Consider the following 114,068-nt stretch of genomic DNA (forward strand, 5'->3'; position numbering starts at 1 on the left):
CCTGCATCCCTTGGCCCCCTGCCCAGTATCTGCAGGTCTCACAGGGGCAGCCAACCCTCATCTCAGGCCCCCTGCCCCCAGCACACATTCACGTCGTGAGACCACTGACTCTTGCCCATCCAGGGCCCAGGGAGCCCACCGCAGCTGCTGCAGACAGGCCTAAAGCATGGCAGGTGCCCAGTCCCCCACGGGGCCTCCAGCATCAGAGAACCCAGAGTCAAGATCGGGTCCAGTTGCTGCTTGATGCTTGCACTCTGGTCCAGGGTCGTGGCGAGGGGTGTGGGCTGGTTTCCCTCCCTAGAAACACACTCTGGGCTGAGCTGACATCTCTCTCCCACTCTGAGTCTAGGAAGAAGGTGAAAATCCACCATCCACCCAGCCTCCTAGGCCTGGGTCTCCCCTGGGGGTCACTGTCCCCATAGCCCTGGGACCTGGAAGACCGCTCACCTATCACCTGGCCTCTGTGGGCACCCACCAAGGCCAGCCCGGGCCCCCCAGACTGCACCCGCTGTTCTGCTCCCACAGAAAGTGTGCATCAACCTCCCTCCACACCCCCTCAGCTCTCCCTGTCCCCTCCCCCCACTGGCCCCCAGCACCCTCCTCCATCTGTGGATGGCAGTACTGGCTCCCAGCCCTCCACTCCCCACCCGCCCAGACCTTCCCACCCTTACAGAGCCATACCCCCAGCAGAGGAGGCACTACTCACCACCGCCACACTGCAGCCAGGAGACCCCTCCTCAGCTCTGACACTGGCCACCCCCCCGGGGTCCCCGGGTTCCCTCTTCTGCCGGGGTTCCCTGGAACCTTCCCCACCCTTCCTGATGACCCTGAACCTTCCCAGTCATGGAGCCCACCAGAAGGGTGACAGGAAGAGAACAGGAGGCGAGGGGGAGACTGCCAGCCTCAGGCCCCTGCTCGGGCCACAGTGACCAGTGAGACCCTCCTCGTGGCCTTGTGGCCATCCTGTGAATGGTGGCTGCGGCACCGGCGCTGCCCAGGGCCCAGTTCTGGTAGGAATCAGCCAACATCTGAATCTTCACTGATGCCCCTCCCAGCTGCTGGGGCACCCGAACAGGGCTCAGGGAATAAGTGAAATCAGGAAAGGTAAGCAGTTCCTGTGAGGCTGGGGCAGGGACCCCAAGGACCCTCCAACCTGGGCTAGGACCCGATCCCCCTCTGGATGTCAGCCTTAGTCACCCAGGTCGGAAGACTGCACACAGGCACACCCCCCCGGTCCAAGCACTGGCAGGCATGCCCAGGTCCACCGAGCCCCACCTGACTGAGATCAGGTGGGGCTGATCTGCCCTCGCTGCCCCCAGGAGAGCCAGCCTTGGCTAGGGGGAGGGGAGGGACCCTCCTCACCACACCGTGCCCTGGGCTCACAGCTGGTGCCCCATCGCCCCTGACCCCAGGTCCCGGCACTTCCCCTGCCCACAGCCCCTGGGGCCGGCAGTGTCCACCAGACAGGGCTCTGCTGGCCGCGGCGCTGGGCAATGCTCAAGGCTGGGGAGGAACCTGGAGCCATGGCAGCCGTGGGGGCCTAGACGGGGGTGACTCTGTCCCTTAAACACTGAACCTCCATGGCCCTGCCCACAGGACAGGCGCCAGGGCAGGTCTCGGTCCAGCGCCCACCTCCCGCTGACCCCGGGTCTGACCCGGTCTGGTGACCCGAGAAGAAAGAAACCTGAGCTCTGCCCCTCCCTCCAGTGGCGTCTGAGGGTCTCAGCAGCCCAATCCCCAAGGGGCTCCTGCACCCCTGCCACCATCGCCCATGTGGCGCCCTGCAGAGTCCCAGGCAGATCCCAGTCTGCCCCTCTGGCCCCAGAGGAGGGACAGGGCAGCCTCCAGAGTGAAGGCCAGGCTGATTCCGCTGCAGGGCCTGGAGCCGGGCGGCTTCACTTCAGGTAACACCCCTTCCTGTTCAGTTCTGATCTCACACACCCAGGCCTCTGGAAGGCTGTGGGCACAGGTGGCCATCTAGGCTGGCCTGGCCACCACCCCAGGTGTGTGTGACACGCCGGCTGTTGCAACACCAATGTTATCATACCAGAGGAGTCTGTGAGTCACTGCCCTAGAGCAGGTTGCATCCAAATCCTCCAGAACAAAGGTCTTTTGTCCCTGTGCCCCAACCCTCCCATCCCCCCACACACCGTGGGCGCCATCTGACGTACCCTCAGATGCCCCCATTCTCCCAGCCCCCCCACCCTGTGGGCACCATCTGACGCACCCTCAGATGCCCCCAGCCCCCAGCCCCCTGACACCATGGGCGCTATCCGACACACCCTCAGATGCACTGAGGGGCAGGCATGCTGATAGAGGTGGTGGGCATAGACATGGACACGGGTCAAGGGGGAGGGTGTGCCCAGTAGCCAGCCAGGTGGGTTCCCCAGCCTGACTTGACCCAGCTCCAGGGGCTGAACTGGAGGAGATCCCAGGCTGCTGGAGGCCTCAGCTCCTGTATCAGCTCCTGGATCAGTCAGGTTGAGACTGAGCACCTCCAGGACCTGGGGCAGGGTTGGGCGGCCTGAACGTGGAGCCCAGAGGGCACGTGGCCAAGCCCAGTCAGTGAATACAGCCCCCCAGCACCACTGAGCGAGGGCCCCTGGGCACAGCCAGGTCCCAGGTCAGGCCACCGAGTGCCGGCTGGGGGCCTCAGATGAGATAAGGCTCCCTGCGGCCCCTGAGGAGCTTCTGCCCCAGGTTGGGGGTCTGGAACCCCTCTCCCTTCACCCAGAGTCCCTGTTCGTCAGGGAGTCCAGCTTCCAGGTTCCAGGGAACTATCCCTCCCCACCGGGATCAGTGATGGTGTGGTCACCAGCCCAAGTGTCCAGAACAACAGCCGCCAGAGCTGGACAATGCCAGTAGTTCTCCCAGTGCCAGGGACCCCGACTGCACTGACCTGAGCCCAGGGACTGCCTGGCCATGGGCGCAGGCCACCGGCGCCTGGACACCAACTCTGCATTCACCCCTGGGGGCCCTGTGATTCCAGCTCAGGAAAGCCTAAGCCCCAGGGCAGAGATGGAGGACACACAGAGGCCCCCAGACACACCACATAGACACCGGGGACTTTGGCGGGGTTCCACCTGGACCACAGAGTCACCATCACGATCAGCACTGGGATATTTGGGGTCCACCTGGGAGGCCGAGGAACACACAGGCCAGGAGGAGGTTCAGGGCCCCCCAGAGGACACATCCACCCAGGCCCCAAGAAACCCCCCACACCCCACACCCCCACACCCTCAGGGCACTCTGGATCCTTGGCTGGGGTCACAGAAGTCAGCAGTCTAGTCTGGCTGAGGATGGGAGCCCTGGTGGGGAGAGGCAGTCCAAGAGGCCCTTGGAACAGGCCCCCCTCCCAGCCCAGGCCCAACCTGAGGGGAGGATGTCATACCCAAGGTTGGCCCTGGCCACAAAGAGCCCCTAAGGGCCCATGTGTCCTGGCTGCACCCTAAGGGCCACACCCTCCCTGGAGCCCCTGCCCGGGCAGTTGGGCAGCTCTTGGACAGGCCTCACCCCTACCCTGGCCCATCTGTAGCCCCCAGAGGGGACCATGAGGGTGGGGCCTGCCCACCCCTGTCCTCCCCATTTCCTGCCACAGCTATTCCCAGCCCCCAAGAGAACTTGCCACTTTCCTAAGCCAGAGGCCCACTCCCTGTCTGCACTCCAACCAGATAACAGCAGAGGGTGCCGGGAGCAGGTTCTGACCCGACTGGGAGACACGCCGGCCCCAGAACCTCAGGGACAGGCTCAGCCTCAGGGCCAGGAGGGATGGTCAAGGGAAGCTGGCTACAGCCCCAGGCCCAGGGCTCAGGGAGTGTCCTCCATCCCAGGAGCCCTGGCATGGCCAGTCCCCAGCTCTGGCTGCAGGCAGATCAATGGAGATTGAGGGCAGTGAGCCCTAGAAAAGCAAGGAAGGTCAGCCCAGCACCTCCTGTGGCTCCAGAGCAGGGCTCGATCAGGGCTCAAGCTGAGGCTGCCCAGTGCAGTGCTGGCCATCCCAAAGTCCAGCCTGGAAACCAGAGTCTGGGCCAGAAACAAGCCCTGTCCCCAGGCCCCATGCCGCAGACCCCAGTGAGCCCCCTACCCTGAGCAGCAACAGCTCCTGCAACCCACCTGAGGAGCCCCTGCTCAGGCCGTGTGGTTGTGACCCAAAGGGCCCAGGGCCCAGGGTCCTGCAAACCCCTTCAGGGCTCGGAGGCTTAGCAAACACCCAGTTTGGGTCTGGCTCCAGGAGATGGCAGAGCTGAGAGAAGATGATGCAGCTGGGTCCAGGGTGGAGTCTCATGGGGGCTTTACCCTGCACTGGCCCCTTATCTACACTGGGGGGTCAGCCTACGTCCTTAAGGGCCAGTGTGGGCCTGAACCCCCTGCCACCACACTCAGGCGCCTAGACCCGCCTATAACAGCCACTGCTGCCCACATCAGCCCCCCATTTATTTGCTCCTGCACCCCCAGTGCCATGCTGGGGGCTCATTTGGAGACCGCACATTCCGGGGGAATTACAGCTAAGTGGTTAATGACCTCCCATTAGGGGCAGAAGCCGGGAGGAAGACGAGACAGACCAGGAGGCGATGAAGTCGGGCGCCGGCCCTGGCCACCTGCCCAAGGGAGCCCAGGCAGCTGGCTCGTCTGTCCTGTCCGTCTCTCTTCTCTTCATCTCCTGTCTCCCACCTGTCACCTCAGCGGGGCCTGGGCCGACCCCTGTCATCACAACTCTGCAACAGGACCAAGTGAGGAGGCAATCCCTGCCCCCTCTCAGGCCAGGTTGGGTGAGGGATCTGAGAGGCCTCCTAAGCCAGAGGCCCATCTTCTGTCTGCACTCCAACCAGATAACAGCAGAGGGTGCAGGCTCTGAGCCGCCTGGCAGACACGCCGGCCCCAGAACCTTAGGGACATTCTCAGCCTCAGGGCCAGGCAGGATGGTCAAGGGCAGCTTGGTGCCAAAGGACTGTCAGCAGAGCCCTGGGAACAGGGAGGAGTCTGGCTGTGCGTCCTGCCAGGCACAGCCTCAGTATCCCCCGTACACAGGCAGCAACACTGACCAGTACCTGCAGCCAAGCCGGACTCCAGACGGACGGCAGCCCCAGAAAGCCTGGGCTCTGGGGCCCACACAGGCCCTCAGTGATGTGGAGCAGCTTGCCCTGGCCTCCCCCGTTCTCCTCCCCCGCCCAGCAGAGAGACCCCAGCTTGGCACTCACACATCCCCCTTGCAGGGGTGGATACACTCCTCTTAGATCATGCCGCCGTGAGGCTGAGAACCACCCCCAGACCCCTGGCTCCTGTTGCCACTGGGTGGGAAGCGGGGGGATGGGTCAGAGGCCAAGCCTGTGGCTGCAGGGACTGGCGCCTGCCCGGCACCAGAGCTTTCCTGCCTCATTACCCAGCGGGCTGCAGGAGAGTCGGGGGAGCAGCTGGTAACCTGCCTGCTATCCCCCCACACCCCACCCCTGCCCCTGAGCCCCTGCTCTTCCCTGCAGCCTTGCAAGTGGGTCTCTGGGCCCCGCTACTGCAGAGCTGATCGCCCCCTCACCCCCCCTCCAGGCTTATACAGAGGGGTCACGTGGGGCCGCCCGCTGGGGGCCCGGGGGCCAAGCAGAGATGGTATCTCGGCAGGTCTGCAGAGGCCTAAACCACGACCCACCACAATTTACATTCTTCAGTCTGAGTTTGCTGGGGCCACGAGGGGTGGGAGCCAGACCTCAGAGTGGCAGCTGCCAAGAAGGTAGTGAGAAGTCAGCTCCCTTAGGGAATGAGGGGATTTGAGGACCCTGGGGTTCATACAGGGGGCTGGCGGCCCTGTTCACCCACAGGCCCAGGCACCCTGGGGCACCCTGCCTCGCCCTGCATGCCCTGACATGTACCATCCTGTACCCCAACCTCGAGTCCTCCATGGCCCTGCGAATGTCTTCAGACTGCTGCCCGCTGAGGTGGGACCGGCCCGAGCTGGCTGAGGGGCAGCCCCAGGTCATGGGCAGGGCCAAGTGGCGGCTTGAATGGACAGCTGTCCTTGTCCTCAGAGTAAACGTGGCCCTTAATAGAAGCAGGGGCTGTGGGGGCCACACCCATGCTGCCAGGGTGATTAGCTGGAGCTTCCACCTCCCTGGCCAAGCCCATACCCATACCCATGGCCACTCTGCCCCCCTCCCCTGCCCCTTCCCCATAATGACCCAGTGACCAGGCGATGGTGGGGGCTGGGGGACCTTTATTTATTGCTATGATCACAGGTCTACCAGCGGGCAGAGGGGTGGGGGAGGCAGGGTGACTTCTTTGAGGACTTGTCCATCCCTCATGGGCCCAGGAGCAGGCCAGAGAAGCTGGAGGTGCTCTGCACAGTGAGAGCTGCCCCAGAGCCATTGTCCACGAAGACGGAGGTGTACTGTCCAGCCTGCAGACACCCACAGTGGACGTCACCACCCACGGGGCCCAGCCGCTCTGCGGTCGACACCCAGCCCCACCAGGTGGCCCCTCCCCAGGCCTTACAGTGCCGAGGCTGAGGCTTAGAGGTCCAGGACCCCACCCCAGTGGTCCTCTGACCCCCACCCCAGTGGGCCCCCTCACCTGCAACTGCAACAGCCCCTGCACGTGCATCGTGAAGACGCTGCCACTGTTCTCCAGGCCGGAGATGGCCTCCAGGGACCTGAACGTGGGGTTCAGGGGTGAGGGGCCAGGGCACAGTGGCCGTGGGGGGAACACCCCTGTCGATGCCCAGAGACCTGCGTGCTCCCGCCTCAGGGCTCACCACAGTACTCTGTGTTCGGGGCAGCCCCCCTCTGCGGGCAAGGCAGTAGGCGGTCCCCTGCCCCTCAGGACACCCCAGGACCCTCGGGGGGCCCACTCACGTGTGGCGATGGCACAGGGACTCAATGCAGACCAGCACCCGCACTGTGTCCCGGGCCCTTGGCCGGACCCTGCCCTGCAGCTCCTTGGGATCTGGGGAGACAGGCCGGGTCTGCAGTGCCCACGGGGGAGGACGGAGCAGAGGGGCAGGGGGCTGGGGGCCTTCGGGGCAGACTGTGGGCTGGGGAGGGTGGGCATGAGGGCTGTCCAGTCCCCAGTGGGTGCAGGGTTGAGGCAGGAGGTGTCTCTGCAATGGGACTGAGGCCTGAGGTCTGTGACATTGGGGCCCACCTGGAGGGCCAGCCCCCTCCCCCACACACCCTGGCCAGATCCGCTCACCCACATGCAGGCTGGCGGAAAACTGGAAGATGGCGGTCACTGGGGCTGTGAACCGACCGGAGGCCAGGCTCAGGCCAGACCCCCGCAGGAAGGCACCCTGGGCAGCAGGCTGGAGTGGGACAGCAGGGGGACACAGCTGCAGTCTGGAGCCTCACCTCCCACACCCAGCCTGGGGTAGGGGGGTGCCTGCAACCGACAGCCCTCAGCTCAAGCAGACCCCAGGTGGGCAGGACAGAAGGGTGACCCATGCATCTGTCCCCACCAGGACTCTGGGCACCAAGAAGCTCCACAAGGGAAGGCATCTCTGTCCCAACTTCCTTGTACCCTACCCCGAGCCTCGGTGCTGTGTGTGGAGGCCCAGGGTTGCCCCGGGGCCGCTGTGGCCTGCTCTCCTGTGGGGCCCACCCACCACGCCCACTCACGGCCTGGAAGCCCTGCAGTTCCACCAGTGTCTTCTTGTCCACCAGCAGCGGGCCCCTCAGTCGACAGTGGAAAGCCTCGGCCACCAGCTGCCTGCCTATCCCCTCAGGCAGCACAGGGCCCAGCAGCCCCAAGGACCGATGCTCGGTGGCCTCTGTGGGGACAAGGGTGCAGGTGTGGCTCGCGTCAGCAGGGGGTTCTCTCCCACACCCAGGAGGAGAGGGGGTGGAGGGGGCCTACCCTTCAGCATGTCCTGGAACTCCCGCAGTGCAGACTCCTGGGGGGCCTCCACACCTGGGTGGCCGGGGGGGCCAGAAAGGCCTCGCTGGGGGAGGCAGGAGAAAATGAGGCTCCTGAGGGGGCACTCACAGCCACCCCGACCTGGGCTCGGATCCTGGGGCTCACCAATTTCTTGTCCTGGCCTCGGCACCGCTTCTTTGAGGGCCCATGATCAGGGCGCCGGACAAAGTTCAGCCACGTCACATGGGCATCTGTAAACTCAGGCCCTGAGGCCTCGGACAGCTGAAGGGTCAGAGGACAAGGCTGTACACTGACCACCAGGCCCTGCTGGGTCCTGCCCCACCTCCCCCGGAGAACAACAGGAATCTTAGAGCCCAGGCTGCTGGGGTGGGACTCAGTGCAGACACAGGAAATAGGGCAACAGGGCACCGCAGGGCTCCCCTGGGGCTCAGGCCAGGGACCCGTGTCCAGAAGCCTCCGGTCTGCTGCCATATTGGGACCCGCATGGCCCCTCCTGCTGCTTTCTGTTCCCAGGCAGACAGGTACAGCCGTGTGCACATGGAGCCAGCCCTGCCTGTCCCGACAGAGGTAGCCCTGTCCTGTCCTGGCTGAGGCAGGCAATGGTGGACAGGAGTGTTTTCCAGAGTTGTGCAAGGCTGCAGAGAGTGGGCACAGGTCCTGCTCTGTGCTGGGCGCTGGGTGCACAAGCTGGTGGCCCAGGATCAGACGCTCCAGACATCTCTCATAACACCCCATTTCTGCACCAGGGCAGTCAGAGGGATGGGAGCATACCTAGCCCCAAAGTCAGGGCTGAGTGAGGGGGTGCGAGCTGGGGGTTGGTCCCTCTCTGTATCCAAGTCTCACACGGGAGGTCCACAAAGTGACCAGGAGTGCAGCAGACACTGGCCTGGCAGGAGAGAGCTACTGCCACGAGGCCAGTGGAGCCCCGGCCACTCCTGGAGAGCCAACTGTCCAGGCAGATAGGCCAAGGGGTCCTAACCAGGTCTGGGGGGCTGGGAGGGCCAGGGTTCCTCCCTTCTGAAGTCCGCCTGTTCCTCCAGTCACCACAGACCTGAGCCATGGTGTGGGGTCCAGGGGGCAGGGGGAGCAGGAGCCCACTCTCAGCAGGAAGAGCAGGTGTCCGGACGCCTGCAGAGGGCTATCCTGGGGTAGGGGTGGCATGGACACCCCTTGTCTGCCCCAAGACTGCCTTGCCATGGCTCTGGAGGGGCAGCCCAGGCAGGTGGGGCCAGGCAGAGCAGGAACTGCCCCCCAGGATCCTCCCCCAAGCAGCTTTCCCAGAGCTTGCTGGCAGCCCACTCCCCTGGCAACAGGGCCAGAGGACTCGCTCTCCTCAGCCTGCCCAGCTGGAATATGGGGCCTCAGGCTCCAATGGGGCGCGTAGGCCGAGAGCAGCTGGGCTGGCCGCCATAGAGACGCCGGTGGGAGGCGAAGGCCAGGATCAAAGGCTCGAGGGCTGGCAGGGGGCCTGGCCCAGCAACCGCTGCTTCACTCTAAATCCAGCAGCCACCAGGCCCTTGCTGACAGGGTCAGCTCCTAGACCCCCTCAGGGAGCCCCAGCCCAAGAGGGTGGAGACCACAGGCTGAAGCAGGTGCGAGGTGCTCTTAGAGGGGACGCCAGGGGGGTAGGCTGGAGCTAGGGCCCTCCCAGGACCCGGCCTCCCTTCCCATGCCAGAGGCCATAAGGGGTGCTGGCTACTCAGCAGTGGGTCAGGGCAGGGCTAGCCTTGGCCACGCCGGAAGCCAGAGTTGGAGCACCAGATTCCAGCAGGGGGTCTGAGCCAGCTGCCCAAAGCACCTCCTGTTTGCAGTCTCACCTCAGGGCAGGAGGTTACTCAGGGCATGACGGTCCTTAGGCTTCAGTGGATTCAATGTAGCCCCCACAGAAGCCCCTCCACCCCCCACTCCCTCCCCAGGCCCAGAGAGGGTCCCCTGATCCACACTGTTATGGTTCCTGCCCGAAGTCCCACCCCACTCTGACAGGGGAGGCGGGCTGAAGGATGGCCCACGTGGGCCCGTAACAGATCATGCATACCTTAGGGAAGCCCAGTAGCCCCTCGCTGCCCAGTGTGGTGGCGTTGGGGGCTATGGGGCGCTGGCTGGACTGCCGAGGCCTCTTGGGCTCCCGCCGGGCCCCGTTGCCCCCGAGGAACGTGAGCTGTGGCCAGAGGAGGACTGTGGCGGCCACCCAGGCCCAGCGCATGTTGGCTGCTAGCTGCCGGATCCGGAGCCCGCAGCGGCTCAATGCTGTTGAGTCCAGGCAACCAGAGGCACTCAGAGTCTGAGCGTGGGGGCGCAGCCCCGAAGGACGCCTGACCGCCACTGGTGCATGTCTGCACAGGATGAGCTGGGCTAGTGAGGGACGCACCCCCGATCCTGCAGACTCCCTTGTGAGCAGTGCCCTCCCCGCCCGCGCTCCCCTCCTCCCCAAGGCTGGCGGGCTCCAAGGGGGCGGGGCTCACAAGGGAAGAACCTCAGCCTCCCAGGCTTCGGGGGCTTGCCAGGGGGCGTGGATGGGGGCGGAACCCCACCGACAGACCACCCACCTCCCACACAGCTGCTGCCCAAGGGGAGAGGTTGTGCACTCCCCACCCCAGCCCCTTCAGGGTTGGGCCCAGCGACCCCAGGCGGGGGCACACTCTGTCGGGGTTCATAGCCCCTTCCTATGACCTCACAGCCTGTCCCTCTGGCCCTGCTGCCCCAGGCCATGGCTCTGCTCCTGTGAGGGCTCCCAGCTGGTCCCAGCCTAGGTAACCCTGGGCGGGGGGGGCGGTTCCTCCACCACGGGCCAGTGGGGCTAGCAGGGAAGAGACCAGTTAACCTCTAAGCAGAGGCATGGCACGCAGCTGCCCCTCCTCTTCTTGTGGTGCAGTCCCAACTCTCACTGAGGGGTTGCCTTCACCCAGCTGTGCCCCTTGGGCCCTCCAGTCCCCAGGCCTGTCCCCCCACTGGAGATCAGCAGAAAGCTGAGCCCCCAGTGGCCATGCCCTGCCAGACAATCCACTCTGGCAATGGAGAGCAAGTGACAGTGGACAGGTCCCCAGGAAGAGCTGGGGCCCTTCCTTACCTTCCTACAAGCTGCAGGCAGCATGAAGCTGTGGCCAAGTGTGTTGATAGGCCCTGGTGGGGGCCCAACACCTAAGACAGGACCATCCCCCTTCACCAGCTGCCCCTCGGCTAGTGCCACCTGGGGCTAAGGGTGGTCAGAGCTGCGGCTGATCTGCTGCTTGCAACTCAGACTTGAAAAAGGTGGGGCTTCCTGTCCCAGGGGCAGCACGGAAGACCGCTCCAGACCACCACACGCCCCGCACTGGCACAAGTCCAGCATGAACAATGTGGGCAGGAGACAGCCAGCCCTGGGTCATGTGCAGGGTTGGCAGCTTCAGGCAGAACCACCTCAGAGACAAGCTGGGTGGGGACAATGTGAGGAGTGTCCGCCCAAGGACACCTGTCCCACTCCTTATTCAGGTAGATGTGGTCACCTCCCAGGACAACAGCAGCCAGTCTCAGTGAATCCTGAGCTCGCCATTGGAGCCTCAGCTCTCTCAAGTGTCCAGCTGATGAGCCCGGTCTCAAGGAGGTCACGCCACAGAAGCCCCTCTGCACCTGCCCAGTTAAAGCCTCCACGTGACCCTGGCCAACGCCCAGCAGGAAGGGACTGCCAGACAGACTCCTCCCCTCCAGGCTGAGCACCTACGTCCTGCTGGCCCAGAACATGTGGACACACCAGCTGTGCCAGCCTCCAGCAGTCCCCACGGGCCCCAGCCCCCTGGCTGACCGAGGTCAGAACCAGAGGGAGCCTGCTCTTGAGTTGTCCACACCTCCTGGCCATAGCCACCAACTGCCCCCTGGAAGAGGCTCATGTCAGCTGACCTTGACCCAACAGTGAACACCCCAACTCCACACAGGAGGGCAGGACCTTGGGAGTCCCCATTACAGCCCCCATCAGGCTGCCCACCCACTGCCCAAGGGAAGTGTCCCAGCCTCTCAAACCGAGAGGACAAAGTCATCTTTTATTCGGGGTCACATCAGACAGCAAGCCGCCATGGGCACCGGGGAGTCTCTGTACAGCATGGACCTGCTCCCACCGCCGGCTGAGGGTTTTTGAAAGTTAAGATTTCACACACAGGAAAAATGCATCTGCTCAATGTTCTGCCTCCTGAGTCCCTCAGGAGGGACACCTGGAAGGGGTAAAGACCTCCACAGAGATGCCCTCGGGCTGGCAGTGGATGGAGGGAGGCCCAGCAGAGCCACACACGCCAGCGGCTGGGCCCTGCAGCAAGCATAGGCAACAGGTCCACTGTTGGTCACAGGATGCCCAGCTCCTCAGCATACACAGCAGCTCTGGCCCCACAGGCCACCTCAGCACTGGGTGGAGATGGATTTGTGGTTCACAGACACCAAGAGCACAGAATTTAGGAGCAAAGACAAAATGATTTTTTTCACAGGAGTGGGTCAAATACACAGAAGTGGTAAATCAAAGAGCAATTTTAAGTTGATCAAAAAACAAAGAATGCCGAAGATGCATCAGTGCCCAGCTGCACGCAGTGAAGTCACCACCTGCTGCCTGGTGGCCCCCAGGCACAGCATCTTCCAAACACTAACTATGCAGGTGACATCATTAAGCAGAGACATAGAGGGGGAAGATGTTGGCGATTTAGGGAGTCATAGATCCTAAGCCTGAGAGGGTGCTCACCAGCCTTGCCCCTGAACCCAGCCATCCATCCCTCCTTCCCAGGCAGCCAGCCTCTAGGAACCAGACACGGATCTGCTGTGAAAGGAACTTGGGAGCCTGTCTCCAGGGCAAACAAAGTTCTGGACCACAAGTGCGGAGCCTGTGGAGCAGGTGGGACCCAGGGAACGGGCTGAGGGTCTCCTCCTGCCACCAGCGCAGCACGTGGAAAGCTGCAGGTGTGAAGGGAAGAGGGCAGTGTGACCAGCTGGGCAAGACACACAGCTCAGCCTCAGTGAGACAGATTTTCAACTTCAGCACAACAGCCCGTGTGCTTCCCCAAGAGAAACCTGCTCATTTCTAGTGAACACAAGCATGTCTTAAACACTAAGGCCAGACAGAGCCCACACCCCCTGACCCACCCTTGGCCACCTGCCAGACCCCAGCCCTGCCTGCCGGGTCAGAGTTCTGCACTAAGAATGCACGCAGAGTGTTGGATAGGCATCGAGTTTTATATTTTTAAGTGACCAAATCTAATAAAATGAAAAACAGGTTACTAAAACAGGTCCAAAAGACAATACGGGAGATAAGCTATAAAACCAAAGCGTGAGGCCTCCTCGTGGATATGGAGCCCCACAGCCCCTGCTGGATGCCATGGCGAGCATGGGGGCTGGGGATCTCACGTTTCCTCCAAATCCAAACTACACGCTTTGGTTCTTGTTTTCCTTTTAAAGGTTTTTAAAAAGCTAACCCCAGGAGTCAGCCAGGCCCGCCCTGTGCTCAGCGGCATGTCCAGCTAGCCCGCGTCGAGCTCGGGCCCAGCGTCCTGCGTGTCCGACCCCTCTGCTGGTCGTGGTGGCGGCTCACTCCTGTGCTATGCTCCTCAGCACGTACTTGACCGTGTAGGCGAAGGCCGCAAACCCAACTATAACAAACAAGTTCGCCAGGGCCCCGCCCAGGAGTCCATGGTGCCGGTTGGCCTGCTGGAGCCCAGCCAGGTGCGGCCCGGCCCCCGGCGCGTGCCCATTGAGGAGCGGGAGCCCGTGCTGGCCGTGGTGCGTCTCCCCGTCTGGAACCACGTCTGGTAAGGGGAGAGCCTGGGGTCTGCTACTGAGTTCGTCTTGTGCTTTCTGTTTTTGCTTAATTTCCTAAGAGAAAAACAGCAAGAAACAAGGGTTGGTTTAAACAAGCCAGTTCCTTCAGTGCCTAGGAGCGGACTGTGGTATGCCACGGAGACCCTGCAGGGTCAGTGGTCTCCAGCTGCACCCATTTCATCCTGACAACTGCACTAGAAGGCTGAGCTGCTGCTAATCCTAACAGACGCAAGGGCCTATGGGAACAGCCAGAATCACCATGCCTGTGCCTCAGGGACTGGGACTGAGCCAGTTCCGAGCTGCTCTGACCCACCAGGGCCCCAGCGTCCATGCAGCCCAGCCTCCCCTGCTCACAGCCACATTCTCTGCTCTGGCACCAAGACCAGGGAGTATGCCCGCCCCTCACTCTTGGCCACCTGGGACCTCAGCAGGCCCACCACCCTTTCCCTGACCTGCCCCTATCTCCGACTCACCCTTCAGCCCCAAGGTGCCCCAAGGAGAGGGGCAGCTCTGCAGCACCTGCCTGTTTGCACCTCAGTTCCCCTCTCCATGTTTGTAGCACAAGAACACACAGGAATACATTCTCTTGGAAAAAATAGAATCAAAGTGTTCCTGACTTGGGAAAGCAAACCCAATGGCAAACTCACTTTCTTACCTCCACAACTTCAGGAAATAATTCACAAAACACTTTGTCTTTTAAATTAAACACTAAACTTTGTGCAGCCAGTTGTCTTTTCTAGGAAGAAAAAGAAGGAAAATGTCAGCCTGATGGCTAATTTCAGTTCCTTGATGTTCCAGAAGCAGACTAAGGGACAGCTGAGCGACTAGTGTCTTCATGTTGTGGAAAGCAGTCCACAGCGTGCTCCTCAGGACAGACTGACATGGAGTCTCCCAAGGTCGTTTTTACCTTTCTGTATCATCAACTGATCTTAGACTTGATGCCAACTAATAACGGAGGAGTCCCTGTCCTAACTGGGCTGAGGAGACCAAGCGTCCTCCCTTACCCCCCCGGCCAAGCTCACCGTGAAGTCCGATGTCTCGATGCTGCCCAGGGTGGGGCCCTTCTCCACCATAAAGCTCAGGAGCCCCGTCAGGATGGTGGAGACGGACCAGGCCGGGTTCCATGTGTCTGGGTGGAAATCCGTGATAGAAAGACACAGCCTGAAAAAGGGACCCAGTCAACAGGGCACAGGTTCCTCAGGACCCCAGTCCGGCATCCAAACGCACAGGGACGTCTTACCTTGTATTGCACTTAAATCTTCCATTGGGAGTTATCATATAAATACTAGGAGGTTTAAAAGGAAATTCTCTGGGAAAAATTAGTTTTCCGTGATAATAGCCACCTGCAACAGAAGAGAGAAGCAGCCTTGTCATTGCCACAGTAGAGGCAGCCCTCACAGTCCTCAGTCTCCTGCCCACCCTGCTCCTGCCCACAAGCCCTGGAACACACGTCGTGCTGGCCATCTCACTGCGGCTCACGACTACCAACCTAGAGAGGCCTTACCACCCACCTCACCCCAAGCCAACCGCAAGCCCCTCTTCCCCCATTGCACACCTCTCTTCCCGAGAGCAGAACATTAAGACAGAATCTGCACAGGCTCCTCACTGGCCCTACCCCATATTCTGGTCCCCTCATTCCTGCACCTCTTGTCTCCCATTCTCCACCAAACCACACCCAGCAACAGGTGAAAAGCCATCATTCCCCCCCACCAAAAAATGAGTAAACAACAAAAAGCTGACCCCTCCCCCTCCCTAAGCCCTGTGAGCTGCTCCCTCCCCTGGAGAGCCTCGGGCCCACCCAAGGGAAAGGCAGAAGAACGTCACTTGACAGGACTTTCAGCGACATGCACCTGTCTGTGCAAGTGTGTGCATGCACAATGAGGCTTGAGGGAGCTGCCATCTTCCCACTGGGGCTCCCTGCTGGCCCCCAGCCCCACAGGTCTCTGCCCAACTCTCTGACTGCCTGGGGCACTCTCCCATGGTGAAGGAGTGATGGAGGCAGAAGAGTGATGGTGGTGGAGGGGTGATGAGCAAGTGCCACCTGAGGCCAGGTCTGCATGTAGACAGGCCAGCCAGCGAGGGATTAACTCTAGAGACAACACTGGAGCACACCCGCACCACGAGCACTGAGAAAAGCCAAACTGGAAAAAGCGCAGATGGAAACAGGCGTTCAGCTCAGAGGAGCAGGAGCACCCACGCACATTAGTGGAGACCACTGAGTGGGCGCCTGGGCGCCCCCGCCCCCAACCTGCCTGGCCAATCCAGAGAGGCCATTCAGCAGCACCCGAAGCCGCTGGTCCCCAGCAGGAAGGCCTCCGCACGCAGTCACACACACTGAGGGGCTGGGGCAGAGCCACGAGCAGGGCCTGCAATTCTCCCAGCACCCAGGTGCCTGCTCTCCACCGCAGAGCATCTATCGCAGGCCTGGGAGGTGGTGCATCTGAGGGTATGAGAGGCCGGGGGCGGGGGCAGTGGGAGGGAGGGGTCTCTCCTCTGGCTTCATTCCAAGGGTCCTGGCCAAGCCCTAGGACAGACACCACTGAGAGTGCCAGGCTCCAGAGGAGGGAGGCCTAGGAGAGGCACATCAGGGGCCACAGCAGTGCTGCCCCTGACCCACTGTCGGGGAGCTGAACCTGCACCTCCCTCCAGGGCCAGCACACCATCCAGTCAACATGATACCACCACGAGTCTCAGAACCAGGCACAGTGACTACTTCCACTTTATGATTTAAAAAAACCATTTTAGCTTCTCTGAGTCCCTCACCTTTCCATGTAAGTTTTAGAACCAATTTTTAGAATAAGCCTGTGTGCATCTACAGAACACTCTCCTAGGGATTTAAAGGAATAAAACCTCTAAACACAAATCAACACTTGTGTGTCAGGAAGCCCACTTGAACTGTGAGCCTTGCAGGTCTGGAGCAGCACTGACAGAGCTCAGAGCAAAGACGGGGTCAGCGGGCAGCTGACATGGGACCAGTCAGATGTAGATGTGGGAGAGGGGCTAAGGAGACTGGGAGGGAAGGGTCAGAACACTCAAAAGTCAGAGGAGCAAACGAGGAGGGAGCCAGAGTCTACACTTCAGAATCCACACAGGCCCAGACACTGAGGCCCGAGAGCCGTCCATCACGTGCGGTAGCTGAGGGTCCCTTGGAGACCCTGATGGAGCAGAGTCATTGGAGGATGGCACTGTGGACAGCAGGGCCCTGAGCTGAGGAGGGGGACAGGCACCAGGAGGGACACGACAAGTGCTAAGGGGAAGGGGGAGGGTAGTGGCAAGGTGGGCAGCAGAAAAAGCCCTCATCTCTGAAGGAACCCTTCCAAGGAGGAAGTGGACTGTCCCAGCCCAAGGACCAGGAACAGCAGGACACACAGGAGAGCAGACCAGACCCAGGAGAGCAGAGTGACGGGGCTGGGCTGGGGAAGAAGAGACTTTTATCGTCAGTCAGAGCGGCTGGGGGATAGGGAGGTTCCTGCAGTCAAGCCCCACACCCCTCTTATGTGGAAAACACTAAATCCACAAAGAATAAAAAGCCTTTAAAACCAGGCATAACCCTACTTGCGAAAGAACACTGCTCGTTCTTAATGTCTCTTTAAGTTTGTTAAAAACACAGCATGTATTTGATAAGTATGATCCACACAGGCTGTCCTGCAGCCCATCTTCTGCCCTGTGGTCTGGAACTCCACACAAAGCCATCACCAAGCCTGATACCCTGTGGTAAAAACGACATGCCTTCTGCACTGTTTCCTCAGGACAGGGAATTCCCGAGCCAGCAGAGTCCCATGAGGCTAGTGACGTTTCTGCCAGCCTACCCACAAGGCTTGTGAGTGGCTTGTGGGTCACCCCACCCTTCCTCCCAGCAGCACAAGTCCTCTAGGGAAATCGCATACAGAACCCCGTGGCAGGAAGAAGCAAGCGGGCTGCTCCAGCCACCAGAAGTCAGGACCCAGGCCTAGAGAGCAGCCTGTCTGGCCACAGCTCTCCCCTGGGCTCTGGCTTCACCGGGAGGCTGGCTCTAGGGCTCAACTTGAGCCCTGGAGACTCGCTGACTGACAGCTCCAAGGCCTAATCACAAACACCGGAGGCCACTGGGTGGCAGCATCCAACTTTGCCAAGCCCTGTGGGCCCCCACGTTTTATGCCCCACCAACACAATGTGCCGCTCTGGAGCTCAGAGGACACTGCACAGAGCAAGCACTCAGGAAATGACTTCCCTTCCCTCAACAATGCACACGCTGGTCTTCCTCTTCCCTGTCTGCTCTCCCAGCTCTGACTCCACTGAGGTAGGAGGCTGAGCAAACTTGATACTTGAGCAGTCCCTGAAGACAAAGAGGTGAAGTGAAGTGAAAGTCGCTCAGTCGTGTCTGACTCTTTGCGACCCCATGGACCATACAGTCCATGGAATTCTCCAGGCCAGAATACTGGAATGGGTAGCCATTCCCTTCTCCAGGGGATCTTCCCAACCCAGGGATTGAAGCTGAAGACGGAGACACATCAGCGAAACCAAACTGTGAGCAAACACCTCTAGGATTTGGAGGAAACCAGAACAAGCTCCATATGTGTGCAGTCTACTTCCTGCACATCCAAACCAGAAAGAGCATTACTGACAAACAGGAGTTTCTCGAGTAAGGTCTCTTTGGAACACAGACGCTGCCTCTTGTTCATCTAACTCAGAGCAAAGACTTACCTTCATAGGGAGTCATCTCAGGGCCTCGGACCACATAGTGCCTGAGGGAGGAGAGAAAATGAGTTGGCTTTGGGGATGGCATCACTCCAAGGTTGGGGTTTTTAGGGCCCACCTGAAACTAATACACTCACAGACATTCAGCAGGTGACTAAACTCAACCAGCTACACAGCTCCCTGCCTCTCCAACAGGATCAGAGAGGCTATGCCCTCCAAATTTTCTACAAAGTGCCTCTGAATCCACAACACAGTATACAAAAAGCTAATCCTCTCTGACCATTAACATCAACTGACAATTTAAAAATTCACTTCATAGGACTTCCCTGGAGGTCCAGAGGTTAAGACTCGGCACTTCCAATGCAGGGGGTGCAGGTTTCAATCCCTGGTTAGGGAACTTAAGATCCCACATGCCATGCAGTGTGGGGGCAAAAAAACAAACAAAAAAAAACCCCAAAATTCACAATTTATAGTTGAGATGTACTTGAAATCTGATGTTTCTCAGTGTGCCCAAGTATCATGCAGTAGCTCACCAGGAATAGCTGGAGACACGGAGAGACTGTGCCCCTGGCCCTGCCACCCTGGAAGACTCGGACGTGACCTTGAGAGCAGCTATCTTCAAGCAGGAGGGACAGGACAGTTCGTGATGGTCACCAAAGGCCTCACACAGAGGGACCACAGCCCTATGGACTCTGCTCTCCACACAAATAAACAACACTTCATCTCTATGGCAAGAAGCATTGGAATTGCTCGATTTTTTTTTTTTTGGCTGCTCTATGTGGTTGATGGGATCTTAGTTCCCTGACCAGGGACGGAATCCAGGCCCTTGGCAGTGAGAGCTGAATCCTAACCACTGGACCATCAGGGAAGTCCTGAACTTATGAATTTTCAAAGAAAACAGAAAAGCACAAAGAAGAATACAGAACTAACCAGAAACACAAGACCAGACACAACTGCGCACACATGAGTAACCACCTCTCCAAACACTACTTCCCACCAGGACGCTTTGACAACCCCTGCTCTCTACTGGCTGATAGGTCAGATTCAAAAAATACTGTCATCTTATGTCAGCAGACCAAGAACACACTGGGAAAGGTGGCCTTAAATTGGGGAATGTGGCCTTAATTTGTCACTGTTCCCAATTCCTGTGTCCAATCTGAGAACAACAGGAAGAGCCAGGCAAGCAGTGCTCTGAGAGTGCCTGACAGACCCAGGGCAGCAGAGTGAGGAAGGCCTAGAGTGCAGACCTCTCCAGAAGAGTGCTCTCTTCTCCAGCGGCAGGGACAGACACCCTGGCTGGGAAGAGCACACACAGCAGGCCCAGCACGGCCGTCCTCAGCTAGTGTCTGGAACTGGATGCCAGGGGGTCTCATCACCTTAACGGCACCTCGGCCATTTGGGCAAAAATGTGGTCAGTGCTGAAAGGAAGCCTGCTGTCTTGGAAGTATGGAATACTGGGGGGCTCCAGGCAGAGGTTCCTGTGACCCACTCCCCCTGAAATCTCTGGTGCTCAGTCCCAAAGGGGCTTCCCTGAGGACGACCCGCCAGTATAAAGCATACAGCTTGTCACAGCTCATGGCAAGGAAGGGAAGCCTGTGTCTGGTCTCCAATGGACTCTGCCTCGCACCTCTCCCTCTGCAGTGGGTCTTCCTAGTGAACAGTAGAACCTGGGACCTGACCCCCACTCAGGAGGGTTCCCCACACGACGAGGATGTCCCCTAGACTGCCACAGAGCCCATCGTCCATCTGCTAGCTACATCCTGGGGGGGCAAGTTCTGCTGTGACATTGATGTCTCCCACACACACCAAGGCTGGACTCCCTGAGACCCTCTGCCCACCTGCCAGCACTGACCCTTCTCTGCAAGCCAAGGAATGTGGATCCAAAATCCTTGAACACCTGTCCAACCTGGAAAAGACTTTTTATTAACTCAGATCTCTTTCTTCTAGGTCTAAAAATTTTTTTACAGTATTTAAGATCAAAACATAAAATATTAAAAACCCTCCAAACAGAAAAAATGCTCCTTGATGTTTCAGCCCTACACTGTTTCTCACAAAATCACCAGCACACCTGGTAAGGGCAGCGCCTCTGTGGCGTGGCAAGTTCCATGAAATGCACGTCCACAGGCACAGAGCGGGGTTCAGGACCCAACCCCCATCACAAACTTGCCAACGTAGGACAGGCCAGCTCACAGCATCAAGAAGCAAAGAACAGAGAAGGAGAGTCAAGACAAGGAGCTTCTCCAACAGGCGTTGAGTCTGCAGGCCCCAAAGTCACCCCTAGGATGGACGCTCTCTCTGGCTCCAGCGTGCAGAGCTCAAAGACAGCCTGCCACATCCCGGGTTGCAGTCCATTGTGAAGATAACCATAGAGCATCTGCAGGCCTCACAGTCCACTCACGCCTGATGAGGGTACAGGAACCCCCTTCCCAAGCTAAGAGGGCCCCTCCGGCCCTAAGCCTGTCAGGGAGAAGCCAGGTGGCAAGTGGTGCAGGGAAGTAGGCGGCAGAGCCTTACCACTCAAGGATGTTGGAAGGGAGGGGCTCGGCACAGATGTAAGGCACGGGGTCTTTCTTAATCCGGAGATAGTCCTGCTTCAGGCGCTGGGTCGCTGTCGTCGGTGCTCTCTTACCGCTGTTGCTGCTCATCTGCGGAGACAAGTCTACACTGACACAGGACAGAGCAAGGTAGCCCCCACTGCCCACACCTCTGCCACCCAGAATCAAGGCCCCTGGGCCGCTCCAACTTGCCCGCCCTCTCAGACACCCATGAGCCTTGCAGAGTCTCCTTCCCCATGTGTCCCAGCAGGTCCTTCGCCAATGTGACTTTCGTCAGATACAAAGGTTAAGAGAGACCCTGCAAACTCACCTGCGTCCTTGAAGAACCTTGAGAGGGAGAAAGCCCTTGAATTCGACGGTCATGAGTGGAGGCGAGCTAAAGCCAGCCCCAGCCACCTGCCACGTGCGTGTCTCCCCCAGCGCTACGCAGGGTGGTGCCATGTCCCTCCCAGAGCTCCTTGTTAAACGTTTCCCAGGACATTTACCACTGGCCACAGGGGGGTGGGAGGAACAAGGGAATAGAGGAAGAGCCTCTTTCTAGGACTGGAGAGAGAGAGGGGACCCCGGAGAGACCCAGACACACGTGCAGGACAGAAGAGGAAGCAGGAGCAGCTGGACAGGCAAAGGTAAGGAAGTGTGCTGTGACCAGGGCACAGCACCGGGCCACCGCAGGAGCCAAAGCACTGAGAATGGCAGCTGACGAGGCCGACCAGGGGCTCGAGGCCAGGCCGTCAGGCGGCACCCCACAGAGTTTTTAGGCCCAAGTCTTAAGGCAAATCAGATCTTCCGTTAGAAAGGGCACTCTGGAGGCCCAACAGAGGATGACTGGGACAGACAAGATGGCACAGGAGGGACAGGACGGCACAGGACAGTACTGAAGGCTGGGATCAGAGGGAGGCAGCAGCCATCATTCAAAGGAAGAGATCTGGCCTGGGTCAGGGGACCTGGGACACCTCAGCTCTGCTCCAGAGACAGGAAGGCGGGACAGGGAAGTGGAAGACGGGCTCCCCACTCTCAGGGGCACCAGAACAGCTCCAGCTCCATCTACTTAACAAACTAGAACATCTCAGAGATGGAAATTAGGTGCATAAGCAAAAAAGTTCTACTGCTAAAAATAAAGCAGGAAAGCCACTGGTGTAAAACGCGGTGGAGATGGAGGACACACAAGGTGTGCAGCACAGGATGGAAAGAGAGGGGAGGCTGACTAGACAGGGCAGCAAGTGAGGAATCACTCTGCCCAACCGGTGTTTCCAGCCTGTCCCACCACAGCAGGACGTCAGCAGCCAAATCTCCATGCAGACCTCCCAGCCAGTACCCACTTTGCACTGCCCCCCGCACCAGGCCGGACCCCCCTCACCTCACTTGCACCTTTCCTCCCATCAGTCTCTGCTCACAGTGCCTCATGAGAGGCTATAGACTCCCGCCCAGTGCCCACGGGATCCGCCTCAGAGCACCCGCCCCTTCAGATGACAACCAGGGCCTGCTGTCTCACCGTACCCCCAGGGTGCCACAGTGGTCCCTCCACATGCCCAGCCCTGCTTCCTGCTCTGGGGTCCCTAGACCTCAGATACCCATATACCCCATACCCCAACTCTCTCCATCCCACCACACCCCCGATGCAGGGCCCACTACGCTGCCCATCAGTTATCACAAGATGTCCGACCAGCCTCTGGCTTCCAATCTCCCCTCATTTCAGTCCACCCTGTTCACTGAAGTCAACTGACCCTTCTCATCGCACAGTTCAGATCACAACCTTTAGGACTCACTCAGAACTGAGCAAATAAATGTCAACACATCTGCCACCTGCCAAGTCCTCAGCCCCAGGCCACCCTCTATCCCCCAATTCAGACTCCCACAGCCCCCGACACTCCCACAGCCTGAGCCAACCCTGCCTCACCCCAACCACGTGGCCACACCCCAGCCCAGCCTCTACCAGTGGATGCCTCGCCAAGGCCCTGCCCAGTCCAATGCCCGACTCCCCTGGTCAAGTGCCTCCACATTCTGCCCTTTGCTGGCCTGCCACCCAGTTGCATATTGCACAGGTGCCATCAGGCCCCAGCAGACACTGCTGGCTGGGTTGCCCACTGCAGGTGGTTAGGGTCTAGCCTTATAGGGGAGCGCTCCCCCAGCACTACCCCCAAGTTCCAGCCAGAGACAGCAAGACGGCCAGGTCGTTCGCCATGGGCAACATCTAGTAACAAACACCATGACAAATCAAAAGCAAGACAAAAGCAAGACCACCACCCAGGACTTGTTTCCTTTAACTGTTCACCCTAAGTCTGACATTCTGCCACACACAAACCAATTCACTGGATAATTCAAACACACCTGTGCTTGAACTCAATTAAGTGGCCAACTTCAATGCTTCATGAAGGTTAGAGCACAGCCACACAAAACAAATAAAATAGATCCTGCCTGGGTCCTCACAAATGAACTTTCCTCTCCCTCTTGCTTTCGAAGTCATAATCTTTAGAAGCCTACTTACAATTCAACTGCTCCGTTTGTTAAAGGAAAGGGTTTCCTTGGCCTTGCTCAGAGCAGTGCCCTCAGGCCCCTCCAGGTGACAGGTAAGCCAGTTTCTCCCTCTTCCCCGGGCACACAGGGTGCATATCGGGTGCTTCCACAGACCCCGAAGTTCATCTCAAGGCCCCTTTAGGCCAAGTCCTCACAGACAGAGCACAAGTGTTACGGGAGACATTCAAAAATAAAACAAGAAGCACAGTCCACATACAATACTTCAGTGCAGACAGCTTGGAAGGCCAGTAGCCTGAACCAACATCCCGGCAAGAGTCCCTTCAGTACCACGTGGACACAGACTCGCCCCCTCACCCAGCACTGCCCGCCCAGCGACTCTGGCTCCTTTCTCTCCGCCCAGAGACCTTGGTCTGACCCACCAGAGTGCATGTGACAGCCCCGTGCCCAGGACTCGCACGGAAGTCTCTCCCTTCACCAGTGGGATTGCTTCACAGGCTGGATGGAGGCCCGCTGCTGATGGGGGCCACCGCACCTGTCCCTCCCACACCTGCAGAGACCGGCTCGGCTAATGTGTAGCAGATGACAGAGCACCAGTTCTAGGCACTGGCATCCAACTGTACCTGCAGAGAGGCTGGGCTTTTCAAGCAAGCAAGGCCCTAAAGTTACACCGCGGGTCCCTCACCCGGAGAGAACAGAGCCCTGATCACTGCCCAGAGAACTCTCAGGCCCTCACTAACTCCCCGGGGTCTGCCCCGGGACCTCTCAAAGCACTTCCGGGCCGGGCCCGGCGTCAGTTTGAGAATGGATGTGAACTAAACACAGACCAGCTAAGTGGTGTTAACTGGGAAGGGGCTAGAAGCATACACCTGGCCAGAGGTGAACCGGGACAGGTAGCTGGCAGACGGGAAGAGCAGGCAGGCACAGGTGAGAAGGCGGCCCAGGGCCCTCTCCAGCCACCCAGCATGGAGCTTCCCAGTCTGACCGCCCGAACTTTCTGTTTCCACCCCAGACGTTCATTGCTCGGCGGACTTAAGAGGCGGTATGGAGTCCTAACCGATAGAGATGAAGCGGCAGCGGCGGCGGGCTCAACGGCAGCCAACCCACCCCGACACCGATTCCCAAGATACGTTTACAAACCAAGCTCTACGCCGGCTCGTCCTGGCGGCGCCCGCAAGTGTGCCACTAACGGGAGCCTTTCCATTGGACGTCAGCCGTGTGGCCACCCGAATCCCCAAGTTGGCCGGAGGGAGGACGACCCGGCCCGGAGCCCCGGGCGCGCCGCTGTAACCGACCTCAGGTTCCGCGCACAGAAGCTCCGGGCCGGGCTCCGCGAGCGCGGACGCGGGGAGGACGACCGTGCGGAGGCCCCACGCTCCCCGCTCCGGCCGGCTCCGGGGGGGCGGACGCGCGGAAGAGGCCCCGGTGGAGGCCCGCGGCGCGCGCTCACCTCTCCCCGTCGCCGCGCGTGGGCCGCCGCCGCGCTCAGGCTCGCCGTGGTCGAGGCCGGAGCAGGGAGCGGAGAGTGGGGCCCGCGCCGCAGAGCTGCACCGCGCCGGGAGCGAGCCCACCCGACCACAACCGCTACCGCTACAGCCGCCGCCGCCGCTTTTGCTGCCGCCTCAGCTTCCAAGATGGCCGCCCACGGGGCGGGGCAAGCCCCACTTCCAGTTCCGGGGCGCGGTTAGCTGAGGCGGCCGCTCTAGACGGCCCGGCGGAGGTAGCCTGCATCTCGCTGTGGCCTTTAGTCCCGGGAGGCAAAAGCAGTCGGCGCATGCGCACTAGTAGCAGCTCCGAGGGGCGGAGAACGAGCTCAGAGCAGGTCTGATCCAATCAGCCACGGCTGGCCCTCCTGTTGGTCTCTCGGCCACATCGCTGTCAGCGGCCGCAGGGGTCCGGGGCACCCTGCACGTTCCCCTTCTCATGATCCCCTGCCTTCCGCGGGAAAACAGTCTCAGTTAGAGGGTAACCCCCGAGATGCCGGGATGAGCCCCGCCCAAGTTCCCTGGTACCTCGACCCTCCCACTGCCCCCTTCCAAAGGATCGGCCCAGTCCCGCCTGGAGGACCCAGTTCTTGTGCCCACTTAACAGGGAAGCGCTCGAGGCAGTCCGCGTCCCAGGTGACCGAACCACCCGGGTCCCTGAGAATCGAATCCTGGGTGACCTTCTGTGACCGCAGTGATTGTGGAGCCAGGAGCCCCACTAGAACCTGTGCCAGGTGGGGTCCGGCGTAGGAATCCTGCCCAGCCCCTGCCCAGGGGGAGAGCTGTCCTCATAAAAGAGTTGCACTGTTTCCCGACTGAATTTTCCGCCCAGCTCATGAATAGGGTCATTATGCAGCAGTGGACGCTGCACTGAGGCTCACTTTCTGCTCCCACGGTCCCCTCCCAGGCCCTGGGGGAGGGGGAGGCAGAGCAGGAAGGTGGGCTGGCCAGGGAGGTCCCTGGGGAGCAGAGAGTATGTCTCTGGGACAGCACTGGGGCAACACTTTGGAGCAGGTGAGGATGGCATACGGGTGGGGGTCTGGATAAGGGAGGGCTGGGCAGTGGGCAGGCCAGCACCCTCCTCACCACCCTTCCTAGTGAGTGGGGGCTGGGGTGTGCCCCCACAGGGCTGTGCCAGGGCAGACGCTGCACTGACTCTGAGACAGGCCTTGGTCATCAGCTGGGACCAATCCAGAGAGGCTGTCGCTAGGTAGATCTGGGGTTCAAACCCCAAAGTCTCACCCTTGACCACAACCCTGACTACCTCTCAGTATACACCACCGGTCAATGGGGTTACTAACCACATGACGATTGACAGTGGACTCCAAGCTCCAATGGGTCCAGCCATGGCCCCTGGCAGAGGGCAGGCAGGGGGCCATGATCGCCACCAAATCTGGCCTACCCAGGGCACCTCAGACAAGATAGGAGCAGTCACTGCAGGGCTGGCCCAGGCCCAGGGGCAGAAACAAGTGCCCATCGCCCCTCAGGCCAACACTAGGCCAGCCAGCCTGGGGGAAGCAGCCTGCTACCTCCCCCAGCTGCAAGTGAGCTTCACTGGCCCTGGCCTACCTTCCTCATGGGGAGGCTGGCGGTCCCAGGCCCCACCTCCTGCTGCCACACTCAGAAAACATCTCAGGCTTCCTTCTCTCCCCTGCCTCCTCTGGGTTCTGCCATCCCCACGCAGGGCGGGCCCAGCTGTTTTTAGCTTGAGGAGAGTTATGTAAGGGAGGCTGCCCTGAGGCGCTGGGTGTTTAAAGCGCAGGTGTGAGAGAGACACAAGACCAGACCCTGAGCCCCACATGGGGAACATCACACACTCGGCCCATCTCCAGTGGCCAGTACCTCAAGGAGCCCCCTCCGTGGTGACTGGAACCCCTGCTTGACACTGCAGTCAGCACCTGGGGGACAGGGAGGTGCTGCAATAGCAATGAGGAGGCCTCCTACCTGTCAGTGGGCAGGGACTCCAGATGGTCCAGCCCCCCAGGCCGGGGAGGACGCCCCCAGCCCCCAGAATCTGGGATACATGCAGAGCCCATTGGCTCAGACTTCATGGCTGCTGCACCAGAATCCCAGGGCCAACTCTTAGCTGTCTCTGAGGGTGGAGACACCCACGGATGTGAAAGTGGAGCCCAGGGGTCCCATGAAGTGCTGGGTGCTCACAGTCTGGAAGGAGGCACATTGGTGTCCCTAGGTCCAACTTCAGGGAAGGCCACTGCTTGAGGGCTCAATGGGGCCATGCTCAGCAGGCTGGGGCCAGCCGTCCCTCTGGAGAGAGGGTGGGGGACATAGGGCCCTAAATAATTTCCCTAATTCTCTCAACACACAGCTGTCAAGGAGCAGCCACATGAGCCCCTGTTGTGTGAGGAGCTGGAGATGCCCTGTCTGGTCCCAGCCAGCTCCTTCTGCTCCTCAAGGCACTGGAGGAACCTGGGGAGGCAGGCGAGGGGTCAGGCAGGGAAGGGAGGAGGGCGCTGCTGGCCTCGCTGCCACTGGACACAGTCTCTGTGTCTCTGACTTTCCAAAGGTGGGTTCTAGGGCCTTCTCAGAAGCAGGAAGATGGGGCTCTGACGCTGGCCCCGTGACATCGGTTGGTCTCACCTTTGAGTCTCGAGTCTCAAGAGGAAACTCAGCCCCACTTTGTGCTTGAGGAAACCGGCTCAGAGAGGTTGAGTAATTTGTTCAACGTCACACAGCCGATGACTGAGGAAGCTGTGATTCGCACTCACACCTAGATGAGTCCAGGGCCAGCTCTTCCCTGTGCGTGACTTCCCTCTCCAGAGGTCCCCGACTGCCATCTGCCCCTTCCAAAGGCAGGAGGATGATGACCTCACCCCTCCTCAGAGCCAAGCCCCCACCAGAAGGGCCTAGCGAGGGTGGGGGCTTCCTCCCTCACTTCAGCACCCATTTGGGGTGGTCCGTCAGGAACCCAGAGCCTGTGTGGGAGGGGCAGAGGGCCAAGCGGAGGGTCTGGTCATTTGGGATGGCGAGGCCCTGGCCTCATGGAGCCCTGTTGAGTTCCCCATGGGTCCTCCTGGGGGCTCTCCAGCCTTTCACACACTGTTTGGCCCCAGGCAAGCACTCTGGGGCTGAGGATTTCAGCCGTGCGGTGGTGGACTTGGACCCTGAGTGTGATGTGTGGTTGGCGCAGAGTCTCTGGGCCTCCCGGGAGGCTGAGCCGTGGGCACCACCTGCCCACCCAGGCCCCAACTCACTCCCACAGTAGGTGCCTGTCCCAGGGGCTGGGCAGCCAGCACCAGGGGACACCTGTGTTCTGGGAGTGGAGGCCCCTGCCCAGGGACCCCTGGCCACAAACACCTGTGGTTAGAGCTGGGCAAGTGGAGGTGAGCAAGCATTCTCTGAGGCCAGGAGGGAGGAGAGTGGATGGAGAGGGGGCCAGGCACCCCAGGGTCTACCAGTGTGGGGTCCCTCCTCACCCTCCAGAAACCTGGAGCCCCTCACCCACTGCCAGGGCCAGGCCCCCAGACCTCACTTCCAGAAACGCGAGCAAGAGAGCCTTACTGATGTGAAGGACCCTCATCCCTGCCCCAAAGGCTTCCCCTTCCGGGACCAGAGCAGATGTGGCTGTCCCTGCCAGGCTCCACCCCTCCACCTCGCCCCACGCCCAGCCTGTTATAAACAGGAGGCTGCTTGGCCAGCCTTGGGCCACAGCCCGCTTTGTCACCTGCTAGAACTGCCACCAGCACTGCCATAGTCACCGCTGTTGCAGCCGCCAGCACCAGAGGATGGATGCCCATGCACAGGGAGGGTGCAGCCTCGAGGTACCAGGGCAGTCAGGGCGGGCTGTCACCGGGGTCTCCCCGGCTTGAGGTGGAGGGGTCGTGTCCCCCATGTTATCTGGAGCACAGGCACAGGAGGGGTGAGGGCAGAGGCTCCCATCCAGGCCTTTGTCATGCACCCCTGCTGAGAGAGGGCCTGCTGTGTGAGAGGAGTGTGTGTGTGTCTGTGAACAGCTGTGTGCGTGTGTGTACTGCATGAAGGGGTGGCACACCCCCACTCCTGCTGTGGCCGAGGTGTCAGGGACCCCTCCCCCCATCTCAGGAAGCCAGCCGGGGTGGGAGGTGGCCAGTCTGGAAACATGGTTACTGGCGTCAGAAAGAACCTTCTGGAGGCCCTTATCCCTTGCCTGTATCACAAAACTGAAGGTCCTGCTGCCCTGTGAGGGCTCCATGTGGTCACGGGACACCTGTGTAGGCAGCGCTCTGTGCCATAGGGGGCCAATCAGCACCCATGCTGGCACATTCTCCTGGCCTGGCTGCCTCCACAAACCTGAGGCCTGGGCTGACCACCCTCATCTCCTACCTGGGCCCCAGGCAGCTGGTGGGCGATGGGTGTCCAGGCCAGCATGTGCTGGCTGAGACGCACCAGGCCCTTCTTTGGCTCAGCCGCCTCCTCAGGTATCAGCCCAGGCCCGGTTGCTAGAGGGGCTAGAACCCAGGAGGCTACACCCCAAGTGCGAGAGGCCTAATGATTCAGACCAAGATGGGGACACTCTGGAAAGTCCGTAGGAAGCCCGGGCAGTGACTCAGTGTGTGTCCCGGGCCAGCCAGCCTGACCTGGTCTGGGTCCCACGGTCCTGTGCACTGAGGGACCAAGGTCCCCGGGATGCTGGAGCCTCTGGGTGGGAGTAGGGCCAAGCAGGCCTCAGGTCAACTTCCCTGGGGCCCTCAGGTCCCGACCATGTCTGGCCAGACTGCTGCCTACTTTTCTGGAAGCCTGAGGCCCACAGACAGAGCATCCCTGGACTCAGCTCTGTGGACAACACCCCCACCCAGGCCCACAGTGCCCAACAGGCTACAGACCTGACCCTTGGCCCCGATGTGGCCAGACCTGTGTGGCTCCATCGGCCCCAATCCAGTATGGCCATGCTGGCCACTGAGGGTTGTTGGAGGCTGTTGGGGCCCACGGTTCAGTCAACCCCCAATGCTGGGCCCCAGGCCCACTCAGAGCAGGTCATCTGGTTGCCCCTCACCAGAGGCCCCTGCCCCACTTGGCAGATGGCAGCAGAGACCCACCCAAGCCTCCAGCCTCGAGCCACCTGCAGACAAGACCTGGTGCAGCCTGGCGTCTACGTCCCCTGCTGACCCTGCCCCACCACCCAGGCTCGGCTCTGGCCATGATAAGACATGCCTGTGGAGGCTGCCTGGTGCCCCGCTTGTCGCCATGGGAGTGGGGGCAACAGAGCTGGTCCCTCATTATGGACCAGCTTCCGATGGGGTTTTTATCAAGCGTCAGCAAGCCAGGCTAGGCCACTGGTGGCTGAGGGATGTGACAATTCCGGGAGTTCCCAGGCAGGGAGAAAGGAAGGCTGATGGCCCGGGTGGGGAGACCTGAGTGGGGTCAGGCCAAGTGGCAGGCTGGAGCATTGCTGAGTCTCACTTCTCAGATGCAGGCTGAAGGCACGGGCCAAACAGTGGGCGGGGGGCCAGGAACCTGGACGTGTTCCCAGGCACCCCCACCAACACTGCCCGAGGAAGAACGTGGAGAGAGGCTGATAGAGCTGCACGCCTCCTTCAGGGAGCTGGTCACCTTCTTCTGCACCAACTCCACTATCCACGGCACCATCCGCCTTGTCTGCTCCAGCCAGAACCGCCTCAAGACGGCCTCCTGGGGGCTACTGCTGGCAGGAGCCCTGGGCGTACTCTACTGGCAGTTCGCGCTCCTCTTCGAGCAGTACTGGCGTTACCCGGTCATCATGACAGTGTCCGTGCACTCGGAGCGCAAGCTCTTCCCTTCAGTCACTCTGTGCGACATGAACCCACACCGGTGAGGGCTGGTCCAGCCTGGGGGCCCCTCCCCTGGTGCGGTCACAGCAGGACAACCCACCTCTTCCTGCTCTGTGCCCCAGGGGCAGGGCTAAAGGACAAGAAGAATAAGATAAGTGTTACTGTGACCAGTGCCAGGCTGGAGGGACCTTCAGGAGTTAGGAAGCCCTGGAGGGGGAGGGGAGGAGAGCCAGGGGCTTTCCAGAAGAGCAGGTGCCCAGGAGAGGGGAGCAGGGTAACACTGCAGTGTAGAGTCAGCAGAGCAAAGACAGGGAAGGGCTGTGAATGAGCCAGAGGAGGATGGGATCCCAGGGGTGGGAGGCAGGCCAGGCCGGGGGGGTCTGACTTCCCTCTGAAGCCGCAGCTCCGTATTCAGAACCGCCTTCTAGGCTTCTGAGGATGGCAGGGGTTGGGGGGCTCCTGTCCTGTCCGTGATCGCAGGGTCAGTGCCTGCGGACAAGCTTGGCTCTCTCCAAAGTGCTTGGCTCTCCAGTGTGCTAAGGGGGCCTGGCTCTGACTCTGCCTCCCGCCCACCCTGCCCCCAGGCCACACTTAGCCCGCCACCATCTGCGGGTTCTGGATGACTTTGCCAGGGAGAACATCTACTCCCTGTATCAGTTCAACTTTAGCGACAGCGGGGACGCCCTGGGGGCCGAGGTCCCAGGTCCAGAGCCCGCCTTCCAGCTGGACCGTAGGATCCGCCTGCAGAGGCTGAGACCCTTGGACGGCCAGAACAGAGTGGGCTTCAAACTGGTGAGTGTCCAGCCCGGGGGGTCTGCATGGGACTCGGGCAGGCCAGTCGCGCCCACACTGACCCCATGCCCCACAGTGTAACAGCACTGGAGGCGACTGTGTTCAGCAAGCCTACTCCTCCGGCATTGTAGCCGCCCAGGAGTGGTACCGCTTCCACTACATAAACATCCTGGCCCTGCTGCCCACTGCCCATGAGGACAGCCACGGCAGCCACTTTGTCTTCTCCTGCCGCTACGACGACCGGGACTGCCATGCCCAGTGAGTACAGACCGGTGTTCGCTCCCCCCACCTCAAGCAGTGGTCTGCCGGCCCCGCAGCTCCCTCCAGAGACAAGGCAGCTGTGCTCCCCTCCCCACAATCCCAGGCCACACACAGCAGGGTGATGGGTGGAGAGCGTGTGCTTGTCTGAACATGGCCCCTGGTTCCAGGCACTTCCAGACATCCCACCACCCCACCTACGGCAGCTGCTACACCTTCAACAGTGTCTGGGCCACACACCGGCCGGGCGTCACCCACAGTGAGTGCCAGCCGGGACTAGGTGCGGGCGGGGTGTCCGGGCCGACCTGGCCTCACCCCTGGCCTCCCCCAGGGATCAGCCTGGTCCTCAGGGCTGAGCAGCAGGACCACCTCCCTCTGCTGTCCACGAAGGCCGGCATCAAGGTCATGATCCATCCACAAGACCACACGCCCTTCCTGGAGCATCAGGGCTTCAGCATCCGGCCAGGGACAGAGACCACCATTGACATCCGTGAGGTGGGTCGCCCCTGCCTCCAGACTCTCGGCCTCTGTTTCAAACCCCGGGTGGGGCGCAGGACCTCCAGCTCAAGGCAGCAGGACTGAGTAGCCCCCCTTCCCCCAGGATGAGGTGCACCGGCTCGGGAGCCCCTATGGGCAGTGCATGGACAGCACAGGCAGCGTGGACGTGCAGCTACTGTACAACACCTCCTATACCAGGCAGGTGAGTCTGGGCATGAGGGGCAGGAAGGCGGGGCAGGGACCAGGGAGGGGGCTGGGGAGTGGGTGGGGGAGGCTAAGGCAAGGAGACCCTAAGGGATGCTGGTGGTGGGTGAGGGAACAGGCCAGTGGGAAGGAGGGGAGGCAGGTGGGCTGGGGAGAAAGGCGGCTGCCCCAGACCCCCAGCTTCAGCCCCCACTGTCCCCCTAGGCCTGCCTGGTCTCCTGCTTTCAGCAGCTGATGGTGCAGACCTGCTCCTGCGGCTACTTCTTCTACCCTCTGCCGGCGGGGGCCAAGTACTGCAGCTACATGCGGCACCCAGCCTGGGGTGAGCTCCCCGCCCCGCCCCTACCAGCCTGTTAGGCCAACAGCAGACCTCCCCATCGCCCCTGGGTCGCTTCTCATAGGTTCACCCGTGACTGTCTCCCCAGGTCACTGCTTCCACCACCTCTACCAGAAACTGAAGACCCACCAGCTTCCCTGCACCACCCGATGCCCGCAGCCTTGCAGGTGAGGGGGCATGCTGGGCTCCGTTTGGTCTGCCCGGGGCCAGCACACAGGGGTGTGATGGGGCTGTCTCTCCCAGGGAGTCGTCGTACAAGCTCTCTGCCGGGACCTCCAGATGGCCTTCCTCCACATCAGCCGTGAGTCCCCAAAGCAGGGGTGCGGGATGGACAAGTAGGGAGATCATGGGCAGAGAGCCCTCCCAGGACTGGCCTCTGTCCCTGCAGTCCTGCCCTCACACCACCTTGCAGTGCCCGAGGGCCAGGAGAAGCTGCAGCCACAGCAAGTTTTGTGTATGCAGGACTGGGTCCTGGCTGTGCTGGGTGAGACAAGCCGACGGAACCCATGGCCACCTTCTGCCTCCATCAAGTCCTGGCCGCTGCCCCTGCCCTCCTCACCCTCCAGGGCCCGCACAGAAGGCCCCACCAGCAGGTCTAGGGCTCAGCCCCTCTCACCTGTGCCCTGCCCCAGGATCAGCCTGGCCAAGGTGAACATTTTCTATCAGGAGCTCAACTACCGCATGGTGAACGAGACACCGGTCTACTCGGTGAGCTGCCTCCTGGGCCGGGGCCAGGAGGGGGCCGGGGCCAGCGCCCGGGCCTCTGCTCACCACTGCCAACACCCACAGGTGTCACAGCTGCTCTCAGCCATGGGCAGCCTCTGGAGCCTGTGGCTCGGCTCCTCCGTCCTCTCGGTCGTGGAGGTGCTAGAGCTGCTGCTGGACGCCATGGCTCTCACCCTGCTGCTGTGCTGCCGCTGGCTCCGCGGGTCTCAGGGCCAGCCCAGGGAGGCCATGAGGGTGCCCCCTCCAAGCCAGAGGCCAGCCAGTGGACCAGTGGCTGCAGGCACAACATCGAATGCCCCGGGACCTGGCTGCCTTCGCCTCCCACGATGCTGCCGGGACTTTAGCAGGAGTCTTGGCTGAGGAGTTCAGCCAAGAGTGAGCCCCAGAGACCCCTGACACCTGAACCAGTCTGAACCTGGCCTGATCCTGGGAGCAGCGGCAGCAGTGGGCTCTCCTGACTGCCCAGGGCAGGCCAGTCCAGCCCCATGGGGCTTCCTGGGCCAACCAAGCCAAACCCAGGGCCCAGGAAGCAGCAGCATCAGAGCTGGGGGGTGGCTCGCCGCCAGGTACAGAGCACAGAAGGATTTCTTGTTAGCCAAGCCACCCTGCTCTGCCCAGCGGTGGCCTCACAGGTCTCAAGGAGGCCCAGGGCAGGCAGGGAATAAGGGAGCATCCCCACCACTCTGGATTCCCGTGTTCTGGTCCTGATGGAGCATCTGCCCAAGTGGAGGACTGTGTGCCCATGTGTGGGGGGTGCTCCACATGGGCGTGTGTCTGTTTGGTGCCAGTGTCATATGTCCACGTGTTTCTGTGTCAGCAGGTCTGTCTGCACCTACATGTAGGTGTGTGCAGGCATCGGGCAGAGCCCCACTCAGCTCAGGGCCAACGGGAGGAAGGGCAGGGCCAGGCCCAGGTACTCAGTGACCTGGGGCCACTTTGCAATAAAATGATTTCACCTGGTGGCTAGGGTGTTTTCTGCTGCCCTCCCCGTCCCCTGAGTGAGCTGAAAACCTCCAACCAGATCGTACTGCCACATCCTGAGTCACAGATGCTGTGGGGGTTGTGGGGCAGGGGACTCGGGGCAGAGTTTGCCTAGGGGACAAGGCTAGGTCCAGACCATCCTCGCCAGTTGGTGTCCATCCTAGAAAAGGGCGGGGCAGCCAAGGAGTGGAGTATCAAGAACTGATTTTAATCAATGGAGCCCAGGTTTCCATCAGGCAGGCTCCCAGGTTCCAGCTTACTGCACCTTTTGAGGGCACCACTGGTGCTGTCCCACGCAGGGCCACTCCTTGGGGAAGGCAGGTGACCCCCTCCACCCCAGTTGAGACAGAGCAGAGTGAGACGGGTGAGACGAGGCAGCGGGTGCAAGCGGCTGTTTATTAACTGTGATCTGGAGTGGAGGCGGATCCCACCAGCTGAGGCCCTAGCAAAGGCCCTGGCGCAGGCAGTGGGGTGGGAGGTGGGGGCAGAGCTCAAGCAGGAAGAGAGGAAGGAGTTAATTCTGCTCTCTGGGGTCACAGCCAGCAGGCGAGGGAGTTGGGGGCCCACCTTGCTGCCCATGGGGCCTCCCTGGGCAGCCTTTGCATAGTGACCAGCCAACTGGCCTTGGGCTGGCCGAGGGTTCGAGTTGGGGAGGGGCCCAGCCACTGCCCCAGGGCTCCAGGAAGGGGAATGCAGAAGGCATCAGAGGGCCCTGGGGGTGAGCTGAAGCCCCATGGGCTGAGCCAGGGGCAAGGCTGGTGAGGGGGCAGGGCTGAGCTGCAGAGCGCCCCCAGCATCGGGCAGAGCTGGGGGTCAAGGTGGTCCTTGAGTCCAGAGAAAAGACGCGAGACAAAGTGAGAACGAGGTCATTGTAGAAAACCCCTCAGTCCGTGACAAAGGACATCAGATGCAGGGGTGGGAAGAGCGACGCACCTGCCACCCGCTCTGGGAAAAGGCAGGAACAGGTGGGGCTGCATGGCCAGCCACACGGCCTCAGGACGTCCGTGCCCAGTCAGGGCTGAGGCCCCAGGCCAGAGCCCCCAAGCACCCAAGAAGCCCAGCCTGGATGCTGGGGTCGCTAAGTGAGGTACACGGGTTGATTCCCTGGATGGGCGGTCCCTTCTGCCCTCACAAGGTGCCGGTGGCCAGCCACCAGCCCCAGGGCCCAGCGGAGGGGCTGGGGGCATGGGAGGGACCCAACTAGCAGGTCAGTGTCCTTGGGCAGTAAAGTGGGGGCACGAGGTGACACAGGCCCTGAGGGCAGAGTGGGGCACCAAGTGGCATGGGCCCAGGGATAGAGGGGCAGGACGTGACACGGGCCTGGGGGAGCAGAGAGGAGCACAAGGTGACATGGGGCCTGGAGAGTGGTTTGTGACACGAGCAACCCAGGCCCCCCAGGGAGGGGTCACCTGAAGATACAGGGTCCCTGGAGGCGGGGAGTGATGCAACACCTCCTGGGGAAGACTGGAGCTTCAGAAGACTCAGTGCTGGTCCTGCTCTGGCCCGGGGTGGGGGCCGCTGGAGGAGGAGGGCAGAGCCGGCAGCAAGGGCTCCAGGAGCTCCAGAACACCAGTGCTCTCCGGAAACGGGCCTGTTGGGGGGGGGGGGTCCCGCCCACCCCGCTGCCCTAGCTCTCGTCCAGGTGAAGGCTGATAAACTCCTGGATGCACCTGCGGTACTGGAGCTCAGTGGGGCTGCTGCCGGCCAGAGGACCCGGCTGGCCAGAAGGCGCCTCAGCCTCACGCATCTCCTCGGCCATGCGCGCCAGACGGAGCCTGGAGGAGGGGGGGCCTTATGAAGAGCCTAGCCCGCCCCCAGCCCATTGAGTCCCAGACCTGAGGAGGGCGGGCCTTATGAAGTGCTCCGCCCCGCCCACAGGGTCCCCCACCCACACCGCTCTCCTGCTCACAGCGTGACGATGTCGGCGTTTGCTTCCTGCACCGCAATGCTCAATGGGTCCTGCTGAGCGTGGTCCAAGGCGTGCTGGTCCGCCCCCCTCTTCAAGAACAGGCAGACCTGGCTGAGAGCGGAGGGGGCAAGTCAGGTCAGGCCTTGGGTAGGTACTGGTGGGCGGGCGACCCGGGCCCATGGGGCGGGGGAAAGTGAGGGGATGACCAGCCTACGACTCACCCAGTACGGCCAAGGAGCGTGGCGTGGTGGAGCGGAGCCCGGCCGTGGCTGTCTCTTTGGTTCACGTCCGCTCCGTTTTGCAGGAGGAATTCACAGATGATCAGGGAGCCCTGGGGAAGCCGGCGTGGGAAGGCGGTACGGTTCAGACGGAGCCAAGCCGCGGGAACGGTTCCTTGCAGGTCCCCTACCTCCCACCAAGCCCCGACGCCTCTTCAAGCGTGCGCACCAAGGTAGAGCCTCTGTGAAGACGCTGCACCTGGGTCCGGGCGCAGCCGGGCGCCTACTTACCCCCAGCACGGCCTGCACCAGCGGTGTCTTTCCCTCGTCCTCCGCGTCAGCCCAGTTGACCTCCGCCCCGTGCGCCAGCGCCGCCGCCAGGGCGGGAAGGTCGCGGGTGCGCGCCGCGCGGTGCGCCAGCAGCCCCGGGTGCAGCTCACGCACGTCTGCCAGGCCCCAGGCCTCCCCCTCTCCGTCCGCCTCGCCGCTGGACTCCTCCGACTCTGCACCCTCTACGAGGACCGGGCGATAAGGGCCGGTAAGCCGGTCCGGAGCGGGGGAGGCGCAGGGCCGGGGATGGGGAGCCATGCACTCACCTTCCTCAGCGACGCGGTCCACCACAGAGCCCACGCCGAAGGCCAAGACATCTGAGCTGCCGTCGGAGCTGCCCCCTAAGCCGCTGTCGCTGCTCAGACCTGCAGAGTCCACAGCCAGAGGGGATCCTGAAAGCGTCTGGGGGAAGGCTGGAGGGCCACCCACCCTCCCGGGGATGCTCCCTGGAGCAGGATCAGTCCCCACTCTGGGGGCAGAGGAGAGCCCTGCCCAGGATGGGAGGAAAGGAGAGAAAATCAAGTGACAACTCAATGGAGTCAAGGATTAAGCGCCCCCTAGGAGCACAGTCGTGGATGTGATCCCCCCCCTCGCTCAGGTCGGCCCTAGCAGGACGGATGGGCCGAAGCGCCGCCATAATGCAAGCTGGGAGGTCTCCATCCAGACATGGCTCCAGGCAGCAGTGAGCGGCACCCAAGAGCAGCCCTCACAAAGAGCCCGGAGCAGCGAGGCAGCGCCCTCTGCTGCCCGAGGGCACCCACTCACCCCAGCAGCCCTGCCAATTCTTGGCCCCCGTCTATGCCCTCTGTCCACACTGCCCAGAAAGGCAGCCCAGACGCCCCAGGCCAGTGGGTGCTGATAGACACTTCACAGGCAGGCCCCGGGAGGGGGCGGGGAGGGCCCCAACCTGCAGCATGTGCGCCCCACCCCCACTCCAGGAGGAGCTGGAGAAGATGCACACAATTGTCTTTCAGGAGCTGGTCTGGCACACAGCTGTCCACGAACACACATGCATGTGCACACACCCATGCATATACGCACATGTACACACTCACATGTGTGTACCCATGTGCACAGTCATGCCCCACACACACTCCTGTGTGCACACCGCACATGGGTCTCCCTGAGGGTCATGGCTCCAGCCTCCAAGTCAATATCTGAATTACCTCCAGCCCCTGGAGATACTGTCCCAGCCTTAGCCCTGCTTGGCCCCCAGACTCTCCCCATCCCTATACCAGTCCCTCCTGCAAGGAATGCCCATCCCTCCGGTCCCTGGGTGAGAGGCCACAGCTGTTCCGTACTTGTCCACCCTCTGAGTGAGCGTGCCTGGCCCCTGCTCTGCTGCCCTGGCTGAGCTGGGGGGTGGGCAGCAGGGGACTTACTGCGTGGGCCGGCCGCAGCAGCCCCTGCATCGAAGTAGGAGAAAAGGGAGTCCAGCTCGTCCGGGCAGAAGAGCGAGTCCCTGCGGAACTTGGGCTCCACGGAGCCTGTAGCAGGGCAGTAACCAGGCCAGGCTGGGAGGTGGGCAGAGCTCGGGGCTCTGCTCCTTCCTCCCCCCACCCCTGGCCTCCCTGGGGTTCATAGTCTGGAGGCTCACCCCCTGCCCAGGCCTGTGAGCTGGGGCGCACCTGCCGGCCCCCTCCCACCTGAGCACAGGGCAGCCACAGAGGGCAGAACGGGCTCCATCCGGACTTTGCTGCGGCGGGGGGCAGGGGCTCGGGGGGAGCTGTGGTGGCGCTGGCACTTCTGCACCCTCCAGCGCTGTGGGGCCTCCCGGGCTGGTGCCGAGGGTGGCCTCCGCACAAACTTCTTTTCCACATATTTGTCCTTGATCCAGGCCTCCTTGTCCTGTCTGGACCAGGACCAGACATGAGGCCGCACTTGTGGGCCAGGGCTCCCCAGGCCCTGCCTAGGCTACCCCACACCTCACCTGGGGCTGCTGGCTGTGGGCTTCTTGCTGCCCGGCCCCTCACACTGGGCCTCGTAGATCCGGTTCACGGTGCTGTTTCCAAGCTCACACATCAGCTGGCAGGAGACGGTGGGGCCAGCATCAGCCCAGCCCACAGACCTCCCCTCAAGTGGGCAGACCTGGCTCCTGTCTCCCTCTCCCCACCAGTCTCCTGGCAGCCTGCAATGGCCCCCACACACCTTCAGCAGCTCCGGTTCCCACGAGTCCAGGGTCAGGGACCGCACCTTGGAGCAGTGGACGCCCAGGCTCCTGGATGATGAGAGAGGAGGAGTTAGGGAGCGGCTCCACCCACCCCCCACCCCCCCACCCCACCCGGGCCGCCCAGGAGGCCCACCTGTGGATGCCTGAGCACTCGATGCAGAGCAGCACACCCAGATTGATGCTGGCCCAGCGCGGGTCAGGTTGGCCGCAGTCACCACACTGGCTGTTGCCGGCCACGTTCTGCACCCGCTGCAGCACGCTCTCACCCTTGACGCTGCGTTCCCGAGAGTCCGTGGCAGAGTCGATGCTGCTTGTGGACGGGGACGCTGTGCGGTCCAGCCTCTGGGGACCGGGTGAAGGGTCACTCAGCCCTATGGGAGCTCCAGCCCCAGTCTCCCCAGTGGAGGCCCCATCTTTCTCCCCAGATACAGGGGCCAACACAGGCCAGGGTCCCTGAGGCACGAGCCTGCACCCCCATGTACGCACACACACTCATGTGTGCATACACAGAATGCACATGTGTGCTGGTGTGTGGCCTGCGGGAGCTGTACACGCATGTGCAGGGAGGGCCCACCTCACTGTAGCAGCTGTCAGGGCTCTCCCGATAGGCAGAGGCAATGCTGGCTTGCACCGCCTGAACCCAGGCCTGCCGTAGTTTCTCTGAGTCAGCCTGCAGCATGCAGCTCCTGCAGGAAGGGGCCTGTCAGGCTGGGCAAGCAGAGGTTCCTGCCACATCACACCCTGGGCGGGACCTCCTTACTTGGTGGGTGACACGACCTCAAAGCAGAACCTCCGCTCGACGTCCTCACAGGGCTTCACAGAGCAGAGCCGGAGGTCGTCCACTACCACAGTCAGCACATCCTGCAGGCATGACCACCGTGGTCCTCGCACTCAGCACCCAGCTCTGCCCCACCCTGACCACCCGTTCACTGCTCTACCCAGGACACGGATTGCCTGGGGTTCAAGTGGTCTCTGTCCTTAGCCACTCAGGCTTTGGTGCCCATCCATGTCCTCAGCCCCATGATACCAACCCCCCCAACCACCCACTCCCAGGCCAGGTGAGGAGGCCCAGGAGTCGCTGCCCTAGGCCCAGCGCACCTTGAGCTTCTTCTGGTAGACCAGCTGGCTGTTCTGGATGGAGAACCAGCGCCTGGGTGGGGAATGGGCCCGGAGGGGTCAGGCCGGGCTGGGCACCCCCCCCCCCATCTGTCTGCCCTGTAGTCCCCTGAGAAAGGGCCTCCCTTACCTGTTCCACGTCTTGAAGGCATTGCTGGCCCTCTTGAAGAGGTAGCCTTCCATCACTACCCCACTGGGTGCATCCACGTCAAACTCCACCTTGGGCTCATCGTAGGAGAAGTCCTGGGAGCAGTTGGAGCCCAGCCCTCCATGAGCACCCACCCACTGCTGTGTGGACACGGCTGCCCTCCCAGCCTCCCCACAGCCCAGGTTGAGAGGGTGGGTCTTCACAGCCACTTCCTGACCCAAACCCCATGGGGGCAGATGCCTCCCACCACAGCTGGGGGCCTGAAGCGCTCCGGCCCCAACCCCCAGCTCCCCCCGCCCGGCACAAACAGCAAGCTCTGGGTAGGATCAGGAAGGAAGCCGCCTCCCCTGTCCTCAGTCCCCCATTCATATTGCCAGCTGGGCTGCTCCAGCCAGCCTGACAGAGCTCCATTCACACGGGCCGGGGAGACACTGAGCGTTGTCCTGTGTGTCCAGCAGTGGGAGAGGAGGCCCAGCCACCTGCTCCCCTGGCTGAGTGGGGGCGGGAAGGGACAGCTGCAGCTGCTGCCGAAGGGGACTCGGTCCCAGCTCAGCAGCCTCCGCTGGTGCTAGGCGCGCCCCGGGAGGTGCTCAGGGTCGGAGCGCTGGGGCCGTGGAGGTGTCCTTGGTGCTGAAACGGGGCGGGGCGGACAGAGGCCCCACCCACCTGTCCCCCCACCCCATCCCCGGGTGGGCGCCCACTCACCTGCAGCAGTGTCTGAGGCCGGGAGCGGGAGGAGCGGGAGGAGGGAGAGAGAGAGCCAGTGAGTGAAGCCCTGCAGCCTCCTCCTGGGAACTAGCAGCTCCCACCAGCAGTCATCTCCGCCCAGGGCAGCGCCATGACAGCCGTCTGGCCAGGAGCAGAGAGGCCCCAGTAGGACCCTCCACCCAGCCCCAGCCCTAGCACCTGTGGGCTGAGGGGGCTGGTCCTGGCCTCTAAGTGACCTCTCACTGTGCTGAGACCCTGAGGGATGAGGACTCCCACCTCTGTCTGCTCTTCCAAGGAGGATCAGAATCAACCTGAGCATGGGCAGGCCTGGGGAGGGACGGGGAGTGTGTCTTTGTGGCGGGCTCCCAGGTCCACACTTGGAGAGGGCTGAAGGGCCCCTCCACAGGGAGGCCAGGGCTGTAGGGCCTCACCCGTTGTTGGATGGCAGCATGCTTGCGCTCCATCTCCCGCTTCTCCACTGCCGAGTCGATCACCAACTGGTCCAGCTGTGGGGAGGGGTACAGAGAGGGAAGTGGACCCCTTCCCCTGACACGCTGGCCCTGGCTTCCCCTCCCCGCAGGCTCACCTCGGCCGCGAGCTTCTTCATGTAGGGGTCCAACTGGTGCAGCAGGCTGTACCCCTGCTGGAAGAAGCTGTACTGGGCATGCATGAAGGACAGCATCTGGGGGGGTAGGGACACAGGTGAGGCCGGGCCACCAGCCACAGTTGCCAGGGCCCCCACCGGGTGCACCCAACCCCAGCACTCACAGAATCCAGAATCTCAAACTTCTTCTTAGCCTGGAGGACGTTGATCTGCCAAGGAAGGAGTGAACAGGTGAAGATATCAGGGCTGAGCTACGCCATGGCCTGGACCTTGCTCATATCCACTCAGGGTGCTTGTGGCTCCCTGAGACCACCAACTCATCTGATGCTCCCTACACTGGTACCCATATCTCCTCTCATGGTTTCTCCATGGACAAAGCCATGAACTCTACCCCCTGCTCCAAGCCCTCCTGCAGCCTCCAGCCCTGGCTTGTCCCAAGCACGTCCCCACCTCTGGGTCTTTGCCCGGGGCATTCCCCACTCCAGATCCCTCCCCAAGCATCTGAAGTTTTCTCAGGTCAGAGGGGCCCCTCCAGACACCAGGTCCGTGTCTGCAGCGACACCCAAGGCCCAGAGACTCACCTGGAGCACATAGTCCAGTGCCAGGTGGCGGAAACACTTTCGGGCGAGGATCAGGGCACCCGTAGCCTCCTCCACCTCGTGGGGCCGGTGCCTCGGGGCCTGGGCATTCCTCACCAGTGACAGCTCCATGTCCTCCCGAACCTTGTCAAACTGCTTCTTGGTCTCCTTGAACTTCCGCACATCCCTGGAGGCCGGCAGGTGTCAGGTCAGGGAGCCTGAGGAGGGGTGCACTGGGTTCCCCCCCCCTTCAAAAAAGGCCCTCTTTCTGCTCCCAGCCCCTCTGTGCTCCACAACCTCCTTCCCCACCTCCCTGTCCTGGCCTCCCACCCCCCACAGCCAGCACTCCCTGCTGCCTCCTTCTCAGGTCCCTTTCCCAATCCAGGGCCCCCTTTCTCTTCACCACCTCACCCACAGGATTGGTCCAGCTTGGGGTGACCCCTAGCCTTAGTCTGGACTCCAGATGCTCCACTTGGGGGATCCCCAACTATCACACAGCACTGAGCTGAGACCCCCACCAAGTCCCCACCTCCTGCTCTGTGACCCCGACCCTGATGCTTCCATGGTCCTGCCTTCACCCCTGCCTGAGGGCCCCCTCGATGCCCTCTGTGGTCCCTGCCCTCCAGCACTATTTCCTCAGCCCAGTCTTGGCCTACAATGAGCCCCCCACCCAGAGCCTGCAGGCCTTGTGTCAAGGCCCCAGACTCTCTCAGCTCAAACACCCCAGCATGGGGGAGAGCAGCCAGGCCTCCTTTGGGGCCACTCACTCTTTGACGAAGTTGTGGAGCTGCTGCCGCACAGACCTCTGGGCCTGGTCAAACAGAATCTGGGACCATAGAAAGGTGGAGGTATCAGAGACCTGCCCCCACATGACCCCAGAGGCCAGGCCCCTATCCCCTCAGGTAAGAACCAGAGAATGCCCTGTCCAGCCCCACTTGGGCCCCAGCTGGTCACCCTCACAGAGCCGGCCTCGCAGGGTCCAAGGGACCAGGTGCAGCCCCTAGGCCTGGGTTGGCGCCCAGAGGCAACAGCTGTGACCACCTGCCCATCTCCCCCACTTGGCTCTCAGTCAGATTCGAGGCCCAAGCTGTCCCCCTCTCATGGCCCAGTCAGGGCAGGCACACCCAGGGCCCCTAGTGACAGCCAGTGCCCCGGCCTGGGGAGAAGCCATCTTGAGGATGACCAGCCCTGCAGTTGGAAGGGTCCAGCTACAGCCGAAGCTCCTGAGGGATCTGGCCTGGGGGCAGGGTGAAGTGGTTGTTGGGGGCTGGAGGGGCCTCCCCCACAGCACTGACTGGACCCAGAATCAGATCCCCTCAACATGGGGAGAGGGCTGGGCCCTAACCAGAAGCAGACAGACACACAGACAGACTGCTGAGGCTGGACGAGCTGTCCAGCACTGGTTTATTTCTGAACTTCCCCTGTGGGGGAGGGGCCCCTTGTTTAGTCTGAGGCTCTGGTTTCCAGGCCACGGTCTGACCACCCACATGGGCCTCATTCTGTTCTGTGTGTCCATGCAGGGGGCCCCTGAGAGGCTCAAGGTCAGACAGATCCATCCCGGGAAGCCATGGGGTCAGCCTGGCCAATGACCCCTGTCTGATGGCCCTGGATAACCCTCTAAGGCGACTATGCCAAGCCCCCACCACCCTCAGCCCCAGACAGGCAGGTTCCAGGCACCTCCCTGCTGGCTATCCGGCCCTCACCTGGGACACAGTAGAGTTTCAGCAATGTGGGCGCCCCCCGCCCCTAGACTGCAGGAGCAGAAACGTGGCCTCCCCCACAGCCCGCCCCTGCCAGCTCAGCTCTCCCAGAGCCAGCCCAGAGCCTTCCAGGCTGGGCGGGGCCTGCAGGAAGCCCAAGGGGTGGCTGCCTAGGAAGGGATGACAGTGATGATAAGCAGTGCCCCCCCACTACCCCCATCAGGGCTCACCATGTGGTAGGTGACCATCTCCTGCAGGCTGTCTCCAAACCTCTGCAGACATTCCTGGGGGTGGGTGGGGGAGACCCTTGCTTAAATGGGACTGCCGTGCCCCCAGTGTCAGCACCTCCCACCCACTAGCCACAGAGTAGCCCCTGTGGCCCAGCACAAACGCCCACCTGCTCCCAGGGCAGGGGCACCCTCGAGGGGCTGCCTGCCTGTGCCTGCCCCTGCCTAGAGGTCAGAGGTCAGCTGCCCCCTCACCGATATAACAGTGTCGCCCTGGCACTGCTGGGACAGGTCGCGGACGCCACTCACGAAGAGTCTGTTGGTGGTGACGTAGGCCTTGCCTGCCTCGATCATGCTGCTACATAACTTCACCAGCTGCAGACAGGACAGGACAGACGGGGGACACTCACGCCACCTGTGGCCCCAGCCCTCACCGCCACCAAGGCCAGACCACACAAGCTGGGACCCTGCCAGGGCAGCCGGAATTTAGCTCAGGGCCCATCAGTGCCCAGGACACAGCTGGGCGGCCCTAGGTGGAAAAGGAAGGCCACTGCCCGCCACCTGTCCTTCTGAGCCCACCTGGTGCTGGGGCAACAGCTTGGCACTGCCCAGGCCTTGGCTCCAGTGTGGGAGGTGGGAGCAAGAGAGGGAAGCCAGGAGCAGGGACCCCAGGGCCGGGGTGGGCATGCAGTCCTGGCCAAGGAACAGCAGGACCAGCCAGAAGGGGCTCAGGGATGCCACCCCTCTTCCCCTCCTGCCTGTGCCCCGGGCCCCTAACCCAGCTACTCAGAGGCACAGCCTCCCAGCAGCTGCCCCTGCCTCCCCCAAGACTCCCCTCCTTGGCGTGGCGAGAGGAAACCACACAGACACAGGTGTGTGTGCAGCATGTGCACCAGGACAGGTATGAAGGCCAGTGACAGCCAGGCCCATGTGCTACGCATAAACACACACTTGTGCTTGTATTGGTGGCCGCGAGTGAGCTGGACCGAGCCCTCTGTTCCCCCAGGACCTTCCCTCACCTTGTCCAATTTGGCCTCGATCTCAACCACGTCCGTTTCCACCTCATCGATAGTTGCCCTGTGACGGGTAGAGGGTGGCTGGAGACCCGCCTGCAGCGAGCCTCCCCCACTGACTTAGCTGGTCTTCATCTCCCCAGGCACCTCCCCAAAGGGTCTGCAGTGGGAAGGGGCTGCTCTGTCGATAGCCACTGGCTCCCGCAGGCCCACCTTCCTCCACGCCCCCCTCGGACAGACTAAGACATGGAGACTGGGGTGGGGGCATGGAAGAGGGAGGAGAGGGGCAGGACTGGGACCATGACTCCAGGGCTGCAGAGCCTCCAGGGCCCACCACCATCCCAGGCAGAGAGAGGCCTAGTCGGCTGTGATGTCCCCAAATGGGGTCTGTGGACAGGGGAGGGGGTGGTCCCTGGCACAGAGGGAGGGGCCAGGGCCCTGTGGAGGGGGACATGCAGGGCCTCGCTGGTCACCGCCCCCCGGCCCAGCCCATACACCTCTCCAAGGCTCAGAGTTGACCCCAGACCCCATCTGGACCCCCCAACCCTTAGCTTCAGCTGTAGCCCACTCTGGCCTGGGGCTGGCAGACCCTGGGGCAGACCTGTGTCAGTAGAGCCTGCAAACCTGGGGCTGCTCCCTAGCACAGTGAGACACCCAGCAGAGGCATGCCCCTACCTCCCGACTACTCCCCCAACCTCAAATACCAAGTTGGCCCTGTCTGCCTGGAGGGAGCAGTGGGTCAGACCTTGGAGGAGCCCACTCCCACTGGGGCAGCCTGACAATGGGGCTGCCTTGGGGAGGGAAGAGTTAACGATGACATCACCAGAGAAGCCAGTGGACAGAGAATCCCGGAAGGCGAGGCGAGAGGCAGATGGATCAGGCACGTGACTCCCCCCCCTCCAATGCTCTGGGAACAGGAAACAGGGAAAGAGGGCCAGGATCCCAGGGCTCCCCCCAACCCACTCAGCTGGTGAGCTGGGCCCATCTGGCTTCCTGGGGACAAGGGATAACGCGGAATGGAGCTCAGACCAGGGGCTAGAGGCAGCCTCTAGGGCCAGGGCCAGGGTAGAGGAGGCTGTCCAGGTCTAGAGGCCCCTCGCTGCCCCGTGGCTGGTAGAAGAGGGCCATATTCCAGGGTTTCCCAGGCTTGGGGGAGAGGGACTTAGTCCCTCATGTGGGGGGCAGCTCGGTACTCCCTCAATTAGGAGCTGTGGGGGAGGGGGGTGCCAGGCTGCCTCGTCAGGGCCTTTGGAAGATTCCCTGTCCTCCTCCACTCTGAGCAGCCCTTATCCCTGCCCCAGGGCTGAGGGGTCTCTGAATTCCAGAGCGGGAAGGGGTCAGAGGGGACGTCTGCTTGGACCAGTGTTGGCCCACGCCCAGCAGGATGCCCAGCCTGAGACTACAGGATCCTGACCATCAGTGTAGCCTCTCCCCTCCCCCCGACCCAGGGGCCCAGGGCACAGAAGGACAACCCGTCAGGAGAGGATACTACAGAGCAGAGCAGAGACATGGCCTCTGGAGCCCCAGTCACCCCAATTGCCCTGGGCAGATGTGTGGAGGGCCATCACCCCCGAGCCAGGGGGGCGGGGAGGGGGCAGTTGGTCCCTAGAGAGCTTGGGGGCACTGTACCAGATGGTGACAATGTGCTCATGGGGGCGAGGTGGGCACTCAGTAGAGAGCACCAATGTACTCATGGGGGCCCCATGCCCCTCATCTCTTTCCCCCCACCTCCATGGAACAAGGTCTCCTCTCCTGCCATCCCTCCAGGATTTCCTCAGCAGCTTGGAGTAGGAGGGTGAGGCTGGTTTCCCCACCAGAGCCATGACTCAGCGCCTGAAGCCCCACCCAGGGGAGGGGGCACCATGAACAAGGGGTGGGCGGTGCCCCGGTGAGTCTGAGAGAGCCTGGAGCCCTCCAGCCATAGGCACCCAGGGCTGTGGGGCTCTGCCCAGGCCATGAGCATACAGACAGGGTCCCTCTTCCCCCGGGGCTGGGGTCATTTGGCCCTATATCCTGACCACATTCTCCCACCCAGCTCTACCCTAACCCTGGCCCCCAAGCTGGCCTCCAGGAAGTCCAGGTTACATCCTCAGCAGCATCTGAGGGCACATGGACAAGGGAACCTCAAAAAGGCCTCAAAACCTGGTTAAATCTCAGCCCAACCCCAAAACCCACACAATGCAGCTTCTGTGGCCCAAAGTCAGGGGCATCTCCCTGGCCCCCACCCTGGGGTCTTAGCTATGTACTTTCAAAGAAAACCTGGCAAAGCCCAGGCATCAGCTGCATCTACTGCCCCACTGTGGGTGCCCCCTGGCAAGCAGGCTGGTGTGGGAGGGAGGGCCTGGAGCTGCCCACTGTGGGTGCCCCCAGCCTGGGATCATAGGTACCTGAGTTGCTCACGTCCCCCCCCTCAACTGTCAGGAACATAAGATCAGAGAGCACAGAGGTGATCATTAGCCCTCTGCCCAGGGCCGGGGACCACTCTCTGGTCCAGCCTCTACCCCTCATCCAGTCTTTTCTGGCCTTCATTGCTGACTCCCTGTGAAGCGGCTGGGCAAGGGGCTGGCTCCAGGGACTCAGAGGTGACAGCACCGATGCTGAGGCCCACCAGGCACTGCACACAGGCCCTCTTGCTAACACACCCCAAAGACCTAGCACACACACATACACATGCATACTACCCAGCGCAAGTGTGCCAAGGCCTGACAGGCACATGTGCCATCAAACATGTATGCACGCAGAAGCACAACACACACAAAGCGTGTACTCATGGATTTGCTGCATAAATATGCACCCTGTGCTGGGGTACACGGGAACAAACTAACATGTGCCTAGTGCCTTAACTCATCCTTGCACGATAAACACCCACTCTATCTAGCAGCAGTCCAGGGGCGCAGCTCACCCACACATTCATGTCCAAGGTCTGGCACCTCAAGGGAGGGTGCAGAGGGGCAGAATTCACATGAGTGTACCCAAGCACAAGCATGAGCACCTGACACACAGGAGATGCCCCGTTAAAGAAGATTCGTGCACACCATGAACATGTCCACACGGATAAGCCCGCCTGCACTCCCAGGAAGGACTAAAAGCACAAACCCATGGCAGAGCACAGCCCAGAACCTCCACCAGTCTCTCGAATCCAGTCTGCTTAGGTAGCCCCCACCCTGCCAGGCATCTAGGTCACCTCTGCCAAGCAGCTGCCCCAAGCCCTAACTGTGGCTCCAGCTGCCCGCCCCCTTGACTACTCTGGGCACAGGAACCAAGACAGATTCCAGGGGCAGACACCCGATGCACCCAGACGACCCTAGCCAGAGTCGGGCTGCAGGGCCCGGCAAGGTCTCAGCCCTGTGCAGGTGGTCCGCAGAAGGTCTAGACACAAAGCGGGCGGACACTCCCACGGAGAGGTGGCCTTGCCGGAGGCCGCCCCGCCCCACGCGCGCACCCTTCGCGCGCGGCGACCAGCACAAGCGGCATCTTTTGTTCCGGGCTCTAGGGCCAGGGTTGCTGCGGGCTTTGTCCAAGGCGAGTCCTCCTGCTCTGGCCTCCAGCCCCGGCGCCGGGTACAAAGGCGGCACCGGCTCCCCCACCCTCGCCCCATCCCCCGGCGGTCCCGGGTGCCCCGAGGGGCTGCGAACCCGCGGATCACAAAGGGCCGCGCCGCGCCCTGGGGGCGCACCTGAAGCGCGGCGAGTCCTTGATGCACTCCTCGAACTCCACCGTCATGGCTGCGGCGGCGCGCGGCGCTCACTGGCACGAGGACCACGGCGGCCCGAGCGGCATCCCCGGCCTGCCTGCCCGCCCGCCCGCCCGCGCCGCGATCGGCGCCCGCCCGCCCCGGAACGAGGCCGCTGCGCCACCGCCCCGCCCCGCCTGTCACCACCGGGGAGCGTCGCCAAAGTCCTCCGTCCGCGCGCGCCGCCCGCTGTCACCGCCGGGGAGCGTCGCCAAACGCTTCGACGTCCCGCCCCCTTAGTCCCTGCAGCGGGTCGGAAGAGTGGATGGGCCCAGCAGCAGTCTCAGGAGCCGCTGGGCCGCGAGCGCTCCAGCGGTTCGGCCTTAGGCAACCTGGGGGATTGGCAATATGAGCTCACCCGGAGCGCGGCGGGAGGATTGGGGGCCTGCTAGTGGGGTGGGCGCGGGAGCTTGCGGGTCTGCGTGAAGCTGCGGCGGCGTTTTCCCTGGGTGGGCACTTTGCATCCGCTCCCTAAGTCTAGTCCCGCCTCGACTCCCCCGCCCTGGGCAGCCTTGCTAGGCTGCCTGGGCGGGACAAGAGCGCAAGCGCGAGCGCCGGAGCGGCCAGGGGGCGTAGACAGACGGGGTGCGCGGGCGCGTAGCCCCACGTGCGGTCCCAATCCATCTGGCTCTCCGCCTCTCCCGTTCGGTTACTGAGGCTCCACAGCATCCAGTCTGGCTATGGGCGCGGGCTCGGTGCGGGCGCGCTACCTCGTGTACTTCCAGTACTTGGGAACGGACTTTAAGTACGTCCTCTGGGCCTCCTACCCGTGCCCGCGACCCCCTCGTGGATACCGGCGCCGCGGGGAGCACCCAAGCTCGAGCCGGAAAGCAGCCGTGGACTGGCGCCCGAGGGGATGGCGGAGGCTGAGTTTAGGGTCCTCACCTCTGGCCTCGGGCCCAGGTCGCCCAGGGCTGGAACAGCAGCCTTTGACCACAGAGGGCGGGGCGGGCGGGGCCCCTGGGCGAAGCAGCCTCAGCTCTCTAACTTCCACCTTCCCTACTTGCAGCGGGGTCGCGGCCGTCCGGGGCGTCCAGGGCGCCGTCGGAGTCCAGAACTACCTGGAGGTGAGCTCCGCAGGCCCGTGCCCGGGAGGGAGGAGGGATGGGAGCCCGACCCATCTGTATCTTATACAACCCTAGGAGGCCGCAGAGCGGCTGAACTCGGTGGTACCGGTAAAGTTCACTATTTCCAGCCGCACGGATGCTGGGGTCCACGCTTTAAGCAACGCGGCGCACCTGGACATCCAGCGCCGCTCAGACCGGCCACCCTTCTCCCCTGAGGTCCTGACGGAAGCCCTCAACACCCACCTGAAGCACCCTGCGATCAGGTGAGCACCGCTCTCCTGGGATCGTACACTATGGCAGAGGCGGGAGGTGAGGACAGAACTCCTTGGGGTTGATGGGGGAGATGCCAAGGTGTCAACTGCGGCAGGGGGTCATTTCTGGTCTCGCTCCCACAGGGTACTACAGGCCTTCCGTGTACCCAGCCACTTCCATGCCCGCCATGCAGCCATATCCAGGACCTACCTGTACCGCCTAGCTACCGGCTGCCCCAGGCCTGACAGGCTGCCTGTATTTGAACGAAACCGGTGCTGGGCGCTTCAGGCAGAGTGAGTGGTTTGAGTGAGCAGGGGGCTTGCCAGGCCTGCCTGGCCAGCCATTTGCTCCTGACCACTCATTTGGCTCCCTGCAGCTGCTTGGATGTGGCTGCCATGCAGGAAGCCGCCCAGCACCTCCTGGGGACACACGACTTCAGTGCCTTCCAGTCAGCCGGCAGCCCAGCAGCCAGCCCGGTGCGCACCTTGCGCCGGGCCTCTGTGTCCCCCGACCCCACCAGCCCCTTTGTCCTCCCTGAGGAAAGCAGGTGAGAAGAGCAGCCCGCACACTGGTCTGGAGGCTGCTAAGGCTGGATTTAGCTCCAGCACCTTCCCTAGTGCTGCACTTGGTGCTCCCCGGGTACCCACCCATCCAGCTTCTGGGGAGAAGGTGCCTGTCAGCCATGGTGTGGGCCTTCTGGACCCATGAGCCTCGGTCCAGAAGGCAGAACACACTGCCTGCCCTGCCCAGAGCTCACCAACTCGTGGACGAATCCTCGTGGTCAAGGACAAGGTTCCCCTGGGGGAGAAACACCAAGCCGGTGGTTCTGGTCTAGTAGGCTGACAAGGGTTGTTTCTACTGCCCCCCACCCCCCCACTGTCCCAGGGCCTCCAGCCATCCAGCCAGATGGCAGCTACTGGATTCCAAAGCCTTCCCAGTTAGGCCCAGCCTCCAGCTCCTGCTGAAGAGCCCAGGGCCGCCTTCCAGTTGCCCCTGAGCCCACACCAGGACCTTAGCCCCGACGGCTCTACAGTCACCTCACGAGCACCAGTCATCTGGCTTTAGCCTCCCTTTCACTGGGCTCAATAACAGTTAAGCGGGGTGGGGTGGGGGGCGTTTGGACCCCAGGGTGGAAAGCCATAGGTCCCACTGTGAGGCGTCCGTGTCCCCAGGTGGTTGCAGTTCTGGAGCCTGGAGTTTGAGAGCCAGTCCTTCCTGTACAAACAGGTGGGCTCCGTCCTGGGGCCTTCCCTGGGGGTGGGGCCTGGGGCTCGAGCAGCTGCAGCAGTGTTTGCTCTGGGTCACAGGTGCGGAGGATGACTGCTCTACTTGTAGCCGTGGGGCTGGGGGCTTTGATGCCTGCTCAGGTGAAAGCCATTCTGGACAGCCGGGACCCCCTGGGGAAACACCAGAGCCGTGTGGCCCCTGCCCATGGCTTGTTCCTGAAGTCGGTGCTCTACGAAGGCCTTGGTAAGAGGAAGTGGCCTGAGGAGGTCCCTGCGTGTACCCTGAGTGGCTGACCCTGCCCAAGGCTAAGCCTTCACCAGCAGAAGGGTGCTTGGTGGCAGTGCCATACCCCAGGAAAGCCCAGAGGCAGCCTGGAGTGGGTGCCACAGCCCCTCAGCCAAGCCCCGTCCTGACCTGGCCCGCGGGGAGGGACACCGAGAGGATGCAGACGGCAGCACTGGGTGGAGGGACATGAACTCTGGGGCAAAGGCAGGGGCTTGGCAGTTCCATGGAAGGCTCTTGCCCAGCCCCTGCAGAGACATTCTTGTCCCCAGGATGACCTGGGGTCTGCCCATAGGTCCCACCTCCATGCAGCCTCCTTGCATGCCCTCAGAGACCCAGTACAGAAGTCACAGGTGACCCTCTGCTGCTCTGCTGCTTGACCCTGCCCTGCACCGTGCAGTGACCACAGCAAGCCTGTACCTGCCACAAGTCCCCACCTCCCTGGGTGCCTGCCCAGGTGGGTTGCCACAGAGGAGTGGTGCAGGAGAAAGGCAGAAGAATCAGAAAGGGAGACACCCAGACAGCCTGTGGTGGTTTTTATTGGAGATCAACACCCCAGGAGCCCCCACCCATCTCCTGGGAGGCCAGGAGTAGAAATAAAAGATGAAAAGCCTCCCAGATCCGTTTCTTTGGCCAAAAGCAACTCGAGCAGGTACATGGCCCTGTGTTCTCTACACAGATGAACAGTGAGATCTACACCCAAGGACACAGGGAAGACAGGGGCATAGACGGTCCTGGAGCGGAAGCCAGGTCCCTCTACTGTCCACGGGGCTTCAGCTGGCCTGGGGCAGGCCCTTCTTGAGCAGAGATGTAAGGTAGCTTCCCAGCTCCTCATCCTGCAGCCACAGGCAAGAACGGCTGTTGGTCTGTCCCCTTGACCCGCCCGCCCCGGGTGATAAGGAGATCCAACCAGTCCTGCCCTCACCTGGTAGGTCCAGGAGACCAGTAGCACCTTGGTGCCTGGGTCCTCAGAGTGGGCAGCAGCCTGGACTAAGATGGACTCCACGGTCACAGAGCCGTCAGGAAGGTGCTGCACGCAGTGGTCCTTGAGGACACTGCAAGGAGTCCCAGTGAGACCCGGCCTGGAGCCTCCACGTGTGCCCTGCACCCATGTCTGGAAGGGCAGCCATGGTGTCTACCTCTTCAGGTGGCTGTACACGCGCATGGCCATTTCCTGCTCCTTGCGCGTGTCGTGCAGGTGCACACGGCAGGTGAAGCGCAGCTGGTGCTCGGCCAGGCCCAACTCCTTGAGGGCCTGCTCTGAGGACACGAGCCGGAAGTTCTGTGGGGCAAGAGTGGGTCAGAGCTGGCAGGGACAGCCCCCCAGCCCCACAGTGATTGCAGCACTCACGCTATCCTTCATGATCAGGGTGCCGTGCAAAAGCCGAGGCTTCTTGGCATCAGGGAGCAGCCCTGTGGGGACAGGGCACTGGTTGGCACTGTGAATGGGGCCACCTGCCCAGCAGCCGCCCCCAACCCCACCCCAGCTGGCCTTGCCGCTCACCCTGTGCCATCTCCCGCTTCAGCAGCCCCAGTGAGATGCCCACAGGGATGCTGGGGCTCGTGGGCAACGTCACTGTCTCACCGTTGGCTGGCATGTAGCAGTTGACCCCTGGCCGGGAGATGGAGAGAGCCTCAGTCCAGGCTGGAGGGCCCCGCCTGCACCAGACCCCCACGCCCCTACCCTTGCCTGGACTGCCTACGGAATTCCTGCTCAATCTTCTGCTTCAGAAACTCCATCTTCTTGGCCTCGCCATGCACCAGCAGCACATTCTCTGGCTCCGCCTGGCCCACCAGCTGCATGATGCCCTTGGCATCCGCGTGGGCACTGAAGGACATGTACTCCACCTGCATCTTGACCTCCAGCTGCAACATCGCAGCATGTGGGCCATCAGCACAGGTGATGGTTCCGAGGGCCTCCACCCACCCAAGTGGGATCCACAGGGCTGGTGGAGAGAGGTGAGGACTCACCACCTGCCGCCCCTCCATCTCCAGCTTGCGCTGCCCACTGAGGATCTTGTGACCCACGGTGCCCTGGACGCAGTAGCCAGGCATGATGACCTGTGGGAGGGAGGGATAGATGAGTGGCTCCCCTGCACCTCCTGCCTCAGGGCTTCCTCCTAGGATATTCCCCCCACCCACCCTTCTGCCCACCTGAACCTGAACCCTTGAAGAAGGGCCCTCCCCTTCCAGGCCCACTGCAGACCCTAGAGAAGCAGGCTCAGTGGTCTCAGCACAAGCCCACCCAGGCCTGACCCCCATGACAGCGCTCAGGAAACCAGGGGCTTTCCTGCCTGGTGCAGATGATCCAAGACACAGTTAGAGTCAGCCTGGGTCAGACCTCAGGCACCAGGATGCCAAGCCTGTCCCTAATGACAGCAAGCCCCCAGCCAGGGCAGCCCCTGCACCCAAGGAGCCAGCCCTGGGGCCCAGACCCCTCACCATGTTCTTCTCGTTCCCTGCCCACTTCCGGAAGATCTGTAGTGACTGGCCAGCATGCAGCATCCCTGGGGTGGCAAACACGACCTTCGGGGCAAGTGTGGGGACAGTCAGGGCAGCAGATGCTCCCCCCCGCCCTCAGAGCCTTCTGCCCTCCCATCTTCCTAGCACAGAGGCACGCCGCACCCTGCAAGCGAGCCTGAGCCTGGTGGAACTCCCTGCACCCCCCCACCAGCTGCACCGGGGCACACCATGGGTCCTGGGCTGTCGGCAAATGCCCGGTCAAAGGCCTTGATGTGCTTGAACTCAAACATGTTCCTCTGCACGAAGGTCTTCCGTATCTTCTGGTTGGTCCAGGGGATGAAGAGCTTGTAGTAGTGATTGGCCTTCTCTGTCAGGCCCGTGGAGAAGTAGATGGGGGCTTTCAGGTCCATGCGCTCCCTGCAGCCAGGACAGGGCATGGTGGGGAGACTGTGGGGCAGGGCCAGCCAGCGGCCCCCATGTGCCCTCAGCCTGGGTCAAGTCCAGTGCCAGGAAGGGCGTTCCCCCACCCACAGCTAGCAACACAGGGCTTAAAGCAACCATCCTGGGCTGCACCTACCAGAAGGTCTCAAGCAGGATGCAGAGCTCCTGAGCACGGCCCAGTGCAAACACGGGGATCAGCACCTGTGGGGTGGGGCTGTGAGGCCAGCTTGGGCAGGAACCCCTGGCCATGCTGTCCCCCTCCAACTGTGTCAGGCCCAAACCTGCACACAGGTGCAGGCAGTTACTCCCTGTGGCCACCTTCTCAGAAGACCAGCCCTGCTGGCAGCTCTGGGGACTGGAGGCCCTGTGACAACTGTGTATAGCTCCTGTTCTGTCCCAGCAAAACTGACCAATGGTCAGCGGACACTCTGACCAGCCCTTCATTGGGATCTGAGGTATGAGGGGTGAATAAGCCCTGGCTGAAGGGTCTTCCCAGCGCTGAGCAAACCTTCCTCCCTCTGTGCCGAGAACACACAACATCCCTGCCCTGATCACATGCCAGAAAGCCAAAAGACGTGTGCAGCATGGCCGGGGTACATGTGGCAAGTCCCACCTGGGGCCCCTGCACCCTCACCAGCTACCTTCCCACCGCGCTCCACAGTCTCGTGGACCTTCTTCAGGAAGTCTCGCTCCCGACAGCGCTTGGAGTCACGGATGGTGGTGGCGTAGGTGGACTCTGTGATGAGTAGGTTGGGGCGGCACTTATCAATCCAGGCGGCTCTAGAACACAGGTGGGCATGGCCAGAGGGAGACAGTCCACACGGTAGCTAGGCTGTATATGGCCACGGCCCTCCTGGACCCTCTGGTGGGCAGCCTGCCTTCTCTGCACAGGCCCAGGCCATCAACTGTCATGGCAACACTTGAAGGGAGATAGGAGGACACCCGGGGGACAGTGATACAGACCACTCAGGTACCCGACACACCCCCTGAGGGTCACTATACCCTTACAGGGACTTCCATGAATGAAACAAATGCACAGGCCTACTTACCCCAAATGCCGATCTGGGGTCATGTTGTAGTCCCCCTGGCAAAGAATGTGGTGATGAGGAGGGGCCTCCTCCCGCTCCTCAACCAGGCAGCCCTCCCTGTGCCCCGAGTTTCCACTGACCGTGTACACCACAGACTCTGAGCCCACTTTAATCTGGAACATGGCCGCCCCCAGCACATGGCCTGCATAGTAAGCCTTGATTTCCAGCTCATCGTCCACCTGCAGAGAAGAGGGCTGACCTCAGGTCTGTGGGCTGCACCGGTCGGAGGGCAGGGAGGTGGAGTCTAGGGCAGCAGTGGGCATGAGTCGATGACATCATTCGAGCCTTTCACTATGCCTGTTTTTTTCCATATGCAACATCCAGTTCTGGTCAGAAGCAACTGGACACTGGAAATGGGACAATAGGGACGGAAATAGGAGAAAAAACAGTCTACAGAAGCAGACTCAGGGCACCTGGGGTTTTCAAGCACAGGCTTTAAAAGAATTGTTTTTAACACATTCAGAGAAAGAAAGAATTAAGAATATTAGCAAAAAACTAGAAACTATTAAATACAAGGGAAATCTTAAAACCAGAAACTATAATCCAAATTAAGAATTCAATAGAGCCATACTACAAGGCAATCTACATAGTCAGTGCAATCCCTATCAAAATACTGGGGCTTTCCAGGTGGCTCAGTAGTAAAAAATCTGCCTGCCAATGCAGGAGATGCAAGAGATGCAGGTTTGATCCCTGGGTTGGGAAGATCCCTGGGAGGAGGAAATGGTAACTCACTCCAGTATTCTTGCCTGGAGAATCCCATGGACACAGGAGCCTGGTGGGCTGCAGTCCATAGGACCACACAGAGTCAGATATGACTGAGCAGCTGAGCACACAGCACATCAACATAGCCATTTTTCACAGAACAAGAACAAATTTTTCACAGAACAAGAACAAATAATTTTAAAATTTGTGTGGAAACACGAAAGACCCCAAAAACCCAAAACAATCTTGACAAAGAACATAGCTGAAGGAATCACTCCCCAATTTTAGACTATACTGAAAAGCTACAGTCATCAAAACTACATGGTAAATGGAGAGAAAAATGGAGAAAAACAGAGCTGGAGTTATCAGGCTCCCTGACTTCAGACTACTACAAAGCTACAGTAATCAAAGCAATCTGGTACTGGCACAAAAACAAATATAGATCAATGGAGCAGGACAGAAAGTCCAGAAATAAACCCACACACTTATGGTCAATTAATCTATGACAAAGGCGGCAAGACCATACAATGGAGAAGAGAGAGTCTCTTCAATAAATGGTGCTGTAAACACTGGACAGATACATGTAAAACAATGACATTAAAACATTAACACCACATATAAAAATAAGCTCAAAACAGATTAAAGGACTAAATGTTAAAGAGCAGACACCATAAAACCCTTAGAAGAAAACATGGACAGGATACTCTCCAGCATAAATAGCAGCAGTATCTTTTTGGGTCTGTCTCCTAGAGTAATGGAAATAACAAACAAATGGAACCTAAATTAAACTCAGAAGCTTTTGCATAGCAAAGGAAACCATAAACAAAACAAAAAGACAACCTACAGAATGGAAGAAAATATTTGCTTATGATGAAACTGACAAGGTATTAATCTCCAAAATACACAAACAGCTCACACAGGTCACTTATCAGAAAAACAACTCGGACTTCCCTGGTTATCCAATGGTTAAGAATCTGCCTGCTATTGCAGGGGACATGAGTTCAATCCCTGGTCCAAGAAGATTCCACACACTGCAGGGCAACTAAGCCCATGCACTACAACTCCTGAGCCCGTGTGCCACAACTACTGAAGCTCTTGTGCCCGAGAGCCCGTGCTTCGCAACAAGAAGCCACTGCAATGAGAAGCCAACACACTGCAACCAGAAAGCAGTCCCTGCTCACCACAACTAGAGAAAAGTCTATGCACAGCAACAAAGACCAGTGCAGCCAAAAACAAAAATTATTTTAAAAATTTAAAAAAACCTTCCAAAATCCAAAAATGGGCAGAAGATCTAAACAGACATTTCTCCAAAGAAGACATACAGCTGGCCAACATGCTCATGAAAAGATACTTATCACTGCTAATTAATACAGAATTGCAAATCAAGACTATAATAAAGTACCACTTTACAAAAAAGTCTACAAATAATAAATGCTACAGAGGGTGTGGAGAAAAGTGAACCCTCCTACACTGTTGGTGGGAATGTAAATTGGTGCAGCCACTATGGAGAATGGTATGGAGGTTCCTTCAAAAAGCCAAAAATAAGAGTCGCCATATGATCCAGCAATCCTACTCCTGGGCATACATCCAGAGAAAACAATAATTCGAAAAGATAACATGCACCCAAATGTTTACTGTTTACTATTTACAATAGCCAGGATATGGAATCAACCTAAATGCCCCTCGACAGATGAATGGATAAAGATGTGGTATACACAGACACACAGGACTACTACTCATTTAAAAAATGAAATTTTGCCATTTATAGCAACATGGATGGACTTGGAAGGCATTATGCTAAGTGAAATAAGTCAGATAGACAAATACTGTATTATATCACTTCATATGTGAAATATAAAAAATACAACTAGTGAATGTAACAAAAATGAAACAGATTCACAGACATAGAGAACAAACTACTAGCAGGGAGAGGGAAGAGAGAAAAGGTGAGAAGCACGGGGGATTAAGAGGTATAGGCTCTTATGTGTAAAATAAGCTACAAGGATATGTTGTACAGCACACAGAAGAGTGCCAATATTTTACAATAACTATACATGAAGCATATATACATGCATATATACATATATATATATACACCTCATGAGAAGAGATGACTCATTGGAAAAGACCCTGATGCTGGGAGGGATTGGGGGCAGGAGAAGGGAACAACAGAGATGGCTGGATGGCATCACCGACTTGACGGACGTGAATCTGAGTAAACTCCGGGAGCTGGTGATAGACAGGGAGGCCTGGCGTGCTGCGATTCATGGGGTCGCAAAGAGTTGGACACGACTGAGCTACTGAACTGAACTGAACTGATACATGAAGTATAGCCTTTACTGATTTCCGTCCTGAGTATTCATTGGAAGGACTAATGCTGAAGCTGAAACTCCAACACTTTGGCCAACTGATGGGAAGAACTGCCTCATTGGAAAAGACCCTGAAGCTGGGAAAGATTGAAGAAAGCAGAAGGGGATGACAGAGGATGAGATGGTTGGATGGCATCACCGACTCAATGGACATGACTCTGAGCAAGCTCTGGGAGTTGGTGATGGACAGGGAAGCCTGGCATGCTGCAGCCTATGGGGTCCCAAAGAGTTGGACATGACTGAGCGACTGAACTGAACTGACTGATACATGAAGTATAGCCTTTACTAACTGTGAGTCACTATACTGCATATCTGCAACATATAACATTGTGAGTCAATTATATTTCAACTTTAAAAAGAAAATTCAACAGATGAATTTAACAGCACATTATATACAACCAAGAAGATAATTAATGAACTAAAATAAATAGAAAAGGCTATCCAGCATGAAATATAGACATGAGGACAATGGAGGGTCTGGAGGAGAAAGATCTCCATTCAGCCTGGAGGGAGCTGGGGGCAGCTCCAGGGCCTCACACCTGAGCAGGAAGGTAACAGGTCGAGCCAGCATGGCCACCTGCCAGAGTCTGCAGGAAAGGACAGAATCCCACAAGCCACCTGAGAGGATTCTCCTACAAATAGCAGACGGAAGATATGAATCCTGGTAGGACCTGCTGCCCTAGAATTCTGAACCTAAGGGAGAAAGTCTTTTGACGATAAAGGTGAAATAAACCCATCTGCAGACAAAGTTGAGAGCATTCATCACCAGCAGATCCATACTGATGCTCTTCATTGCAAATACAAAGTGAAGAACACGGGAAGGAGCAGGGACACAGCTAGGATAATGGAGATGGTACCTGGCAAATGGTGAGGGCCTTGGGGCCTCATAGGCTGACAAAATTAAAATCCTGCTAGGTGGAAATAAGAGCTGGTGAGTAGGAGAGGGGTAAGTGAATTTAAGATGCTCTGAGACGCTTTCATTGTCTAGGAAAGAGGCAAAAGTTCCAAGTACCTTAGAGCTGAGTTGTCATGGATGTGTTTTGTAATCTCTCCCACAAAAAGAATTACAAAAGAACATATAATTACTTACAAAATAAGAGGATAAATGGAGTTTTAAAAATTCAGTCCAGAAAAAGACAATAAAGGAAATAAAATATAGAACAGGATGGACAAACTGGAAGTAAATGGAAAAAGATACACCTAAATCCCAAATTATTACACGTGGAGCACACACTTCTCCTATAGGACAGGCCATCAGGCTGCACTAAACCCAAGCCGTGGAAAAGAGTCACATTTAAAATATGATGCAGAGGGACTTCCCTAGTGGTCCAGTGGTTAAGACTCTGCACTTCCACTGCAAGGGGAGTGGGTTTGAGCCTTGGTCAAGAAACTAAGATCCCACATGCTACACAGTGCGGCCAAAAAAAAATAAAATATGCTGCAGAAAGGGTAAAAGTACTAAGAGCAAGGATTCAAGGTGTGGGAGGGGTGAGCTTTCACCAGAAAGCAAACCTGAAGATAAAGCATTATTGAGGATATACAGAATGATTCAACTCAACAAAGGGTTCAACCTGAAAAATAAGACGACCCCAAATGTCAGACTCATGATAACAAGCAAAACCTAGACTCCTTAGAAGAAACAGACAAGTCCATGATCCTTGTGATAAATTTTACATTTGATGTCACTCGCCTGCCTCAAGTCTTACCCCTCCAGCCTGAGTCAGTCCACTGCAACGAGCCCACACTCTGGTCTCTGACCCGCCCGGCCTGCCCCTGTGTACTCAGATGCCACAGTGGCCCTCTTTGGCCTCTTCCACACTCTCAGGCAGAGCCAGGGAGTGGCAGGGGCCCTGCTCAGTGCTGGATCTGAGCTGGGCCCCACGCTCACCTTCTGCCTCCAAGGGTCCCTGGGATGGCAGGAGAGTGAGTTGGGGGTGGGGGGTGGGGCTGACCTGCACCGTCTGGTGGAGGTGGACGGCCACCACTTTCTTCATGCAGTCCTTGATCATCTGGGACGTGAAGAAGTTGGCCTCGCCCTTCTTATCCACGGCAATCTTGCGGTAGTCTTCCAGCAGGATGGGGCAGATGGCCTGGGTGGGCTGGGTCATGTAGATGGGCCCATCGTAGCCCACCATCTCACTGAAGTAGGGGAGTGCCCCGCAGTGGTCCAGGTGGAAGTGGCTGCAGGCGCAGCACCAGTCAGCTGGATGCCCCCCAACCTCCCACCCAGCAACCCTACCCCCATTCCTCTGCTCACTGAGAGCCCACTGTGTGTCAAACATGGCCCTGAACATGGGAGAGGGAGAGGGCAAAAGGGACTCAGGCCCAAGTATCTAGCAACGCCACCAGCAGGCAGTTACTGTGGATCAGCTTCACATTTCAGAAAGGAAGAAGGGGCTCAGGGCAACATGAATCAGGATGCCACTTGGGTGGGTGGTCGGTCTGGGGGTGGAGAGGGCACCCACCTGATGATCACACAGTCCAGAAAATCAGTCAGTCGGCCACTGCGGGTGATGTAGGAGAAGTCGGGGAAGCGCCTCTGTGGGGGGAGAAGCGGAAGTGTCAGGATGCAGCCCGCCCAGGGCTCAGGTGACTGAAGGGCAGCCAGGGCTGTGGGGGTGGTCCCTGGTCAGGGTGCATTTGAGTCTGACAGCCACACCCCGCAGGCCCACGGAGGCCACCAACTGCTCAGAACCCCTGAGCATGTAGGGCAGGGGTCAGGCTGCTGAGCCAATACCTGAGAGCTGAGACCCCACAGCCATGCCCTGGCTCCAGTACAGTCTGGCCCAGGCAGGTGCTCCACCTGTTGAGCGACAGTGGGGGCTGCCCTCCTACCAGTGCCCACTTGCCCCCCTGTTCCCCGTCTGTAGTCAGAGCCTGAGACTCCGAGGCCCAGGTCCCTCGGTGACGATGCCAAGAAGCAGGCTGGATGCCAGGCTGCCCACCCTTGAGACTCACGTCGTCGCTGAAGCCCATGTGCATCCCACAGTCCAGCATGACGTTCTTGCCCGCAATGGACACCAAAATGCAGCTTCGGCCCACATCCTGGCCAGCCCCTGCATGGGAGGACCAGTCAGAGGCATGGGCATGCCCCCCTCTCTCCCACTGCCCAGCGAGGATTTGGGGTAAAAGAAGCAGTAAAAAGACAGGACTGTTCAAGAGTGAGTGGTGAGAAAGGTGCCACAGGGGGAAAGAGGCTGGAAGGAGGACCCTGCAGAGGCCCCTGGGGAGGAACCAGGTGAGAGGAGAGCCTGGGGCTGAAGCGGCCAGAGGGGAACCGGAGCCAACAGGTTGGAGAGGCGTGAGGACATCTATGGCGGGGCGGGATGCGTGCTGTGCCCTGTCGGCCAAGGGCAGGCCACTGCAGCGGGAGGCTGGGTGGGCTATTCTGAGGGTGCACCACAGAAGAGAGCATGTGGAGCTGTGGGGGCAACCCTGCTAGAAGATGCTGCGAATACATGGCCGTGGCAGGTTCCCGAAAAGCCCCCAGCACCTGTGCAGACACCCTGGCTGTTCCGATTCTGAGTGACCTGCTGTACCTCAGGTCACTGCTGTACGGTTTGGGCCTTTAAACTATGCACTTGTATCTTTCGCAAAAGGCAAGCTGGGGGGCCGGGGAGGGCGGGGCGGGGGACGACCTTGGTTTTGTTTTTAACGTTGCGCCGGTCAAGCAAAACAAGGGCTGACTGACGTGGGGGGAACGTCCCACGGGTAAACGGAGGCTGCAGGAAAGCGGGGATCGAGACATATGGAACAGGTGGATGGCAGCGAGTGCGCGAACGCAGAGGCAGGAGGAAGGTGCACTAAACAGTGGCGCCGGGTGGGGGGCCGCGCGGCGAGGAAGACACGTCCCGGGGTCCCCGGACCTCCGAGCCCCCCACCAGCCTTTCTCGGGCGCTACTCGCGCCGCCCAGCACTCACCCAGGGGCGTGACCCTGATCTCGGGCATCCTGCCGGGCAAGCCAAGCCAGCGGGCGGGACCCCCAGGGTCCCACGAGACCCCGGCGCCCGAGACCTGGTCCCGGCCACGCGCGCCTGATTCGCGGCTACGCACTGCGCAGGTGCAATCCCAACGGCGCCAGCTTCCGGCGCGCCGGACGGAAACGCTGGCCCGCGCAACGGGCTTTCTGATTGGGCGGCCGGCAGCCAGTCCCGGGCGGCGGGGCGGTGGGACCGTGGCCGAGGGCCGGGCTGCCGGCCCCGCGGCTGCTGCGGCAGCACAGGTGAGCAGCGGCGGCGCAGGTGAGTGGAGCGCGACGGGCTCAAGGCGGCGCCAGGGAAACCCAGCCCAACCGAGCTGGGCCTGGGCCTTGCCGAGGGGTCGGAGCGGGACCCCCCAGGCGTGGGAGGAGGCGGCCGAGGACCCGGCTCCAACGCGGGTCCGGACCCCGAGCTCCAGTCCCCTCCCTAGGGACTCAGCTGGAGCAGGACCCGCGCAGGACAGGGGCCATACCCTACCCGAGTCCCGGGTCCCAGCGTGGCGCCACCTGGAGCCCCATTCTCAGGCGAGATTTCCAGGACTTCCCCACTCCCACCCGCTGGGCCTGGGGTGCCCGAGGGCCGCCCTCTTTTCCTGGGGACCTTCAGCTTGCCGTCAGCCTCAGGATGAGCCCTGACCTTGGGGCCATGGGCTGCCCCTGGGGGAGCCTTGGCGATTCCCTGCATCACCTCGCCAGAGCTGGCAGCTTGCCCGACCCCGCTGCACCGCCACTGCCCTTCCTGTTGTTTCCAAGCTCTGAAAGGCTGCTGGCACTTCCCGTTGGCTGCTGGCTCAGGTTCCGGGCAGGAAAGCCAGGCCCACCGGATGGCTGGTGACCAGGAAGGTAGCCCTGAGGGCCTCAGAGGCCATCTGCTTGGTGGACAGAACACTGAGGCCCTGAGAGAGGGGAGGAGTATTCTGGAAGCCTCCCAGTGTCTTCTTCCTAAGGCCAGGCACGGCTGTCCCCCACACCTGAAGACGGGGTGAGCTCACCGCGAGGCACTCCACCTAGTGCCAGGCACGTGACAAAGACGTAGGGCCTGTAGGGCCTCAGCACCCACTGGGCCCCATCAGAGGCTCCCAGCAACCTGGGTGGTGGGTAGGGCAAGGTGTGCTGGCCCATTTTCCCTAAAGCTGTGGGACAGGATCTTAGGTCAGTGCATGACTTGCCCATGGTATGGAAGGCACCCACATGTGCTCTTTTGGCTGGGCTCTCACCACAGCTCGAATGGCCTCCTCCCATGCAGGTTCTCACAAGACTTCCAGCACTGAGGGCCGAGGAACCTCTGTGCCCAAAGGGGTGAGAGCTTGTCCTGGACAATGAGATGAGATACAGCCTAGTCCCCAGGGCCCATCAGAGCCACACCACAGTGCAACCCTGGGCACCCAGGGAGGCAGGGGCTGGGGTGTCCAGGGGCACCTGCTAACCTCGGGCACTTGGGTGTTTGTGGCGTGACTATGGGAATGCCGGCAGAATCTAGAGGAGTTCTGTGGCCTGGGGCACTTCTGGAGTCCCTGGGACCAGGGGAGGGCCTGTGTCCAGCCTTCCTTCTGTGTGGGACATGACATCTCCTTGCCCTCTTCCTACATTCTCACCAGGCTCCAGTTACTGTAGGGGTGGAACATCTGGTGTCTGTCCTCTGGCAAACGCTGACCCCCACAGCCTCTGTTCTGGGTTTGGGGATATAGCTTCAAGCATGGAAGGGCATGACCCCCCCCCAACCCCGTTTCAGCCCACAGTCTTGTCTCTCCGTGGTTGTCATCCTTTTACTTGCTGTGTTGGACTTCCTGTCTTTGTTAAAAACCACACACACACACACCCACCACTAGGATGTCACCCCAGTGGGCTGGGCTGTTGGTTGCACTCACAGTGCACCCAGGTGGCTGCCTGGCTCTGTGTGGGGACTCAGCAAATACTTCTCCAGTTAGTAGGAACAGACACACCCTGGAGAGACACAGACTATAAGCAAGCAAGAAAACCCAAGCAGAGATGCTTTCCACAAGTGAGATGTATCAGGTTTGACAAGCCTGAGTTATGGGGGGCCATGCTAAAAGCAAAGGGCCCTGCTGTGGCCCAAGCAGAGCAAGGTTGCTTCTGGGGAGGAGGGGCTGACCTGGGGGTGGGAGTCCTCATGGGTTTTCACTGGGGAGCCACGGGATCCCAGCTGTTTCTTTCCAACTGCCTTCACTCCCCCTCCCCAAAATAATGACCCAAAGAGGAGCCTTCTCGCCAGGAGACAACCCACAGCCCAACCCCCTGTGTGTTCCAGCTCCTGTTGAAAATGGATGACTTGGAGTCAGAGTTCAATCTGAAAGTCGTCCTGGTCAGTTTCAAGCAGTGTCTCAATGAGAAGGAGGAGGTGCTGCTGGAATACTACCTCGCTGGCTGGAGGGGGCTGGTCAGGTGCGCGAGGGGCTTCCCCGGCCACACGTCCCACCTGTATCCCATTGGCCCAGTGAAGATCGGCCATCCTCACTTGCGGCCCAGGAGGTGGGAGTGGTCTTGCCCACACCCAGGCTGAGAGTGCCTGCTCTCTTCCTGCAGGTTCCTGAATAGTCTGGGCACCATCTTCTCATTCATCTCCAAGGACGTGGTGACAAAGCTGCAGATCATGGACCAGCTGCGAAGCGGCCCCCAACAGGAGCACTACAGCAGCCTGCAGACCATGGTTGCCTACGAAGTGGGCAACCAACTGGTGGACCTGGAGCGGCGCTCACGCCACCCCGACTCAGGCTGCCGGACAGTGCTACGGCTACACCGCGCACTGCGCTGGCTGCAGCTCTTCCTGGAGGGCGTCCGCACAAGCCCTGAGGACGCACGCACTTCTGCGCTCTGCACCGACTCCTACAATGCCTCGCTGGCCACCTACCACCCCTGGATCATCCGCCGGGCTGTCACCGTGGCCTTCTGTGCGCTGCCCACACGCAAGGTCTTCCTGGAGTCCATGAACGTTGGGTCCTCCCAACAGGCTGTGGAGATGCTAGACGAGGCCCTGCCCTTTATTGAGCGTGTCTACAACATCTCCCAGAAGCTCTATGCCGAGCACGCCCTACTGGACCTGCCATAGGGGCTGGTGGGACCAGGTTGGGTGGGCTTCCCCTGATCCAGAGGTGGGCAGGGCAGCCAGGACCCATCAGTCCCACCATGGAACTTTCTGGGCTCCCCTGTGAGCTGAGCTTGTCAGGAGCCACTCAGATTGTGCACATGGGCCACAGATGGGCTTCAACAGAGAAGGCAGACATTGTCCATCTGCTCTGCACCCGGCCTCTCCCTTGCCCAGGCATCTCATCTTTATCCTCTACCAAGTTATACTCATGTAGTTAGGCCTCTCCTGGGTGGGTGAAGTGCTGGAGGCAGGGGCAGGCAGGATCAGTGTTCATGGAAAAGCTGCCCCTACTTGGGGGTCAAGTCTATGGGCTGGGGAAGTCACAGGGCCTGGGATGTAGTGTTTGCCCACCTGGGCTGCCTTGAGCCTTCTGTACTGGCTAGCTGACCCCAGGACAGGGAGAAAACCCCTGGGCAGGGGTCAGCTCTGCGGGAATTCTCCCTGCCCCTGGCCTCCTCCTTAGCTAGGGGCGCATATGTCCTTGGCTGTGACAGCAGGACCTGAAGCCCCGAAGAAAGGCCTGCTCTACCTCCCCTGCCCTGCATGCACACAGCGGCCTCCTGCAGCCTCAAGTCTGCACAGCACAGCCCTGGATGAGAATCCCTGGAGCCCAGGACTCCTCTGCCCAGTGCTTGCTTCTCCCTCCTCAGTGTCTACACATCCAGATGCTGTGTCCCTTCTTCCTGGCCCCATACTGCTCTGTCCCCATGTAGCTCAGGAGACCTAGAATGACACAACATGGGAGGGAACCTGGGCCACTTCGCCTCAGTGACAGGCTGACAGGTGACCACACCCAACCTGGCCATCATCCAGTGATTGGGGGTCTGGTCCCCCCAACATCCTCTTCTCTGTGAGCCCAAGATGTCAGGTGCTGAGGGGACAGTATCCACCAAGAGCAAATGTGTGTAAGTGAGCTTTCAGGGACCCTAGGCGCAGTAATACAGGTGATGGCTTTTCCAAAATAAAGAAATTGCACTTACAGAATGAAGTACTGCGCTCCAGGACAAGGGTGCTGCCAGGCCATCGGCAGTGTCAACCACAGGGGCATGAGGCATGTCCTGGCCACTGTTGGGGTCCTTCCCATCTCTGTGCAAGCTTGGTCCCTCAACCACTGCCAAGGTCTGAATTATCTTCATTGGACAGGTGAAAAGACAGTCACAGAATCACCTGAGTGGCTGAGTTGGAAGCGCAGATCTTAGGTCAGCTACATACCCTGTACAGAGAGGAAAATCTGCCGAGCTGCAGCCAGGCCTGGACAGAAAGAGGACACATGTCAGGCAGGGTCCTCGCAGACGCTGCCTGATGGCCAGAGCTGAATAGCAGTGCCCAGCACAAGCCACCTCCTGGTCTGCTGCTGCACCCTGTCCAGCTCTGGCCATATCCGTGGGGGCCAGAGCCTGGAATGTTACTGACAAAGGCCAGAGAGCAAGGGTTGCACGTGTGCCTGTGTGCATACATGCTTGCCGGTGTAGGCACTGTGTGTGTGTGTGGTGTGCATTCTGTGTGTGCCATGCCTCGTGCGCCCTCCCCAAGGGTGTGTGATGTGTGTATGTGTGTGTTTGTGGTGAGCGTGCCGTCCATGTGTGCCCTCCCCAAGGCCATAGGTTCAGGCAAAGACCAGGTCCCTAAACCAATTCCATGAACATCTGCCAGGCCCCGCTGCACCCTCAAGGGCATCTCTAGCCTCCCCCAGCTCCCTTGGGTGCCTGTAGCCTGGTGTCAGTGAGGCCCCCAGACCCAGACTCGGGGAGACCAGTCCCCGGGCACCCAGTGGCTAAGCAGGAGCCACCAGCCTGGGGGCCTCAGGTCCACTGCCACACCTGGTGCTGGCACGACTGCTGCAGCCTATTTGATTACAACATTTCCTCCCTTGTTTGCATGCCTCCCCGCCCAGGCCCAGCTGTGAGCTCTGTCCCTGAAGGAAGACACCTGCCCTCTGAAGCCTTGGGGCCCCCAAAGCTTCTAGGCCACAGTCCCTCAAGGTGCACTGTTCCCAGGCAGGCTGAGGCCATGACCCCCACCTCGGGACCCTCCCCACACAGTTATGGGTGAGAGCCATGCTGGCCAGCCAGCCACTGTCCTTTTGGTTGCAGGGCTGCGCGATACCCCCCTCAGGCTGCCCCTGGGCCTGCAGTCCACCCTGCTCCACCCCGACTATAGACAGTGCCTCCCTGGGCTGGGTGGGGGGTGGTGTGCTGCCCTACTGGCACCTCCATTACTGTCTCACATCAGCTGGAGACTCCAGGCCCCTCTGTCAAGCAGATCCAGGGTGACCCCTCCAGAAAAGCTGGGTACCAGGGGTTTGGACACAGGTAGCAATGTCGCAGGCAGCAGCTGCTTAGAGCCTGCCTGCCAAGGTCACCATCACCTAGAGGGCCTGTTGTTGCCATCAGGATAAGAAGCCCAACATGAGCACACCTGAGGGGCCCAGGAGATGGGGGCAACTCCAGGGCCCCAAGGAGGCAGGTGAGCAGGCAAGCGCTTTGCTAAACAAATCCTGTGCCCCTCCCCACCTGACTCCCCATAACTGGGGCCCCATTCAGTCTGCCCACTTGCTACTGGAAGTGCAAGTGCAAGCAGTCTGTCCTGCTGCTGGAAGCTGCCACCTGCCATGCTGGGCCTGACTTTCCTGGGCCTCGTGGCTGCACTGGGTGTCAGGCTGGGGGCCCCATTGTGCCTGTCCCAGCAGCTCAGCCTGCCGGGGGACTATATTCTGGGTGGGCTTTTCCCTCTGGGCTCGGCCGAGGATACTGGGCTAGGTGACAGGATGCAGCCCAATGCCACCATGTGCACCAGGTAGGGAGGCCGGGAGTGAGGGCAGGGGAGGTGGGGCTGGGGGAGGTCGGTCAGGGGGAGAGGCGTCGGCCACCCGCAGCCCTTGTGGCCCCAGGTTGTCCGTCCCCGGCCTGCTCTGGGCACTAGCCGTGATGATGGCTGTGGAGGAGATCAACAACGCGTCCACCCTGCTCCCTGGGCTGCATCTGGGCTATGACCTCTTCGACACATGCTCGGAGCCCGTGGTCGCCATGAAGCCCAGCCTGGTGTTCATGGCCAAAGCGGGCAGCCGCAGCATCGGCGCCTACTGTGACTACACGCAGTACCAACCCCGCGTGCTGGCTGTCATCGGGCCCCACTCATCCGAGGTTGCCCTGGTCACTGGCAAGTTCTTCAGCTTCTTCCTCATGCCCCAGGTGCGTCCCCTCCCCACGTCCCATCCTCCCGCCCACCTCAGGAGCCCCAGTGTCAGGAGCCACCTTCGCCTGCAGGTCAGCTACGGCGCCACCACCGACCGGCTGAGCAACCGCGAGACGTTCCCATCCTTCTTCCGCACGGTGCCCAGCGACCGCGTGCAGGCAACGGCCATGGTAGAGCTGCTGCGGGAGCTACGCTGGAACTGGGTGGCCGCCGTGGGCAGTGATGATGAGTACGGCCGGCAGGGCCTGAGCCTCTTCTCCAGCCTGGCCAACGCCAAGGGCATCTGCATCGCTTATGAGGGCCTGATGCCGCTGCCCCGTGCCGGCGGCCCGCGGCTGGGCTCTGTGCAGAGCCTGTTGCACCAGGTGAACCACAGCAGCGTGCAGGTGGTGGTGGTGTTCTCCTCCGCACACGCCACCTACAGCCTCTTCAGCTATACCATCCATTACAAGCTCTCACCCAAGGTATGGGTGGCCAGCGAGGCCTGGCTGACCTCAAGCCTGGTTATGATGCTACCGGGCATGGAGCGGGTGGGCACGGTGCTTGGCTTCCTGCATCAGGGTGCCGAGATGCCCGAGTTCCGGTCCTATGTGCAGACCCGCCTGGCCCAGGCCGCCGAGCCCGCCTACTGCGCCTCGCTAGAGGCAGGGCGGCTGGGTCTGGAGGAACACGTGGTGAGGCCACGCTGCCCCCAGTGTGACCGCGCCTCCCCGGAGAATGTGACTGATGGGCTGCTTTACCACCAAACCTTTGCCGCCTACGCAGCCGTGTATAGCGTGGCCCACGCGCTTCATAAAGCGCTGCTCTGCAACTCCTCGGGCTGCCCCACACAGGAGCCAGTGCGGCCCTGGCAGGTGAGGTCGCAGAAGCTGTGTCTCTTGGCTCATTCCCCAATCCACTGGCGCCCCTGAGGAGGAGGTGGGGGGCAGGGAGGGGGGTTCTGGCCAGTGGCGACTCCCTGCCTAGCCCTACCATCCCCTGATTCCCCCACCGCCCCCTGATCCCCTCACTGCCAGCTCCTGGAGAACATGTACAACATGAGTTTCCGTGCATACAACCGGACCCTGCAGTTCGACACCAGCGGGAATGTGGACCTGGCTTATGACCTGAAGCTGTGGGTGTGGCGGGACCAGATGCCCATGCTGCGCACCGTGGGCAGCTTCAACGGCAGCCTGGAGCTCCAGTTCTCCAACATGATCTGGCACACCCCGGGAAACCAAGTGAGCACCAGTCCTGTCCGGGGAGCGGGGGCAGCCCCTAGGGCTTGGGCCAGTGCAGCCAGCCATGCAGAGCCTCAGCCCTGCCGCCCGCCAGGAGCCCGTGTCCCAGTGCTCGCGGCAGTGCAGGGAGGGCCAGGTGCGCCGCGTGAAGGGCTTCCACTCCTGCTGCTACGACTGTGTGGACTGCAAGGCAGGCAGCTACCAGCGCCACCCAGGTGAGCCCTCGGGGTCCAGCCTATGCTGAGGCCCAAGTGAGGGCGGGTACCATAGGGTCGGGTCTGGGGCAGAGGCAAGGCCAGGGAAGCCAGTGGCCCCCAGCATACCCTCTCTCCTCCCTTGCCTCAGACGATGCCCTCTGCAGCAAGTGTGACCAGGACCAGTGGTCCCCAGACCGGAGTACCCGGTGCTTCCCCCGCAGGCCCAGGTTCCTGGCGTGGGGGGAGCCAGCAGTGCTTGGGCTGCTCCTGCTGCTGGGCATCGTTCTGGGTCTGGTGCTCCTGGTCCTGGGACTCTTCACCTGGCACCGGGACAGCCCACTAGTTCAGGCCGCAGGGGGGCCCCGAGCCTGCTTTGGCCTGGCCTGCCTGGGCCTGGTCTGCCTCAGCGTCCTCCTGTTCCCTGGCCGGCCCAGCACTGCCAGCTGCATGGGCCAGCAGCTGCTGCTTCACCTCCCGCTCACCGGCTGCCTGAGCACACTATTCCTGCAGGCAGCCGAGATCTTTGTGGGCTCAGAGCTGCCACCCAGCTGGACAAACTGGCTCCACAGCCGCCTGCGGGGGCCCTGGGCCTGGCTGGTAGTGCTGCTTGCCATGCTGGCAGAGGCAGCGCTCTGTTCCTGGTACCTGGCAGTCTTTCCACCGATGGTGATAACAAACTGGCATGTGCTGCCCACGGAGGCACTGGTGCACTGTCGCGTGAGCTCCTGGATCAGCTTCGGAGTGGTGCATGCCACCAACGCCATGCTGGCCTTCCTCTGCTTCCTGGGCACCTTCCTGGTACAGAGCCGACCTGGCCGCTACAATGGTGCCCGCGGCCTGACCTTCGCCATGCTGGCCTACTTCATCACCTGGGTCTCCTACATCCCACTCTTTGCCAATGTACACATGGTCTCCCACCCACCTGTGCAGATGGGCACCATTCTCTTCTGTGTGCTGGGCATCCTGGCCACCTTCCACCTGCCTAAGTGCTACCTGCTGCTGTGGCGGCCAGACCTCAACACCCCCGAGTTCTTCTTGGGAGGGGGTCCCAGTGATGCCAGAGGGCAGGGCAGCAGTGGGGTCGGGGAGGAGACTCAGGGGAAAAACAAGTGACCCTTGAGTAGGTGACGTCACCCCAGTGAACTCAGACCTCGTTGAGGCACCCCCAAATCAAGTTTCCATGCAGCAACCTGTAGACTAGGCCTTAACTCCACTGAGACTCACAGCCCTGGATTCTGCTCACCTTGACCCCAGAGTGACCTCCAGAGTGCATAAGCAGCCTCAGCCCAATGGGATCTCATCACCTGGGGGCCCAGAGTTAGGCTCTGTCTTGTCCTGGCCGAGCCCTAGCCTACACAGGTGACCCAGCCCCACTGTTCCAGTCAGAGGCCCATAGAGGGTTCTTGGGGCTCCATGAAGCTACACTGAGTGCTCAGGGCAGACCCCAGGGGCCACCTGAAGGCAAAGCTGGGTGTCACTTGCCTGCTTGGGCCCAGTGGAGGCCCCCACCCAGCATCCTCTCCAAGCATCACAAGAGTGGGATGTTGGGAGGCGGATGGTGCTTTCTCAACCTCTCTGTAGGAGTGTATACCTGACCTGGGCCCCAGCGCAAGGCAGAGGCCTCCTCAGAAGGGAGGGGGCACCCAGCTTCCTTCTCTCTCCCTGGCCAGTGAGCCAGCAGAATGGGGGCCAGTCACCTCCAGCACCACAGACAGAGCCCAGGCAGGTGTGGGGAGGGGGTCAGCACTATGGCCAGCACCAGCCACAGGGATCCCTACCCCCCACCCCACCCCTACCCCAGAGCCAGGAGCCAGCACCACGGACAGAAGACTGCCTGCCAGGTCGGCTATGGGCAGGGCCTTGGTGAGCTGGCACCCAGAGGACAGCACCAAGCCAGTCCTGGGTCAGTTCTCAGCTGGACCCTGGGGAAGTTGACCCAGCCCCTGCAGCCCAACCTCCTAAATTGGGGAAGAGACACAGGTCACACATCATTCCCATAAAATTAAACGCTTTTTAGTGTTTAAAATAGCATTTACACAGAAGCAGCTCTATTAACTATCTGGACGACGCTCCCAACTGGATATAGTATCTACAGTGCAGACATGTGCAGGCCAGAGATGCCGGACGGAAGCGACGTGCATGTGTGCGTGCGTGGGTGGGTGGGAGGCCACCCCAAGATCGCGAGGAAGGCTGAGCTGGCCACGCCCTCTGCTCTAAACCCTGCCCCTGCAGCAGCTGTGCGCGCCTGTGGCCCTCGCTCCTCAGGGTCCCCCATCCTGCCGCCTCCCCCTCACTGTCCTCCCGCACACCTCCAGACACGACCTGTGTCCCTGCAGGGGGGACACACGAAACTGTTCTGGTGGCTGGGGTAGGGGACAGCTGTCTTGGCTGCCACCCCACAGAGCACACAGGCCAGACAATAAATAAATAAATTAGATCCCTACCTTGGGCAGCCACAGAGGGACCTTGGGGCTATGATTCTAACCCCGAGAGGACCCCCCCAATCCTGGCCTAGGCAAGATGGGTGGGGCCTGTGAACCCGGTGAGGCCCAGGCCTAGTGGCCACCTCAGCTCAGTTTGAGGCCCCGTGCGCAGCTCTATGGGCAAGCTGGGGTCCCTGAGGCATACGCCAAGAGGGGTGGGTCAGACCTGCCCGAACACAGGGAGATGCCCCTCCTGCCCAGGGTCTGCACTGACAGCTCCAGCCAGGGGTGGATGAGCCGCCATCCAGATCACGGTGGTCTGGGCTGCCCTCAGCCCCTCCCCTCCAGCCTGCTGCCACTCTGTCCAGGCCCAGACCCCATGGCAGCAAGCACAGGTCTGACCTGCGATGGCTGCTAAGGCAAGCCCACACAAGCTCTAGGAGCAGGGCCCTCCTGCAAGAGCAGGACCCTGGGCCTCCCCACAGCAGGGCTGGGCTGAAGGCACTCTCGCCTCGGTCACATGATATCCACGAAGAACTCACAGGGGTTCCCCATGGCCTTCTGGAAGGACTGGCGGCTGCCCGTCAGCTCTGGCGGGACAGCGGCCAGCTCCCGGACAGGTGGCCCCCCAGGTGGCCCACCCACCACCGAGTAGGCCTTTGTCAGGGGGTGCAGCGGGGGGAGCCCTGGGGCAGCAGCTGAGGCCTGGCTGCGTGGGCTGCTGCCACGGCTGAGCTGGCTAGGCGGACGCTCCCGCCAGCCACTGCCACCCGCCCCGCTTGGTGCCGTGTGGTCTGACTCGCTGCCACTGCCCCCAGCTCCAGCCGACCGGCTCTCCTTCTCACGGCCCAGGGCCCGACGGCTGCTCCCGCCAGCACTCCGGGTGGACCCACTGCTTTTGCTTCCTGAGGTCAAAAACAGGGGAGAGGAAGGGTAATGGTCAGTACTAGGCCTTCCCTCTTCCAAGACAGAAGGCCATGGCCGGGACCACCAGGGGCAGCACCAATGGTCCTGAGCGGGTGCAGGTAGGGGTGGGCAGCCATGCAGACATGAGGGCCAGACTGGCCCAGCCCAGGGAAGTGGGAGCAGCTGCAGCAGGCAGAGGAGAAGAGATGCGGGGTGGGGCAGGGGCGGGGCAGTAGCAGACAGGCAGGGATGCTCCAGGGCCAGCTTGATCCCCACTCCTCACACCAGTGCCTGGACCGAGGGCCTGGTCTTGCAGCTGGGAAACAGAGGCCCAAAGGAGGCCGTGTGCCCGGGGCACTGCCAGCCATCATGGGCTCCCCACCCAAGACCCGCCTTTCATCTGCCCCCAGAGCCCTGGCCGGCTACTCAGCTCAGCCCCTCCTGGGCACTCAGGACATGTTGGGAACCTGAAGACGCCCACTGGCTGGGGATGTGCGGAGGGGGACGCCGAGCAGGACCCTGGCTTACCGGCCCCGAGGGTCCGCTCCGCTAGTCCTTCAGTCTAAGGCTTGCTCAGCACAAAGCAAGGGATAGAGGAGTTACACACCAGCGGCCAGGCACCCACACCACCAGCTGGGCCTGTGCAAGGTCCACCGGCGCCCAACACGCTTCCCCTTGGACATTGCTGCCCCTGCTCCACTGTTCTCTCTCCCCATCCCCTCCTGGGTCCATCAAGCCACCCACCAGACCTTTCCCCAGACGCTGGGGGCATGTGTCCACTGGCCTCAGCACCCAACATGCTTCCCCTTGGACACTGCTGCCCCTGATCCACTGTCCTCTCTCCCCGTCCCCTTCTGGTTCCACCGAGTCACCCACCAGACCTCTCCCCTGATGCTTTTGGGGGCATGTGCCCATGGGCCTTGCTGTCCCCCCCACTCAGCCTCAGGACAGTGTCCCAACAGGTGCTCCTCTGTGACACCCCAACCCCCCTGCTCAGCTGTCCTTCATGTCCCAGCAGCGGGCTGCGGCTATCTGCGGAACTGTCACCTCTGCTCCCTGCTGTGCTGCAGGTGCTGGGGGGAGGGTCTCAGGGCCCCTCTGCTGCTCCCCCACCCTGGGCCATCACATCCCATGCCCCCATTCCCACACCATCTCTCTCTGCCTCTGCCACATCTGGACCACCAACACACCCACACAACCCCTGAAGACTCTAGGCTCTTCTCCCCAGCCTCTGACCACTCACCCCTTTCAGAAGAAGCCACCCAGGGCCCGAGCACAGAGCAGATGGGAGCGCAGGGCAGGGGGTGGGCACGCAGGGCAGAGCCAGGCTGTGGGGGAGGGGGCTGGGCTTGGAGGTAGGGGCCCTCACCTTCACTCTGCTGACTCCCGGCACTGCCGCTGCCGTAGCCGAAGCCAGGGTCCTGATATGCGGGCGGGAAGCAGGGCGGGGGTCCCGGGTACTGGTAAGGGTAGCCCTGACCCAGGGGCCAGGGGGCAGCCGGGTGGGGCAGCGGGGCCAGCGTGTCCTGATCGGAGGCCCCACTGGAGCCGCTGTTGAGGTTCAGGGCGGCAAGATCTGCGAGAGGGGAGGGCAGAGGGAGTGCGGGTGAGGGTGGGGAGGGTGGCCTTCCCTCTGGGACTCCGCTCCGCAGCCCCACTCACTGCTGCACAGGTCCCCGAAGACGTAGTAGCACTGCTCTGAGAAGGTGACCTTGTTGACCGTGTGCCGCAGGAAGCCACGCTTCAGCATGCTGCTGGCGTACTTGCGCGCCTCCCGCCGCTCACGGAAGCCCTCCAGGTGCGCGTACAGCCAGTCCACCACATCTGCCCCTGGGTGGCAGCAGGCGGCAGTCAGAGGCAGGGACCCGGTCCCACCCCCCACCCCCAACACCCTCCCCAACTCCCCCCCAAACCCCCCGCCCCGCCCACCACTTGCGGAAGCCCTCCAGGTGCACACACAGCCAGTCCACCACATCTGCGCCTGTGTGGCAGCGGGCAACAGTCGGGCAGGGACCCGGCCCCACCCCCACCCCCGGGTGCAGGACCCTCACCGATGACAGCGTTGGCGATGGTGATCTTGAGCCACATGCGGTCCCGGATCTCCAAGCCCGAGTCCGGCAGCTGCATGACCCGGACGACAGCACCCATGTCGCTCTTCACCGTCAGCGGCGCCTCTTCCAGCTCTGCAAGGCACAGCCCCCCTCCTCAGCCCGAGTGGCTGACGGGTGGCACAGGGCCAGAACAGACCCCAGGCCTGGCCTGCTTCCCCACTTCAGAGGCCAGGCTCTGCTGGCCGAGCAACTGTGGGGCTCAGGGACAGCGCTGAGTGGCCCCGCAGAGTCAGGGAGCAGGCACTGGGCGGGAGGCGTTTGGACCTTCATCTCCCACCCTGTCCGACCAGGGAAAGGCCCCCTGGCCCTGCAGACCAGAGCCCCAGGGGCCGATATCGGGCGTCCTCTACCCCCTCCCCTGCGAGCTGGGGCTGTTAGTCATGTTAGTGGCAGGAAAGCAGGGTGAGTGCCCCACACAGGCACCTGCCTCTCCCTGCCCCCGCCACACAGACCCCAGGGCTCGCCGAGCCCCTCCAGACATCTCCCACTCCCACTGCTGGGACAGAGAGCAGGGAGGAGGGCAGGAGCAGGCACCCCCGCATCCGATCATGAGGACCCGGCAGCACCGTGAACACTCAAGGCTGGCGTGGCAACCGCACCCAGTGAGTGCCTGGCCAGGGCCTCGGTTCCCAACCTTATGAGCTGCCACTTACGCGGAGCGCCAGGCACAGAGCTGGTTAGTGAGGAGGAGCTGGTGCGCGTGACGGCGCTGGAGCAGGGGCTCGTACCGTAGCGGGGCAGGGCTCCCGTCAACGCTGCCGTGTGGGACAGCCAGGCGGCTGGGTCGATGGGCCGAACTGGATCCGCTGGGCAGCCATAGCATGGCAACAGACGGACAGATGGACGGTGTGGGGGGAAGTGGAACACAGGACAGAGAAGAGGCCCTTCAGGCTGGGCTAGGTGCCCCACCCCCACCCCGCCGGCCCCAGGGGGTCACTCACCCCTCGGGATGGTGAAGTAGCTGCGGGGCGTTGGGTCCCAGCACTTGGCCACCGTAAGGCTGATGGGCCTGCGGGGTGGGCGGGTCACAAGGTGACCCAGGCAGCCCCCTCCCCTCCACTGTCCCACCCCTACACGCCTCACCCCCACATGCCTCACCCCGTCTGGGACACGATCTCCCGCAGGACCCGCACAGCATCATCGTTGCTCATGTTCTCGAAGTTGACGTCATTCACCTGGGGTCAAGAGGTCAGCATGGTGGGTGGGGGTGCTGCTCTTCCCACCCCCCCCAGAAGCTCTCCCGGCCCGCACCTGCAGCAGCATGTCACCCGGCTCGATGCGGCCATCAGCAGCAACAGCCCCACCCTTCATGATGGAGCCGATGTAGATGCCACCGTCGCCCCGGTCATTGCTCTGGCCCACAATGCTGATGCCCAGGAAGTGATGCCTCTCTGAGGGGCAGGGGGGTGGTGAGCAGGTGTGCCCCCACCACCACTGTGCCCTGCCCAGCACCCCACAGAGGCCTCACCCATGTTGAGTGTGACGGTGATGATGTTGAGGGACATGGTGGAGTCCGTGATGCTGCTGAAAGAGGAGGCCTGCAGGGGACACCAGGTGAGGGGCTGTGAGTGGGACTCATCTGCCTGCCCCAGCCTACACCTGTCCAGTCCACAGCTGCTCAGTCCACACCTGACTGGTTCACACCTGCCAGCCCACACCTGCAAGATTCACACCTGCCTGGCCCTAATCTGACCGGTCTGGAACTACCTGGTTCACACCTGCCCAGTTCACACCTGCCTGGCACACACCTGCAATATTCACACCTGCCTGGCCCACACTTGCCTGGTTCACACCTGCCTGGCCCACACCTGCGCAGTCCGCACCTACCCGGTCTGTCTGCCGCAGGCGCTGTTTCCGCCGCCGACGCTTGTGTTTCCGGATGAGCCTGGAGGAGGTGCTCTGCTCTGTGGAGCTGCTCAGCCTGGGGGGGGCCCAGAGTCAGGGTCTGGCCACCCCCCATATAGCTGAACTCAAAGGGGCAGAGGCAAGGCTGAACCTGGGGAAACCATCCCCACCCTGCAGACAGTGAGCAGCCAGCAGGGTCTCCTGCCCAGGTGCACACGCCCATGCATACATATATGTGTGGTCCAGGGCACACATCCTGCCCCACCTTGCACCCTCACCCTCACCCACCGGCTTGTGTTGTCATCTTCATCCGAGTCGATGAAGCTGCTGGACTCAAGTTCACTGCTCAGCACAGTGGACGCACTGTCAGGGGGCAGCCCCAGTTCCCGCCGCCGGTCTCCTCTTGGGTGCCCATTTGTCCGGGCTGCTGTGGGGACAGCAGGGATGGGGGCTGGCCATGGGATCCCCTGGAAGTCATGGGAGGCCCCTGCAACCTCAAGCACTCTTTCACCTGGGAGCTGGCAGGGTGACTGCAGGGCTGCTGAGGGGTCACTAGGGTCCAGGGTATTTGGATCTGGAACTCTGCCAAGGGACCCCCACTGGAAGGGGGGCCAGGAGGGGCTTGGGGTGCCCACGGGGGCCCCAGGGAGGTCAAGGGCATGGCCTCATTACCCTCTTCACGGTTCCGGCGTCGGGCTCGCTCCCGCCGGTGGCTGACCAGTGACTCCGTGCCAGTCTCGTTGTCCATCCCATCACGGCTGCCGGCCACATTCGGGCTGTGCCGAGGAGGGCTGGGCTGGGGCGGCCAGGCCACTCATGCCTCAAACACCCTCTCAGCTCCTCTCCTCCCAACGTCCAGTGGGACCTCGATTCCAACAGAGCCCCCATCTACCCACCGGCCCACTCTGGGCCTCTCCACTTGCCCCTCCTCTGCTGACCAGCACCTACTGACCGTGGGTCCCTGTTCAGATGCCCCTCCCCATTTCCAACAGGCTGGCAGGATGCAAGCCCTTCAGCTCCACTGGGCTCAGCATAGCCCCCCAGAATCCTTACTGGAAGGAGGGAGGCCGGGAGTCCCCGATGCCGCCTGTCCGCTCAAGAGGCGGGGGCAGGTCTGTGTGCCCATCAGTGCCCTGAGACCCTGCATCCGAGTGCGCGCCCTCAGCCAGGACCAGCTGTGGACAAGAGCAGGGTTCAGGAACCAGCGTCCAGGCGACCCCAGCAGGGCACCAGGCACGGGCAGTACCTTCTTCCACTCCCACCAGCCCAGGGCCCTCCGCCAGCATCCCATGGACTCACCCAGGAGACCACACGGCCGTTGAAGCAGGGTAGCTTGGCATTATCGTCAGAGATCTCCTCCTTTACAACCCTGCAGGCAGACACAGCTGTGAGGCAGCCACACTGGGGCCTGCTCCCACCGCTGGGCTCTGGACTAAGGCCCCCAGTTTGTCCGGGGTGTGGGTCACATGGGGCATCCGGCCACACACCCAGATGCCAGTCTGTGCGGATGCCCTCGCCCAGCACCTCCGCTTCTGGGGACCGTCACCATCCTTCCAAGGACCCCACCCAGGGCCCATGGGGCCCAGACACAAATGCAAGTGTCCTCCTTGCTCTGTGTGACTCCCCCAGACTTCATATCGCGAGGGCAGGGCCCAGTTCACAGCAGGCTTCAGCACAAGTGGGGTGTGGGCAGACCCCCTGGGAGATGCACAGCACACAGACCCGCAAGCTCACACTCCAGGAGCGGGCCACCACCCTCCTGACCTGTTGGCCCAGCCAAGGAGACAGAAACAGACCCCCACTCACAACACGGGCCCAACTCGAAGGGCGGCCAAGTGCAGGGCCAGCAGGGCCCACGGAGAAGCCTCAGGCCCTGAAGGTCAGCAAGTGTCACCAGCTCTACCACTGCCCAATGGCTAGCCTGGCCTGTCCCTTCATGCTGCCCCCAGCAGGTGGGCCTGGACGGACAGGAGAGGCAGATGGCCAAGGCCCAGGGCAACTCTAACTTGGAAGGAAGCCAATGACCCTGGTGTCAGAAACAGGTTGGGGAGGTCCAGGAGTCAGGTTCTAAGGGGTGAGAAGGGCAGCAGGGAAGGGCCATGGGGCAGGGCAGACAGTGCTGTGGCCCAGACACATCCCACACTGTGGCCTCCCGGAGGCCCAGGGAGCAGGGTGGGCAGGGCAGGGCCGGCAGCAGGCCCCTGGAGCACAGCCCTGCCCAGCACCGCAGATTTCCACACCTGGGATGAGGGCCCGGTGTAGAAACAGGAGCTGCAGACCAGGCAGGAAGTAGCCTCATGGCCTATGGGCCCAGACACCTCAACTCAGCATGTCCAAGGCAGCAGCAGGGGGCAGAAGGCCCCCGAGAGCAAGGCTCCGGTCCACCCCACCCACCAGGAGAACCCCAAGACCTCAGGGCAGAGTGCACAGAGGAGACAGGGCAGCCTGGAGAGGGCACTCTGCCAGGGTCCTATGGTGACTCCATCAGATGCCTCCCAAGCCAGCCACACAGGCACAGATGAGGTGGACAGAACAATGGACACGAGTCATTTCTCAGAACCCCCTCTCCCCGGTGAGGAACAGACAAAGTGTCCACAGCGCCCATCACGCACCACAGAGCTGAGCTCTGGGGTGGCCGAGATCCAGCCCGAGAGTCAGTCCAGGAGACCACACAGAAGGAGTCACCACAGGAAGACCTGCAGTGGCCTAGGGACACCTGGGGTTCTGCCGGCTGCAGCCAGGAGACGGGGGGTTGCAGCAAGTCCTCCAAGGGGCCCAGTGGGCCCCAAGCACCACCTCTGAGTGATTGCAGCAAGAGACCCAAGGGGAACCTGGTTCTCACTTCACAGCCCAGGTGGCCTGACCAGCAGCCTCCCCTCCCTCCCTGCACTCACACCCCCGCCCTTTTGACTCACAGCACAAGGTCCATGGGGCTTCCCAGAGGTGGACACCTCAGGCAGTACCCTGAACCCCCACTGCCTGCACGGCCAGTGCCTCCAGACAATCGATCACCCAGAGCTGCCTGAGGCCCCCATGCAGCCCACCCACACATGAATGCCCCCCACCAGGGCCCAGAGACCCTGCTTCCCCAGTCCTCCCCAGCCTGAGAGATATACACTTTCTGGCCAGAACTAAAGGGCACCCATCCTTCCCCCGGGGGTCGGGGCATCGAGGAGCAGCTAGTCAAGATAGCCAGGAGGGAGGGGGAGGGGAAAGGCCTCGCCCTCCCCAGGGGCAAGCCCAGCATCAGGGGCACGGTGCTGCCCATCCCTAGTGACGGCCAGGAACAGGGACGAGGTTGGGGGTGGAGTTGGGGGAGGCCTCAACCAAGCCTGGGGAAATGCCCCCCAATCCAGAGCGCCTTCCCTGAGCCTGAGAGTAGACCTCAGGAACTGTGGTCAGCAAAGACATGAACCCTCAGGGTGGCCACCCAGGGGAACCTCTGTTGGCATGTTGCCCCCAGCTCTGGGATTCCTGGTGAGATCCCTGATAACCTGGAACTTGGGCTGTCCAGCCCCACCCGCCGCCCCCGCAGACGCACCCCAGCAAGGAATCTGCTCAGAGCAGGGCCCGTACAGAGCAGGGCTCCCTGCTCAGAGCCAGGAGCCGAGGGACCCTTGGGCTCCCAGAGACCCAGTGGGATGCCCCACCTATGTCCTCAGAGACACAGGGTTGCCCCAGGAGTCAGGGTCCTCAGTTCCCACAGAGCCTTCATCTGTCCCCCCACTGCCTCCTGACCAGGCTTGGGCTCTGCAGGCTCCAGGGTGAAGGGTCTAGACCCTAGACCCTCCATGCCTGACCACAAGCTCCAGGGGGTGAGGCTCTAGAACCTCCCAACACCAGGGTCACTGACTGCAGATGGCAGAGCTGCAGAGGGCAGAGTGGGAGCTCAGGCCGCCTGGACCAGGCCAAGCGCAGCTCCCACCACAGCCCCCAGGGCCCCCAGACAGATGGCCCCACAGACCAGAGCTCCTGGCCCAGAGATGCAGGGCCCAGGGCCACTGCCAAGTCCAGGGAGGCCTGGAGTCCACAAGGCAGCGGAAGCCTGTGAGCACGGCTGCACACCCAGCCCAACGCTGAGCACCTCTGGGTCAGCCCAGCACAGGCTCTGAGAGCCTCCCCAGCTTCACTGGGACACACAGCTATGACCTGCATAGCAAGAGTGGGAGGGAGGCACAGGACTCTACCCATTTGCCAAAGATGCTCTACCCACTTGCCAAAGATGCTCATGGACAGTGAGGCCCGGCCAGAGCAGTGGCTATGACCACACCTTAGACTTAGGAAGGTTTCCCTTCCTGGCCAGAGAGGCCAAGAACTGAGACGTCAGGAACAGAGGCCTCAGCAGGGTCAAGGGACCTCACAGTCCCCAATCTGAGACCACCCCTCTCATAAGGGGGCCACTTCCCCAGCCCAGCCAGGACCTGCCCCCTCTTTCTCCAACCTCCAGCTATATCCATTAGGTAGCCTAGGTGAGACTAACTCTCATTTATACTAAAGTGTGAGTGACTAATCAGACACTCCCAGAGGAAATTTATTCCACTGAGTAAATGACTCTACAGAATAAACAGAACCTGGAACTCTGTAGGTAGATCTCAAGAGAGGGAAGGAAGGAGGCAGATCCCCTCCAAGGGTCCCTGAGGCCAACAGGCCACCAATCACAGGTCTGGGGGTGGGGGTGGGGAATCAGATGAGCCTCCCCTGCTCTGTCCGCCCATGCCCACTGCACCTTCCAGAGTCACCCCAATCCCTCCCTCTGTCCCAGCCCAGCCTACCATCCTGGTCTTGTTCCCTCCCCCACATCCCAGTCATGCTCAGACAACCTGAAGAACTCCTACTCTTGCTTCAAGACCCAGATCTTGCCTGCCCACCATGACCTCCTGGGCCAGGGCACCCATGGGTCCTGAAAATCCTCTAGCAGGCACAGCCTCTGCTGGGAGTGTACCTCGAGTGGGGCAGGGGTCTCTGCAGCTCAGTGGCTATTAGACACAGGAGGAGGGTCAGGCCCCTCAGGCTGCATCCCAGATCATGGTCCAAGGGCAGCAACCTGGGGGGGCTGGGCACACAGTGTGCCACACACTCCTCTCAGTGTGTGAAAGACCATGTGTGATTTCAGTAATTTTTGTTAAAATGATAAACTAAGTTAAAAAACAAAAGCACCCTTTCACATATCTGATGCTCACAGCCAAAGCAGAGCAGGCTCAGAAAAGTGAGACTGTAGGCGACCAACCAGCTGAGGCGGGGTTTGGGGGGTGGGGACAGCCAGTGTCAAAGACCAGGCTCCCCAGTCTATGCCCTACCCTGTGAAACCTGGCCTGGGGGCAGCTCCTAACCTGAGCCCAGCAGGGCTGGGGGCTGTCAAGGCCCCATTCCCCGTTCTCTGCCTCTCCCTGGTGTTGAGGGCATAAGACAGTCTAGTTGCCGCCATGTCCCTCAGGCCTCTCTGGGAGCCACAAAGTGGCCTCAGCCTGACCAGACCTGGAATTGCCCAGGGTCAGTGCAAACCACAGAATCCAGGAAATGGCCTCAATGTCAAAGTCCCAAGACGCAACCACAGACAAGGACACGGGCTGCCTAAGGGCACCCAAGCACACCTGCTCGGCCCAGGCGGCCTCTGGGTGCCCCCCCCCAGCACTGCCAAGCGGGGGACTCAGGTTACCCATGGTTGTGCTGGGTCAGGGCTCGAGAGTCCAGCCAGACTCCAGTTCACCGCTCACCATTCCAGAGGCCCGGCCCGGCACAAGCAGGAAGTCCCCTCAGCCGGGACAGCCACCACTAAGGGCAGACATGAGAACTCTGACCCAGAAGCTGCCCGAGTCAGCAGCTGGCCTGCACTGCTCTCAGGAACCCAAGTGGCATGTGGTTCAGCAGGGACACAGGCCCTGTGGCCAGCAACCCCAAGGCTGGGGTGGGTGGAATAAAGCCCCATGTTGCCCAGTGACCCTTGGCCCCTGCCCTGTCCTGAGGACCCTGGAGAAGGGGGCCAGGAGAATGCTGTTTTAAGCTTCCAGAAACTCCTGCAGACCCCGGCAGACAGATGTGTGCCCTTGCCCGGATCACCTCATTTCCCCTGTGCTAACTAGGAGACCCACTGGGTGGCTGGCACCCTACCCCCACCCTAACCCCTTCCCCCCAACGCTTGGAAACTCTTCTGACCCCAAGCCTCATGAATCCCACCCACCCTCCACATAAAGGGGGCAGTGGACTCTGAGTCTGACAGGTGCCAAGATGGGATTTCGGAGGTCCACTTCGACCACAGACCTTCACCGCAAGTCACACACTCAGAACAGAGCCCAGGGTGAATGGAGAAGCCAAGACCGCTCTCCGCCCACCGTCCAGTGCTCTCAGACCCCGGGGCAGGCAGTCAGGGGCCCAGGCGTCTTATGCTAAGAGCACAGACAGGTGGGACACACGCACCAGGGCGAGCAGACACCGCCCAGGTCACAGCCCCAGGATCCCCTGCCCTGCCTGGCCGGACAGGTGCCTGCCGCGCGCACCCGCGCACCGGCCCTACGGCCCACTGACCCGAAGTCCTGGTCCATGGACTTGAAGAAGAATTTGTAGGCGTGCACGGGCCGGTTGCTGAGCACGTTCTTGAAGTCGGCCAGCGTGACGCGCTCGGGCGCCACTGGCAGCTTGACCAGGTACGGCGTCTCCTCCTCGTCCATGTGATAGATGATCTTGGTCTCCGCCATGGCGCGGCGCTCAGGCCCGGCCCGGGCCTCGGACGCGGGCGCCTCCGCGCTGCCGGCCCGCGCCCCGCCCGCGCGCCGCTCCCGGCCCGGCCGCGACCAGGCCCCCGCGTCCCCGCCCGGCCGCTCCGGCCCCGCCCGCCCTGCCGGCCTCAGCCCCGGCCCTGGCCCCTGTTCCGACCCCGCGCGCACCCCGGCTGCTGTCCTGCCGCCCGCGGCCGCCCATGCGCCCCCGGCCCGGGACGCAGGCAGGGAGGGCGCGAGGCCCGCCGCGTCCGTGCGCCCCGCCGCCGCCCCCTCGGGCCGCGCGTTAAAGGGACCGCGGATCCAGCTACGAGCGGCCGCTGGGGGCACCAGAGAGCGGCGGGTCTGACGTCACCGGGCGGCCTGCTGCGTGGGGGCGGGGCTACGCACGCGCGGTTGGGGAGGGCGGGGCGCGCTAGGGGGCGGGGCCTCCTGCAGTGTCCAGGCCCGGAGCCCAGGGCGCGCGCGCCCGGCCTTCGCCACGCGCATTGGGGGGCAGTCCACAGGGTCAGGCTCCAGGCCTGTGGGCGGCAGGCGCGCCCGGCGGTGAGAAGGCGGGTGGGGGCCCTCAGGAAGCTCCGAGCCCGGCCTGGAGCCCTGAGGGGTTCTGCGCGGCCGGGCTCCGGTCTTCCACCTCTTCAGAGTCCGGCGGCGCCTTGGTCACACCGACGGGCTGCGGCGGCTACGCGGGAAGCTGAGAATTCTTGTGTCCGGACCGGAACCGATGACACTCTGTCACTTTGCCCCCCCACCCCCACCACGCGTCAGCTCCGAGTTGGCGCGCCCTCTGCCAGGTCGCACGGGGGCTCCAAGACACACGGGCCAAGCGTATGCGGGTCCCCGTGTGGACGCGACAGTAGGGTCAGCGCGAGCAGCTGTGCGCACGCAGGGGCACGGCCCTCCGGCAGCAGGTGTAGAATTTTTTTTTTTCCCAGCCGCTGTCCATCAAACCTGCGTGGGGTTCTCCGTGGGGCAAGGGATACGAGGAGCAGCGCCCCCCTGGCTGTGAAGGGTCCAGCCACTGGGGAGAGCAGCTCTCCCTCTCCGACCAGGAGGAAAACTTGAGGCCACTAGAAGGAGGCCCACGCTGGCGAGAGTGAGATGGGAGAGGACCTAGGGTGGAGCCTGAGAGTGATGCGGGTGCTGCCCTCCTTGAAGTTGGCTTGGAGCCTGGACTCTCCCATCTGCCAGGTCTCTCCCATCTGACCATCCTTGCTCAGTGGACCAGCACAAGAAAAGGCCACATTAGTCCATCACTGACTGGAGGAGCCAGTTTTTCCATAAGTCCCTGAGTCCAGGCCAGGGACCACCCTCAGGTGAGCCTCTGCAGGGGGGTGTTGACATCCATTTTCCTGGGCTCTGAGGGCTCTGTGAGGTTTGCCCACTCAACAAAGCCTGGGCCTTCTTCCCTTGGATCCCAGCTTCCCCAGAGGTGATCTGAGGAAGCCAGGAAGGATGGCCTTGAAGGAGGGGTCACCATGGCTCTCTGCTGGGTGTTCAGGGAAGGAGGAAGACAGTCCCTACCCTGAGAGCTCACTAGGGACCAGATCCTCCAGGCCAGATACAAATGGCTGCTGGTCACAATGATGCAGGGTCTCTGGGGCCCCAGCTTGAACCTCTCTCTCCTACCTGATCACCTAACTCTCAGCCCAAGTCACAGGACAGAGGCTGGTAGCCAGAGGCCAGTCCCAGGACCGATGCTCATGTGGTTGAGCTGGGGCTCTGCACGGGACCTGAGTTTATGGCCAGAGCCTAAGCTCTGACAGAAAGGGCCTTGTCCAGTGGCAGTGTGGCCACTGTGAGTTGGGGGTCACTAGGCTGGGGGAGTCACAACTCCCTGCCCCAGCCTCCCTCCCTGCCTTTGCCACTGGGGGGTGTTCTTGAGAGGTGTGAAGAGAAAACAGCTATTTTGAATTGTTGCCCAGGCATTTTACTGCATGACAACCCTGCTCGTGTACAGAATCTGGACAGTTAGGTGAGGACTCAAGCTCAGGATCCCCACCACAAGTTCTTGCCTTGCTTTTCCCCCAGCACCTTTTACAGTGACCAGAGTCGAGCCGCTGACAGTCAGTGACCACTGCCCCAAGCACCTTATAAGTTCTAGGTGCTTGCTACCCTGGGCTATCCATCTCCAGCTTGCTGGTGACCTGATGGAGAGCTGCCCTTCCCCTGGCTCACAGAGCATGTCCATCCCCCAACCAGGAACTGTAAGGGACAGATTTTGTGTGTCTCCTTTGTGTGACATCTTGAAACTGTGGCTTCATCAAAACGACCCCAGGGTTTCACCTTCGGCAGGTGAGAGTTCCAATGCTGGGAGAGCCACACGCGGAGTCCATGTGGGTGGTTGCGCTTCCTCGCTCAGTGGGTCATGATTGGTGTGTTCTCAGTCCACCACTCTGGGTTTTCCAACTTAGGCTGACAGTTGCCCCTCCTGCCCCCCAGGGCCTTGGAAGACAGGGTCAGGGTTGGAGAAACAGGCTTCTTTCTACCTCATACTCCTGTTCCTGTCCCACTCTGAGGGCTCTCCCACTCACTGCTTCCTCCTTTTTCCTCATGCACTGAAGCCCATCCTGGCACCTGCTTCTCTTTTCAGAGGACTGAGCTAGTACAGCCCTCTGTCCTCATATCCCCCAACATGCTCCCCTCCCCCATGTCCAATAAACCCTCTGAAGAGGACCTGAGACCCCTCCCCAGGACACCCAGACCTTCCACCCAAAGGAAGGGGTGATGACAGTGCAACTTCAGATGAAAGAAAGCACTTTGAGGTCCCCAAGGCGCAGACTCTGCCCCCGGGGAGACGGAGGGGAGCAGCAGAGGCATCCTTGGGCCCAGGTCTAAAATCGATGTGGTCTTTATTGAGACGATAGCAATTCCCCAGGATGAGCAAGTGTGGGGTGTTGGGAGTGGCAGCACTAGCCACTCTAAGACCATCTTGACACCATCCTCCGGTCCTCGGCCAAAACAGAGTCAATGAGGCCTCGTCCCTGGACTCCAGCCCAGGGAAGGGCTGAGAGAAGAGGGTCAAGGTCAGAAGTCACGTGGAGCCCAGTGACTGTCAAGGCAGCTTGTTGGAAACGGGGCTGGAGCAGGGTAAGCAGAGAGGTGGCCCCAGGTGGCCAGACGCAGTGCAAAGAGACACTAGCCCCAGGCCTGGAATGCATAGGCTTTGGGTTGCCATGCAGAGCCCGCCACAGTCTGGCGGGGTAACGTGGGGTGCAGTCGAGGGGAGCCAGCAGGCAGCTCTCCTGAGGAAGGTAGGACTGCCAGCCCTGAGGCTGACCCAGACCCCAAGAATCCCCACTGAGCCTGTCCTGCCCGCACCCCTGCAGAGGTGGGGCTCCCAGCCCCTGGTGCGCAGAGGCCAGGAGAGCCTGAGGGACTGGTGAACATCAGCAGGGTCTTGGCCACGTGAGGGGAGAAGGGCACCTGGTAAGGGCTGCTGAAGGGGCGGGCTGCAGCACTGGCAGATTCCAGGGAGCCCACAAGCGTGTCGGAAGACTAGGTGGTCCTGAGGGCCTGGAGGCAGCCTCACTCTGCACCAGTCCAGGCCAAGTTCCTGGACAGCGGGACCAGCCGCTGGAAGGGGGGCCAGGTGAGCTGCGTGGGGGTCAGGAAGAGTCCTCCGAGGTGGACAGACAAGAGTTGGCAGAGCTGCTGGCCCAGCCAGGAGCCTGGAGTCGCCTTATTTGCAGTACTCCTTCCTGAACTCTGGAAGCCAAAGGGACAGGTGGTGTCTGCCCTCTGCCCTGGTGAAATGGGCCGACTTCCGTCGGGACCATCCAGGGACTTCTGGAACCCCGAGGGGGCAGGGGACTCCTGCTCGCAAGGCTGGCGGGTGTCTTGGGGCTCTGAGTGGGTGGAAAGGGGGTACAGCCCAGCTCTGAGATGGGCAGGGGTCTCCTCCCTCCCCTCCACTAACCTTTGTCCAAGTCGATGTTCTTGGCAGGCGGGAGGCTGTGGGCCAGGTCAGCCCTCTCCTTCAGGATGTTGTTTTTGTAATCTGGAGCAGGAAGAGAGCAGGGTGAGGGCCCCCCAAAGACGTGCCTCCCTCATCCCAGGCCTGGGAGCCACAGTCTTGCCCCTTAGGTCTCCTCACCTAGTCGAATGTCCTCACTCCTGTAAAGAGCCGGGTCCCCGGAGGCCACAGCAAACTCTGCCATGTTCATGTCTTTCCTGGAGGCAGGAGGGTGGTGGGAGGTCAGAGGATGGGTGAGTCTGCTGGGTCCCCTGGGAAGCCAGAAGGGACACTCACCCCTTGGACTTGGACTTCTTGTCGGAGTATTCGTAGCCTGGGGAGGGAGACTCGTGTTGGGGACAGCCTTGCGCACTCCCCAGCTCCTCCAGCCCAGAGGAACCCTCTGCTTTGGTCACTGTGCCCTAAGTCCCGCCTCCGGCTGGGAAAGGCTTTCTGGCACTGACCCCAGCCAGGCAATCGACTCACCTCCACGGCGGCGCTGCCGGGTGGCCAGAACGACCGTGATGAGCAGCAGGATGAAGAGCAGCAGGGTGGCCAGCACGTAACCCAGCTGCTGGAAGAAGTGGGCCCGGCCCTCTGGGACGATGACGTTGATAACGCTGCGGCCTCGCGTCAGCGTGGGATCTGCGGGGACCGTGCGCGGGACGACGTCAGGAAGCGCACCTTGCGCCCCTACGCAGCCGACCTCAGCCCGCTGGGGCCTCCCCCCAACACTGGAATCCCTGATTTGGGACGGGAGGGGGCCAGGTGGGTTGCTGCCCCGCAGACATACCTCCTGCACCTGGGCCGGGCGCGCCGCTGTGGCTGGAGCCATTGCCCGGGGAGTCCCGCGGGGGCGGGGGCGGCCGGGCGGCTGGCTCGGTGACTCTCAGGTGGAAGACGCGGCGCTCATGCAGGCCGCAGTAGTGGTGGTGTAGGTGGCAGGAGTAAGTGCCCTCGTCTGCCGGCTCCAGCGGGTCGATGAGCAGCGAGAAGTCGCCGCGCGCGAACGCGTCCGCCTCCACCGCCACGCGATCGCGCAGGAAGGACGGCCCGTAGGCGCGGCGCTCGCCGGACGCGTAAAGGTCGAGCAGGCGGTCCGCACGGTCGTGCGGCACCCCAGGCGGCTGGCGGTCCCAGTGCACAACCTGCTGCGCTTCCTCCACGTGTTTGTCGGTCCACACGTGCGCGCGGTTCACGCACGTCAGCAGCGCAGGCGCGCCACGCTCCACAGCCAGCACCTCTTTCTCGCCGTCCCAGTGCGCGCCGGTGGCCTGGGCTGGAGAAGCATGGCAGTCAGGGATCCCGAGCCGGGAGGGAGCCGGGACGGGGCGTCCAGGGTGGCAGGGGTGGAAGTGCACGGGCGGGGTGTTGGGGGGGCACACTCACGGTCGTCGGTAACCTCGAGGCGCACGGCCAGGGTCTCGTAGAAGTGGCAGTAATGGTGGTGAAGATTACAAGTGTACAGCCCCTCGTCAGTCTCCTCCACCGCTACGCACCGGGGGATGGAGCGAGGGGAACCCAGCCATAAGCTCCGCGGCCCCGCCAACGCCCCGGGGCCCCCGCCCCCCGCCGCGGTACCCAGGCCAGTACCTCGGATGAACAGCGAGAAGTTGCCATCTTTGAAGGCGGAGGAAGGCAGCAGGAGGCGGCCGCGGTCGCGCGGCTCGTACACGCGCTGCTTGCCCGCAGAGTACATATCCACCAGTCGGCGCGCGCGACCGCCAGCCAGGCCGCCGCTGAGGTCCCAGTGGACGACGCGTTGGCGGTCGTGCAGCCGGTCTTGGGTCCACACCATGCGCGGGCTCTGGCAGTGCAGCACTGCCCGGGCGCCTGCTGCCCAGCTTACTGCGGACTCGGACACCACGGAGCTGTCGGAGGTCGCGGGCCCAGATGGCCCTGGTGGGGAGGAGGAGTCAGCGGGGAGGGATGAGACTCCAGAGGACAGTACAGGATGGGGCTAGCAAGGAGGCATGGAGACTGACAGGTTCTTAGGGGAGGGTGGTCACTAACCTGAGGACAGAAGGACGGCAGAACCTGAAATAAGAGGAAGTGAGGGTCAAACTGGGGAGGGGGTGACCTGAGCCTTTACATGTGGGTCACTCGCCGAAATCGGCCCCCCACTTGGCCCCTGGGTCCCTTCTAGAGTCCTAGTTGAGGTGGGTGCTAAGGACACCTTGTTAACAGGTAGGGGTAGGTCCAGAGAAGCCAGGAGGGCACGAGGCGGGGGGGTTTCCTATGCCCTTACCTCTCCCAGGCCCCCACTTAATCCTTGTGGCCACCTGCCCGGGCTGCAGGGACAGCACCTGCGTTTCTTGGGGTGACTGGTGGGGCCAGCCCAGCTCTGGATGTGTGCTTGTCACCAAGGGCCACCTTCAGGAATGATGGCTACCCTAACCATCACTGCAGCAAAGCCACAAGAGCATCAGTGCTGACACCTCGGCTGGTTTGGGGGCTCCTGCACATACATATGCAGTGTGGCACCTGTCCAGAGCCATGCTGCACGAACCCTCCAGGGGCCTCAGGCTGCTGGCACCCCACCGGGAGCCCCTCAGCCTTCAGAAAGGACAAGAAGGCTGGATGTGGGGAGTGACCCCACCATCTGCCACCCCACACGCCAAATTCCTGCTCCAGAGATGTGGCCTGGCGCCCGGGCTGGACGGAGGAATGTGCCGGGTCAGCAGGCCACCCCTGGGGAGCAGGTTCGGGGGGCCCGGGAACAGACCCTGTGAACCCCATGCTTCCCGGGTCCCCCTCAATCCTTCATCCATCCCCTCCTGACAACAGAGAAACACAGTCTGGAGGGGCATCCCAGAGAAGTAGGGGGTGCAAGGGACCCCAGGAGGAAGCCCCATGCTCGGCCTCCCTGCCCTGTTCAGCCCTGTCTCTAGGGTCCAGTGAAGGGAAGTTCTGTAGGGATCTAACATCAGACCTCAGCCCTTCCGTGTCCTGGGGGCCTTCTCCTGGTGAGCAGCACCCTCTGAGGCCCCCAGACCCATCCACTTCCTGGTGGGGTGTCCCCTCACCCCAGAGTTCAGACAGGCTTAGCCCCAAACACGGACTGGCTCAGACTAGGTGTGACTCCGGCCACCCCACCCCCCATGAACTCACTCTGCAGAAGCACAAGTCTCCAGAGGAGGACCCAGGCCCGCAGCTCCATGGCGCCCGCCTGGCCCGCCGGCGCTTTGTCTCACTTGGTCTCAAACTCTGCAGAAAAACAGCCCGGCCCCCTCCTCCTCCCGCTCCTCAGCACCCGCCATGACATCACGGAGCCCTGGGCTGGCCGACAGTCTGCAGACCGCCCCCTCTGCTTCTGCCCGGCCCCTTGGCCTCCCCCAGTACTTGGCTGGCCTGGTGGGAGGGGTTGGGGCCTTGGCCACTGTGTCCCAGAGGGTGAGGGGAATCACTCTGGCTTGGGTCCTGGAGAAGGGGGCAGCAGCCCAGCCCTGGAGGGGCGGGGACTTGAGGACATGGCCTCAGATACCTTGTGGGTGTTTGTGACAGACAGATCCCCACTGGGGCCACTGCAGGTCTAGGGTTCTGGGGGGAGCATCTCCTCACCTGCACTCTATAGGGGGACCCCAACCAAGACATTTCCCCTCCCCCCAACCCCTTGCAGGCCAGCAGAAAGGCCCAGGCTCCCTGGCCACTAGCTCTTCCTACTGGCTATGTGGTGACCCCTGGGGCTCCATTTTTTCAGTTGTGAGGCGGGGACAATAGTGCAGACCCTGGGGGTGCAGGGGCTCCCTCCTGGCAGCATGATGGGCACCATGGTCTATCAGTCAGCTTCAGCACCCAGAAAGCTGCCAGGGAGATGAGCAGCAGGGACCAGGGTCCCCTGTCTGGGTGCCCCCACCCTATCTGCCCGCCACCCAGACCCAGGTCCACTGCTCCCGGGAGCATCGCCCTCTCCTCCTGGAGGAGAGGGAAGGAAGAGGGGTATGGAAGCCTTCCCAACAGAAGGCACAAATTTGAAGCTCTGGGAAAACTTACAAAGTCACGTAAACAAATGTGAAATAACAGAGCATGCACTGTGTACCAAACCCACTCTTTCTAATTAAGCAAACCTCAAGAATAAGAAAGGAAAAATCCACTGAACAACCGCAAAACCCACGGTGCATTTTTGGACTGCCCATTTGGACTGAATTATGGTCACAGGTCCCAGGCCCTGGTGGGCTGGAGTCTCACTCTTGAACCCTGCCCTGGTCCCCAAGTTCTCAGACAAGCAAGGAGCCCAGCTCAGCCAGACTCCTGGGCTCCAGGCAAGGGGAGGAGGCTGCTGATGCGGCAGCAAGAAGGAATGAGGGGTGACAGCAGGTAGGACCGGCTGGGAGGACACAGGACTGTGAGGACGCCCCACCCCCAATCTAACGGACCATTTCCTCAGCAGGATCCAGGCTCTGGTAGGCGGAGCCCTCTTTCCAAACTGGAATCAGGACTTGTCTCCACACCCCACCCCCAGCTCCTCCTGGGCCTTTCATTCTGGAAAAACAAGCCCTGCCTGGCTGGCCTTGAGGCCTGGCCGCTCCTCCTGTTTTTCTAACTGGTTTATATTAGTGCCGGTGGCCTCCCTCCCAGTCCATCTCCCTCCTCTTCGCTCCCCCCACCCACCCACCCCGCCTTGTGTCTGTTTCTCTCCATGTGCCTCCACGGCTCTGTCCTCCATCTCAGCCCTCTGCCCCCACCTCTGGCTGCCGGGCTGTCTTTCTTCCACAGAAGGAAGTTGTCTAGGCAGGGAGGCAGACACCCAGGTCTGGCCTCTCAATCTGGAAGAGGACAGGGTCAGCTCCCAGCACTGAGCTAGGAGCCTGGAGGTGCTGGGTCCACACCCTGAACTCCCTGCAGAGCCCTCCACCCCCACCCACGACCAGGCCTGCGAGGCGGTTGGTGGGTTCGCGGCACCGCAGGTCCAGCCCTTGGCTCAGCCCCAGTGCAGAAGCCTGAAGGAGGAAGCAAACCCTGTGGCACCACTGGGCAGGATGGACAGGGCATGAAAGGCGGCAACACCCTCCTCCCTGCTCCCTCCCTCTGCTTAAGCCCACCTCCCCCGTCCTTGGCAGGAAACACAAGTGAGAACAGAGGCCCAGGAGAGGACAGACCAGAACTAAATGACCACATCCCCTCTCCCAAAAGTCCAGGCCGGACAAGGCGGGTCAGCCAGGCAGCCCCATGGAGACTGAGACTCAGCCTCTGGCTCCAGTCCTGGGGACCCGGACATTCCAGGCAGCCAAGCTCATTGGGAGGAAAAACCACAGGCACTCAGAGGCACAACCCAACACAGACACGTGTTAACACGTGCTGTTCTGTCATCCAGCAGAGCTGAGCACCTACTGTGTGCCAGGCCCTGGGGTTCAGCACTTCACAGAGGCCAAGCTCCTGCCCTCTGGGAGTTGTTAGTGCGGAGGCAGCCGGCTCGCTGAGGAATGAGGTCATTTTAAAAGCAGCAAGGTTAAACCCTCCGCGAACTGACCTGGACAGCCTCCAAGGGACCCATTCCTCTGAGGACTGACCAGGACACCCTCTGAGGGACCCACACCCACAGCGAATGGCCAGGCAGGGGCTCAGGAAGCTGCCTGCCATAAGGGTTGGAGGGGGGAGGCACGCTGGGTGCGGAGGTCTGCGGGCCACACCCAGGCTCTCACGTGGAGCACAGGGAGGCCTGAAGGGGCCTGGTGGTCTGGTGATGCAAGAAATGCCAAATGGTTAGTTTAGAGCTGTCAGGGTTTACAAGAGCACACCAGGAAAATGGACATCTGAGGACCAGGTGGTGGACGCAATCCGAGATGCTCCCCAGGGCACCCGGCCCTGAGGGAGCCTGTGGCCAGACATCCCTTAGTGTCCAGATGACAGGTGCCTGCCAGTCACTCCTGAAGCAGAGTCTGCATTGCTGCCAAGGAGCCTCAGCTTCTTCTGAAACACTGAAACTCCCTCCCCCAAGAAGAAAACAGACCTCACACTGCTTTTCTGTTGGTCTGAGCAGTTCTAAAAGCCATTTGTAGAACTTCCCTGGTGGTCCAGTGCCTAGGACTCAACTTTCCCAATGCAGGGGGCTTAGGTTTGATCCCCAGTCAGGGAACTAGATCCCACAGGCCACAATGAAGGTCCAACTAAGACCTGGTACAGCCAAATAAATGAATACATTTTAAAAAAATGTCACTTGAGACTGTGTTTGGCCCTTCTTCTTGGTTCCTGGTGGCCTGCCTGGCCCCAAGAGGCAAGGGGACTCTGCAGCCCTCATGTCTGAGGACCCATGAATCCCGTGGAGGCTCTCTTCTTTGGCTGAGAAGACAGGGCTGTCCTCCACCATCTCCTAGAGTTTGCTGTAATTCATGTCCAATGAGATGGTGATGCTATCTAACCACTTCATCCTCTGCTGCCTCCTTCTCTTCCTGCCCTCAATCTTTCCCAGAATCAAGGACTTTTCCAAAAGAGTCAGCTCTTCACAACAGGTGGCCAAAGTATTGGAGCTTCAGCTTCAGCATCTGTCCTTCCAATGAATGTTCAGGGTTAATTTCCTTTAGGATGGACTGGTTTGATCTCCTTGCTATTCAAGAGACTCTCAGTAGTCTTCTCCAGCACTACAACTCAAAAACATCAATTGTTTAGTGCTCAGTCTTCTTTATGGTCCAACTCTCACATCTGTACATGACTGCTGGGGTCCAGCCCCGGCGGGTCCAGGAATACATAAGGGATGAGTGGCGTCAGCAAGAAGAAGTGCACGGACTCTGGTTGCAATGCAAGAACTCGTCTACTTTATTTTTTAACAGCTCAGATTATATAGAATTGTTTTTCTTACCTCCCCCTTACCATCACCCCATGTTATATCAGATGTCGGTTTCATACTCCCGTCAACATTTTCCCTCATATCTTTCCCAATGACTTCATCTGGAACAATCCCGATTACAGGGTTTTTTCCTTGAATGTCCCATACATAGTCTTCTTGCCTCAATGGCCTAACATTTTCACTCTGACAAAAACAATGTTCCATAGATTCCAGCTATAGTATGAATTCTTTGGACAATAAAACAATACATGGGAAGGGTTATGAAAAACATGTTTGACATTTCTGAGAATAGTACCATGAGAAAACCTTGATATTTTTCTTTGTCTAAGACCACAAAACCTCAGTCTACAATCTAACTATGAAGCAGCAAAACACCTCTGAAGCAGCAAAACACCTCTAATAATAGTGAAGTAATGGCAGTGAGGCTGGTTAATATAAATCTTCTATTGAAATCCTATGTTACACATTTTCTAATTCTACAAAAATACCTGTAATATTCTATGTTTATTAAGGGAATGGAAACAGTGGACAAATAGCAGCACTGAAATAACAACAATGAAAACCCTCTTGACCAAAGAACATTAACCTATCGTACATCTGCTTCTGAATCTAAATACCTTTACTTTTTTTTTTTGCCTTTACTCTTTTTTAATCTAGAACATTATACTCTTCTAAGCAAGCAGCCAATTTATACCTGTGGTCTTTTCCTTTTTGGCTTGGTACGGTACTTATGGTCATGTCCTGGGCCAAAGCAATCACGAGCATTTCTTATGCCCTCCCAAGCATAACGCCACTTGTGTGGTGAATGGTCTGTCACAGACCTAAACAGGCCTTTCATTCCTGGTTGGTCATAAGGTTCCCAATGCTCAGGAGGCAGAGTAGGCCTTGGCCTTAGGGAATCTTTCTTAATAGGATTGGACTTTTCTGGGGTGGCCTGATCACTGTATGTTACATTCCCAAGAATTAACAGAAAACCCAACAACAGTAAGACAGAAAGAGGAAGGGGACATACTGGGCCCCTGGGGCGACCCTGAGGGGAAGAGCTGCCTTGCAGGTTCCTCTCTCGTCCCGTGACCTTGTCATGGTCTGGGCGAGTCCCGGTGAAGAACTGCCTTGCAGGTTCCTCTCTCGTCCCGTGACCTTGTCACGGTCTGGGCCTGTCCCAGCGGCTCCTGACACATGACTACTGGAAAAACCATAGCTTTGACTATACGGACCTTTGTTGACAAAGTGGTCTCTGCTTTTTACTGTCTAAGTTTGTCATAGCTTTCCTTCCAAGGATTAAGCATCTTTTAATTTTGCAACTGCAATCATTGTCTGCAGTGATTTTGGAGGCCAAGAAAAATCTGTCACTGCTTCCACTTTTTCCACTTCTATTTGCCATGAAGTGATGGGACTGGGTGCCATGATCTTAGTTTTCTGAATGTTAAGTTTTAAGCCAGCTTTTTCACTCTCCTCTTTCACCTTCATCAAGAGGCTCTTTAGTTCCTCTTCACTTCCTGTTATTAGAGTAGTATCATCTGCATATCTGAGGTTGTTGGTATTTCTTCTGGCAGTCTTGATTCCAGCTTGTGATTCATCCTGCCTGGCATTTTGCATGATGTACTCTGCATATAAGTTAAATAAGCAGGGTGACAATATACAGCCTTGATGTATTCCTTTCCCAATTTTGAACCAGTTAGTTGTTCCATGTCTGGTTCTAACCATTGCTTATTGACCCTCATACAGGTTTCTCAGGAGACAGGTAAGGTGGTCTGGTACTCTCATCACTTTAAGAATTTTCCACAGCTTGTTGTGATCCACACAAAGGCTTTAGCATAGTCAAAGAAGCAGAAGTAGATGTTTTTCTGGAACGCCCTTGCTTTTTCCATGATCCAATAAATGTTGGCAATTTGATCTCTGGTTCCTCTGCCTCTTTGACACCCAGCTTGTACATCTGGAAGTTCTTGTTTCAGGGACCTCTGAAGCATAGCTTGAAGGATTCTGAGTATAACCTTGCTAGCATGTGAAATGAGCGCAATTGTGTGGTACATTCTCTGGCATTGCCGTTTTTGGGGATTAGCATGAAAACTAACCTTTTCCAGTCCTGTGGCCACTGCTGAGTTTTCCAAATTTGCTGACATGGGTGCAGCACTTCAACAGCATCATCATCATTTAGGATTTCCATCACCTCCACTAGCTTTGTTCACAGTAATGCATCCGAAGACCCATTTGACTTCCAGGATGTCTGACTCTAGGTCAGTGCCCACACCATTGTGGTTATCTGGGTCACTAAGACCTTTTTTGTACAGTTCTATGTATTCTTGCCACCCCTTCTTAATCTCTTCTGCTTCTGTTAGGTCCTTACTCTTTCTGTCCTTTATCATGCCCATCATTGCATGAAATGTTCCCTTGATATCTCCAATTTTCTTGAAGAGGTCTCTTGTCTTTTCCATTTTATTGTTTTCCTCTATTTCTTTATATCATTCACTTAAGAAGGACTTCCTATCTCTCCTTGCTATTCTCTGGAACTCTACGTTCAGTTGGATGTATCTTTCCCTTTCTCCCTTGCCTTTTGCTTCTCTTCTTTTCTCAGCTATTTGTAAAGCCTCCTCAGATGACCACTTTGCCTTCTTGCATTTCTTTTTCTTTGGGATGGTTTTGGTCACTGCTTCCTGAACAATGCTACAAACATCTGTCCATAGTTCTTCAGGCAGTCTGTCTACCAGATCTAATCCCTTGAATCTATTTGTCACCTCCACTGTACAATCATAAAGGATTTGATTTAGGTCATACCTGAATGGTGTGGTGGTTTTCCCTACTTTCTTCAATTTAAGCCTGAATTTTGCAATACAGAGCTCATGATCTGAGCCACAGTCAGCTTTAGGTCTTGTTTTTAGTGACTGTAGAGTTTCTCCAACTTTGGCTGCGAAGAACATAATCAATCTGATTTCAGTATTGACCATTTGGTTGGGTTGTTGGAAAGGGTGTTTGCTATGACCAGCATGTTCTCTTGACAAAGCTGTTAGCCTTTGCCCTGCTTCATTTTGTACTCCAAGGCCAAACCTGCCAAGTATCTCGACTTCCTACTTTTGCATTCCAATCCCCTATGATGAAAAGGGTATCTATTTTTGGTGTTAGTTCTAGAAGGTGTTGTAGGTCTTCACAGAACCATTCAACTCCAGCTTCTTTGGCATCAGTGGTTGGGGTATAGACTTGGATTAAAATAATGTTGAACAGTTTGCCTTGGAAACGAACTGAGATCATTCTGTAATTTTTGAGAGTGCACCCAAGTAATGCATTTCAGACTCTTGTTGACTATGAGGGCTACTCCTCTTCTTCTAAGGGATTCTTGCCCACAGTAGTAGATATAATGGTCATCTGAATGGAATTCTCCCATGCCTATCCATTTTAGTTCACCAATTCCTAAGATGTTGATGTTCACTCTTGCTATTTTCTGCCTGACCATGTCCAATTTACCTTGATTCATGGAAAGGAGAGTGAGAAAGCTGGCTTAAAACTAAGCATAAAAAAAAAAAAAGAGATCATGGCATCTGGTCCCATCACTTCATGGCAAATTGATGGGGAAGCAGTGGCAGATTTTATTTTCTTGGGCTCAAAATTCACTGCAGGTGATGACTACAGCCATTAAATTAAAAGACACTTGCTTCTTGGAACAAAAGCCATGACAAACCTAGACAGCATATTAAAAAGCAGAGACATCACTTTCCTGACAAAGGTCTGTTTAGTCAAAGCTATGGCTTTCCCAGTAGTCACATATGGATATGAGAGTTGGACCATAAAGAAGGCTGAGTGCCAAAGAACTGATGCTTCTGAACTGTGATGCTGGAGCAGACTCTTGAGAGTCCCTTGGACTGCAAGGAGATCAAACCAGTCCATCCTAAAGGAGATCAGACCTGAATAGTCATTGGAAGGACAGATGCTAAAGCTGAAGCTCCAATACTTTAGCCACCTGATATGAAGAACTGACTCATTGGGAAAGACTGAAGGCAGGAGAAGTGGGTGATAGAAGATGGGATGGTTGGATGGCATCACCAACCATAAACATGCATTTGCGCAAGCTCCAAGAGTTGGTGATGGACAGGGAAGCCAGGCGTGCTGCAGTCCATGGGGTCGCAAAGAGTTGGACATGACTTAGCAACTGAACAATGATCTTGAGGAACAGACATAGGATCCCTTCCATTTTTCCTTAGGTTGCTGCTCAGGTCATTGCTCTTTTTCACTTTCACCAGTACCTGGCTTCCTGTGTTGGAGGGATAAAAGGGAGCTTCCAGATGATGGGGAGATCTGTGGGACACACGCTCATGCATAGCGCTTAACAATTGTGAACACAGTGTTTAACTTTACCTCCTCTGTTAAAAATGTTTTTTACTCAGGACCAGAGAGTGGTCTCCTGTACATAATTTCATAAGGGCTCTATCCAAGACTGCTTCTAGGGGACACCAGTGTATGGAGAGCAATTTGCAAGACCATGTCCTGTGTTAGATGAGTTTCTGGCATAGCCTGCAAGAGATGTCTTAATAATCTCAATATCTTTAGAAAAGATCCAGATATTTGCTACATAAGCAACACAACCACAAGCTGGGGGAGGGATGAATGGTGGAGCACAGGGGGTTTCTCCAAGCAGGAGAACAGGGAACAGGGAACTGTTCTGCATGACCCACAATCAGGGGACACATGGCACCATGCATTTATCAAGATCCAATGAACTGCATGGCACAAGGAGGGAACCTTAACATGTGAAAAGTCTAAAAAAACTCACACAGGTGATCAGGAAACCAAAATGTGGCCAAGAAACCTGCTGAGTCACACATGGAGTAATATTAAGTAAGGGGTGTGCGAGCACCAGCCTGAGCAACCTCAGGAGTAAACAGAGCCTGTGGCTAAAGGAAGAGGGGCCTGCACACAGCACTGAGCTTGAGCTGGCAAAGCTGTTTCCTGCTGGCTATGGTTTATCAGCTCCACTACTGCCTATAGGATGTGGGCTAAACAATTAGATGAGAGGTTATGGAAAAGCAAGAGGGGGGCTGGGATGAACCACAAGGTCTGGATCACAGCTGGAGACGCTGCTATGAACTCGTGTTCAGCCTAACAAAAACACTGGTGGATGCTTGTGGCAGCAGTTTCCTCTGTGTGAACACATGGTCAACTGCCATCTGAGAAGGGCCCACAGCTGTGTGCACACCCAGCTCCAGATCTTGGTTTCTAAGAAAGAACAGGAACCAGGGCTCCTTGGAGAAATGTCTGATTTTAGGGTTGTGTGAAAAAATACACAAAAGAAGTCTGTAGTGCCAAAAATGGGGGTGTCAAAGGTCACAGGGCCCAAAGCTGGAACCAGAGGAGCAACGAAGTCCAGGGGTACTGGACTGTGACTCAGAGCAGGAAGTGACCATCCATGCCTACACCCACAGGAACAAGTGACTAGACATAAACACAGCTTTTCCAGGCAGTAGAATCCCCAAGGTTGAGGTGGAGACAGAACAGGATCATGACTCTCACCCACACCAAGCACAGTGGGGTGCAGGGCTGATGTTGTCATCCTCTACTGCCCACGGTTCTGTGGGTCGGGAGTAGCTCCACGTGGCATTGCTGGGATGGCTCGACGGAGCCTGGACGATCCACGTGCTTCTCTCTAGGAACTGGGGTCTTGGTGTGCCATAGACTGGGTCCTCTGTCCATGTGGCCCCTTGTCACTCAGCAGTCTAAACCAGGCTTCCTTCCCGACAGAAGCTTCTGGGAGCCTTAAGGCCAAATCTCAAAAGCATCTGCTACTTCCGACTGGTCAAAGCAGGTTACAGCCCAGATTCCTGGGGAGGGAGACAGTCCCTGGCTTTGGTGGGGGGACCAAAGCAGGACCACAAGGCTGAAGGGTTTGTGTACAGGGAGGGGTTCTGACATCTGTAGTAACCATGTACCAGAGGTGAGAGGCAGGTAGCACAACGAAACGCAAGTAGTTCAGAGCATGGCTCAGGTTTACCTGAACAAATCCTTTATAAACGAGATCAGCTCGGACTTCTCTGGTGGTGGAGTGGACAAGAATCCACTTGCCAAATCAGGGGACATGGATTTGATCCCTGGCCTAAGGAAGATTCCACATGTGGTGGAGCAGCGAAGCCCATGTGGCACAATTACTGTGCCCGTGTTCTAGAGCCCCCAGCCACAAATACAGAACCCACGTGCTGCAACTACTGAAGCCCGAGCACTCTAGGGCCTGTAAGCCACAAAAACTAAAGCCTGGGCGCCCAGAACCTATTCTCAGCAGCAAGAGAAGCCACCGAAATGGGAAGCCCCAACACTGAAACAAAGAGTAGTCCCTGCTCGCCACACCTGCAGAAAGTCCACACAAAGCACCAAAGATTCAGTGCAGTCAAAAATAATAAGTAAAAGAGATCAGCTGTTTTTTTTTTTCTTTTTAAGGGAAAGGGGGTATGGGGACCTCATTGCTTTTCTTTTTAAAAAATATTTATTTATTTATTGTTGGCTGTGCTGGGTCTTTGTTCCCTTCCGTGTGCTTTCTCTAGTTGTGGCAAGTGAGGGCTACTCTCTAGTCAGAATGCAAGCTTCTCATTGTGGTGGCTTCTCCTGTTGTGGAGCATAGGTTCTAGGGCGAGTGGGCTCAGTAGGTGTGGCATGTGGGCTCAGCTGCCCTGGGGCATGTAGGATCTTCCTGGACCAGGGACTGAACTTGTGACCCTTGCATTGTACGGTGGACTCTTAACCACTGGGCCACCAGGGAAGCCCAAGATCAGTTAATTTAATCAAATATAGTTAAACACAATACCAGACCACCTCATCTGCCTCCTGAGAAATCTGTATGCAGGTCAAGAAGCAACAGTTAGAACCAGACACAGAACAACGAACTGGTTCCAAATTGGGAAAGGAGTACATCAAGGCTGTATATTGTCACCCTACTTATTTAACTTATATGCAGAGTACATCATGCAAAATGCTGGGCTGGATGAAGCACAAGCTGGAATCAAGATTGCCAGGAGAAATATCAATAACCTCAGATATGCAAATGACACCACCCTCATAGCAGAAAGTGAAGAAGAACTAAAGAGCCTCTTGATAAAAGTGAAAGAGTTGTCTTAAAACAACATTCAAAAAACTAAGATCATGGCACCTGGTCCCATCACTTCATGGCAAATAGATGGGGAAACAATGAAAACAGTGAAAGACTATTTTGTTGGGCTCCAAAATCACTGCAGATGGTGACTGCAGCCATGAAATTAAAAGACGCTTGCTCCTTAAAAGAAAAGCTATGACCAACCTAGGCAGTATATTAGAAAGCAGAGGCATTACTTTGCTGACAAAGGTCCATCCAGTCAAAGCTATGGTTTTTCCAGTAGTCATGTGTGGATGTGAGAGTTGGACTATAAAGAAAGTTGAATGCTGAAGAACTGATGCTTTTGAACTGTGGTGTTGGAGAAGGCTCTTGAGAGTTCCTTGGACTGCAAGGAGATCTAACCAGTCCATCCTAAAGGAAATCAGTCCTGAATATTCATTGAAAAGACTGATGCTGAAGCTGAAACTCCAATAATTTGGCCATCTGATGTGAAGAACTGACTCTGGAAAAGATCCTGATGCTGGGAAAGATTGAAGGCGGGAGAAAGGGATGACAGGTGATGAGATGGTTGGATGGCTTTACCGACTTGATGGGCATGAGTTTGAGCAAGCTCCGGGAGTTGGGGCTGGATAGAGAAGCTTGGCATGCTGCAGTCCATGGGGTCACAAAGAGACAAGACTGAGCGACTGAACTGAACTGAGACACATGTGTTTACATTTTTTTGATCTTAAATAGTTCTTGGGAAAAAATAACTTACCTGACCCATAAAAGCAGACTAAGAAATGTAGGAAAGTTTAATTAAGCTTTGCATATGTAAATAAACCTAATTCTTCCATAATATTACATTATCTTTTCAGTGTTATGTTATGTATCAGGAGAAAGATATATAGTTGTTTAAGTCAAAATTGTGGAATCAGTCTAATTTGGGGCTTTTCCTGCTGGCTCAGTAGTAAAGAATCTGCCTGCCAATGAAGGAGACACAGGTTTGGTCCCTGGTCCAGATGATCCCTTGGGGAAGGAAATGGCAATCCACTCCAGTATTCTTGCCTGGAAAATCCCATGGACAGAGGAGCCAGGTGGACTACGGTCCAGGGGTCGCAAAGAGTCGGACACAACTTAGCCACTAAACAACAATAACAGTCTAATTTGTTCAAGGATTCATCCTGATTAAAAACACTACCTAAACTTTTTATAATATAGGTTGTTAAACTCCACATTTTCCACCCTGACATTTAAACAATATTAAATCAATGTTTCTATGCCATGAAGTCCTTGTCAATATTTGCTGTTTGGCAATATTTGCTCTCTGCCAGAATTCACATCTCTCTGCTTCTTATCCAATGATCAACCACTGTCTCAGGTGTTTTGTTTTTTTTAAACTGAGGATTCTCCAAGAAAATGACTTTCTTTTAAAAGGTGAACACTTCTAAGGCATTGCTGTTTGCTCTTCAGTCGCTAGGTTGCATCCAACCCTGCGACCCCATGGATTATAGACCACCCGGCTCTTCTGTCCATGAGATTTCCCAGCAAGAAAACTGGAGTGGGTTGCCATTTCCTTCTCTAGGGACTCTTTCCGACCCAGGGATCAAACCCACATCTCCTGCTTGGCACACAGATTCTTTACCACTGAGCCACCTGGAAAGCTCTAAGCTGTTGTTAGAAATTCAGTTTCTCTTTTCTTTCTGGAATTCTCACATTCTCTAGCTTTTTTTTCTTTTAGCTTTTTAATCTGCTTTGGTTTCCAAGAAGATAGGGAGTTACACTAAAACACCCAGAGAATGCCTCCAGTCAGGCATCTGGAGACCCTGGGACTTGGGCCTTGTCCTCCACGGCTGCCCAGAGAACGGGTTTCAACACGTCAAATGCTTCAGTCCAGTGTAGCTACTGCCCTCCTATGGTTCATCTTTGGCCAGCAAAGCCCTTTGCGCCCTCCCAACTCCTCCCATGGCCTCTGCCATGAAGAGACATGGTGGGCTCTCATGAATTTCCTGCCACAGGTCTGGCGTTAGGGCTGCCAGGTAAATACCACACGGGACATACTTATACTGAGAAATTTGTTGTATATCTGATATTCAGATCTAACTGGGAGACATGTATTTTTATTTGCTGAAGTTGGCAACCTTCCTGGAATCAGCCATAGTCCCCAGAGTCCTGGCTTCCACCTAAAGTGGGGTGGAGGGCACTTAAGAGCCACTGCTGGGGGTCTCAGTTTGTAGACCCCACTCTCAAACATAAGCACACAGCCAAGTGCCACCAGAGGAAGCCCACTATCATGGGAAGCAGAGGCGACAGTCCACAGACAGAGGGATGAACTGGGAATAAGTGGAAATGGGACTTGGTTGGGGAGGGGGATGGAGGAAATCCACAACATCAGTATCTTCACAGACCTGACCTGACCACACCCATGAAACAGACACACAGAAAACAAAGGGGTCTTAGAAATGAAGAACAAAGTAACAGAAACAAAAAAATTTATTACCTGTGTTAGAAGAAAATGTTGAGGGTGCCAATGAGACAGAATATAGAAAGTGACCCAAAAAACAGGAGTTTCAGAAGAAAAGAAGTAGAGGGAAGGAAATGATAACAAAATGGTTCAAGAAAATGTCCTAGAACTGAAGGAGGGTTAGGCGTTTCCAGACAGAATTAGGCTCCCGTGGGGCAGACACAGACCCACAACAAAGCACACACCATGGGAGAGTTCACACCAGTGAGGAAAGAGGAGCTTTGAAAAAGTCACAGAGGCTCTGGAACCAAAACGGTGCAGTTTTCTCAACAGCAACACTGGGAAAGGGAATAGGAGAGAATGACATCTGCAGAGGTTGACAGGAAATAATTTCCAGCCTAGAATTCTATATCCAGCCAAACTGTCAACCAAGAAACAGGATCCAATAAAGTCATGTACAGATTTACAAAGTTTCAGAATTTCTCCTGTCTTTTTTTCTGCAGGAAACTATGGAGATGTGGGCTTCCCTCATAGCTCAGTTGGTAAAGAATTTGCCTGCAGTGCAGGAGACCCAGTTTCAATTCCTGGATTGGGAAGATCCCCTGGAGAAGGAAATGGCAACCCACTCCAGTATGCTTGCCTGGAGAGAAGCCTGGTGGGCTACAGTCCATGGGGTCATAAGACTTGGACACAACTTAGTGACTAAATTACCACCCACCATGAAGGATATGCTCTTTCAAAGTGAAGGAAGGAAAAAGAATTTAAAAACGTAAGTGAACACGAGGGGTCAGGGGAGCAGAGAGTTTGAGAGACTCCCCAAGGTGAAAGCTGGGCCCAGAGGTGATGGGCAAGCAGCCAGCTGGACAGATGAGTGGTCCAGGAGAGACTTCAACTCAAGGTGAGTGAAGCTCAGCTGCTCTGAGAGGTGGGCTGAGAACTTGGTGTTGACATTGTGATGAGGGCACAGAAAACTAAAGCAACCAAAAAGAATAAAAATAAGAAATTAATGCTTCCAGGGAAAAGAAAAACAGGGAAGGAAGAGCAGTGAGTGTCTCCTTTTTATGGTTACAGGGACATGAACACACTCACGGCCCCCAAATCACAAATCAGAGGAGGGCCAGGAGGGGAGAGCAGAGGATACCTACAAGGAAAACGAACCAGAGAAACAAGCATGTTTAGTGCTGTATTTTCCAGAGTGAAAGTTAGGCCCCACGAACGAGTGTGAATTCAATTTAGTGGCTCACAAACACCATTTCTTAATGAAGTTGACTACAATAGAAAATGTCTGAGATTACTGTGCTTCAGTTCAGTCACACGGTCATGTCAGACTCTTTGTGACCCCATGGACTGCAACACCCAGGCCTCCCTGTCCATCACCAACTCCTGGAGTTTACTCAGACTCATGTCCATTGAGTAAGTGATGCCATCCAACCATCTCATCCTCTGTCATCCCCTTCTCCTCCCGTCTTCAATCTTTCCCAGCATCAAGGTCTTTTCCAATGAGGCAGCTCTTCATATCAGGTGGCCAAAGTACTGGAGTTTCAGTTTTAGCATCAGTCCTTCCAATGAATATTCAGGACTGATTTCCTTTAGGATGGACTGGTTGGATCTCCTTGCTGTCCAAGGGACACTCAAGGGTCTTCTCCAAAACCACACTTCAAAAGCATCAATTCTTCAGCGCTCAGCTTTCTTTATAGTCCAACTCTCACATCCACACATGACTACTGGACAAAAAATAGCTTTGACTAGATGGACCTTTGTCGGCAAAGTAATGTCTTTGCTTTTTAATATACTGTCTAGGTTGGTCATAGCTTTTCTTCCAAGGAGCAAGCATCTTTTAATTACATGGCTGCAGTCACCATCTGCAGTAATTTTGGGCCCCCCAAAATAAAGTCTGTCACTGTTTCCATTGTTTCCCCATCTATTTGCCATGAAGTAATGGGACCGGATGCCATGATCTTCATTTTCTGAATGTTGAGTTTTAAGGGAACATTTTCATTCTTCTCTTTCACTTTTATCAAGAGGCTCTTTAGTTCTTCTTTGATTTCTGCCATAAGGGTGGTGTCATCTGCATATCTGAAGTTATTGATATTTCTCCCGGCAATCTTGATTTCAGCTTGTGCTTCATCCAGCCCAGCATTTTGCATGATGTACTCTGCATATAAGTTAAATAAGCAGGGTGACAATATACAGCCTTGACATACTCCTTTCCCAATTTTGAATCAGTCTGTTGTTCCATGTCCAGTTCTAACTAACTGTTGCTTCTTGACCTGCATACAGATTTCTCAGGAGCATGTCAGTTGGTCTGGTATTCCCATCTCTTTTAAGAATTTTCCAGTTTGTTATGATTCACACAGTCAAAAGCTTTGGCATAGTCAATAAAGCAGAAGTAGATGTTTTTCTAGAACTCTCTTGCTTTTTTGATGATCCAACAGATGTTGGCAATTTGATCTCTGGTTCCTCTGCTTTTTCTAAATCCAGCTTGAGCATCCATACTGCGTTTAGGAGGGCTATGTATTTTTTTCTAATTTTGTAGATGTGAGTGTGTACCAGGTAGTGATATATAAAATATATTTGAGGCGGCAACAGCATGGCGAGCGGGGTCGGGGTGGGCGCCGGCCTCGGCGCGGGCATGAACCAGCGCATGGACAGCTACGCGCACATGAACGGCTGGAGCAACGGCAGCTACAGCATGATGCAGGACCAGCTGGGCTACCCGCAGCACCCGGGCCTCAACGCGCACGGCGCCGCTCAGATGCAGCCCATGCACCGCTACGACGTGAGCGCTCTGCAGTACAACTCCATGACCAGCTCGCAGACCTACATGAACGGCTCGCCCACCTACAGCATGTCCTATTCTCAGCAGGGCACCCCCGGCATGGCGCTTGGCTCCATGGGCTCGGTGGTGAAGTCCGAGGCCAGCTCCAGCCCCGCCCCCCCGTGGTTACCACTTCTTCCCACTCCAGGGCGCCCTGCCAAGCCGGGGACCTCCGGGACATGATCAGCATGTACCTCCCCGGCGCCGAGGTGCCGGAGCCCGCCGCCCCAAGCAGACTTCACATGTCCCAGCACTACCAGAGCGGCCCGGTGCCTGGCACGGCCATTAACGGCACACTGCCCCTCTCGCACATGTGAGGGCCGGACGGTGAACTGGAGGGGGCGGGGGAGACATTTGCAAAGAAAAAGAGGGAAATGGAGGAGAGCAAGAAACAGCATGGAGAAAAACCCGGTATGCTAAAAAAATAAAATAAAATCATCCACAGCAAATGACAGCTGCAAAGAAAGCGCCAGTCCCATCCACACTCACGCAAAAACCGCGATGCCGGCAAGAAAACTTTTATGAGAGATCCTGGACTTCTTTCGGGGGGACTATTTTTGTACAGAGAAAACCTGGGGTGGGCGAGGTGGGGAGGGTGAGGGAATGGACCTTGTATAGATCTGGAGGAAAGAAAACTACGCAAAACTTTTTAAAAGTTCTAGTGATACGGTAGGAGCTTTGCAGAAAGTTTGCAAAAGTCTTTACCAATAATATTTAGAGCTAGTCTCCAAGCAACAACAAAAAAAAATGTTTTAATATTTGCAAGCAACTTTTGTACAGTATTTATCGAGATAAACATGGCAATCAAAATGTCCATTGTTTATAAGCTGAGAATTTGCCAATATTTTTCAAGGAGAGGCTTCTTGCTGAATTTTGATTCTGCAGCTGAAATTTAGGACAGTTGCAAAAGTGCAAAGAAGAAAATTAATCAGATTGGGCATTTTAATTGTTTAAAAATTGTACAAAAGGAAAAAATTAGAATAAGTACTGGCAAAACCATCTCCGTGGTCTCTAAAGGGGCAAAAGTTTTAGATTGTACTAAATTTTTTTAACTTAACTGTTAAAAGCAAAAATGGCCATGCAAGTTGACATCGTTGGTAATTTATAATAGCTTTTTTTGTTTCCCAACTTTCCATTTTGTTCAGATAAAAAATCAACATGAAAAAAAACAAAACAAAACAAAAAATATATTTGAGTTTTGCTCAAAAAAGTCCAAAACCCACCAAGTTAGAGAAATGACATTAAACACCAAAAGAATCATCTAAAAGGGCTGATGTGCTTCTGGGAAAGGTGGTGTGGGGAAAAGAGACTGCTGTTCTCTTAAGCAGCACTGTTGAACTATTAAACTATTTACATATGTAGATATGCACTGACGTGATTTTTATAAAAATTGTTGTTCAGTCACTCAATCATGTCCGACTCTTTGAGACCCCATGGATTGCAGCACACCAGGCTTCCCTGTCTTTCACCATCTCCCAGAGCTTGCTCAAACTCCTGTCTATCAAGTTGGTGATGCCATCCAACCATCTCATCCTCTGTCGTCCCCTTCTCCTCCTGCCTTCAATCTTTCCCAGCAGGAGGGTCTTTTCCAGTAAGTCAGTTCTTCACATAAGGTGGCCAAAGTATTGGAGCTTCAGCTTCAAAATCAGTCCTTCCAATGAATATTCAGGACTGATTTCCTTTAGGATGGACTGGTTTGATCTTCTTGCATTCCAAGGGACTCTCAATAGTCTTCTCCAACACCACAGTTCAAAAGCATCAATTCTTCAGCACTTAACTTTCTTTATAGTCCAACTCACATCCACACATGACTACTGAAAAAACCATTGCTTTGACTTTGTCAGCAAAGTAATGTCTCTGCTTTTTAATATGCTGTCTAGGTTGGTCATAGCTTTTCTTTTAAGGAGCAAGCATCTTTTAATTTCATGGCTGCAGTCACCATCTGCAGTGATTTTGGAGCCCAAGAAAATAGTCTTTCACTGTTGCCATTGTTTCCCCATATATTTGCCATGAAGTAATAGGACCAGATGCCATGATTTTCCATAGTTTGTTGTGGTCCACACAGTCAAAGGCTTTAGCATAGTCAATTAAGCAGGAGTAGATGTTTTTCTGGCACTTTTTCTGTGATACACTTTTAGAAAAATAAGTTTTGGAGTCAATCAGTCTGAGAGCTAATTCATGGCTTCTCAGTCATGTGACTGTGGGCAAGTTCATCTGTGTATTTAAGGGTCCTTCCTTATCAGACAAAGCTCATTATAGATTTGTTGTGAAATGAGATAGTCCTGTGAAGAACCTAGCACTCTGTAGGGGAAGGAATCACACCTACATCAGTTATTAATTGTTTAAAAACATAACTCTTATTCTGCCAACTCTCTCTCGGACACCTGCTCTTGGAAAGCTACTATAGGATGTGCTCCATGAAGAAAAGGAAATAAACCACAAAACTGGAACACGCAGCATTCCAGAAACAGAGGTTCCAGCTTATGAGGCCAAGGGTATCCCAGAGAAACCTTACTGGTGCCACTGAGGACCCAGGGCAGCCCAGACGTGGCTCAGGAGGGTGGCTCCACCTGAAGAAGGTACTCAAGGAGCTGGACTGAACTGAGAGTTTTCAACTTCTGTCAGCATGTTTGGGGCTGAGTCAGTGACACAGAAAAACTTGCAAAAGTAAAAGCAAAACAAGGCAAAAATGCTGAACAAAGGAAATATATGAACTTTGTTCAGCATAAATTTTGAGGCCATTTACACTGCCATGATGACACTGGGAGGAGGCAGAGGCTGAGGCCAGCATGCAGAGGTAGTGAAGTTGGTGCCTCTGGGACAGGTTCAGGGTAGGTGAGGTGAGTTGGGTGGGGTGAGCAGAAGCTGAGAACTCAACTGTATGCTGAGCCACATACAGTCCTACCTGCTCCATAAAATTAAGAAATAAGAATTCAACTGTAAATACACAGTAACAAAACCAACAAGAAAAAGGGAGCAGGCTCCTCTTGGCAGGGTTCATGGGGAAGCCCAGGTCTGAGTTCCAGAGAACCATGGGGTGATACACCCCCTCCCCGTTCATGTGACAGCTTTGGTGTCCCAAGCCCTTGGGGACTCAAGGCCAGAGCCCCAGTTGTGGTAGCTTCTGGGGCTTCCTCCACCCACAGAGGCGCCAGAGGGAGGCCAGGTTCACTCAGCAGGAAGCCAGGCTGAATCAGTTCCGTCCCCTACACTGCAGACCATCTACACTAGGGCAAGGTCAGCCCACGTGGGCAAGGGTGTACAGTATCAGGTCACAGGGTGACCCCTGTCCTACTTTCCCAAATTCACTGGGTCAACCTACACTCCACATGGCACATGCATGATCCATGCCAGTGACCCGGTTCACCCTGGTCTTGAGTCTTGGCCATTGCCAAGAGGCTCCTAAGGACTTGGCAGAACCCCCCCACCAGCCCAAGTGTCGTCTCCCCTTCTCTTGGCCTCAAGAGGTCCTGACAGTCCTGTCGCTGCCACCGCTGAAATGAGGGGGCTGCAGGCCTGGTTCTACCCCACTGGGGCCTCCAGTGCTTCCCTCCCTACTCAGTCAGAAGGGGTCCTCAAAATACACACAGGCTACCCCACACCCCACACAGAGAACTCCAACCTCTGTGAGCGGCAAAGTCTCTGCAGAGGTTAACTCTAGCTCCAGGCCTACTGCTCAACTGACCCCCAAGTGAGGGGCCCAATGCCACAGCTCAGCCTCCTCATCCAAACACTGGCCCAGCAGTGCTCTGTGGGGCTGAGGTCAGTGCCAGGAAGATTCAACAGGGCATCTGGGTGCCCAGCCAGGCAGCGGGGCTGTCACCCTCCAAACCCCACCCTCAGGCTACCTCCAGTCCCAGGTCTGGACTGTTTCACTCCATCCTAGGGGCTGCAGCTCCACAGCCCTTCAGGAAAGTGAAAGTTGCTCAGTTGTGTCCAACTCTGTGACCCCATGGACTATAGTCCATGGAATTCTCCAGGTCAGAATACTGGAGTGGGTAGCCTTTCCCTTCTCCATGGGATCTTTCTAACTCAGGGATCCAATCCAGGTCTCCTGCCCTGCAGGCAGATTCTTTACCAGCTGAGCCACAAGGGAAGCCCAAGAACTCTGGAGTGAGTAGCGTATCCCTTCTCCAGCGGATCTTTCTGACCCAGGAATCAAACCAGGGTCTCCTGCATTACAGGCAGATTCTTTACCAACTAAGCTATCAGGGAAGCCTCAGCCCTTCAGGGGCTTTCTCCAAATCTCAGTCCTAGAGAGGAACCCTCTCTGCTTCCCTGTCCCCCAGGTTCCACTATTCTTGCAGCAAGTCCAGTGGGCATGGCCAGGCCAGGGGAGCGAGGCCTCCCTCTGCCCTATGCCTTGTCCCTCTGTCACCTTCGCCAGCCTGTGTGCTCCCCTGGATGGTGGGGAGCACAGCCATTCACATGCAGGGTTTGAGGGGCACACATGTATGTGTGCACTGTGTCCACCCCGTGCATCCAGCCTCACATCTTCCCCTAGGACTTGAACCGCCTGGCTCCTTCCTTGGCCCATGGTGTGGGCACAAATGCCCAGGCCGGAAGAGCCTGGCCGTGCCCCAGAAGGAGCAGCAGAGCGACAGGCGTGGAGCAGAGTTGACTGCAGTGCCTGCCCTGGGTCCAAAAGGCAGCCACTCCAGCCCTGGAGCCTCTCCTCTGGCTGTGCCCATGCAAAGCACTGCTCCGAGAGGCTGTGGGGGGACTGACTGCAGGCAGGAACCACGTCACATAGGCGGGCCCCTCACTCTGTGCCCCTCTCGGGGGTGCCCAGGGCTAGAACAGGAGCCAACACAGAGGAGCTGAGAGAGGGTGGAGGCCCCACAGGGAAGAAGCGAGAGGCAGCCTCCTGCGGTCTGGGAGGAGCTAAAGAGTAAAAATAAAACCCTCAAACCACCTCCTGAGGTCATGGTTGGGGCCCAGGGCACCCGAATCACAGGCGGGACGAGGTCTGCACGTGAGCCAGGCAGGGCAGCGGCTGCCAGGTCCAGGCCCAACAGGGCAGGTGCGGGGAAGGGACTAAGGAGACCAGGAGTGCTGGGCCAGCTCAGGAGACAACCCAAAAGGATCAGTGACATCAGGAGCAGGGGCCTGGACGGCAGTCCCACTCACACGTCCAGGCTACCTGCTCTCAGTCAGGGGCTGCTCTGCTCTGTGCGCTGTAGGGCATTTCACAGCATCCCCAGCCTTGCCCACTGTGACCCCACCATAACAACCAAAACTGTCTCCAGACGTGGCCAAATGTCCACTTAAGAACCACTGCTCTGGAAGAATGGTGAGGCTGTGCAGTCTGGAGCCCCTGGGCAGCCTGCCTTCTAGGGGTGCCCCAGCTGGCACCCCCCCCAGCATGGAGGAGGCAGGGGCCCTGCAGCACTCTGCCAGGTGGCTGCCTTCTGGCATCTAGGTCCGTGCCTCTCTGTATAGGCAGCCGGTTGCACCCCCCGCACTCACTGCCCCAGTCGAACTTCTGACGGACAGAGGCCTTGTCTCCAGACTCAGCATCTATTTCTCCCCCGCCAGTCAGGGAAGGGTGGAGTAAGCCGCAGGCAGCTCCGGAGCAGGGCTGGAAGGAAACACCGGGAGCAGCTGCTCGGCAGCCATGGGTATCAGCCAAGGGCAGCACTGGCAGGCTGAGGCCCTGCTGCACAGCCCGGTGGAGCTGGGGCCAGACTGACTACCAGGAGAGCATGGTCTGCTCCACCCCAGTGAGGCCCCACTGCCAAACCCTGGACCTTGGGAGCCCTGCCCCACCCGCAGCTGAGGAAAGTGAGACGGAAGGATGCTTGTGTCCGGGTCCTCAGCAAAAACCCCTAGGGCTGCCAGGAGCCCAACCAGTGCCCCCTAGTGGTTGCTGGTGGAAGCAGTCCTGTGCCCCCAAAGGCCTCAGGTCCCCTCAAAGTGAGGGCCAGCTTCACTTTCCTGACATCCAACATGTACATTTGCTCCATGAGCCCATCCCACTGACGGGCAGGGACCGAGATGGGCCCCTTGGCTAGAAGCCTGCTCACCTGGCCGGCGGGGCACACACAGGACAGGGCCCACCAGGCTCACCAAAGCATTGGGGTCGTCAGCGCCCTTCCAGGAGAACTTCTGAGAAGCCTGTGTCCAAGCACACTCCCTCCCTCTACATCTGCAGGGAACCCATCCCAGGCCCCAGACACATCTCCACAGCCCAGTGTGAAGCAGGACAGGGGCATCTCCAGGGCTCAGGAGAGGTGCACCTTCCCCTCCTTGCACATGGTGGTCAAGAGCAAGGCAGACACCTCATCTATGCTCATCTGAGCTCAGACTCTGACCAGGCTCCATGCCTGCAGCCCAATCCCCCAAGCCTGGATATGAGAGGCCCAGGCTCCCCACCTAATCCCCTACTATTAGACACAACACATTCCTCTCCACACAGACAGAATGCGGAATCCCTGGGGGCAACTGGCTTATGATAAGGCTCCAGGCTTCCCTAGATCCATAAAGGGCCCCCTCTCAGCCGGTCGCACCCTGAACCTGCCAGAGCAGGCCATCCCTTCCTGATGAGCCCCAGAAAGCGGCAGAGGCCAAGGAGCTCACAGCAGGCTAGGAGTCCCCTGCTGCAGCTGAG

At 58.9% G+C, this 114,068-nt stretch overlaps 10 protein-coding genes and 1 pseudogene across 27 annotated transcripts; 5 read left to right on the forward strand and 6 right to left on the reverse strand.

Annotated features, from left to right (window-relative positions):
* Window positions 1–6,182: 6,182 nt before the first annotated feature.
* Window positions 6,183–10,266, reverse strand: C1QTNF12 (C1q and TNF related 12). Its single transcript, XM_043485599.1, has 8 exons — window positions 9,893–10,266; window positions 8,002–8,118; window positions 7,837–7,921; window positions 7,599–7,750; window positions 7,177–7,285; window positions 6,840–6,930; window positions 6,559–6,637; window positions 6,183–6,385 (listed from the first exon to the last, which is right to left on the reverse strand). The coding sequence occupies exons 1-8, from the start codon at window positions 10,058–10,060 to the stop codon at window positions 6,287–6,289; spliced, it is 900 nt and encodes a 299-aa protein (XP_043341534.1). The 5' UTR covers window positions 10,061–10,266; the 3' UTR covers window positions 6,183–6,286.
* A 2,761-nt stretch (window positions 10,267–13,027) lies between these two features.
* On the reverse strand, window positions 13,028–24,989 carry UBE2J2 (ubiquitin conjugating enzyme E2 J2). Of its 3 annotated transcripts, XM_043485595.1 has the most exons (8): window positions 24,623–24,656; window positions 21,166–21,182; window positions 20,815–20,945; window positions 18,307–18,347; window positions 14,864–14,966; window positions 14,646–14,784; window positions 14,279–14,359; window positions 13,028–13,677 (listed from the first exon to the last, which is right to left on the reverse strand). In XM_043485595.1, exons 3-8 carry the CDS (start codon window positions 20,943–20,945, stop codon window positions 13,393–13,395), a joined length of 780 nt encoding a protein of 259 aa, XP_043341530.1. In that variant the 5' UTR covers window positions 21,166–21,182; window positions 24,623–24,656; the 3' UTR covers window positions 13,028–13,392. The 3 variants fall into 3 exon arrangements, with proteins under 3 accessions (XP_043341530.1, XP_043341529.1, XP_043341531.1); XM_043485594.1 differs by lacking the exons at window positions 21,166–21,182; window positions 24,623–24,656 and adding an exon at window positions 24,778–24,989; XM_043485596.1 differs by lacking the exon at window positions 24,623–24,656 and having other exon boundaries at window positions 21,166–22,390.
* Window positions 24,990–25,013: 24 nt separating this feature from the next.
* SCNN1D (sodium channel epithelial 1 subunit delta) lies at window positions 25,014–33,785 on the forward strand. Of its 4 annotated transcripts, none has more exons than XM_043485592.1 (12): window positions 25,014–25,825; window positions 30,216–30,595; window positions 31,140–31,347; window positions 31,424–31,605; window positions 31,776–31,864; window positions 31,937–32,100; window positions 32,207–32,305; window positions 32,512–32,629; window positions 32,733–32,811; window positions 32,888–32,945; window positions 33,107–33,352; window positions 33,434–33,785. In XM_043485592.1, exons 1-12 carry the CDS (start codon window positions 25,787–25,789, stop codon window positions 33,728–33,730), a joined length of 1,959 nt encoding a protein of 652 aa, XP_043341527.1. In that variant the 5' UTR covers window positions 25,014–25,786; the 3' UTR covers window positions 33,731–33,785. The 4 variants fall into 4 exon arrangements, with proteins under 4 accessions (XP_043341527.1, XP_043341526.1, XP_043341528.1 ...); XM_043485591.1 differs by having other exon boundaries at window positions 25,039–25,149; XM_043485593.1 differs by lacking the exons at window positions 25,014–25,825; window positions 30,216–30,595 and adding an exon at window positions 28,218–28,590.
* A 943-nt stretch (window positions 33,786–34,728) lies between these two features.
* ACAP3 (ArfGAP with coiled-coil, ankyrin repeat and PH domains 3) lies at window positions 34,729–49,040 on the reverse strand. 4 transcript variants are annotated; one of them, XM_043485993.1, is made up of 24 exons: window positions 48,749–49,040; window positions 45,079–45,136; window positions 44,315–44,434; window positions 44,063–44,116; window positions 42,900–42,958; window positions 42,136–42,319; window positions 41,719–41,763; window positions 41,537–41,632; window positions 41,382–41,456; window positions 40,948–40,959; window positions 40,225–40,337; window positions 40,077–40,128; window positions 39,739–39,839; window positions 39,553–39,664; window positions 39,112–39,320; window positions 38,957–39,026; window positions 38,739–38,833; window positions 38,455–38,660; window positions 38,191–38,295; window positions 37,075–37,182; window positions 36,770–36,990; window positions 36,482–36,591; window positions 36,261–36,371; window positions 34,729–36,126 (listed from the first exon to the last, which is right to left on the reverse strand). In XM_043485993.1, the coding sequence occupies exons 1-24, from the start codon at window positions 48,793–48,795 to the stop codon at window positions 35,979–35,981; spliced, it is 2,511 nt and encodes an 836-aa protein (XP_043341928.1). In that variant the 5' UTR covers window positions 48,796–49,040; the 3' UTR covers window positions 34,729–35,978. The 4 variants fall into 4 exon arrangements, with proteins under 4 accessions (XP_043341928.1, XP_043341929.1, XP_043341930.1 ...); XM_043485994.1 differs by having other exon boundaries at window positions 37,075–37,173; window positions 48,749–49,037; XM_043485995.1 differs by having other exon boundaries at window positions 45,079–45,232; window positions 48,749–48,905.
* Window positions 49,041–49,265: 225 nt separating this feature from the next.
* On the forward strand, window positions 49,266–52,246 carry PUSL1 (pseudouridine synthase like 1). Of its 3 annotated transcripts, none has more exons than XM_043486009.1 (8): window positions 49,266–49,550; window positions 49,815–49,872; window positions 49,948–50,135; window positions 50,268–50,417; window positions 50,501–50,671; window positions 51,297–51,351; window positions 51,432–51,594; window positions 51,929–52,246. In XM_043486009.1, exons 1-8 carry the CDS (start codon window positions 49,486–49,488, stop codon window positions 51,988–51,990), a joined length of 912 nt encoding a protein of 303 aa, XP_043341944.1. In that variant the 5' UTR covers window positions 49,266–49,485; the 3' UTR covers window positions 51,991–52,246. The 3 variants fall into 3 exon arrangements, with proteins under 3 accessions (XP_043341944.1, XP_043341945.1, XP_043341946.1); XM_043486010.1 differs by having other exon boundaries at window positions 49,267–49,550; window positions 51,965–52,246; XM_043486011.1 differs by having other exon boundaries at window positions 49,269–49,550; window positions 51,906–52,246.
* Window positions 52,153–62,774, reverse strand: INTS11 (integrator complex subunit 11). Its single transcript, XM_043486006.1, has 17 exons — window positions 62,618–62,774; window positions 61,655–61,752; window positions 61,162–61,235; window positions 60,649–60,877; window positions 55,706–55,804; window positions 55,587–55,621; window positions 55,179–55,317; window positions 54,674–54,738; window positions 54,324–54,513; window positions 54,076–54,159; window positions 53,605–53,694; window positions 53,337–53,499; window positions 53,138–53,245; window positions 52,985–53,046; window positions 52,773–52,915; window positions 52,559–52,688; window positions 52,153–52,469 (listed from the first exon to the last, which is right to left on the reverse strand). Exons 1-17 carry the CDS (start codon window positions 62,643–62,645, stop codon window positions 52,407–52,409), a joined length of 1,800 nt encoding a protein of 599 aa, XP_043341941.1. The 5' UTR covers window positions 62,646–62,774; the 3' UTR covers window positions 52,153–52,406.
* A 35-nt stretch (window positions 62,775–62,809) lies between these two features.
* Window positions 62,810–66,763, forward strand: LOC122452418 (ceramide-1-phosphate transfer protein). Its single transcript, XM_043486012.1, has 3 exons — window positions 62,810–62,938; window positions 64,946–65,079; window positions 65,221–66,763. The coding sequence occupies exons 2-3, from the start codon at window positions 64,958–64,960 to the stop codon at window positions 65,741–65,743; spliced, it is 645 nt and encodes a 214-aa protein (XP_043341947.1). The 5' UTR covers window positions 62,810–62,938; window positions 64,946–64,957; the 3' UTR covers window positions 65,744–66,763.
* A 1,664-nt stretch (window positions 66,764–68,427) lies between these two features.
* TAS1R3 (taste 1 receptor member 3) lies at window positions 68,428–71,524 on the forward strand. Of its 2 annotated transcripts, none has more exons than XM_043485998.1 (5): window positions 68,428–68,973; window positions 69,049–69,831; window positions 69,994–70,197; window positions 70,292–70,412; window positions 70,543–71,524. In XM_043485998.1, the coding sequence occupies exons 1-5, from the start codon at window positions 68,560–68,562 to the stop codon at window positions 71,505–71,507; spliced, it is 2,487 nt and encodes an 828-aa protein (XP_043341933.1). In that variant the 5' UTR covers window positions 68,428–68,559; the 3' UTR covers window positions 71,508–71,524. The 2 variants fall into 2 exon arrangements, with proteins under 2 accessions (XP_043341933.1, XP_043341934.1); XM_043485999.1 differs by having other exon boundaries at window positions 70,048–70,197.
* Window positions 71,525–72,385: 861 nt separating this feature from the next.
* DVL1 (dishevelled segment polarity protein 1) lies at window positions 72,386–84,702 on the reverse strand. 6 transcript variants are annotated; one of them, XM_043486005.1, is made up of 16 exons: window positions 84,202–84,701; window positions 78,979–79,048; window positions 78,733–78,854; window positions 78,352–78,455; window positions 77,968–78,106; window positions 77,662–77,755; window positions 77,303–77,372; window positions 77,086–77,225; window positions 76,933–77,009; window positions 76,776–76,843; window positions 76,488–76,640; window positions 75,775–75,906; window positions 75,386–75,553; window positions 75,093–75,299; window positions 74,252–74,291; window positions 73,595–73,722 (listed from the first exon to the last, which is right to left on the reverse strand). In XM_043486005.1, exons 1-15 carry the CDS (start codon window positions 84,369–84,371, stop codon window positions 74,281–74,283), a joined length of 1,725 nt encoding a protein of 574 aa, XP_043341940.1. In that variant the 5' UTR covers window positions 84,372–84,701; the 3' UTR covers window positions 73,595–73,722; window positions 74,252–74,280. The 6 variants fall into 6 exon arrangements, with proteins under 6 accessions (XP_043341938.1, XP_043341937.1, XP_043341936.1 ...); XM_043486003.1 differs by lacking the exon at window positions 74,252–74,291 and having other exon boundaries at window positions 72,386–73,722; window positions 77,968–78,103; window positions 78,352–78,437; window positions 84,202–84,702; XM_043486002.1 differs by lacking the exon at window positions 74,252–74,291 and having other exon boundaries at window positions 72,386–73,722; window positions 78,352–78,437; window positions 84,202–84,702.
* Window positions 84,703–87,227: 2,525 nt separating this feature from the next.
* MXRA8 (matrix remodeling associated 8) lies at window positions 87,228–91,595 on the reverse strand. 2 transcript variants are annotated; one of them, XM_043486007.1, is made up of 10 exons: window positions 91,459–91,595; window positions 90,361–90,384; window positions 89,941–90,246; window positions 89,737–89,838; window positions 89,141–89,626; window positions 88,834–88,992; window positions 88,645–88,681; window positions 88,489–88,565; window positions 88,312–88,392; window positions 87,228–88,100 (listed from the first exon to the last, which is right to left on the reverse strand). In XM_043486007.1, the coding sequence occupies exons 1-10, from the start codon at window positions 91,505–91,507 to the stop codon at window positions 88,075–88,077; spliced, it is 1,347 nt and encodes a 448-aa protein (XP_043341942.1). In that variant the 5' UTR covers window positions 91,508–91,595; the 3' UTR covers window positions 87,228–88,074. The 2 variants fall into 2 exon arrangements, with proteins under 2 accessions (XP_043341942.1, XP_043341943.1); XM_043486008.1 differs by lacking the exon at window positions 89,737–89,838.
* Window positions 91,596–91,605: 10 nt separating this feature from the next.
* Window positions 91,606–107,914, forward strand: LOC122451731 (annotated as a pseudogene).
* The last annotated feature ends 6,154 nt before the right edge of the window (window positions 107,915–114,068 follow it).

Source organism: Cervus canadensis, chromosome 13, assembly GCF_019320065.1.
Source record: "Cervus canadensis isolate Bull #8, Minnesota chromosome 13, ASM1932006v1, whole genome shotgun sequence".
NCBI classification, from domain to species: Eukaryota; Metazoa; Chordata; class Mammalia; order Artiodactyla; family Cervidae; genus Cervus; species Cervus canadensis.

Bases quoted from the DNA above. Each gene is read 5' to 3' on its own strand.
- TAS1R3 (XM_043485998.1), top strand. From the start codon at position 68,560: ATGCCACCATGTGCACCAGGTAGGGAGGCCGGGAGTGAGGGCAGGGGA. The intron at 68,974-69,048 runs GTGCGTCCCCTC...CTTCGCCTGCAG, and splicing joins GCTTCTTCCTCATGCCCCAG to GTCAGCTACGGCGCCACCAC. The intron at 69,832-69,993 runs GTGAGGTCGCAG...CCTCACTGCCAG, and splicing joins AGCCAGTGCGGCCCTGGCAG to CTCCTGGAGAACATGTACAA.
- MXRA8 (XM_043486007.1), bottom strand. From the start codon at position 91,507: ATGGAGCTGCGGGCCTGGGTCCTCCTCTGGAGACTTGTGCTTCTGCAG. The intron at 89,627-89,736 runs GTGAGTGTGCCC...ATGCTTCTCCAG, and splicing joins CCTCGAGGTTACCGACGACC to CCCAGGCCACCGGCGCGCAC. The intron at 88,682-88,833 runs GTGAGTCGATTG...CTCCCTCCCCAG, and splicing joins CCGGCAGCGCCGCCGTGGAG to GCTACGAATACTCCGACAAG.
- PUSL1 (XM_043486009.1), top strand. From the start codon at position 49,486: ATGGGCGCGGGCTCGGTGCGGGCGCGCTACCTCGTGTACTTCCAGTAC. The intron at 50,418-50,500 runs GTGAGTGGTTTG...GGCTCCCTGCAG, and splicing joins TGCTGGGCGCTTCAGGCAGA to CTGCTTGGATGTGGCTGCCA. The intron at 51,352-51,431 runs GTGGGCTCCGTC...TCTGGGTCACAG, and splicing joins AGTCCTTCCTGTACAAACAG to GTGCGGAGGATGACTGCTCT.
- C1QTNF12 (XM_043485599.1), bottom strand. From the start codon at position 10,060: ATGCGCTGGGCCTGGGTGGCCGCCACAGTCCTCCTCTGGCCACAGCTC. The intron at 8,119-9,892 runs GTATGCATGATC...CTGACCCTTCAG, and splicing joins GGCTACTGGGCTTCCCTAAG to CTGTCCGAGGCCTCAGGGCC. The intron at 7,922-8,001 runs GTGAGCCCCAGG...TGCCTCCCCCAG, and splicing joins GAGGCCAGGACAAGAAATTG to CGAGGCCTTTCTGGCCCCCC.
- ACAP3 (XM_043485993.1), bottom strand. From the start codon at position 48,795: ATGACGGTGGAGTTCGAGGAGTGCATCAAGGACTCGCCGCGCTTCAG. The intron at 44,117-44,314 runs GTGAGGGGGCAG...ACCCACCCCCAG, and splicing joins AGGGCGACACTGTTATATCG to GAATGTCTGCAGAGGTTTGG. The intron at 36,991-37,074 runs GTGAGTGCATGG...CGGTCCTCGTAG, and splicing joins GGACCGCGTCGCTGAGGAAG to AGGGTGCAGAGTCGGAGGAG.
- INTS11 (XM_043486006.1), bottom strand. From the start codon at position 62,645: ATGCCCGAGATCAGGGTCACGCCCCTGG. The intron at 53,500-53,604 runs GTGAGTCCTCAC...GCGATGTTGCAG, and splicing joins AGATGGAGGGGCGGCAGGTG to CTGGAGGTCAAGATGCAGGT. The intron at 52,916-52,984 runs GTGAGTGCTGCA...CTTGCCCCACAG, and splicing joins CCCTGATCATGAAGGATAGC to AACTTCCGGCTCGTGTCCTC.
- SCNN1D (XM_043485590.1), top strand. From the start codon at position 30,141: ATGGCCCGGGTGGGGAGACCTGAGTGGGGTCAGGCCAAGTGGCAGGCT. The intron at 32,306-32,511 runs GTGAGTCTGGGC...CTGTCCCCCTAG, and splicing joins ACACCTCCTATACCAGGCAG to GCCTGCCTGGTCTCCTGCTT. The intron at 32,812-32,887 runs GTGAGGGGGCAT...TGTCTCTCCCAG, and splicing joins CGATGCCCGCAGCCTTGCAG to GGAGTCGTCGTACAAGCTCT.
- UBE2J2 (XM_043485594.1), bottom strand. From the start codon at position 20,945: ATGAGCAGCAACAGCGGTAAGAGAGCACCGACGACAGCGACCCAGCGC. The intron at 14,967-18,306 runs GTAAGTCTTTGC...CTTCTGTTGCAG, and splicing joins TGAGATGACTCCCTATGAAG to GTGGCTATTATCACGGAAAA. The intron at 13,678-14,278 runs GTAAGAAAGTGA...TTTTTCTCTTAG, and splicing joins TATTTCCTGAAGTTGTGGAG to GAAATTAAGCAAAAACAGAA.
- DVL1 (XM_043486000.1), bottom strand. From the start codon at position 84,371: ATGGCGGAGACCAAGATCATCTATCACATGGACGAGGAGGAGACGCCG. The intron at 75,907-76,487 runs GTAAGTGGCAGC...TGTGCCTTGCAG, and splicing joins CTCTGTGCCTGGCGCTCCGC to AGCTGGAAGAGGCGCCGCTG. The intron at 75,554-75,774 runs GTGAGGGTCCTG...GCTGCCACCCAG, and splicing joins CATCGCCAACGCTGTCATCG to GGGCAGATGTGGTGGACTGG.
- LOC122452418 (XM_043486012.1), top strand. From the start codon at position 64,958: ATGGATGACTTGGAGTCAGAGTTCAATCTGAAAGTCGTCCTGGTCAGT. The intron at 65,080-65,220 runs GTGCGCGAGGGG...CTCTTCCTGCAG, and splicing joins GGCTGGAGGGGGCTGGTCAG to GTTCCTGAATAGTCTGGGCA.